The 141,036-nt window shown below is 32.9% G+C and overlaps 19 protein-coding genes and 1 long non-coding RNA gene across 27 annotated transcripts in view; 12 read left to right on the forward strand and 8 right to left on the reverse strand.

Moving 5' to 3' along the window:
• The first annotated feature begins 3,786 nt into the window (after window positions 1-3,786).
• On the forward strand, window positions 3,787-6,761 carry LOC11446690 (probable protein phosphatase 2C 27). 2 transcript variants are annotated; one of them, XM_003609458.4, is made up of 4 exons: window positions 3,793-4,322; window positions 5,077-5,274; window positions 5,451-5,662; window positions 5,958-6,761. In XM_003609458.4, the coding sequence occupies exons 1-4, from the start codon at window positions 4,143-4,145 to the stop codon at window positions 6,520-6,522; spliced, it is 1,155 nt and encodes a 384-aa protein (XP_003609506.1). In that variant the 5' UTR covers window positions 3,793-4,142; the 3' UTR covers window positions 6,523-6,761. The 2 variants fall into 2 exon arrangements, with proteins under 2 accessions (XP_039689297.1, XP_003609506.1); XM_039833363.1 differs by lacking the exon at window positions 5,077-5,274 and having other exon boundaries at window positions 3,787-4,322.
• A 410-nt stretch (window positions 6,762-7,171) lies between these two features.
• Window positions 7,172-13,427, reverse strand: LOC11438189 (110 kDa U5 small nuclear ribonucleoprotein component CLO). The gene is made up of 10 exons (XM_003609459.4): window positions 12,546-13,427; window positions 11,084-11,152; window positions 9,794-10,987; window positions 9,567-9,665; window positions 9,294-9,452; window positions 9,135-9,220; window positions 8,850-9,048; window positions 8,427-8,537; window positions 8,101-8,307; window positions 7,172-7,867 (listed from the first exon to the last, which is right to left on the reverse strand). Exons 1-10 carry the CDS (start codon window positions 13,287-13,289, stop codon window positions 7,769-7,771), a joined length of 2,967 nt encoding a protein of 988 aa, XP_003609507.2. The 5' UTR covers window positions 13,290-13,427; the 3' UTR covers window positions 7,172-7,768.
• Window positions 13,428-15,271: 1,844 nt separating this feature from the next.
• LOC120580038 (uncharacterized) lies at window positions 15,272-15,579 on the forward strand. Its single transcript, XR_005645668.1, has 2 exons — window positions 15,272-15,347; window positions 15,381-15,579. It is a non-coding gene; the product is annotated as an uncharacterized lncRNA (long non-coding RNA).
• A 3,221-nt stretch (window positions 15,580-18,800) lies between these two features.
• On the forward strand, window positions 18,801-22,871 carry LOC11438190 (uncharacterized). The gene is made up of 6 exons (XM_003609461.4): window positions 18,801-19,172; window positions 20,080-21,084; window positions 21,204-21,377; window positions 21,821-21,960; window positions 22,205-22,315; window positions 22,402-22,871. The coding sequence occupies exons 1-6, from the start codon at window positions 19,044-19,046 to the stop codon at window positions 22,478-22,480; spliced, it is 1,638 nt and encodes a 545-aa protein (XP_003609509.1). The 5' UTR covers window positions 18,801-19,043; the 3' UTR covers window positions 22,481-22,871.
• Window positions 22,872-24,190: 1,319 nt separating this feature from the next.
• Window positions 24,191-26,588, reverse strand: LOC11440300 (uncharacterized). Its single transcript, XM_003609462.3, has 5 exons — window positions 26,070-26,588; window positions 25,241-25,966; window positions 24,897-24,976; window positions 24,739-24,810; window positions 24,191-24,631 (listed from the first exon to the last, which is right to left on the reverse strand). The coding sequence occupies exons 1-5, from the start codon at window positions 26,394-26,396 to the stop codon at window positions 24,379-24,381; spliced, it is 1,458 nt and encodes a 485-aa protein (XP_003609510.1). The 5' UTR covers window positions 26,397-26,588; the 3' UTR covers window positions 24,191-24,378.
• A 9,195-nt stretch (window positions 26,589-35,783) lies between these two features.
• LOC11439271 (uncharacterized) lies at window positions 35,784-36,518 on the forward strand. The gene has a single exon (XM_003609464.4). It carries the CDS (start codon window positions 35,864-35,866, stop codon window positions 36,278-36,280), a length of 417 nt encoding a protein of 138 aa, XP_003609512.1. The 5' UTR covers window positions 35,784-35,863; the 3' UTR covers window positions 36,281-36,518.
• A 2,281-nt stretch (window positions 36,519-38,799) lies between these two features.
• Window positions 38,800-39,264, reverse strand: LOC112420948 (uncharacterized). The gene has a single exon (XM_024780799.1). It carries the CDS (start codon window positions 39,262-39,264, stop codon window positions 38,800-38,802), a length of 465 nt encoding a protein of 154 aa, XP_024636567.1.
• Window positions 39,265-39,374: 110 nt separating this feature from the next.
• Window positions 39,375-39,854, reverse strand: LOC112420949 (uncharacterized). Its single transcript, XM_024780800.1, has one exon. It carries the CDS (start codon window positions 39,852-39,854, stop codon window positions 39,375-39,377), a length of 480 nt encoding a protein of 159 aa, XP_024636568.1.
• Window positions 39,855-42,715: 2,861 nt separating this feature from the next.
• Window positions 42,716-50,954, forward strand: LOC11439273 (uncharacterized). Of its 2 annotated transcripts, none has more exons than XM_003609466.4 (10): window positions 42,716-45,884; window positions 45,972-46,070; window positions 46,165-46,343; window positions 46,446-46,514; window positions 46,600-46,752; window positions 46,848-47,011; window positions 47,138-47,285; window positions 49,691-49,813; window positions 49,909-49,996; window positions 50,415-50,954. In XM_003609466.4, the coding sequence occupies exons 1-10, from the start codon at window positions 42,977-42,979 to the stop codon at window positions 50,624-50,626; spliced, it is 4,143 nt and encodes a 1,380-aa protein (XP_003609514.2). In that variant the 5' UTR covers window positions 42,716-42,976; the 3' UTR covers window positions 50,627-50,954. The 2 variants fall into 2 exon arrangements, with proteins under 2 accessions (XP_003609514.2, XP_024636819.1); XM_024781051.2 differs by having other exon boundaries at window positions 45,972-46,055.
• A 1,483-nt stretch (window positions 50,955-52,437) lies between these two features.
• On the forward strand, window positions 52,438-53,006 carry LOC11437774 (uncharacterized). Its single transcript, XM_003609467.4, has one exon. The coding sequence runs from the start codon at window positions 52,490-52,492 to the stop codon at window positions 52,937-52,939; it is 450 nt and encodes a 149-aa protein (XP_003609515.1). The 5' UTR covers window positions 52,438-52,489; the 3' UTR covers window positions 52,940-53,006.
• A 1,278-nt stretch (window positions 53,007-54,284) lies between these two features.
• On the forward strand, window positions 54,285-56,707 carry LOC11438191 (ABC transporter G family member 23). Its single transcript, XM_003609468.4, has one exon. It carries the CDS (start codon window positions 54,638-54,640, stop codon window positions 56,567-56,569), a length of 1,932 nt encoding a protein of 643 aa, XP_003609516.1. The 5' UTR covers window positions 54,285-54,637; the 3' UTR covers window positions 56,570-56,707.
• A 176-nt stretch (window positions 56,708-56,883) lies between these two features.
• Window positions 56,884-62,450, reverse strand: LOC25493970 (homeobox protein knotted-1-like 4). Of its 2 annotated transcripts, none has more exons than XM_013602676.3 (5): window positions 61,884-62,375; window positions 59,339-59,459; window positions 57,687-58,018; window positions 57,464-57,600; window positions 56,884-57,338 (listed from the first exon to the last, which is right to left on the reverse strand). In XM_013602676.3, exons 1-5 carry the CDS (start codon window positions 62,283-62,285, stop codon window positions 57,305-57,307), a joined length of 1,026 nt encoding a protein of 341 aa, XP_013458130.1. In that variant the 5' UTR covers window positions 62,286-62,375; the 3' UTR covers window positions 56,884-57,304. The 2 variants fall into 2 exon arrangements, with proteins under 2 accessions (XP_013458130.1, XP_024637800.1); XM_024782032.2 differs by having other exon boundaries at window positions 56,986-57,341; window positions 61,884-62,450.
• A 10,325-nt stretch (window positions 62,451-72,775) lies between these two features.
• On the reverse strand, window positions 72,776-78,134 carry LOC112421108 (G-box-binding factor 1). 4 transcript variants are annotated; one of them, XM_024781366.2, is made up of 9 exons: window positions 77,644-78,134; window positions 76,830-76,923; window positions 76,678-76,728; window positions 76,226-76,381; window positions 76,065-76,139; window positions 75,787-75,879; window positions 74,476-74,553; window positions 73,469-73,591; window positions 72,776-73,028 (listed from the first exon to the last, which is right to left on the reverse strand). In XM_024781366.2, the coding sequence occupies exons 3-9, from the start codon at window positions 76,705-76,707 to the stop codon at window positions 72,960-72,962; spliced, it is 624 nt and encodes a 207-aa protein (XP_024637134.1). In that variant the 5' UTR covers window positions 76,708-76,728; window positions 76,830-76,923; window positions 77,644-78,134; the 3' UTR covers window positions 72,776-72,959. The 4 variants fall into 4 exon arrangements, with proteins under 4 accessions (XP_024637134.1, XP_024637137.1, XP_024637139.1 ...); XM_024781369.2 differs by lacking the exon at window positions 77,644-78,134 and adding an exon at window positions 77,407-77,620; XM_024781371.2 differs by lacking the exon at window positions 77,644-78,134 and having other exon boundaries at window positions 75,853-75,879; window positions 76,830-77,619.
• A 6,953-nt stretch (window positions 78,135-85,087) lies between these two features.
• On the reverse strand, window positions 85,088-85,573 carry LOC112420950 (uncharacterized). The gene has a single exon (XM_024780801.1). It carries the CDS (start codon window positions 85,571-85,573, stop codon window positions 85,088-85,090), a length of 486 nt encoding a protein of 161 aa, XP_024636569.1.
• A 9,280-nt stretch (window positions 85,574-94,853) lies between these two features.
• LOC11438818 (uncharacterized) lies at window positions 94,854-101,536 on the forward strand. The gene is made up of 8 exons (XM_003609471.4): window positions 94,854-95,103; window positions 95,307-95,434; window positions 95,953-96,883; window positions 97,461-97,552; window positions 98,523-98,597; window positions 99,385-99,446; window positions 99,530-99,599; window positions 100,337-101,536. Exons 1-8 carry the CDS (start codon window positions 94,935-94,937, stop codon window positions 101,204-101,206), a joined length of 2,397 nt encoding a protein of 798 aa, XP_003609519.2. The 5' UTR covers window positions 94,854-94,934; the 3' UTR covers window positions 101,207-101,536.
• A 2,872-nt stretch (window positions 101,537-104,408) lies between these two features.
• On the forward strand, window positions 104,409-107,041 carry LOC112420951 (transmembrane 9 superfamily member 11). The gene is made up of 2 exons (XM_024780802.2): window positions 104,409-104,570; window positions 104,725-107,041. Exon 2 carries the CDS (start codon window positions 104,747-104,749, stop codon window positions 106,715-106,717), a length of 1,971 nt encoding a protein of 656 aa, XP_024636570.2. The 5' UTR covers window positions 104,409-104,570; window positions 104,725-104,746; the 3' UTR covers window positions 106,718-107,041.
• A 3,421-nt stretch (window positions 107,042-110,462) lies between these two features.
• LOC25480633 (sugar transport protein 7) lies at window positions 110,463-113,998 on the forward strand. The gene is made up of 4 exons (XM_013586902.3): window positions 110,463-110,775; window positions 111,804-112,123; window positions 112,537-113,163; window positions 113,406-113,998. Exons 1-4 carry the CDS (start codon window positions 110,649-110,651, stop codon window positions 113,811-113,813), a joined length of 1,482 nt encoding a protein of 493 aa, XP_013442356.1. The 5' UTR covers window positions 110,463-110,648; the 3' UTR covers window positions 113,814-113,998.
• Window positions 113,999-122,964: 8,966 nt separating this feature from the next.
• Window positions 122,965-126,148, forward strand: LOC11409069 (sugar transport protein 7). Its single transcript, XM_024781087.2, has 5 exons — window positions 122,965-123,145; window positions 123,413-123,583; window positions 124,110-124,429; window positions 124,748-125,374; window positions 125,553-126,148. The coding sequence occupies exons 2-5, from the start codon at window positions 123,433-123,435 to the stop codon at window positions 125,970-125,972; spliced, it is 1,518 nt and encodes a 505-aa protein (XP_024636855.1). The 5' UTR covers window positions 122,965-123,145; window positions 123,413-123,432; the 3' UTR covers window positions 125,973-126,148.
• Window positions 126,149-134,930: 8,782 nt separating this feature from the next.
• LOC11409070 (sugar transport protein 7) lies at window positions 134,931-138,827 on the forward strand. 2 transcript variants are annotated; one of them, XM_039833430.1, is made up of 5 exons: window positions 134,931-135,462; window positions 136,135-136,454; window positions 136,681-136,690; window positions 136,798-137,402; window positions 138,158-138,827. In XM_039833430.1, exons 1-5 carry the CDS (start codon window positions 135,318-135,320, stop codon window positions 138,635-138,637), a joined length of 1,560 nt encoding a protein of 519 aa, XP_039689364.1. In that variant the 5' UTR covers window positions 134,931-135,317; the 3' UTR covers window positions 138,638-138,827. The 2 variants fall into 2 exon arrangements, with proteins under 2 accessions (XP_039689364.1, XP_039689363.1); XM_039833429.1 differs by lacking the exon at window positions 136,681-136,690 and having other exon boundaries at window positions 134,932-135,115; window positions 135,255-135,462; window positions 136,776-137,402.
• A 1,208-nt stretch (window positions 138,828-140,035) lies between these two features.
• The window catches only part of LOC25493971 (uncharacterized), a 1,235-nt gene continuing 234 nt past the window's right edge, over window positions 140,036-141,036 (reverse strand). Inside the window, exon 1 of the mRNA XM_013602679.3 lies at window positions 140,036-141,036. This exon is cut by the window's right edge and continues 234 nt beyond it. Coding sequence (XP_013458133.1) covers window positions 140,582-141,036 — 455 coding nt within the window. The 3' untranslated portion in view covers window positions 140,036-140,581.

Raw genomic sequence — 141,036 nt, forward strand, 5'->3', positions numbered from 1 at the left:
GTTAAAATTTAATTCCTCAAATTCCTTAAAAAAAAATGCGTAGATTAAAATTTAATTCTTACTTAATGGGAGAGAAGTGTTAGGAGAAGAAAAATTAACTATCTAATAAAAAATATTTTATTATATTAAAATAATATAATCCTTTTTCCAATCATGTATTGCGCTTATAGAACGCTACAGACGATATTGGTGATAGTTGCTAGAAGGTTTTCAAAGTTAAAATTGCTTAAATCGTATTTAAGATCAATAATATTACAAAATAGATCGAACGAATAAGCTACATTGTCTATTGAGAGTGAAAAGTTAGAATTGCTTGATTATAAAGCTTTGATAAATGGAGCATTTGGAAGCAATAGAATAATAAAATTTGGAATAATGTGATCTATGCACAAAGCTTTGTTGTCGAACGAGCAAGAATTGCTTGTGGTGCTTTTGATCCTGTTCAAGTTAATTGAGATAATATAAGATGGGTTAAATCGATGATAACACAGATAAATGTAATATTGATGTTTCTTTCTCCTCTTTTCAAAATATAGTAGGGATTGGTATAAGCATTAGAGATGAAATGTAATATTGATGTTTCTTTCTCCTCTTTTCAAAATATAGTAGGGATTGGTATAAGCATTAGAGATGAGTGGGGTGATTTTCTCTTGGCTAAAACTGAATGATTTTCACCTATGTGTGATGTTCTTGTTGGCTAACGTCTTGACTTACTTTCGGCTCTTAAATGATGCATGAGTTAAATTTGAAACCGCGTAGACAAACAAATAAGATTACACATACATTAGCAAAGATAAACATATTTCAGCTAGGTTTTTAAATATTGATTGAATATCGAAGTATATTGAACACATTTTGAGTAATAAAATGTTATAATCCTTATCTTTTTAAAATCATATTAACAAATATTAATTAACAAATGCATCATCAATAAGCTCTTATAATAACCTCTAACAATTGTTGCAAAAGGGGAAGCAGTTGAAATATTTTTGTTCTTTCAACCTTTTACTCTCCAACTTAGACTGTATGAGAAACAAAAAAGTTCAGGGACCAAGTTGGAGAGTAAAAGGTTGGACGAACAAAAATATTTCAACGGCTTCCCTTTTACAACAATTATTAGAGGTAATTATACAAGCTTAGTAAAAGTTCGGCGAATTAATTCCGCATTTTGTTCCTTTTACTCTTCCAACCATTAAAAATGATTGATAGCCATTACCACTAGCATAAAAAGTTCATTCAAGCTATGGAATTTCATATTCATAATCTATGAAGCACTACATTCAAGTGTTGTCTTTCAAAAGCCAAAACTATTTGGATCACGAAACATAATTTTAATAATAAAATTAACTCATTAATCAAAAAAGTCAATTTGAAACTTTCTCCAGAAACTAACGAGTGAATCATATACTATATACTTATCCCAAACTATTTGTATGACTAAACATAATTTTAATAGAAAATTACTATATTCGCACCTCAAAAAGCTAGAAGATTAATATTGAAATTAAGGACAGCTTACTTATGGTGTTTCGTGTTTTCATTTCTATACTTGTAAACTACACATTGAAGAATTAAAACTAGGTCAAATTTTGAAAATTCAGAAAAATTTCAAAACATGGTTTTTAATGTTTTCATAAATGAATTATCTCTAGTTAATTAGATTATTTCTTTTCTCTATACAATTAAAAAACCCATAAGCAAATGTCGTTTTAGCCACTAACGTAATAAGTCAAAATTTAAAATTGAAAACATTGATTGGAAGTAACCAATTAATATTTTATATAATAGTAGTATATATTAAATTTCTCATATCCTTCAAAAAAGTAAATCTCTTATATATGATATCATTAAATTAATTCCTAAACGGCCATGCCTATCCAGGTTCTATGAATATATGTTTTTTTTGTGACCGGGATTTGAACCCCAGACCTTGCATATTTTATGCATTGTCCATACCAATTGAGCTAAGTTCACGTGGACCTATGAATATATGTATGAAGTTAAATAAAACTTTTTATATTAAAAAAATAGAGTAATAAACAACCTTATTAACAATTAAAGTTGATATTGTCTCACTTATATTAAAGATAAGGTATAATTGTCTTCGTAAACTTAACTTAGTTCGTTGGAACAATGCATAAAATATGCAAGGTCCGGGGTTCAAACTCCGGCCACTATCCAAAAAAAAGAAGATAAGGTATAACTAGAATTTATAAAGAGTGGTATCCTTATCTTACAAAATCAGTTTTGTGAAGATGTGTTAAATCATATTAGGTTTTTATATTAGATTTAACTTATTCTTATAAAACAAACTTGTAAATTGAGAGGTGTTGGTCATTATATACGCTAATCATGCTATCTTTAATCAATATAGAATATAGTTCAGTTAATAAGGAATTATGATATATCTTATAAGGATGTGGGTTCAACTCTCACTACTGATATGATTAACATATTTGATAGATAATCAATAAACTACTTAAACTTTTGAGACATATCCTAACCTTTACAAATCTCTAGAACCCAACTTGCCTAGCCGAAGAAAATTAGAAATGGTGGTCTGAAAGTTAGAAAATTAGAAATGCCTAACTGAAGAAAAATTATGTTAATTGCTTGTGGTGCCTTGAAGTTGGACCCTAAAACCCATTCTACCTAATTCTCAAGGAAAATATTTGTATTTTAGGGCTACCGTCCTCAATACCTCAACCGACAACGAATAATTTTTTTGAGTTTACTACTTCAAATGGTTTAAATATTGCTGTCACAACTTTTTAATAAAATATCATAAGTTATTTTTATTAAATATAAAATGTTATACTATATCTTTTTTATAAATCAGATATTCTTGCAATTGTAGAATATAATCTCTATAATCAGGTAGATTGTAATATATGAAAAAAACTATTTGATTTATCTTGTAAGTCAAATGATATTCCAAAAATCAATGATATTCCACACAAAAATAAAAAATAAAAAAAGATCAAATGATTAACCAAAATATTTGACAATTATTTAATAGTCAAAAAAATATTTTCCACTTTACTAACCATTCACTTAGATAAGTCAATTTCTAAAAAATATACACAATTTTTTTACAAGGAAAATTATTTATTTTAACCGACTTAATTACATACATAGATTGACCAAAATATTTGACAATTACTACCTAATAGTCAAAAAATATTTAATAATGTATTCTAAAATTCCACAATAGTTCCCTGATTTTAGTGAAAAAATAATCTGTGGTAGTTGAGCTTTGAACACACCATTATACTACTGACTTCTCAAAATTAATTGAAGTACAAGTAAACTAATGAAAGGAATCAGAGATAAATAGAGGAAAAATCCAGATAATTTGGCTAGAAATATCACACAAGATTTTTCACATGGTATGATGTGAAGGGCCATAAAGGTAGAAAAAGAGAAGAAAAACAATACTTATGATATTAAAAAGAAAGAGTGGGATTGCAATATGATAGGTAAGCATAGAAAATGACATTATTTAAATTATAAAATATATATATCAAAGAATCACCTAATAAACCCAACCAACAATTTTGGGCCACGCTTTTCATACAAAAATCTAGAAGTTAACGGCTCTTGTTCTCTCTTTCACACTGCTTTCCCACTTGAAACACTAATATTATTATTTTTATGGTACAAGACAAACTAACATTATTATAATTCACACACAAAAAACACCAATATTATTATTTTGTTTTTGTTTTTATTTTATAAAAGTTTAGACCAAGGAAGGCATAATTCATGTAAAGTTAGAGAGAACAACCAACTTTATTGAAGATTTATAATAAAACTTACCTATGACCTATTAATCGCAGAATTTTAAACTACTCGTGTAAACGGAAAATTTAACCATATGTGTCAACCGCAACCGATACACTAATATTATTTTCAATAAACAAAACTAGAAAAACTTCTACATCATTTTCTCAAAAATATTCTAAGAATCTTCTCTTTCTTTCTCTTTTATTATAAGCAACAAAATTCTATCAAGTCTCTTATTGTTGTTGTCTATGACACTTTTTGTAATTACTTTCTGATTTCCATGCCTACAACAGCTACAAGTTCCTGAGCTGAAAAAGGTACCACTTGCCAACAACTACTTTGTTACTGTTGTCAACATGTGTGTGCAAGAGGATGAACAAGTTGATCAAGATAATAATAATATGGAGAAACTTGATAACAGAAGAATTTCATGGCCTTTGCATTGTGATCTTTTGCATGACCAGATGGATAATACAGAAAGAGACTCTTCTTTTAGAATTTCAAGTGACCAAATCAGTGCTCCTAATTCATTTCCTGTTAGTATTTGATTTCCTTCATCTTCTTTTTCTTTTGTTCCTTCTTGTTATGCCATTTTTTCTTTCTTTTTTGTTCTTCTTTTCTTCCCCTATATTATATTATAAGCTAGTTTTGGATTTTTTTTTAAGATGATTTTCCAATAAGGCCTCTTAGACTTTCATTATACTTAGGACATGTTTAGATTGACTTATGAAACTGTTTGAGAGAGCTTGTGAAAACAACTTTGACCTGCCTATAAGTTGTTTTGAGTTTTTTTTTCTTTTGTTTTAAATTCTTCTCTAATTATCTTTTTTATAAATTTGAAATTGATTTTTTCTTGTATGCTTCTTCTGTATCTTTGGTTGAAGAGAGGCTGCAAATGAAATTATGATTTTTAAGGGTTGCTTGACCTTGAAATTCTCTTAGAGATGATTTTCAAAGGCTATAGATGATGTTAGCCTTTGATATAAGATGTGATTAGTCTCTAGGGATGTATTTGTTAGCACAAATTGTTGATAAGATAAATGTAAATTGGAGTGTTTAATTAATTGCATTCATTTTCTAATTATAATAACTTTGTGTACATTTTAGCTGGAAATAGGCTATAAGTATATCCAAAGCTTTTGATAGTTACTGTTATAGGCTAGAATTCTAATTTGCTTCTGCTTGTTTTGCCTTAGTTTGGCTTCGGTGTAATTCTCTTGTGTACATGGGTTTAGGTCCCAAAATCCTGACTTTTTAGTGTTTTTTGTGCCTTATCAAAAAAAAAAAAAGCTGGAAAGCATTTGTGAGGATACAGAGATTGCAGACAAAAAACAGAACCTGATAAATTTCGTCCCTACACTTCGGTCGGGGGAGTGGTCTGATATTGGAGGTCGCCCATACATGGAGGATACTCACATAAGCATTGAGGACTTGGCAAAGAAATTTGGTTACGATGCTGTTTGCGACGAAGCTATTTCCTTTTATGGTGTATGCCATCTAACTGATTTTGTTAATTGCCTATTGTCATAAATTTTCTTTTATCTCTTACAACATGTTATCTCATTTTTGTGAGTATAAGATAGCAAAAGTGCATTCTTAACAAAATAAGGATAAACATATTTTAACAATGATTTAACATTAAAGGCAAATGGTATTCTGTGCAGGTATTTGATGGACATGGAGGGAAGACTGCTGCGCAATTTGTTCGGGATCATCTTCCGAAGGTGATTGTTGAGGATGCTGACTTCCCTCTTGAACTCGAGAAGGTGGTCACAAGGTCATTTTTGGAGACGGATTCAGAGTTTGCAAAAACATGCTCTATTGAGTCTTCCCTATCTTCTGGTACAACTGCTTTGACTGCAATTATATTTGGAAGGTAAGCACTCGTCTCCACCATTCTTTGCCACTGTATAACCATAAGATCATTTTGTGGAGAGTCGCACAACTTTGGGCCAGGTGCAATACCTACCTAGCCAAGATGCACAAACACCAAACACAACATATATAAATATTGACCGCGGCTGTCCATTAGAGTTATAGTTGTGTTGGGGGAAAAATAATAATTTCTAATTGGATGCCTCTAAACGAGATGTCTGACACATATCGTTATTTTTCTAGGGCATGCATAAAATCATAGCACCTTGTTTAATTATCATTCTTTTCCTGTACAGGTCTTTACTTGTAGCCAATGCTGGGGACTGCAGGGCTGTTTTGTCCCGAGCTGGAGGGGTAATAGAATTGTCCAAAGATCATAGGCCTTTATGCATGAAAGAAAGGATGAGGATCGAGTCGCTTGGCGGATTTATTGATGATGGTTACTTGAATGGACAGCTAGGTGTGACGCGGGCTCTAGGCAACTGGCATCTTGAAGGAATGAAGGAAGTGAGTGGAAGAAATGGACCATTAAGTGCTGAGCCAGAACTTAAATTGATGACATTGACAAAAGATGACGAGTTTTTGATAATTGGAAGCGATGGAATATGGGATGTTTTTCGTAGCCAAAACGCTGTAGATTTTGCTAGAAGGAGGCTTCAAGAGCACAATGATGTGAAACAATGTTGCAAGGAAATAATAGGTGAAGCAATAAAGCGAGGAGCAACAGATAATTTAACTGTTGTGATGGTATGTTTTCAATCAGAACCACCACCACCTTTGGTTGTTGAAAGGCCTAACAGAGTCAGGAGAAGCATATCTGCTGAGGGACTTCAGAATCTTAAATACCTGTTAGAAAGATAGATTATTCTTCTCTGCAATGCCTTATTTTTGGTGACCTGAGATTATTATGTACATAATTCATCTATGCTTTTATCTTGTGCTAATCAGTGATCACTGGTGGGGGTAGAGATAATAATGCACTTAGGTGCCAAATTTAAAATAAAAATGTATACTATTGTATGATTGTTTTACCCATTGTTAGTGGGAAAGATAGACGTTAACTATATATATCATGAAGCGCACAATATTTTAACATTGTACTCTATTTATCGTTTATTAAACTTTACTTAGGAGTCAAACACATCGCTGTATATGGACTCCATACTGGTTGTTTTCTTTTAATCCGATTTTTATCATATTCCTATGCTTTTGAGGATTCTGATTTCTGTCAGTATAGCCAAAAACCAGTGCATAATTACTAGATTCACTTTCTTATTCTAGAAGGAAACTACACTTGACAACCAATTATCAAGGAGCCACTTGAGACACCAAATTGCCAAGTGGATTTGAAAAATGCATTTTCATGGTCCTAATTCCACATGATGGGTACAAATATGTGATACCAACATAACGGACTCAGAGACCCATCCTGTGACAAACGTAGTCAAGTACGGGCCAAGGAATACATCAATGATCATTAAAATACCAAAAAGATGTTGAAATAGCTCAGTGAGAAGGAAACATGCCAAGGAATACATTTGTTTTTGCAATCATCAAATCAAAGACCTGAGAAAGCGATGTACATTATCGGAGCCTTATAGCAAATTCTCAAACTAAAAAACCAAGGGACAGACAAAATTATAAAGTGAAAGTGAGTGTCCTGCATTATCTAACTTTTTGCCTTTGACCCATGTCACAAGTATTACAGTAACCTTATCTTAAATGGGTCATTCTTGATATATGTCAGTATGCAGACATTGAAAATACAAACTTTTTCATACTATCTTGATGGTTATATTGTTGGGGGATGCTACTACTACAAAATCAATGATAACATAACAGAATTAGAGACAATATGCCCCCAACAGGCAATAAAAAACTTCTCCAGTTCCGTGAGAGACCATAATTGACTTCTATCTGAATACCATTATAGCTAGCAGCAGTATGTTAAATAACTGTGTCAAATCCCGGCCAACTCCAAAAGCAACGAACTCATTGTTTGCTTGTATCATACATACAATTTGCTTCCAGTTTCATAGTCTAAAGGTGGGAACTTCAAATTACACCCCAAATGAATATTAAACCGGACAGAAACATTTACGAAGAATCATATCATTTGTTGGTGAAGATCTGCTGCCTGCTGTGCGAGTTCCACCATCATAGCCTCATCAAAGAACTTACCAATACTTACATCTTCACTCATTCCCTGCAAGAAAAACACACAATAAATCCTTTGCAGTAGCCAGTTCCTCCCCTCTAACTTTGCATGACTCAGTCATCTAGTTTTATGTACAAACATTTTATTCAAAAAGGATAAAGAAAATCATCTGACATAAATGCAGAATGAGTATCATCATGAGACCTCCGAGTAAAAAAACAGTACACTTTCATAATAGTTAGCAACTGTTGAGAACAAAAACGGAGAGAAAAAAAACATACCTTCCTACGCCTTGTTTTTACCATAAATTCACGGGCAAGATGCTGGATTGGTGCAGGTTCAAGTGGGCGTAAAACGATGCTTTTGTCCAGAGGATCTCCTGGAACAATAGCCCAGTGATCAAAAACTGATTGGCAAAATGCTTGACCTTGTGTATGATATCTTAGGTCTGTCTCAAAACCGAAAGATTCTATTACGGGCAAAAATGCCTGAAAGATGTGGAGAACAAAGTCGGTATAACGTAGTAATCAAAATAAATTTCAAACCATGGCAGTCTACAGAAGCAAACCCCGTTAAATTAGTTTATAGGGAAAAATTAGTCAATGACCTTAACAAGATATGCCGGGGTGCCTGGTTGAGGAACATCAGCAGTAACATGTCCACGCCTACGAGACAGCACAGTGTAGATCGCAGATACACAATCTATTGGTGTTTGAATCTGATTCAAAGGCCAAAAGATCAATGCAAGTATCAGTGAAAAGGTAAAATTGGTATTCAAAGGTTTCTATTTGAAATTAGTGCAAAAAAATACATAAATTATTTTGCTAGCTGGCGTAAAATTACATTACTTCAGCCTACAACAAGGTTATTCAGATTAGGCCATTAGGATTGATATGTTCTGCTAGTTAGCTTGTATGCAGCTCCTTCTCAGGTGTTATAATCATCAATTAGTTCATGAACCATGGAATGATTACAATTTAATTTACTATATGCAACCAACATTGAAGCATAAAATAACAAGTATATATACCTCTACGTAATATACTGGTTCCATGAGCCGAGGGGTAGCCATAAGGAAAGCTGAATAAGCCACTCGCCGTGCTGTTGGAATGATCTGGCCAGATCCACGATGAAGCGGCTCAGGGGCAATCCTTGCATCAACAATCTTAAATTTGACGTTTCTAATGGGTTCATCACACAAAGGTCCTTCTCGTGCACCCCACTGAAATCTGTTAAATGACATAACATAAAATCATCAGACTGAAAAACAATTAATCAATGAACGATTGAATAAATCTTTCTATTGTATGTTTACCCCTGAACAATGGAATCCTTCACAGCATTAAGCAGGCTCTTGTCAACTTCAGTCGGAAGGGTATCATCTAACAGAATATTTGGGCCCTGCATTGGAACTAGAATGTTACACATAAGTTCAAGGGGAAAGTGGGGTAAACAGATAGATTGAGTGATTTACCTGCTTATCAGGGCCAAATGCCCAGATTGAGCGTGCAGCAAGAAGGTCCCAATCATATTTAGTCTGGAAAAATTCACCCAGTTTCTTTCTATTCCAGTCAGTGCTAACAACACCATTCTCTATGTCTTCTGCCAAACCTCTTTCTAGTGGCTCAGCAATCTAAAAGAATGGTCGATATTAGTTTGAGTAAAGTGAAAAATAAATCAGCCTCATAAAAATGTATCTGTGAACTAAGAAATATACAACTATTGACAAAATCTATGCAATGCCTACCATTGTTATTTTATTCTTCTTGTTTGGTGTTTCAGCAAAACATTTCATTGATGAAGATTCAACCACTGTTTCACAAAATGAGACAACAGGATCTGCAACCTGCAAAAGCACAGAGAAAGGACCATCTTCAAAAAAGGAACAGCTTTAAGTCAATGGTAACCCAAATAAATGAGAAACATAATTGTTGGCAGAAGAGTTGAAAAGGGAAATGGAAAGAAATATATAACCTTGACTTCTACTTCAGAATAGAGCTCTCTCAGGTCCTTCATAATTGAATCCAAGTACAGCTCACCAGTCCCTAATATAGTGTGTTCCCCAGACTCCTCAACTTTAGTAACTGCTAAAGGATAACTCTTGCTAATTTTCCTCAGGCCCTCCACCATTTTCGGCAACTCACTTGGATTTAATGGCTCAGTGGCTGTTTTCACCACTGACAGGGTATTGAACAGAAGGGGCCTGAATATGTATACATCCTCATCAAAATCTACATTACAAAGAGTTGCGGTTTTCATTATTGAAGCATCTACGCCTTCAATTAAAACCCAAGAACCAGGAGGTGCCTCAGCTATTGGCATCCTGTCACGAGCTTGATAAACCCACAACTTCGTTACCTCTTTTACCGTCATGTCCTCTTCATCATCCGGTGAGTATCCTTCTCCTAGCACACGAACGGTCTGTCCTGTCTGTATCTTGCCACTATAAACTCTACCAAAAGCATCAAACACGCTACAATCAGATTTTGGATACAATTTGGTTATATTAACCATTAGTGGGCCAGAGGAATCACATTGTGTCATGGCTTTGTAAATGGATGAGTCTTTAGGTCCAGTATATATATGATCAACTTTCTTAACTGCAGCATCTCTTGGTGAAGGTATGTGCTGAACAAGCATATCAGTGAAACCAGAAGCTGAACCAAAAACAGAGCTACAAGCGAGCCTTAGCAAAGGTCTAACATTCAATCTATAGGCTGCATTACTTAGAGTGACTCCAAGTTCAGCAAGGGTTGTCTCTACACTCTTTTTGTGTTCCCCAATCACTTGACTATATATCTTGTAAAGGGGCTCCAGCACAAATTCAACAAAAGATCGTTCCCCACCACCCACAGGGGGTTTCTTTTTGAAGGTTCTGGAATCGGGATGATAATAGAAGTCACCCCAAAGGCGAGAAGCAAATTTATTAGCTTCCAAGGGAACTCCATGAAGCTTCCCATACATTTTAGCAAATGATTGCAATGTAAATGACCATCCAGCGGTACCACTTGCAAAACAAACATTACCAGCAACTGGATCTATAACTTGGACATCACCAGCAACTGAGGAGGCAGCGGCTATGTGGTTGTTAATGACTTCCAAAGTATGCCTCAACTTATGGTAAGCATCCTTTGGAGGTAGTTTAAGTTCAGTTATGAGCCTGTCAACCTACAAACAAAACAGTTAACAACTGAGGAACAAAATATGGAAATATAAAAGACTAAGATTCAAAGCTACCATTCATATCGCAAAAAACCTGTTTACCTTATTCATCACAACAACAATAGGCAATCGCTCCTGAATTGCATGACGTATTGCCCTCTCAGTGTTGACCTACAAATAGCAAGGAACTATAAACTCAATGTTGTCATACAGTATTTCTACTCATCTCAAATATTAAATTTAAAAAAAAAATAAAAAAAATTGAGCAAAGGAAGAGAGCAGACAGCTACTCGGCCAATATATTGATAAAAGAAAAAGATACAAAGAGAGGAGAGGAGGAGGGGGGCAAGACCAAAACCCTCAAAAGTTTAAAAAAATCTATAGCAAGGGAGACCAAGCCTGTTATGATGTAATCCTGGCCAGTGGAAATTGGAAGAAGATCTCCTCACCAAACCTTATTAGGAGCAGAGAGACCAATGTTGTCATGCAGTAAGTTCTGTCATAGCTCTGTTGTCAATAGCGGACGCTACCAGCGCGGAGCGGCCAAAAACAGAAAAATGTGGCGCATTTGGAGAAAGCGGCTGAAGCGGGTATAAAGCGGGCGCTTTTCACTTAAACCCGTTTTAAGGGTCATTTTTTGTAATTTTCAAAACCCTAACTATTACTCTTCTCCATCAGAACCAAATACACAGCCGCAAACACAACTTCTTCATCATACAAACAAAAAAAATCCATCTCCTCTTCTCATCTCATCATCTCTTGATTTCAGAATTTGTTAATTTGTTAATTGGGAGGATGAAATTGTTAATGTTTTGCAATTTTGTTACTTTAAGCTTTAGAGGCTTAAAGTGTTGGTTTCCTTGAATTTTATTAGTATTTTTTGCAAGTATGTTTTATATTTTGCTTAAAACTTGTGACTTTTTCAAATTAGGAATACTTCATGAATTTTGAGTAATGTTTAAGGTATTTTAGTATTTTTTTCAACAGTACAGTATTTTAATATTAAATATACTAGTGTCCGCGTCACCGAAATAGCGCCCGCTACGCGCAGCATCAATTTTTGGGGTGGCCACGCCGCATTTCCGCTTTGACAACAGTGTCATAGTAACTAACATCATAATAGAGGATATAAGGACGGCTTGGTGGCTAAGGAGGTCGAAGGCTCAAACACAGCTCTCAGCATAATACTAATTATTACTAACAGTACTACCATTGACTGTTTAGGAAAAAACTATCCAACCAATAGGTCGAAGTATTTCTTTGAGCAATGAAAAGAGCAAACCTATTACAACCAATAAAGTACCAACACAGATACTACACTAACAGTACACACCATTAATAGTTGGTCTAGTCCTTGACACGGGTCGAACACCAGACTCGTCTTCAATTAAATAAATCATAATTACTATCAACTTAGCCGTTAACTCTAAGTGTCAATGATACATAAATCATAACTACTATACACTTATCAATCCAAATTGACCAATGCCGATAAGCTTAAACATCAACAATAGATACTATCAATCACCAAAGCAAATAGTAAAAAGTAAAACAAGATAGTTACCATGACTCCTTCTCCAGCATCAACAACCAAAACAGCACCATCAGCAAGCCTCAAAGCAGCAGTCATTTCATCAGAAAAATTAACATGACCAGGAGCATCCATAATATTACACAAATATGATTTCGCATTACTATCTTCCAACACAAGCGACATCGGAACCGCCTTAATAGAAATCCTCCTCTCTTGTTCATCAACCCTGGTATCAGTATACCTCATATGTTTCTCACTCTGAGAATCAAATGTCGCCATATGATGAGTCTGCTCCACAAGCATATCCATAAACACCGTCTTCCCATGCTGTAAATGACCCACCAAAGCCACATTCCTCGACAACGAAGGATTCGACATTAACCCTAGCATAAACTGTGAAGATACATAAGTTGAAGAATCTTTCACACCTACTTCGAATTTCTTGTTTTTGACTGGTTTGATAATGGGTTGTTCTAGTGGCTGGTCATCTTCATCCATGACTAGGGTTTCAACATCTTCGCCGTAAACTTCTTCGGCTGTGGGGTAGTACTTTTTGTCTTCGGCGAGGACGATTTGATTTTCGAGTGTGTCCATGTCGTCAGTGGTGGTTGTTAGCCATCCGTTTGATGGACCTTCACCGTCAGATTGGGCGGCACGGTCGTCTTCTTCGTTGGGTTCGTCGCGGTCGGAGGGGTCATCGCCATCGGAGTCTAGGTCAGATTCGATTTCGGGTCCGATGTAGTTTCCGAACTCATCATACAAGCTGTCATCCATGGTGGAGAGAGAGAGAGAGAGAGAGAGAGAGTAGAACCGGAGAAGAGAGAGTGTGGTTTTGAGCAGTGAGGGTTTTAGGGTATGAAATGAGAGCTCAACACACACCAGAGAGGGAAATTGAAAGGGAAGACGAGATTTACACTGAATGGGCTAGGCCCAATACATGTATGGATGATATATGACCCGTTTGAATTGACTTATTTTTGAGTTTATGCAAATAAATACGTTTTCATGTTTATTTATAAATTTTCATTAAAGATAATTGTATTTTCATAAGTTGTTTTTTCATAAAATACTTTGATAAACTTATGAATGATTTATAAAAATTTATTTATTTATATAAGTTATTTTGCATTAACTCAGAAGAGTGTCGATTCAAACGGGCACTCTTACACTTACCAACCCTAAAAAATATCAATTATAACTCTTTTCAAAATCATACTCATTCATTCAGGCCACCTTTTTTGAAATTGAAAAAGCGATAAGTTTTTTTAAATTAACTACCATATCGAAAGCGCTTAGGGAGCATTTGCCTTTTTCTGTAGGGAAATATATTATATATATTTGTACGCATCTTTAACACGTTGAGAACAAAATAACTAAAGAGAATAATTTGATAGATGTGATATGTTAGTGATAAATTTTTCTTTTTTTTTTTGCAAAATGTTAGTGATAAGTTATGGATCTAGGACTATAGATTTGAAGCTCATATGTGCAATTTTTGTATTTTTTTAATCAAATGTGTAAAATTTCAAAATTGTTAATCATTATTTATATAATTGAACATGTATTTCTCACTATTTGTATTCTATCTAAATGATTTCATATCTATATGTGTAAAAAAAAACAAATATGTGAGTTAGGTTCCGATACTTCGTAAGATACTCTTAAATTACCCGCAAACAAAATTCTTACACATATATATATGTAGAATATTAGTCAATTCATTATCAACTAAATCTACATGAAATGACAATCATTTCATTATTTTAAATCAAATCAACTTTATTTCGTTAATAAAAAATTGAATAATTTAGAGAATATGCAATGACCAAATATTATTTAAATCGTAAAGCCATTAAAAGAAATAAATATACTTAGAGATCTTGGCTATGTGGTAAGAGTTTAATCTTCTAATATTAAGGTATATAGTTTAAATTTTATGGTTGCAAAATGATCATCACTCCAATCCAATAAGACCATTTAGCGTTAATAAGGGTAGCCACATCCCTGACAATTGATTAGGATAAGATGATATAACCATCATTTTCTATTAAAAAAAAAAAACATTTGATGTGAACATATTTTAAAATCATATGTATATGACTCGTCCTCTTTTTGGCAGATACATGAACTTGCTATAAAATTAAACTTCATTTTATTTTCATAAAAAAAATTGAACACAAATATCCTCTTAAAAGTTTGATTGTACATGTATTTATCATCCAATAAATTATGAGTCGTTACATCTAGTTAATCACACGATTTAAACTTCAAAATTAAAAAAAAAAAAAAAAATTAAAAAATAAAAGAAGTTCACGTGACCCCTTGACTTGATCCCAAATTCTTCTCTTCCAACACTAACCACCACCACGCAGATAGGATGCAAAGGTAAATAAGATCTCTTACGTGAACGTGATTCGTTATTACTACTGACCTTTGATAGATATATCCAACAACTCGCTCATATCTGGATATTGATCTTGATCCAACGTACATATAGAAAACATTTATCTTTGTTTATTGTTCTAGCAGCATGCATGATACATAAACACCATGAGTAAGTAGCATAATAACCACACAATAATATATAGAAATGGCATAATAACCACACACTTAATATATAGTAAAAATACATATAGGGAGAAGGGGAAACTATATAAATTTATTCGATTCACCAATACACTACCCATAGTCCCATATAGATCAGGAAAAGTTATTAGTAATATTCACCATACAACCACATATTCATATGCAATCAGCGATGGTGATGGTGATGGTGTGGAGGGTGACCATGTGGCCCAGGAGGACTACCAAGTGGAGGTGGCTGAGAACCAGGTGGAGGTGTTGGGCCTTGTGGCGGGTTAGGAGGTGGATGAACATGCGGCGGATGAGCTGGTCCGGGAGGATGTGGACCCGGTGGTCCAGGATGGTGAGAACCCGAGCCTGCCGGTGGAGGTGGATTGCGCATATTTCTCGCAATAGTAGCTTTCTTCGTTTTTCAGCGATGAGACGAACCACACTTGTTTTTACCTTATGGAAATATAATTGGTGAACCAATGAATCAAAACAACGACTATATTTGTAGGACTCAAGAGAAAACTCTAGTCTTTTACTATCTATCGGTCAAACCACAAGTAGTTGGGTAACTAACATTCATACATATATCATGATGGTTAAAAAAAGCTTTAACATGTCACCTGGTCATGCGTGTAGTAACACAATTAAGTTTGAAAATAGGATTGATTTAACGTTTGTATGAGTTTAATGTGATAAATCAAAAGGTAAAATTGTTCATAAAATGTTCCGCTCAACTTAACTCATTTGTTAAGGGATAATGCACAATTTCTGCAGGGACGGGGGACACCCTATTTATTTATCTTAAAAAATGTGAATTTCTCCAGCCACTAGATTACTTGACCAAAAAAAAAATTGTTCATGAAATATATATTTTCTCTATAATTTAATTTGTTTGTTTTATCCTTTGTATCTCTGTACGTGGTTTTCTTTTGAGAATTTTTTTCTCACCTTATTAGATTTTTGCACACTCTTAGATTATTTCTTTTTTTCATTTCTTTTTTTAATAGATGAAATTACAAGGACATTATATATTCATACACATAAGTAAATGTTGGATTTAAACTCCGATCATAACGTCTGATCTTACAATTTTGACATTTTTTAACAGCTGAGCTACGATTTATGAACCTGAATTTCTTATTTTACCTCGTTTGAATTATATAATCCGAACTATTTTTACCATATTTCAAATTATATAATCCGAATCTCATAAAAACTATAAAAACAATACCTAACAAATTTTCTTGGTTCCTTCAAATTTTATTTCTACACGTTTCGACAAAGAAAATCCTAGAAAATTTTATATATATTCGGATTATATAATATCAAATGTCTAAAACCCTTCAATAGAACAATTAAATTACTTAAATTGTGTGAATTCAATCGGCCATTAAATTGCGTGACGAAAAAATGAGTAAAAATCAATCATTTGATTAAAATGATTACATTTTTTTTTTTATATACAATTGATTTTTGTTACCTTGTTATATGTGCAAAGTTTTATTGTCATTTACCTTCTTTATTGGAAACATTTGAGACACATAATTTGTGTTTTGTCCTCTTAGCCGAATTTTTCTATACACAAGTGCCGCGATTGAACTTATCATCACTTACTTACTTAAGAGATTCAAGTTCATAAACTCATTTCTTTTTTTGGAATGACCAATTTATAATCCCACCCATACACACCATTTAGAAATCTCAAAAATTGAATACTACCATCGTCCTTAATTATAGGACCCTTTTGAAAAAATAACATGAATTAAGATAGTGGATATTTGTATTAAATATGTTTGTAATTACTATTGTTTTTACAATTTTATCCTTTATGAGAGAGGGTTGGTTTATGTTTTCAACATGTTATTTACTGGTGATTGAAGAAAAAGATGTATAATAAATAGAGGCATGTATGTAAAGAAATAATTAATATAGTTGGAAATAGCAAAAAGATCTTATAAGAAGGGACAAAAAAAATTCTCAAAAGAGTGTTATAATTAGGGACGGAGGTAATATATTTTAATAATGGACGTGCTCATGGAATGTTGCCGAAAAAAGTAATTGGTAATTTTTTTATTTTTTTTTTGGTGCAAAGGTAATTGGTGCTCATAGAATATATGCCATAAAGTTTAAAATATAAAATATCCTACAAAAATTCCCTAAAAATAATATTCTAAATTTTTCCTTTTCCTTTTTTTTTTTGATAAAATTAAACTTTTTTTTAAAAAACAAAAATGAATTATACTAACACTCATACCGCAATTGTCACAGCACAATCATACTCAACAGTCAGTCGATGCCCATACATAAGAGCGGATTCAACCACCAACTATGAATACCGAAGCTAAAAACAACATTACTAACTTTCAACCAACACAAGGAATATGATTTTACTTTATCTAACATATGTGGTGAGAGCTTTGTTTGTTCTTAAATAACATGTCATTCCGATCATTCCATATAATCCAAACACATAGGAGCCATATAAGGTGAAAAATGATATATGCGGTTTTAAACCACCAGCATAATGGATAAATTGCGAGAAATTGTCTGAAATAACCTGAGATTCAACCCCTTCAACTCTGAGCCACGCCCGCACTAACGACCAAAGCGCACCATAAGATGGACAAGTCAGAAACAGATGATTCAAGTCCTCAACATGCCCACACCCGGCACAACACAATCGCGCCTCCATTGATATGATCCCACGATTTGTCAAATTCTCTTTAGTAGGTAAACGATCCCTCGGTAAACACCACGCAAAAACAGATACTTTAAGAGATATCTGTTTATGCCAAATTAACTTTAAATTTTGATGTAAATGGGGTTGTTCCTGCGCCTTCAGTAAGTCATACACACCACGGACCGAGTACCCACCATTCTGGTTCGGTAACCAAAGCCACCTGTCATAAGAAGAATCTTGCAAAGTAATCGTGAGTAATAGTTCCCTACACCCCTCTACCAATTCTTCCTCCCAAACCCACAAACGATGTCGCCACTGCCACGCCTCCCCGCCAACCTCCACACCCAACAAGAACATGTTCCTCACCGTGACTGCCTTGCTAACAACCAAGTCATATAGGTGTCTAAAACGCACACACCACGGAGAAAAAAAACATAACTTAAAAAAACATAACTTATATATTTTTTTTATACTTACCTATATTCAAATTTCAAAATTATCAAGCCTCATACGAGAATCGAAAAATTAACAAAATAAAAGAAAATTATATTGCAAATATTAGATGCATAGTGTATGATGAAACTATAAGTGCTATGTTCAATTTTTACTTTTTTTTTCACATGTCAAAGATATCTTCCAACATCTTAATATTCATATTTAGGCCGCAAACCTATGTTATAAAACTTAACAATTTATGTCTTGGTGAACTTAGTTCAATTGGTAGAGATAACGCATAATATATGCAATGTGTAAAGTTCGAACATGACCAAAAAAAAACTCGACAATTTCTATTTTTTTTTTTGTTTTGTTTGAGGAATACTTTAAATTTCTAACAAAAAAAAAAAAAAACAAATTGCACTATTTAAGCTTGTTATTGCCTTAGTAAGTAAAAAGTTATAATAGATAAAATCAAAATCCAGACACCGTAATTGACGTCATATATATACATTCATCTTTATCTCTTTTAGTATCTTTATCTTTTTCATTTAAAAAATAGACATATAAACTAAGTGGACATTTATTTGAGAATGAAAATTTAGATGTAAACTAAGAAAATTCGGAAAGAATTGATTGAGTGAATGAAGAAAAAACTGAAAGTTGGTCAGCTTTCCATTTTGATCACTCATCAAGCAATAATCAATAAGCAATAGACATACATCAACATCTTCTTCTTCTTCGTCACTTCCTCTTCCTCTTATCTTTCTCTCTCTCTCTCTCTTTGACCCCTCTGCGACTTACTTTTTGCACCCCCTCTTTCTCTTTCCCTCTGTAACATGGGTTCCACCTCTAGTCGACTTGGTTCTCGCTCTTCTTCTTCTTCTACTCAAAGGGTCAACAACAACCATCGCTTCAGATTCTCTTCCTTTCTCTGTGGTGCTTCCACCTCTCGCTCCATTTCTCAGGTACCCATTTTCTTTTTTCTATTCACCTTCACTTTTTCAATTCAAAAGTATTCCATTTTTTTTAAAATCTCTGTTCATTCATCCGATCCCCTTTTTTATTCATATGATCAAAACAATACATGTAGTGATTATCATAGTTGGTGATGATTATATAATCTCATAAATTTTCAATTGATTCATACTATTTGACATATATGAGCTTATTCAATGAAGTTATTTGATGATGCCAATGATATCATTATCTGTTAGAAATATTGAAAAATTAAATTTTTACATGTTACAAGTTTATTTTAATTGTTTATTCATTCAATGGAAAGTAGTGACACACCTTTACTTTCCATGGAATTGTAGAGGGATGTTGATTACCTATGAAGCACAGACAAAACACTGACACAACACAACACTGACACGTCGTCACCGGTAGTAATCGAAAAGATTGTCATAATTGAATGTAAGTACGTGTGTCGGTGTCAAACACCAGACGCACTTTCGATTAGAAGTGTTAGTGATACATAGTTGATTGCCACTGATTTATTTATCTAAGCGTCTGTTTAAAGATGAATTTAAAAAATTATGTTTTTTTTGTTACTAGTCGAATTCTCACAAGGTAAATAGAGTGTACAAGAAATGTTGTCAATTGCAGATAGTGGAAATTAGCGGTTTGTTCAAATTCCACTGCACAATCTATTTGACAACATACTGTACTAAACAGTGTATCGCAGAACAATAGCGATTTGTTTAAATTCCACTCTGATATAGTGCTCTAGCTGCCATTTAGCAATGTTGTGTATAACTATGACATGTAAATTTATGCCCTTAAACATGCAGTAATTCGAGGATGGTTGTTAAATAGATATTCAGAGATTGGCTCATTAAGTAAGTGATATTTCTACTTCTTTTTTTGTAGATGGAAGGACATCAATATGAAGAACTTCAGGTTGATCCAGCTAGAGATTTTGATGATGAAATTCAGAAACTCGCTGATGAGTCGACATTATCAGGTGCAGAAGAAGCTAGATTTAGGTTTTGTGCTCAAGCTGAAAGTTCAACCTCGACCGATACGGGAACTGGGTTCCGTGAGAATGCTACTGTTGAAGGTTCTTTTGGAAATGTTGCTACAAGTAGTCAGAGGAACTGCTTGTCTGAACAAAAGGAGCTAGTCCCTCCTTATCAGGTAAGTTCTGGTCATAGCCATCCTGAATCATATAGTGATAGCAACAACGCAGCTAGTACTTCATTTGTTGAACAGAAATCTTCAGATCCAGTCTCTCTCTCTGTTAATGATTCTGCTAACAAGGATAGAATCAATAATGTTGATGATCCAGTGCTTAGTGGCGTCTCTCGAATATCTCATGAGACCGTGCGTCCAAGGAGCCCAATCTCTCAAGAGTACGGAAATTCAAGTTCTGGTGAAATTTCTGTTGAGATCAACACAGATGCTGGCATATCTATCCATAGTTCTTCCATTCCTGTTTCTCAAGCTTCTAATACTCTACCAGCTTCTCAAGTGCCAGAAGATGGAGCTCGTCACGAAACATTACCTTCAGGTTTAGGTATTCTTGTGTCCAACCGGGAAATAGTACATGGAAATGATGGTCTGTTTCAAGTTGATGTGGTCGCAATATCTTCCAACATTTTGTCTGGCAGCAATGGAGATGCCGATGATCATGACGCCAGAAGGAATAGTAGAAGATTATTTTGGGATGCTTTTTCACAACGCAGTTCTAGAAGGCTTGGTGATTCTCCAACCATCGTTTTCTCTTCTGGAGGCACTGATGATTTGGGATCTCATGATCGGTGGCATGTTGATTTTGATGAGGATTTATCAAATTATGGTGTTGGGGGTGCGTCTGGACATAGGGGCAGCAGAATTCACAGATTGAATGAAAGAGTGCGAAACTCAAGATCTGAGGTGATTCTGAACATTTGAAGTATTTTTTTGAAAGTTGCGTATGTCACTAGTCCTTGCATTTTTTAACTGGGTGTGTGATCCCTTGCATGTTACTTAAGTTGTTTACTTAACTAATACAGATCTGGGAAAGGCTTCGTGGTGGCCTTGATGAGATTGGTCGGTTGAACACTTCATGTCCATTAGGACTCCATGCAGACGGTATGTGCTCGTGCGAGTCATTCCCAATGGCTGAGGAATCTAGCACTCGATCAAGTATTTCAAGAATAGTCATGCTGGCTGAAGCTCTTTTTGAGGTTTTAACCTTGTCTCAATTGTCATATGTTGTTTTTCTTGCATAATTAACTCCATGCATCTATAGTTCATTGCTTTAAATTTTCAGAATTTAGTTTAATCCCAGTTCTTGATGAGTGTCAGTTGGTTAAATCTAACTATGATATACCATTGATAGGATAGTGTGAACTTACATCACAAAATGTTGGTAGGCATGTGCTAATGCTATTATTACTTGTTATGTTAGCCTCATATGTTTGTGCATAAAGAACTTTGGTTTGCATGGTGAACATTCATTATTCATAACCGTTTCGAATCTATTATTTTCTGGTCACCTGAAATGTCTCTCATTAGACCTAAATAATTGTTTGGCCCAAAATGATTCTGTACCTTGCCATTGGGACCATGAGAAGTCTGATATGTGGACCAAAACCAATTTGCTCAGCACCATATTTTTCCACCGCAGGTTTTAGATGAAATCCATCGGCAACCTGGATCCCAGTCCCTATCCACCTCACTCCCTGCACCTGAATCAGTCGTGGACTCTTTCCCTCTGAAGTCTCACAAAAAGGTTGATGCAGCTGATGGAGGCAATGATGCTGAACAGTAAGTTCTTTGATCACAATTATTATAATCATCATCATCATCATCAAACTAAACAAATTTCCCTAGATTAGTAGTCGTGGCTGAGTTTTTAATGCTCTTGTCTATGCCAGTGATGTTTTGATACTTTGTTCTGCCCTTGAATGCTTACATGAAAGTTGTACTTTTTTTTTTATTTGTTCATTTAGCAGTTCAAAATTCTGGTATCTTCCAATATAACAAATTAAAGTTAATAATCATTTGGTAGATGTTACATATGCCTGGCGGAGTATGAAGATGGGGACCAAATACGAGTTCTTCCTTGCAAGCACGAATATCACATGTCGTGTGTCGATAAGTGGCTGAAGGAAATACACGGGTAACCAGATATTGTCTCATTCTTTTCATAGTTAACTGTTTCCAACATATAAGTAACCATTTTTTTTCCACTTCTCTCTTTTACAGTGTATGTCCTCTGTGTCGCAGCAATGTTTGTGGAGGGTTAACAGAGTTGTCAACTGACTCAGAAGTGCAGTCTCGGTGATATTGTACATATGAATGTAAATAGTTCAAATTTAGGTTAAATTTCCATTTTCGTCGTTTACATATTTACATGTACACTTCACATCAATTTGTTCCTCCAGAAATTAGTATCATCAAAATGGTTCATTTTGATAATCACAGAGAACTTGACAGATCATCTTGATTTCACTTTAAAATTAGTTGAAAGACTAATTGATATGAGAAATCTTGAAAGATTAAATTGATGTGAAGTGTATGCTGAATAACCATAAGTGATAAATCCATCCGACCCTTTGGCAAATGATAGTTGCTAAATAGCTAATGAAGGAGGTGAAATTTTATATCTGAATTTTGCGAGGTTTCTTGTATTCCTTTTTCCATGTTTATTATATCCCCGACAAGCTAATTAACAATATGATAAGATTAGATGTTTCAACAAGGAAATGGAATCCCGAACCAGTAGTCAGGTGATATGAATTGGGACACCAAAGAAGTTCTATGTAGAAGGTTCAAGACTAAATCTCTTCTAACAACATTTACCATTCCCCTTAACAAATTAATCATTATAATTTGGCTAAGAAAGATGGAATGGAACTTGAGTGAATATACTTGCTTACTTACGCCAGGAAAGAAATGAAACAAATTATTTGTGTTTCCTCTTGCTCTACTGCAACATTGAGAGGATCGTTCCATTTTAGTTTTGTGGCAATGTCCCTGCAGTATCCAGACCCATATTTTCCCCCAGTAATCCTTTTTTGTTTGTTTGTTTGTTTGTTATAGTGTGTGTTAACAGAGGAAAATTAGGCATTATAATTATAGGGTTAATTGAGTTCCTTAACATTTGACATTGGTTCATGTCATGTGTCTTAAAACAGATTGTCAAATATATGCCAAAATGCCTATCAAAACTGAAGTAGCATTTGACATGGAAAATATTGATGTTATAAAAGCATTATTGATGATTCAGACAGCGGTTAATATCTTTTTGTTAGTCAAATAGTTAAACTCACGTCATGGAGTTTGAGGAAGAAGCTGATTGACCCCAGCTTAATTAGTTCCATGTACTCTCGGTATAGTTGGATAGAAATATGATGTTATGATATAGTATTATGGTGTGCCGACTTCATTTAGTGGGATTAAGTTTGGTTGTTGTTGCTGTACTCTCAGCATAGCCATGAGAAAATGGTTTGATGTTACGACTGCGAACTGAATTATCATGATGAACAATAAGATTTGGATGAATGTCATCAAATGTTGTCCAAGTCCCTGTGTTGCCGGGATGTTTTTCTCTTGCAAATGTACATGTTTTCCATTTCTTTAACGTGGATTTTGAAATTTTATATCCGAATTTCGTGAGTCTTCTCACACATTCCTTTTTCCTTGTATAGTTATACTTTATATACCCGACAAGCCAATTAACAATATGATTAGATTAGTTTTATTCAAAAAAAAATATATATATGAGATTAGATTAGATGTTTCAATCCTTCAACAAAAAAAAGATTAGATGTTTCAATAAATGGAACGGAACCCCAACCAAGTAGTTAAGTGATATGAAGTTCATGATTCGATCCTTGATACTAACATTATGTTTTGATACGGAAATCATGAAATTAGTACTATTTTCTTTTGACAAGCATGAAAGTAGTAAAAGTTTTTTTTTTGTCATTTTAAAGTCTTGACAGTACTATTAGACTCCTCCAGTGTGTGTCAACACTCGCAGTTTAGGTGCTTGAACATTCAAAGGAGTTTGAAATATAGATTCAAAGATTAATCTTGACTACTAGTACAATATACTCTAGTACAATAACATTTGCTTGTATGAACAAATTCATGCATGTTACTTGGAGAAAGAAGCTGATAGAGACCTCAGCTTAATTAGTTTCTTAGAGGAAGAAGCTGATATGGACCTCAGCTTAATCAGTTCCATGTACTCTCAGCATAACCTTGCGAAAATGGATTGATGTTACTACTGCGAACTGAATTATCATGATGACCAAAAAGATTTGGATGAACGTTTTCATCATCATCAAATGTTGTCCACCGCTTTGAGTTGCCGGACAAATGTTTTTCTCTTGAAATGCTGCGCTTGTTTTCCATTTCTTCAACGTGGTTTTTGAATTCCTTTTTCACCACATCCAGCACAACATCACCATACTTGTCACACCATGATCTTCAACACATTAGACACACAATATAAGAAACAATACCGTGTAAAAGTTGAGTACATTGTTAAGTAATCCAAAGTTGAAACCACATTATATTAGTAAGTTAACTCACTTGGGGAAGTAGTTTTTCAAATCAGCCTTATCCACCGGAATTCTTGTAGAAATTGCTTCCATCTGATCATTCCTGTTTGCACACAGCAAATGTTACATTTCAAAGCAAAACGTTAAGTTTCGATTTTCCAAATGAACTTTAATGAGAAAATAACTCACGAAAATTTAAGATTTGGGTTTGTGCTGCTAAGTTCTGTCTGGATTCTTGACAACTCCTTCTTTATGTTGTTTCCCAAAACCTATTAATAAAATCACAAACAAATTGTTAATATATATGTCCAAAATTAGCTCAAAGGGTGAGATTAAAGAATAAATCATCAATTTAGTCCCTAAACTATCCTATTTAGTTCATAACGTTTATGAAATACTACAAAATTTAGTCCATAAAATGTATTCTTCAACATATTAATAGCAAAGACTAAATTGACGAGTTTTATATGGTTTAAAGTTTGAATTAAAGAGAGAGTGATATCTCATGCTAGAGGAAGGATAAAATAAAATACCTTATCTATGAAAAAATCAGATGGAGCACCATCAGAATGCAACTTCTTCTTGATCAACTTGGTATCCGGCCCATCGCCAACTGCTCTTGCAAAAGACTGAGATGAAGCTGAGAAAGCCTCACTATCAGATCTCTGATTCAGAGGCAAAGGAGCAGTCTCATCATCATCCAATTCATTTCTCTTCCATTTCTTCAATCCATCAAACCCCCATTGTTTTTTCACTGATTTCCCTCCTCTTTGTTCTACCTCAGACCCACCACCATTTCCCTCTTTATGCTCTTTATGAAACAAAGTCCTAAATGGTTTCCTCTTCGACGAACCACCACCGCTTTCCTTCGCCGGTTTCGGAGGCTCACTTTCCTCCATAAGAATAGTTTTCCCATCACTTTGTTGTTTATGCAAAGGAGGTGAATCAAATATACTCTTTTCATGTTTGTTTGAAGATACAAACCCAAAAACCGAAGCTGCTCCTTTAATCTGTTTCAAAGCTGATCCATGACTTGATTTTCCCTTAGAATTCAAATTCTCCTTGTTCATCAAACTCTTATCATCTTTCAAGTCAATCACAGACCACTCCTCTTCAGAATTCTCTTTCAAATCTTTCGATTTCCCCGCAATCACGTCTCTAGCATCAATCTTAGCTCCTTGTACTGCTAATCTTTGCACCAATGGCCTTTTAGAAGAATGGTAATCTTCTTCAGAAATGCACTTAGCATAAAGTAGTTCCTAATAAGGTTCAAATAGTAAAAACAAAAAACAACAAACAAAAAGTTAAAAATGGTTTCATAGTTCAATGGTGAATTCAAAGGGTACTGAAATTGATACTAACCTGCAAAAACAGAAGCTTGTCTCTTATTATGATGGGGTGTTCTTGTTCCGGAGGAGACGCGATAAGGGTCTCAAGCAAGTGAGTTTTGAAAGCTTTAACTTCAGTTTCAGCTACAATTCCTTCTTTGTGAAGACCCATCAAGTTTAAAACTTGGTGGAAAGAATCTTGTTGCCATTTAAGGTTGTCGGATTGTAGCTTAGACAATCTATGTTCTGCAGAAGGTAAAGAACGTTTTTTGAAGTTGAAAGGAAGAATGGTTTTGCAGAAAGAGGTGATTGAATCATGAAGAGTAGAGTAGTAAGTGGGTGTGTAGTTGGTGTACACCATTGTTGTTTGATGAAGTTGAAAGAGGTGAAAATGTTGTTTGAGAATTTTGTTGAAGATGAAAAACTGTATCAGAAATTATGTATTGATATTGTCTATGTTGAATTCGGTGTTTTTGAGATTTTGAAACTTTTGGGAGTGTGTTGTTATTATTGCTCAAACGGTCATTTGATTCTGGAAACTAGCCGTTGTGGCTTATGCACCATCGTGGCATCATCATGTGCTCAAATCGACCCTTCCATGTGGCTTTTGATTTTTTACACAAAAATAGTGGGTCCCAAAAAAAAAAATTGACAATTAAATCTCAAGTTTTTTTTCCTTAAAAAAAAAAATCTCAACTTTTTTTAGCGGATAGTCTGGCAGAAAATTATCGCACCTAAAAATCAAACTCGACTTTTTTAAAACAAATTTGTTGAAGTTCATTAACCACTTCAATTCAATTGTTTGATTATTAGATTAATTTTTTTTGTTTGGTTACAACTAAATCATAAATATAGTTGCTCAATTATCTCTACTTCATTTATCAAGTAGTTTTTTTTTTTAAGAAACCAAAATGAAATTAAACTCAACAAGAATAATTCATCTCAAGTAAAATGTGCAAAAGAGAACCACACGAAAGAAATACAAAGTTACCTATATGTTGACAAAATGCACAAAGAAAAAATTAACAAAAAAAGAACTAATTCCCAATACCCATACATAATAAAATGTACCACCACCATCCTTAAAATTAATGTTGGACAAAGATTTCGTCAATTTATTTTTCAAGTCTTTTTAATCCATTTGCAAATGAATTTTTAAAATTCATCTAAACTTTATATGAAAACATGTTTGAATGACAATAAATTTGAACATTAAAATTTCATATCAAAATAAAATCATTGATTTGATTCTTGATAATTCACACGTTAATTTTTTTGATGGTGGTCGGAATTTAAACTTCAAACCTTGCATATATTATACATTGTTCATATCAACTGAGCTAAATTCATAAAGACAATTCACACGTTGATTAATCAAAGGACGAAAACAATGAAAAAAAAGATAAAAACAAAGTTTCCTTCCTTAAAAAAAAAAGGTTATTAAATGTAATTAAGTTAAGAGATGAGAGTAATTTTGGCAATTTGTACCTAAAATCCTAACTATGAACATATCGATGGGTCACTAACTGCAACGTTCACAACATTTCAATTTGGGTCAATTCAATCCGATCTTTATTATTTTTTTATTTTTTATGTATTACAAAATCCAATCTTTATTTCTTATCTTTCAATTTCTTGCTCCTTTACACCTTGTTATTTTAATTTCATTGCAATTTAATTTTGTTTGTCATTTTAAAAGGTGGTACTTAATTTTTTGAAGCAAACTCCTAAAACAGAAATGAATTCAAGCTTTCAGATCATTAAATATAAGTGAACAAGTGACGATGTTTTAGCGATGACAAAAACATTGTTACCGCGAAGTTATTGCCGCTTGTGGCTGGTTGGAAAACTGACTCCATATTTCAACATTATAAGGAAGTTTTCCTACCAAATCCGGTGGACTATGCAAACTAGCGGTTCTTCGTAGGTTTGTAAGTTGAACTAAAAGACAGATATTCCTATGTGTTCCGTTCCAGGTTTACATACACATTATTTGACATTATGTTAAAAGATCGAACTGACAAATGTTTTCATTTCTGGGACATGACATGATTCAAGAAAGTGTAGACCATTGTATTTTGAATAAAATGGTACTGTAATTGGTGTGTCTTCAATTACATATTGAATGAAACTCTTGTTACAAAAAAAAAAAAAAAAATACTGAATTTCAATTCTAAAGAAACACACCAAGTAATTAAGATCTATCTAAGTTAATGAAATAAATTAAGCCGCCACGAAAAAAGACTTTTTCTTCTTTTGTAGTTTTCCGACTTCATGCTTGCAGTGAACTTCTCATCTAATCTCCGTTTGGCTTCTCTAGCTGATCCTCCCAATTTCTCATCTGGGTATGAGTACTGATTCTGCCTCAAAAAGCTTGTGGGTGAGGAAGTTGTTGATTTGAGGTTTCTTGTATATAAACAAAATGAACGTTTTGTGGAATCACTTTCAACTTTGCTCTTATACAAACGTCTCCTTCTAGCACATTCAACTCCTGGAAGCATTTTTATAGAACTCTTGAAAGCAAAATTTCGATAAATAAAAAACAGAAGAGTTGTTTCTATACTCAGAAATGGAATCTGTATATAATAGTATGTGACAAGAGGAAGAGTTATTTAAGGTTGAGGAAGAAAGTTATAGATGTGAAGCTTCAAGGAAGATACGTAGCAACATCGTGGAAGTTTCGTTGTGTGATTCTTTTGGATTTATCATGTGTTATTGTTATTATTGAGTCAACAATCAAAGATACATGAAGGACACGTCAGTTTGTCGTGTCACTTGTAAATTAGTTTAGAGAATGAGTCGATCAAAATATTTTTGTAAAATTATATTTATAGTAAAGAAATGGTGGTTATATTGATAGAGTTATAACCAAAAAAAATAAAAATTGATAAAGAGTTGGACACCTTTTTCGTAAGATTTTTTATCTTTTTTCGTGAGTCTCAAAATTCAACTCATTTAAAAATTACTTTGGTTGAAGACTATATGAACTTTGAGATGTTTTCATTTTGGTGAATCTTGCAATCAATAAATTTTACAAACACAAAAATATTAGGATTACATTAAAAATAAATAAAAATTGCTTTTAAGTTGAAAATTTTAGGATTACATTAAAAATAAATAAAAAATTTTAAGATGAAAATTTTATTTAACCCAAAATATTAGTTTCTTTTTACTTCAGATAACAAAGTGGACCATATTTGAACTTAAACTAATAGCGCTACATGTATTGTAAAATATGGCAAATTTTAATATGGTCCATTCTTATAAGTGATCTCTTGTAGATCGGTACTCAAAATATGTTTAAAATTGTAATCAAGACGAGAGAGTTTCTATGGTACATTCTTAAATTAAAGTGTATTAGTACACCTATTTCATAAATCAATAAGTTATCAATCATTTTTATGTAATAAAGAGATATTTATCAACTTTTATATTTTAGAAAATATTATTTTATAAGAAAAAATGTCATTTCATCCTTTATAAGAATCATACTAATTTTTTAACATTTTATCCAAAAAAAAAAAAATCAATATTCACTATTATGGGTATTAAAAATTAAAAAAATTTGAATTTTGATTTGCCGATACTTTTGAGAAATAAAATATAATTATTATAATTGTAACCAATAGAAAATATTTTTTTTTTTAAAAAAAAATAACTCATTAAACTATTCATTTAACATATGGGTATACCGATACACTTTTATTGAGTGTACCATAGAAATTACCTCAACACAAATGTCCTCTCTTAAAAAGTAGTCTTTGACGATCATCTTTATTTTTATGATTGAGGTGCTGACTTAATATGTATATGGTCAACACCAATTATGTGATTACCTTATATGTAAAGATGGGAGGGTTATGAGCTATTAATTCTGAAGAGTATCGTCGATCATTGTTAGAATTTCAAATAACTTTATATACCAGTTTAGAATGGACTGCAAATGAAGATTCAATTCAATGATCTAATAACTTTATCGTTAAAGCTGCTGTGTTTATTATGGAAAAACAATTTTAGAAATTATTTTCATTTGGTAAAGTTCTTGTCTAAAAAAGTTGACGAAATCTAAAAATGAAAGTGTTATCTTTTCGTGACAGAAAAATAAACTTCCATTCAAATGTTGAAATAAAGATGTTACAATCAAATTAATTACAAGTTGAGATATTCTTTGTATCTATTTTGAGATCAACACCAATCATTAAAAAAGTAAATAACATGCAAACGCCAAACGATACACATAAACCTCTTTGAAAACCAAATTAATCCTAACAACAAACCTAATTTCATCCACATATGTCTAAGAGTCAAGAAATAATGCTAAGATCCACAATATTTAATTTCATGATCGTAGACATTTGTTGATGACCGATTTAGTAAACTCTGATGTGAGTTTTATTAGGAGACAAGCCAATGGTGTTGCCCATAGTTTAGTTAGGGAAGCACTATCACATGCTAGTTTCCATTTGCATCTTAACATTCCTCATTGTATAACTACTTTGATTAATAATGAAAAGCTATAAGCTTCCTTCTTTCAAAAAATCCACAATATTTAATTTCATCTATGTAAGGAAAAATATATTTGTTGGTGCTTGCTCATATTGACTATAAGACATCTCTGGCATGATTAATCCAACCGCATGTTTTTTTTAAGATCAATTCAACTACATGTTGACAAGTTACAAATAAGACTGAGAGGACATTGAATTTGGTAACAGCCTCGTAATCTCCTCACTCAAGATATGATACCCATAGAAGAGTCGTTCTTAAACATTTCAACAAGCACGTGGAGGAAAAACTTGGAGCGAACTAAAAATAACAATGAAACACAAGAAAAAGAAAAAGAAAAGCATAAAAGATACTATTAACACAACCAATAGATCTAAAATTGGATAGTGATAGAGTGATCAAAATACAAAAGTGTCGTGATGACTTTATAAGGGATGTTCGAAGGTTCTTTCTGTAATTGAGGTTGCAATCCTAGAGATGATTTAAAGGTAATGGATGATGCGAAAGACTATCAACGAGAAATGGCTTTGTAACTAGGGGTGTTCACGGTGCGGTTTGGTTCAGTTTTAAGGCTAAAAGTTATCTGAACCACAAGATAAAAAAAAACATGCGGTTTGGTTTGGTTCGATTGACTACCACCAATCATCTTAGATGGATCAATGGGTCCTGATCGGCCATATATACACAAAAAATTAAAAAATTAACATCATTTCCATAACCTAATCAAACACATTAAACCTAAACTAAACATAAACATAATCAAACACGTTAAAAGTACAACAACGAACATCATTTCCATAACCTAAAATCATTCAATATAATCATCATTACAATAAAATTTATGTCCATCATTTCCATAATAACCTAAACATCATTCAATAATTAACATACACTTAATCATTTCTATACACTTAATCATCTGTGTCCATCATAATTCTCATAACCTAAACTAACTAAAAAATCAATATACACTTAACCAAACTATAATTAACATCATTTCTATCATTTCCATAACTTAAACTAACTAAATAATCAATATAATTTTCATTGAGGCATTTGATCAAACACTTTGTGTGCAAAGTATAAAACATATTCAAATTGTTTTCATTTGCCACCATTCAAAGCCACATTATGATTTAAACTACATAGGCAACAACTACATTCATTTATCAATTCATAAACTACACATGCAATCATCAAATTGTCAATTTTAAAATTAACCCTAACCACATGCAAACTACTCTAATTTTTTTTAAAAAAATAAACCTAAGCAAACTAATATTATCATTAAAATGATTGATACAATTTACTTGTGATAATGTGCAGTTGATTTGTTTGCAATTCGTGAAAATGGCTTTGGTGAAGATTGGAAAGAATTTGAGAAGTCATGAGAAGTTTTGAAACTGATATGTGTTTCTGTTTCTGCTTATGTTCAGCACGTCTCGGCAGTTAACTACTGAAGTTTTCCTCGGCAGTTAACTGCAGCCGGATTTTTAATTCTTCTGCAGTTCCGAGAAGGCATTTACGTATTTTACTTGTGTGCCTCAGCCTTATGAAATGTGTGAACAACAATTTTGAAAATGTAATCAGGATATGCAACCATATTTACATTTCGTTCACTCGTTGATATTTTTTTGTTGGTCTGATTATCATTAGTACAATCAACACAATTTATGTTATTTTATTAATCATAATTGTTTAATTATTTTATTTTAGTAAAATCAAATTGTTGTTGTAAGCTTAGTTGAGTTGGTAAAAATATTTAGTGGTATGTAAATGTTGATGTTCGAACCTCAAATTTTATATTTATTCGCATTAACGTGTGAATTTCTATTCAATATGTTATTTGAACAAATAAAAAAACTCTAATCTTCCATAAAAAAAAAGCTAATCTTATATAAATATTGATATCCATTTTAGTAATTTTGCATTCAAAATCAATTTTGATCCAATTTATCCAAACAACATGAATTTATAAGAATCACTTTTATATATTATATCTAAACATCACACGCAACTAACTTTTAACTAAAATCAATTCTATCAAATTTAATTATCTCCACCGTGATACCGAACACACACTAAGCTGGTTTTGGACATAAGTTTAGTTGGTAGATATTATTGTTGACAAAATTGTTGTAAAGAGTGATAGAGAAATGATTATCTTATAAGTTGTTGTTAGTTGACATAAGCATATACGATGGTTGGTAGAAGTTGATAGAGAGATTTAAAAAAAAAAAAAATGATGGAAGTTAAGGGGTCATGCTTTTAAACAAAAAAAGTGCATTTTTTAAAATAAAAAAAAATAAACGATATTCATTCATTCAAATCGATAGAGTACATCAGATACAAACATCGTTAAAAACGTAAAGGGTGAATCTGCGAACAAACTCACAAAATCCAAGTTAATAGCATACAACGGCAAAATACCTACAAATAATATGATAAAACTCAAGTCACCGAAATACCCATGTTTTCGGATCTGTAACGTTGACGTCCAAATAATAATATGATAAAACTCAAGATGTAGATGGGTGATTCTAGGTCAAAAAATGACATAAAACCACCCCTCCTCGATGTACGAATGAGAAAGAAAGTTTAAAGAGAAGTTGGAGTTTTTCTCACTAGAAAACTAGGGTCGGCTGTGTGTTTGTTTTGTCGTAAAAAAATAAATAAAAAAGTGCATTTAATTAATATTTATTTTTTTAGCCAAGACTGCAGGGGTAACTGTTTGAGATGAAAAATGATAAGCTATAAGTTTTAAGCAACTTGAACAACTTTCAATTAAACATGCTTATTCAGATTCTGACAACATAGCAAAGTATTTATGATCACCTACCCATATATGTCATTCTAAGAACAAAGTTTTCATGGAAATGATAAGAAGCAAGTTGAGAGGGTGAAAGGAAAAACATTTATCCTTCTCTAGTATGGCTGTTTTAATCAGGACAACGTTCCAAGATATTCCTACCTATGTTATAAGTTGCTTTTTGATTCCTCGAGGGAATTTGTGATAGAATTAAACAATCTATATGTAGGTTTTGGTGGGGAGGAACATATAACAAAAGGAAAATTCATCGGAGGAAATAAGATAATTTGTTTAGGTCCAAGTATATATGATGGTGGACTTGGGTTCAGAAACATAAGGAGCTTCATTGAAGCATTCTTGGCTAAGCAATTTTGGAGGCTTCACACTGAGCCTATTACTATGCTTGCTAAATGACTCAAGGTAATATACTTTCCCCATGTTGATAATGGGTTTAAAGTCTTAACCCAAAACTTGGAATAAAACCTTGTTTGACACTATTTTTCATAGTAATGAGAGCAGTCAAATCAAGCAACGTTCTCTAATCCAAGAGCAAATTGAAGATAAGTTTATGTGTATGTTTTTCAAGGATGGGAATTATTCTGTAAAAACTGGCTATAAAGCATCGAAGAGTCATCATAGAGGTGACAAAAAGATTTGGAAGAAATTATGGAATCTCCACACTATACCTAAGCACAAAGATTTCCCATGACACATTCTTAAAGACTCTATGCATGTCATGAGTGAGTTAAATCATAAAGGCTTGGCCGGAGACGTTTTATGCCCTAGATGTGCCAATAAAGTGGAAATTGTGAACTATCTTTACATGGAAGGTGATTTTGGTATGAAGGCTTGGTTTGGATCTACCTTTGGTATTCAATTCCTAAATATCATTATGTGTGATTTCATACACTAGCCGAGACAGATTATTGGCAGTTTGAATGATGAGGCCATTAAATACACAACGTCGCTAATGTATAATATATGGTTTGCGAGGTACAGCCTGATTTTTTAAAGTAAAGACATTACTATTTTAGATACTATAAAAAACAAGAAGAACACCATTTTTTAGTACATACAATGTGATAAAATCAATACAAACCCCTGAAAATCATACTAGGAGAGCCATATAACAAACATATCAAACGAGGGTTTTGGGAAAAACCCATAGCAGGGACGGTTATAGTTAACACATATGCAAATCTATCACAAGAATATACATGGAGTTTGGGAGCTATCTATAGAGATACAAATGGTGAAGTTTTGACTACAATGTCTTGGAAGCAGGAGAGTTTTAAGGACCTTTTTGTCGATATGGGATATTTTCTATGTGGGTCACACCACTGTTTTTATTTTATTAAATAATCATCATGAAAATGACTGTTGTCTTAAATTGTGTAAACGATTTACACTTTATAATTGAAATTTTTCTTTTAAAATAAGGGACTAAAACTTCTTTGTTTTAAAAATAGTAAGATCATGAGTACATTTAAGTCTATATGCTTTAATTTGTTTATGACCAAATATAATTTGGACTTTTTTGACTAAAAACTAGCACTAATGCTGTTGTAAAAGAATAAGGTGATAAGTAGGGTACCATGGAAGAATGGTGGGTAATTTACCCTAATCAATACATATTAGCCACATAAGCACATTTTAAGTGGTATTCATGAACTATCTTGACTCCACCAACTAATTGCTCATTTTTATTGGTTGGTGGGTAAATTACCCACCATTCTTCAAGGGTAATCTAGAAAAAAACCAAAGAATAAGGTGACAACTAGGGTACCATGGAAGAATGGTGGGTAATTTACCCCAATCAATACATATTAGCCACATAAGCACATTTAGATATAAAGAGAACAGTTTTCGTTTTGGTTGAAAAAGAAAAGGGTAAATATCTCTTTTCGTCCCTGTAATATTAGCGAATTCCGGTTTTAATCCCTGTAAATAAAAAGATTTAGATTTTGTCCATGTAATTTCAGATTCCTCCTACTTTTGGTCCCTGTTATTTCAGATTCCTCCACTTTTGATCCCTCATTTTACGTGCCATGTATGCAGATTATGCTGACGTGATGGAATGAGCGATCAAAAGTGGAAGAATTTGAAATTACAGGGACAAAATCTAAATCTTTTTTTTACAGAGATTAAAATCAAAATTCGCTAATATTACAGGGACGAAAAGAGATATTTACTCAAAAGAAAATAGTAAAAAAGGTGAAGAATTTTTTTTGAGAGGTAAAGGAGGTTGGATTGATAGGGCATGCTATACTACGTTTGGCTTACGCATATACAAGCCGTTACTTTATTATCTGAATGGAACAATATTATATTCCAATTGACGTAAATACCCTTCCGTAGAATACGATACCCCTTTCCGCTCAGTATCCAACCTCCGTACCCTTTATCGTCATTTCCTCTCTCGTTCCTCTATTTACTACTACACACTCTTTCTCTCGCTTTCATCTTTCTACTCCTACCATTCCCAATCCAAAAACCTTCAACAATTTTCATTCATGGCGGAAGAAGAAGATTCAACTCTCGAATCACCACATTCCCTCAAATATAAACTCAAATCCTCTCTCTGTTTTTCATGCTGTTTCTCTCACCATCGCGTGAAACCGAGAATCGTTCGAAGTTCATCGCTTCGAACTCATAATCGCAATCACAACAACAACTCTCGCTCAATTGATTTGCCGCATTTAAAGGAAAAATGCACCAATTTCATCTCCCGGATCGTTCACCACCGCCGCCGCCATTCCGCCGATTTCCACTACGACGCTCTCAGTTACGCGTTGAATTTCGAAGATGATGCCAACGACGAGAAGTCTGTTGATGATCTCAGGAGTTTCTCGGCGAGATTACCGGCTTCTCCGCCGTTATCGCCGAAAGCGGCAGTTAATGATACCGTGAAAATCGCCGCTATCAGTTGATCTTAAATGTAACGGCGCAGATCTAGAATTTTGCAATGCAGGTGCAGGCATAGGATAAAAACTCCGATCCGGTGACGTTTTAGAACAGTTTTTTGGATTTTGTTATTTGTGTTTATGTCATTTTTTCTTTTTCATTTTATTGTAGATAATGAATGTTTATGGAATTTAAACGAAATGAATAAGAATTAGGAAAGAAAACAAAGGATAAATGTGAAAAATGATGATGGTGGTGGTTTTACTCTCTTGATGGTGTTTCTTCGCTGTTTTTGTTTGCTACTATATTAATTATTATTTTTTCACAATTTTCAATTCAATATATTCTATTTAAAAAAAGTCTTGTGGTATTCAAAATCATTCAAATTTTGAAGGATTGTTTAATAAATTGGATTTTGATGGATTTTGTGGGATTTTGTAGTGTAATTTTAACAAGAAAAAATCTTTCATGAAAATATGAGATTTCTTGAGATTGTTTTTATTTTAAAAGTTACTATCTTTTTCTTCTCATCTCTCTCTCTCTCCCCCTCCCTATTCTCTCTTCGTTTCTCTATCTCTCCATTCTCTCTCTCTCTCTCTCTCATCTCTCATCCCCCCTCTCAATATTATGATAGAGAGTATGTCGTAATCAATGTTCCGCAAATCGAGTGTTAAATCTCCGAGATTATCGAGTTGACATTTTTAGGTACAAAAATCGTGTTAACTCTGAGGTAAAATCGGTTTCTGGTAAAATTGGAAGGTTTAACGAGTTTGACTGAGTTAACACTCGGTAAACTCGTGTAACTCGACCGATTTGTAATGGCTGACACAATATTTTTTTTTTGAAAGATTTGTAAGTGTTGGCATAATTTTAAATATGTACGATTGAATTTTATGGGAATAACATTTTTAACAAATAAAAAATGTGTATTGAGAATAATGTGTTAGAGTGTTTTTTAGTCCCTTAAAATCTTATAAATTTCATAAAATTCTTAAAATTTGAAAATCTATAGTAAAAGAATTTTTTATTGGTTTTATTTTTCTTTATTCAAACGCTAGAATTTATTTGTTCATTATTTTTATCATTCACGCTTGTAAGTTTGCTCTGCTCTTTTTCTCCTAAAATTTATTGAATCTTTTGAAATTTTAAAATCACATGAAATCCTTAAAAGTCTGTGTGATAAATCCTTTAAAATCTTGAGTGTATAAAGTCTTTTACATAAAAAGTCTTTTAAAATCTCACAGAATCAATACAATTTCACACAGTCTTTTAAAATCTTAAAGACTTTTTTTATTAAAATAGTCTTTTAAAATCCTAATCCAATACACCCCCCTTACATTTACGATAGTGAAAAATGCACAAATAATTAATAAGAACACTTAAAACTATTTTTCTCTCTTTTTTATTTATATATTTTTCTCTCTCTTTTATTTATATATTTGTCAGGATGGATGAGTTGTTACTTTTGGATTTTTGAGTTTTTTTTTTTTTTTTTGAATAATGGATTTTCGAGATTTTGAGTAGCGTTGAAAATTGGGAGAGGTGGTGATGGATTGGTAATGTTAACTGAAACTCTGACACATGACGACTCTATTCATATTTTGTCACGCTCTTGGACCTTTGTTTGTTGGTACTGCAAATATTTTACCCAATATCTTAATCTTGTGAATCAAATTTACAATATTTTAAACTTGAAAGTCAAGAACCTTTCCATTTATCTTAGAGTAAATTCTATGGTACACTTAAAATTTTGAGTGTATCGGTGCATCAAACCTTTAAATTAATAATTAAATTAGTTATTTTTTGAAGAAAAAAAAATCATTTTCTATCATTGAAAATTATAATACTTAAATCCTATTTACCAAAAGCATCGATAAATTTAAAATTGACTTTTTTTGAATTTTTATTACTCATAAAAAAGAATATTTATTATTTTTTATGAGAAAATGTTAAAAATTTAATATGATTCTTATAAATATTGAAATGAAATTTTTTCCTTATGAAATGATGTTTTCTAATATATAATATTGACAAATATCTATTTATTTCATAAAATGATCGTTAATTTATAAATTTATGAAGTGGAAGTACTGGTACACCTCAATGTAGAAGTTCCCTTATCTTAGAGCATCCACATCCATGCCACCCAAATGGATGGTATAAATGAGACTCACATAATATATTATACTATTACTTTACACTTTTCAATTATTTAAATCATTTTAACTACATTTTCTAAATATTCATACCACTCCTCTAAAACTCTAAAATGGGTCTCACTTATCTTACAACTACAATATATTTTAAATTATATTTTACAATAATATATAAAATATGTAATGAAAATATATAAAATGTATCACACAATAGACTCAAAATGAATCAAAATATCTAAATAATAAATAAAATTAAATGAAAATTATACGAAAATATATTAAATAATGTACTACTTGACACAAATAAGTTATAAGAAAATACATTAATAAAATTATTAAACGTTGAAATAAACTACTACCTCAAAATATACTAAATTTTAAAATAATTTTTAGTTGCGGTTATTCTCATGCCCAAAACGTTCCCATATATGTTCTATCAAATCTTGTTGAAGGTGTCGATGAATTTGCTTATCTTGAACATGGTGTCTTCTACGTAGGAACTCGCGAAAATCAATATTAGAATCGTTTGATGGTGCAATTGGGTCATTGCCAAGATGATCATAAGAATAATCAAAATTGACACCATATGTAGCACGCTCATCTTCAACAATCATGTTGTGTAATATGATGCACGTATTCATTATGCGCTTCAGTGAATCTAGATGCCAAGATCGAGTCAGGTTACGTATGATTGCAAATCGGGATTGGAGAACTACAAATGCTCGTTCGATATCCTTCCTTGCGCCTTCTTGATGTTGGGCAAACAATTTTATCTTTCCTCCTTGTGGCATCGGGGTGCTTTTCACAAATGTGGCCCATTCAGGATAAATGCCATCAAATAAATAATAACTCATGTTGTATTCAGTATGATTTATTGAATAACGAACCTCTAGAGCTCGCCCTTGCACAACATCATTGAAGACATCAGATTGGTTCAACCCGTTGATTTCGTTGTTTGAACCGGCTACCCCAAAGAATGCATGCCAAATCCATAGAGGTCTTGTGAAGCAATTGCCTCAAGCATAACAGTGGGTTTACCATGATCACCTCGAACATACTGCCCTTTCAATGCGACTGGACAATTTTTCCATTCCCGATGCATACAATCAATACTACCCAACATACTTGGAAAACCACGTGCCTCCCCCATCTGCAACAGGTGTTCGATATCTTCAGTCGTTGGCTTTCGCAAATATTGTGGCCCAAATACACTGATCACACCCCTTGTAAACTTATCGACACGTTTTAGTGTTGCAGTTTCACCAATTCTCAAATAGTCATCCACACTATCAGCAGATGTTCCATATGCCAACATACGAATAACAACAGTGCATTTTTGTAGTGGTGAAATACCTGATCTACTAGTTGCATCAACCCTCAGCTGAAAATACCCATCATATTGGCCAAGAGCTTCAACTATGCGAAGAAAGACATGTTTATGCATTCGGTACCTTAGACAGAACTGCTCATCCGTGTACACTAGAGTTTCTGAAAAATAATCATTGAATAATCGCTTGTGTCCTTCTTCGCGATTCCTCTCTATATTCCTTCCATGTGAAGAGAAGTATGATATTGAATGTGAACAAAGAGGGAAGTTGAGATTTTTTTTTTTTTAAAGGAATGAAATTGAGAGAAGTATGATTTTTTCCAAGCCACCTTGAGTGCAAGATTTTAGTGTTGAAGTCTCTTGATCATTTGATTGCACACAACCATTACCAATATGAACCTCATGAGACATAGTGGGGTTAGTTGATTGAGATGAAAATTGTTGAGATTGATATTGGTAAGGTGAAGTATGATATGGGTAATTTCCAAAAGGTAGATTATTTTGTGGAATTGGAATAAAAGGAGAATTTAAAAAAATTGGATTATGATGTGGATTTGGGTTATGAGATGTACTTCCAAAATATGAGTTGTTTTGTTGATTTGGGTTACAAAGAGGATTACCACCATTTTGTATATAATTGGACCAAAATCCTTGATTGTTGGGGTTCATTTTCAAAAGAAATGTGTAGTTTTTTTTTTTTTTTTTTTTACCATGGAATAGGATAAATAATCAAATATATATGTTAAAAAAAATTAGCCGTTGCATGAGTGAAAAAAATATATATTACCGTTGCATGAGTTAAATATGTATGAAGAGAAATGTATAGTTTGTTGGCTTGAATAAAATATATATTACCGTTGGGCTTCTCTTCAATAATATAAATATTAATTAAAAGAAAAAAAAAACTCAAAAGTAATACAAAATGTGCACAAATCAGACAATTGCAGGAAAAGGAAGGTAGTAATATAGTAATGCATTACTACCATGGATAGTTTAACTACTCAATTTCAATGCCAATTATCCATGATCTTATGACACAAAAGCATTGGACAGTGTGATACCACCCATATGTGCAGGCGATGTGCATGTTCTTAGAACTTAATAGTCAACATTAAAAAAATAATTCTACCATTGTTTTGATTTGTTGCGATAAAAATCCTCTAATTTTTCAATCCAACATGATGATTTTTACCATTTAGACTATGGACTTGGATTACAACACAATGCTGTAACAGATCAAAACTGTTTGATTTGATTCAATGATCAAAATGATAAAATTGATGTATAATCTGATCCGTTCGATGTCACATCAACGGTTGTGATTGATTACAGTGTAAAATTATGTGCTTTTTTACAACATCAAATCGAGATTCTTTATATAATGGAAAAACTCAAGATGTGCTGAACCTTTTAACTTGATGGTGTGAGTGTGACACCAAGAAAATCAACAAGTGTTAATTGCTATTTGTATTCTTTTGTTCCAATCATAAAAAAAATGTCTTTAAGAAACAACGATTGTGAGAGTCGCATAAAACCCAAAATGAACAATACCATATAAATACAATGTCATGAACTTGACGTCAAAATAAATTTATTTTTAGTAATATATTGTCTTAAATACCTTTGTAGTCCCATAGTTTTTTTTTTTCTTGCCATTTCAAATACATGAAAAAATACAATGAATAAAAAAACAAAAATACAACACGTTTTTAAGATAGAATAATAAATACAATGTGAAATGAAATAAATAATCATAAAATATAAGGATTTTTCCTAAAAAAATAAATAAAACAGGTCATAAGGAATATATAGGCCATGCTTCAGGTATAAATGTTCGTGACTTTTATATATATATATTTTTTTGAACAAATCAAAATGAAATACCATTAAAAACCACAATGATTCAATCTGCACAAGGCGTGCTAAAGAAAGACCACCGATAAATATTTACACAAACAAGCTGCCACTAAAGAAGCAACAAAAAAAAAAAAAAACAGAAAAGAAATTACACCTGAACACCCATACACAAAAATATAACTATAACAAAAAGAAGCATGCCTTGATTTCAGTCAAAGGAACAAATTTAACTTAACAAACCATGCCTAAATTTTTCAATGACACCTACAATATAGAAAATATAATAAAATTTTAATATCTTTTTGAACTGCACCAACGATAAAACATTTTTATTGAAAAATCTGTTTAAGGATATAATTGAAAAAATCCAGCCTAAAATTCCATATCCCTATTATATATTGTTATAGATTAAAAAATATCATGTATATATGTCTAATATAATCAACCCAAGCAAATTTATAAGCATGCCTCTGAAAAAAATTAAGTATGTTTTTCTAAATAATTAAAAGGCCATGACCCATTTAACCGTCTCATACGATGCATTTGTATTGTACAATCTTCAGGCTCTAATAATTTATAAAAAAACTTTATGTGCATTTATTATTTTGAATAACTAGAAGTAGGTCTTAGCGATGCAATGCATATGATAATGCGTGTTTATATTTGAAAGAATGATAAGGTGTGTTGAATTTGGTTTGTTAGTCGATTTAAAACAATTGTAATTAATTATTTTAAGTTAGATGATTGTTCAATAAATTTTTTAAATTGCTCAACCGATCGATTATGTCGTAATTCTTGATTGATATATTTTGTGAGTAAATCTTAATCGACATTTGTTTTAAACAAAAATAGTTATAAATCTTGAGTTGAATATTAATCTAACAAACAAACCGTTAAAAAAAATATTGTCATGAAAAAAGTAAAGGAATTTTTGTTTTTATTTTTGAAATTAAGTATTCCTTAAAAACAAGTGTAAACTAATTCAAAGAAAAAAAACACGTGTAAACTGATTCCCGCGGTACGCACCACTTTCCCGGGAAAATATTAATGATGCCCTTTTTTTCTTTTTCTCTCTGATTTTTGAAAAATGAATAAAAGAAAGATTTGATTTGATTTGATTCTATTGGTTATTGCGAGAGAAATATCGGCACTGTAAATGGAAGGAAAGAAATAATCCTTCATCACTGATAATACTAAAATCAATCCCTATTTTTAGCATCACATTCATAAATCAATTGTTTTCCATCACCATCATTCTTCGTTTTCAATTATTGATTCATTTTAATTACACTTTTCACATTTAATTCTCATCATAATTTCGCATTGCTTCGTTTCATTGTGATCTCAAATATCTGATTCTCGATCAACAGTTTTATGCATCCATGGCGTTTGATCAAAATTCCGTTCCAAAAGATCTACGCGTATTGAACGTTGCTCCGATAATGATGGAGGAGCCACTCATTTCTCCGGCAAGCGTCACCTCGCCGCCGACTCCAGATTCAGTTTCCGATTATTTCTATCAACCGTCGGTCTCGTCCCCCGCAACGTCAGGAACCTGGTGCGTTCGTCCCATTGGATTAAACTATGGCTCTAGTTTTGGGAACCGTGTTGTTGCTGGGAATGTATTGAATTTAGGAAATTGGGTAGGGGGTGCAAATAGTAATAATCACAATAATAATAATAATAATAATAATAATAATAATAATAATAATAATAGTTTGCATAAGGTTGTTAATGATGGTGTAACTGTGAATGTAAATGGTTATACTTATGGTGGTAATGGTGGAACTAGGTCTGTTGACGAGACCAGCGATGATTCAAATTCGGGTAGGAAAGTTAAGTTTTTGTGTAGTTTTGGTGGGAAGATTTTGCCTAGGCCTAGTGATGGCGTGTTGAGATATGTTGGTGGACAAACAAGGATAATTAGTGTTAAGAAAAATGTGAGTTTTAATGATTTGGTGCAGAAAATGGTTGATACTTACGGACAACCTGTAGCTATTAAGTATCAGTTACCTGAGGAGGATCTCGATGCTTTGGTTTCGATTGCTTGTCCCGATGATGTTGAGAATATGATGGAGGAGTATGGGAAATTGGTCGAGAGATCTCCTGATGGTTCTGCTAAATTGAGGGTTTTTTTGTTTCCGTTTTCGGAGGTTGATGTTACCGGTGGAGAGCAGCTTGGGGATTTGCAGGATACGGGGCAGAAGTATTTTGATGCTGTGAATGGTCTTGTTGATGGGAATGGGGTGGTTTGTGGTGGGTTCAAGAGTAAGGAGAGTGTTACTAGTGCGGCTTCAACACAAAATTCTGATTTGAGTGGGATAGATTCTATTGATAGCCCAGTTGTCGGTCAAGGGGATTCAACGCCTTATGTTTTATCGCCTAGAGAGAATGTGGCGGGTTCTCCGGACACAAGTGCAGGTTTTTTGGTTTCTGAGTCTTGTACACCAGTTTACTCAGGTGCTTCGCCTGTTTCATTTGGCATGTCTGTGGCTAAGACTGGTCCAAATCACAATCCATATATTCATAATGAGGTTGAATTAGAAAAGTCTGTGCCTGTTGCTTTATCGCAGCAGCCATATGAGTTGCACCAATCTAGAATGGAAATCCCACCTCCCTCACCTTATCTGAACCACACAGAATCTAGAATGGAAATCCCACCTCCCTCACCTTATCCGAACCACACAGAATCTAGAATGGAAATCCCACCTCCCTCACCTTATCTGAACCACGCAGAGTATGTTCAGCTGCCTCCCCAGATGGGGTTCCCAAATCATCAGCTTTTAGGAAAGACGGGGCCTGTTTTCACCCAACAACAGTTTCATAATAATGCTTCCGGTTTAGCTTTCCATCAGGCCATCCCCGGAGCACAAATGACAATGACTCAACCTTCTTCTCGTCTTGGTATAAGATCAAACGTCATCCAGCCACAACCATTTATGCAACCGCAGCACAATCATCTGAACCAATATAGTGACGAAAATACATCAGGCATAAGGATTGTCCAGCTTCCTGCGGAACACAACTACAATACATATCAGGTTCCAGTGAATCAAGTTCCATCTATCATAGTTGGGGGTAATTGCAGCTGGGTTCAGGTTCCTCCACAAGAGCATGTTGTTTTCTCTGATGGGTTATTACCTCAACAGCAAGTTATTACCCCAGAGCAAATCCACAGAGCTGAGGGCTGTTCTATGTGTCAGAAAAAGCTGCCTCATGCCCATTCAGATCCAGTGGTTCAGGATCAACACGATGGCAGTTCGAGTCCAGTTAATGATTCAAGCCCAAGCTACAATAGTTTTCCGATGGAGGACAACATAAAAGCGCAAGCAACAATGAGGGTTGAGCCTATGGTGGCATCACCCTTAAAGGAAGGCGTTGTTGAACAAGGTTTTAGCGCAAGACCAGGTGCCATTAGCAAATTGGAAGCTCATAATGGAGTAAGACCTTCTACTGATAATACTGGGATTTCTAATAATTTTGAGCCTCAACATGAAGGTGGTAGGATTTTTATACAAAATCCAAAAGAATTTGATCATAGCATGAATTCATGTATCCAAGAAACGATTGGTAGGATAGGTGAAAAACATTCTTCTGGGGATGGGCTTGGGGCCATGGGAACAACACCACCATCATATCCAGGTGATGTTGGCCACCAGCATAAGGCACCGGGTGAAACCTGGGTTAAACAAGATGAGCTTGTGAATAAAGATGTCAATAATGATATACCTATAGTTGATGGAACGGCTATACATACTTCGGAGTGCATTGCTCAAGTATCTCCCAAAGAATACACTAATGAGCTTACTGGTGTTGTTTCTAAATCAGATGCAGTAGATAGTTGGATTAGACAGGGATATCTTAGATCTGTTGATGGAGGGAATGACACACTCAAGATTCACATGGCAGAAGGTTATGTAAGTAATGATCAATGCATGCTTCCAATTGATAAACCTTTAGAAGACAACACTCAGATTGCTGCAGAGGAAGAGGTGATTCTGGATAACAACTTTGGCACATCAAAATTGATAGTTGACGCAAATAAAATTAAGATGATAGGTGTGCAGCCATGTTCTTCTAAGGAAATTTCATCCAGGCACAGTTCCAGGACAGGGGAATACATTGATGTTGCACAACCACCTGTGTTGGACATTACTCAATCAAAGATCGTAAACCATCACAAGGATGATTCAACATCATCTACATCATCACCATCTTATATGTTTGGGGATATGCAGGATTCTCCAAACTCAGTTTTTGGCTATCAGGATCTTTGGAATATACAACAAGGTACCTTCTTTCCACCTTATGTACTGAGCAAACCTACATTGGAGAAAGAAACCTATTTTTATAAGGATTACTTTGGTGAAAATCCAGGAACCTACAAGAAATCAAATTTAGATGCACAATTGGATGGCAACCTCTACGAGTCATTCAAACAGAATTTAAATTTTGAAAATGGTTGGTGTGACAAAGGTTCGCAAATTGTTAGTCTAAAAAATGTAACTAGTTATAGATGGTTGCATAACTCGTAGCACATATTCATTTTGTTTTGCTTTGTTTATTAAAGGCTCAAACGAAGACCAACAACTTAAAGTTGTTGCTGAAGATGTAGCAGCTTCTGTTCTGCACCCATGTGCTCCTTCAAATCCTAGCTTGCAAGCCGGAGATGTTTCCCGTCATGAAAACATCGAGGAAGGTGATGTTCAAAATAATCTAATAGATGCGAAATGTAGAGATATAACTCAGGTGATTTTGTTTATAAATTGCTCAATATTTTTTTATGCCGTTCTCCCCTTCGATGCTATTTTGTTAGTATTATTTTAAATGTTATGTTATTTTTCCATTTAGGATGTCAAGAGCAACCCACCAGAAAAGGGTAACTTTGGCTTTCCGACATCTGGTGTCGGACGTCTGCAGGTTGAATGTCTTTCATGTTTTCTCTTCTATGATTTTTTAAAATCAGCAGACCTGAGCTAACACCTTTTTGTTGGAACTTTACAAGATTATAAAGAACTGTGACCTTGAAGAGCTGACAGAATTGGGTTCTGGTACCTTTGGAACTGTTTATCATGGAAAATGGAGGGGAACTGATGTTGCAATCAAGCGAATAACTGATAGATGTTTTGCTGGAAAGCCTTCAGAGCAAGAGCGCATGGTCTGTATTTTATCACTAAGATTTGCATTTTTTCCTTCTCTCGTCAGTGATCGAGAAACTAACTTACGTTGATTCTCTATTTATGCATCAAATAGAGAGATGACTTCTGGAATGAGGCAATCAAGCTTGCTGACTTGCACCATCCAAATGTGGTTGCTTTCTACGGTGTTGTACTTGATGGCCCAGGAGATTCTGTGGCAACAGTAACTGAGTATATGACTAATGGTTCTCTCCGGACTGCATTGCAAAAGAGTGAGAGGTAATGTGTGCATACATTTATTAGAATGTGTATGTGCATGTTTGTCTCTTGGTTCCTTTTAATTACCCTTATTTAATTTACTGTTTCCATAATGATAAAATCATGATACTAACACAATCATATCAGGAATCTAGACAAGCGCAGACGTCTTTTGATTGCAATGGATGTGGCATTTGGAATGGAATACCTGCATGGAAAAAACATAGTACACTTTGACTTGAAAAGCGACAACTTGCTTGTGAATCTCCGAGATCCACACCGCCCAATATGCAAGGTTTAAATGTTTGATACTGATGACCACTTAGTACATTGTGATCCATATAAGTTAGTTTCTTATTAATTCAAGTAACTATGTGACATACTTCTGTGCTGCTGAAATTGAGCAGACAAGTAATATCTTTGGAATGCACTGACGGGGGTTCCCTTTAAAGAACCTAATAAGCTAGATTGATCATTTCCTGATTACACTGATTAAGGGAATGCAAGCCGTGGAAATCACTAAAATACATCGTGTGATGTATTAGATAACATCATTTGATATTTTAATTACGTCTGTGCTAAAGGTTTTGGTTAGGCTACATGTGATTGTGATGATGTAAGTGAAAATTTATATGCAAAAGGGTATAGTCATATATTGGTTAGAAATTTAGAATCGTTGCTTATAGGCTACAGCAAAGGTTTTGTTGGGTGACCAAATTTTCACTACAGTGGATATATGGGAACATAAACACAAAACAGAAATTAATGGGTATTCATTTGAAGGATGAGTCATAGACTGATTAAGGTGCTGATACATACCCGCTAAACACAGAAAAATCACACCTATGAATGTGTAGGACTGGATTGTACATAACATAAGGTTATCTATCCGACTCTAGTTGGGAAGCCCCCATAATTTCGTACCCACAAGGTCATAATTTTAAGTTGGATTTAATGTTTAGCTTGCACTAACTTTCTAAAATGTATAGATGACAGAAAAGTTAAAATCTGGTATGCAATTCTTTCATCACGTCACAAATTGGATTATGGTTCTTCTATACACATTGTGGAGATATAATTTCACTAATAGATCCACATTCACTTTGTTTCTCATTAACAAGTGGTTTACCATTGAAAATCAGACTCCTCCTCTCTACGTTATTTGTTTTTCTTTGAGTGAGTTTTATGTTGTTGTTATTTTTGCTGACTCTTTTTACTTGAACGCTGTTATTTGTGAATATGTTTACAATCTTTTGAAACAGTGAATAAATTGTGTTAATGTTGATGTCATTCACACCATTACCTACTGAATTTTCATCTAAGAAACTAAATTATCTACCTTTTCTTTTGTTGAGAATGCTTCTAGCTTCATGCTCTGACTCTATAAGGCTTATTTCATACTTTGAAGTTTGAACACATTTAATCATTACTCAGAAAGCAAAGGGCTCTGATCATCTTAGAGTCAAAAAGTTTGAAAGCCGGCCTACATTATCAGGCTTTAATCATGGAATGTCAAAATAAATTTGTTTCCTCCTGTTTAAGCTCTAACTCTCTTTCTTGCCTATTTTTTGTTCTAATTTAATTTCTACGCTATATTTCTTCCTTAGCTCAGACTCTCTTTTAAAAAGTTCTGCAATTTATGTCAAGCTAGTATTGATTATATGCATGGTAATAAGAATCTCGAAGATTTGTTTCAGACTTTTTTTGGTGGTGCACATAAGAACTGTCTTATTCTGGTATATTCAGGGCATGAAACTGAAGGAAAACTCTATGAAAGTTTTAATATGTTACATCTCACATACTATTTGAAAAAATTGTGACTGAAATTTTATACCTAAAGTAATTTTAATTTCTGTTATAGTCCATTGATGCATTGACCAAATGTAAATCCCTCCAAAGTCACTGAAAATTCTACCTGTTGATTACTTTGTAGGATCATCTTATGTTAATTGTTACCAGGCTTCCCATAATGAGTAGTAGACAATTGCGTATGCTTATTTTTGGAAAATTCTTTGGAATGCTTCTCTCTAGTGTCCTTTGGTGATTGAACAATGACACAGCCTTTAATTCGCTTCCTGTTCTTTTTACGAAGGAATTGATAATTTGCTCTTGACTAGTGTAGCATCTTATTTAGTTTACTGGAGCTTCATACAAGAATCTTTTGCTAGTCAAATCTTTGTTATGTTGTTTTTGTTTGCCATCCAACCTTACATATGTTTCATCGTTTTAGTTGTTATAAACTTGCAAACTTTTCATTACTTGTCTTAAGTAAGAAGTGTTTGTGGTCCAATTGAGATTGACTGTAAGACATAGGAGGTAGAAACCCCAGCTAAACCATTCAGTTTCTATAATTTGAAAACCAGCTGCATTGGTTAATGTTTATATCAAAGCAATTCAAACTTATTTTGGATTTGATTGGACTGTTTGATTGTGTTTTTAGCTTAGAATGGTACATAAAAAACCTAAGCCTATTTTGTATAGAGAATTCATAAAATGACATAAACATCAGAAACAAAACATGGTCCATATATTTTTCCCTCAATTTTCCTTTGACTAGTTTTATTGTTATTCATTACTTGCTTTCTGATCAACAAAACCACCATTATTTGAGCACAGAGTAATTTGTTTACAGTTTGTTTACAGTATAGATCGCAGAACAATTTGTTTACAGTTTACATATTTGCTTGCTCTTGATATCAGGTTGGTGACTTGGGTCTATCCAAAGTAAAATGTCAGACACTGATCTCTGGAGGTGTGAGAGGAACTCTACCATGGATGGCTCCGGAATTGCTGAATGGAAGCAGTAGCCTTGTATCAGAGAAGGTCTATGCTTTTACTTAACCTGAAAGGTCCATGAACTTTTTTTCTGATATGTTTTCTTCATATTTTGTCACTGTTTAAACTTGTTTTTGTTTTAGGTTGATGTCTTTTCATTTGGTATTGTGATGTGGGAACTCTTAACTGGACAAGAGCCATACGCTGATTTGCACTATGGTGCTATTATAGGTAATCCATGGTTGAATTCTTGAATTCATGGTAAATGTCAAGTAAATTAGTCTTTCTAATATATGAAACGACAATTTAGTCCATTAAATTGAATAACATTGGCTAATTTAGTCTTCTTTTTTTTTTTTTTTTTTTTAAATAAGACCGGTATTCTAAAGATTCTGTGTTTGTCTTGATGCCTGTAAGAGAGGATTCAAGGCAATATGTAGGTTTTTATTGGTTTTGATGGATGTTTCCTAAATGGATATTTTTGCGAAGGGATTAAATTGAGTGACATTCTTCAATTTAAGACAATTTAAGAGACCAAAATTGTTTGATCCTTGCAATTTAGATGACTAAAATGGTGATTAAATTTACAATTTAACTACATGTCTGAGTTATTGAACAGTTTCATGTTGGTTTTCCAAATATAATTCAGGTGGTATTGTGAGCAACACTTTGCGCCCTCCAATTCCTCAATCTTGTGATCCAGAATGGAGTTTGCTGATGGAGAGATGTTGGTCCTCAGAGCCGTCAGAGAGACCCACCTTCACGGACATTGCTGATGAATTGCGTTCTATGTCAATGTCAACTAAACGCCAAAATCAACAGCTACAACCCTCTTCTTTGCACGCACAACTCAACAAATGATTTTTATTATGTTCGTTTTAGATTGTTATAGAAGCAAAACAGGAGGATTTGCTTTTTAATGAAGGAAGTTCTTGCTTTCCAATTCATTTTTCCACAACTGTACAGCATGATGCTTTAACATCAGATTTCTCTCTGGTGTTTATCATCCATTTGACTCACCAATGCATTTTGCAGTACGTATCATTGAGAGGGGAAGGTTAGGTTGTATATTCATATTATTGGTAACCTATGAACAGAACATTTTGTTCATATTTTGATAGTAACTTGTTTTATTGGATATTCTAAAATGTTTAACCATTTTCACGCATATGCATTGTTAATTAATTAATAGTACTCCATATTTTCTTATGATCCTTGTTTATGACAGAATATATTTTTCTTATGATGATAATTGTTTTTGTTCATTCATTGAACTTTCTACTAGTTTGTTTATTTTCCTGTACCGTGCGTAGAATGGTTCCCACCCAATAAAAATAAGCAATTAAAGCATGACACGGTTTGAAACTTTGGACTATGGTGGGTCAACATGAAATGAAATTTAATCCTGATATATACAAAATAAAATATTAATTAATATTGTATTGGAACATTGGTGTGAAGACGGAAAGAAATTGGAAGGTTGGAAGATTAAACATCAAGTTATTAAACTTTGATCTTGTGTTGTGTGAATTGAAAAAATAGAGTGTGGGGGTCCATATAAAATATAACACACACTAGCAGTGTTTAAATAGTGGTATTTATTTTTAAATACTTAATAATGATGAAAATAATAATAATTATTATTGTTTATTCATAGATATCACTTCCCGTAATTTTAGGTTATGTTTGTCGTGATAAGATTGAGAATCCAACTGAATGTCCTATCTTTCCTAGTTCAGAAATTACACTAAAGAGTTTCATTGAGTTGTCGGGAATCTTTCTCTCTTCTCCCTTTCTTGACTTGTGTTGACGAGTCTTTCTTCTCTTCATCTCCTTTTTTCCGTCCCTTCGGAATTAAGAGTGTTCTTAAGACTATAGTCCCTTTTCGGTTTAGATGTCCCTTTGGAATTAAGAATGGTCTTAAATTCATAGTCCCTTCGATATTTTTATGTCCTTCGGAATAAATAATAATTTAAGATCATAGTCCCTTTTTCGGTGTAATGTCCCTTCAAAATTATGAATGATCTTAAAATATATTCTTCTTCGATTCTTGAAGAAGTTAGATGTTAGAATGGTGTAAAACCATATTTGAGTGATCATAGTATCATAGTTGGAGATGTTAATAATTAGAATGGTGGTAACACCATATTCGAGTGGTCTCAACACCATAATAGAGTGGTAACAGTACCATATTAAAGTGGTTTCAGTATTAAAAGAATGGTCTTGGTACCATATTGGAGGTGTAATTCTCGAATGGTTTTCTACAGTGCAGTAGTTAATCGAACAGTTGTAGCTGAACTTGTTTTATCCTGGAGGCGGCGTGGTTGATAGTTTGCACAATTTTGAACAGTGCAACAAAACGTCTTAAAGAGAGCGACCTGATCGTGATTCAACCTAGTAAACTTGGGTAGATGAATTTGGAAATCCAAATACAACAATTTAAAAATCCAAAAAGAACATATTGCTTCACTTATCATCTTCTATAACTTTTCCCATTATTTTTATGCTAATATAATATGTTATTGTTGAGTATTGTCAGCGTCGAAAGCGTATATAATGTAAGGAACTAACACACGAGGATATTTGCTTAGAACCTTCCATATATATATTGAAAATTCAAATTTGTCATACGGTTTCTTTGACTTTTCTTCCTTTCCTTCTATCACCATATATATGCTTTCTCAATGATCAAATCCTCTATTAACTCACAACTTAAAAAACAACATGGCTGCCTATGAGGGAAGACCATTGGTGATGGAAATGGAAATGGAAAGCAAACAAGATTTCGAAGAGACAAACGGGTATGGATGCGGGTGCGGATGGTCACGGATATTCACCTCGAAATGGTGGCAACGCCACGACGAAGAAGGTAAACATCTACTTAATGAAAAGAGTGAAGGAAATAGAGGAGAAGAGACATGGATGATGGACAAGTTGAAGAAGATGAAGGAGACTTCAGAAGTGATTGCTGGTCCTAAGTGGAAAACGTTTCTTAGAAAAATAAGTGGGTATGGGAAAAAACAACAAAAGCATAGGTTTCAATATGATGCACATAGTTATGCTCTTAATTTTAATAGTGGGGCTCAAAGTGAAGATGAAGAATATTTGCCTCCAAGTTTTTCTACCAGGTTTTCTAATCCTTATCCAGATGCACGTCGCCAGAATGAAACATGATATATATGTAATGTTCTTGTATTTACAAAGATTTTAATTTAATTGATTACCTACATTTGTTATATAATTCTATATTTATTTGAACCGATAAACAAATAAATAAAGTAAGGATTTCAAGACAAAAATTCAAGGAATGATTCGATAGCAAAAAGTTATGGATGTATTCGAAAAGTATGCAAGTGGTATTGACGACGCGTACAAAGTCGTTTATTCGTTACCTTTGCCTTAGGACAAATTATTTGACTCGTAATTCCTTATCGTGTTAGAGGGCAATTCAAGTTGTCTTCTTGCAATAAAGGTATAAATAAATATCTTTGATTTATAATCCATCAATCATCCTTCACCTTCAATCAAATTTCCAAAGAAAAGAAAAGGTATAAATAAATATCTTTTGGCTTAATTGCATTTTTGGACCCCTATCTTTTCAAAAGTTGTGGTTATGGACCCCAAACTAATTTAAATATATAACAGCCCCCTATGTTTTGATTCTTTGGCAGTTTTGACCCCCCAAGGCAAAATAAAAATAAAAAATTTGACACGTGGCACCTCACTTAAGGTGCCACGTCAACTTGACCGAGTCAACACTGGACTGGGGGTTCAAAACTGCCAAAGAATCAAAACATAGGGGGCTGTTTTGTATTTAAATTAGTTAGGGGTCCATAACCGCAACTTTTGGAAAGATAGAGGTCCAAAAGTGCAATTAAGCCAAAAGAAAACTACAACTAATTAAAAAAATTGAGATTTTCTTTTCAAATTATATAGATAGAACAATGTAAAACCACATTAAAAACACCTCCAACACTCTACGATCTTTTGTATTTCATAATCCGAAACAGGCTGGAGGATGGAAAAAGAAACACATTGCAACACGAGTACGGGCACGAGAATACGACAATTTTTAAAAATTATTAAGGCACATGTATGTCAATAAAAATATCATAATAAAATTTTGAATTGGTTACAACAACAATATGTCGTTGAGTAAAAAAATGATTTGAATACATTCAAATCAAATACGTTTTTTTTAGTGTTTGATTTGTGTTGGTTCAGTTTGCAGTTTTTTTATTGGATTGATTCCGTTTTGAAAACCTTATAACTATTTTTTTTAGTAGTTTTTTGTTATTTTAATGAATTAACGTTGTAATTCACTTTTTGAGTGTTCAAACAAGAGTTTTGATACCAGGAAGAGTGTTGTAAATGTGAAGAAATATAAACAAGACTTTTACTATAAACATAAATTAAATATAAAACTTCCAAAATAAATAAATAAATAAAATATTACTGAGGATCTCCTTGTAAAATTTCAATTTTGCAAGTAATGGCTGATTAAAAAACTTTTCGTAATGAATGTACTTGATCTAAAAACTTCCCATACATGCCACAATATTCTACAATGGCAAGTCACCTAACTATTCAATGTAGTTCAGATTTGATAGAATTTCCAAGTTGATGTAAGTTTGGAATTCTAGCTAGGAAATTGGTTACAAAGTTGGCGAAATAAAAAGAAATCAACAATAAATTATTCCCATATGAACCAAAATTGAGTAAAACAATTATCTCAGATAAACTACCTCTACCAAACATGTCAATAGTCAACTTGGTTGTTTCAACTTCCATATTTCTTCTCAAAGTTCTTCCTTCTTAAACTCTCACTCACTCACTCACTCATCATGAACCAAGAATAATCAAATCTACACAATGGCATCTTGCTTGAAACCACAAAGCAGCAATGAAGATGATTCTGTCATACTCTTTTCAACTTCTAATTCTTCCATTAGTCCTTCTTCCTCTTCTTTCCATCATTCACCACCACCAACTTCATACAAACTTTCTATTAATAACCTCACCTATACTTTGCACCCTTATAAAACCATTCCCTTTTCATTTAAAAGCCTTACTCAAAAACCACATCCTGTAAACATACTCAAATCTGTTTCTTTTGTTGCCAGAACTTCCGAAATTGTCGCAGTTGTCGGACCTAGTGGCACAGGCAAATCCACCCTTCTTAGAATAATCGCGGGGCGAATAAAAGACAAAGATTTCAACCCCAAAACTATCTCAATCAATGATCACCCTATGAGTACTCCATCTCAGTTAAGAAAAATATGTGGCTTTGTTTCACAAGAAGACAACTTGCTTCCACTTCTAACAGTGAAAGAAACTTTGCTATTTGGTGCAAAGTTTAGGCTAAAAGAAATGACACCAAAAGAAAGAGAATTAAGAGTAGAAAACTTAATGCAAGAGTTAGGACTTTTTCATGTAGCACATAGTTTTGTTGGTGATGATGAAAATAGAGGTGTCTCTGGTGGTGAAAGAAAAAGGGTATCAATTGGTGTTGATATGATTCACAATCCACCAATTTTAGTCTTGGATGAACCAACATCAGGACTTGATAGTACCTCAGCTCTTCATGTTATTGAGCTTCTTTCTTCAATGGTTAAATCAAAGCAAAGGATAGTGATACTTTCAATTCATCAACCTAGCTATAGAATATTGCAATATATTTCTAAGTTCTTGATCCTTTCTCATGGTTCAGTAGTTCATAATGGTAGTTTGGAATCACTAGAGGAAAGAATATCTAATTTGGGATTTCAAATTCCATTGCAACTTAATGCCCTTGAATTTTCAATGGAAATTATACAAAGTTTAGAAGATAATTCTAGTAGTTTCATCGTCCACGAAAACGAAACTTCTTTTCCAAGTTCCATGTGGGCGCCAGAGGAAGAAAACATTGGAAGCGACGTTTTCCAATCACAATATGAAAAGGAAAATTTTGGACATCTTTGTTATGTAAACATGATGGAGATACTATTTTTGTGTTCAAGATTTTGGAAGATTATTTATAGAACAAAGCAACTTTTTTTAGCTAGAACAATGCAAGCATTAGTTGGTGGATTTGGTTTAGCAAGTGTTTATATAAAGGTAAGAAAAGATGAAGACGGAATTGCAGAAAGGTTAGGTCTGTTTGCATTTAGTCTCAGTTTTCTCTTGTCTTCAACAGTTGAAGCACTTCCAATATATCTTCAAGAGAGAACTGTTCTAATGAAAGAAGCATCAAGAGGAGCTTACAGAATTTCTTCTTACTTGATAGCCAACACTTTTGTTTTTCTTCCTTTTTTGTTTGTAGTATCTTTACTTTTTGCAGTTCCTGTTTATTGGATTGTTGGACTCAATCCTTCACTCACTGCCTTCACTTTCTTCACTTTTGTTGTTTGGCTCATTGTGCTGATGGCAAGTTCTTTAGTTCTCTTTTTGAGTTCTGTGTCTCCTGATTTCATTTCAGGAAATTCACTCATATGCACAGTTCTTGGAGCCTTTTTTCTATTCTCTGGATACTTCATTCCAAAAGAGAGTATTCCAAAATATTGGCTTTTTATGTATTATGTGTCACTTTATAGGTACCCTTTGGATGCATTACTCACAAATGAGTATTGGAATGTTGGAAATGAGTGTTTCTCACAAGGCTCTTCTTCAATGTGTTTGGTTACTGGATTTGATGTCTTGAAGAGTAGAGGAATTGAAAAGGATAATAGGTGGATGAATGTGGGGATAATGTTTGGATTCTTTGTGTTCTATCGTTTGCTTTGTTGGGTCATACTTGCTAGAAAGGCCTCCAAGACTACAATATAACACAAACTTGTTTCTATGTTCATAATGTTGTGGACAAATGAGGCTTTTTCCACAGAAAACCAATTATTTGATGTTTCTTAGGCTATTATTTGTATGATATAATATACTACAGATATATAATATTCTACTTTTAAAATATATGTCTTGTCACTATCTCCTTATGATTGTTCTCTTTTTTTAATACCTTGAATAATAAGAATTCAAAATGAGTCTCACAGCTTATCATACAAATAATAAATTTGGTGCTGACACAAAGAGATGGACTTGTGAATGAATTAATTACTTTTTTTTTTTTACAGGAATGAATTAATTACTTGTTTTGAGAGGAGGAAATGTGTTCTCCTTATCATTCATTTCAAATGATCAAATCTCTACATTTCTCCCTGCTAGATTTAATTCTATGTACAAATAATAAATTTATTGAAGATTCATTTATCTATCTATTTTTTTCAAGTAGGGAAATACATATATGTATCAACAATCATCATACTACCAATTAAATCTAATAGACAGTGCCTTATCCTCCAATATCAGATATCAAGCAGCAACCTCATATTTAACAATGCAAGGACTTTATATAATTTCACGAATACTATTTCTTAACAACCGATTTCATCATATAAACATTTCCCCTTCTACATCCGTATTCCATTGTTTTCACATTCATGAGCACGTGCAGGTTAGATGAAGAAGAATACTTTGCTCAAAATATATATATATATGTGAATATATTTTTCACATGAAGCTTTGGTTACTGCTATCGCCTGCACTGCTATCATAAAAAATAAAACTTAAACATGCAGTCATAAAGTTTAGGATTTTGTTAAAAGCCATTTTGCTACTAAATCACACTGACTGAAGTCATAACTAACATAAAATAGTTTATGGTACTACCTCTTGCGCTTGGTTTTGGAGCTACTAGAGGATGGGGAGTTAGCATGCCAGTTCCTTTTCCTTTGATTAATAAACCAGTTATTTATTTGCTTTAATTGCAAGCCTGTTTCTTGCACCAATCTAGCCTTATCTTCCTCCTATAAAACAATTCATATATATTCACAAGTGCAACACAAAGTATGAAATGAACATAGCCAACATAATAATATTGATGATATCTTACAGTTGGATAGGGCCATTTAGAATGTGATTGCCACCAAGCTTTCAAAAGAGATGTGGTGTCCCCAGGGAGTTTCCCAGCTCTTCTCTTTCGTAGAATTTCTTCTCTTACATCTACAATCTTCTCCTTGTAACCTTGTTTCAGCTCATGCTTCAACTCAAGCCTAACTCGTTCCATCAAAGACCTTTCAGTCTCTGTGGGGACAAGAGGACCAAAGCCAAGGGTATCAACACCGTCAAGGCTACTTCCTTCGTTGTATAACCTAGCGTTACTCTCTGCCTGCTCGTCTTCATCGTCTGACATTGTTGCTCCTGTTCCTTCACCCGAAGATACACCTGCTCATGATGCACCATAGTTTCATTGATCTTAGACACATGTAGTGCACTTTTGAAATATTTTACCGTAGTACTATACAAGCTTCGTATAATTGCATGCTAAGAAATTCAAAGAGGCAAAATCTGAGGGGGGTTGGCAATTACTACTTTCTCTGGAGAGCACATTAGACTTATATAATTTTATTGGTAATTTTAATCGTTTGTAAGAATAGTCTTTATTTAAAAAACTTTTACAAAAAATAGATATTTTTAGTCCTCTAAAATAGTCTCTATAAAATGTAATGGACTAAAAGTGAATAAATTTTTTGTAGGGACTAAACTTGAAAGCTTTTAATTGTGTACGGACTAAAAATATATTTAACCCAATAAAAAAACGAGGCAAATTGTTAATAAAGCAATTCACCTTTTTTTTTTTTGACAAAAAAGCAATTGACCTTTTTAAATACAACATTATTTTTAAAAATATTTTTTTCATAGGTTCCTTCATCAGACTCTAATATGAACACTTCTCTCATTTAAAATTTCTCTCATTTAAAATTCAAACACTGATTCGCCACATTATTTAAGACTATATCCTAGACCTAGACCTCATTCTTTTTAAAGAGCTCCTTCTATTATATAACTAGCATGTTGATCAAGTAAAATATTAATTTACATTTTCCAAAAAATTATAAACAATCCTTGGGTTGTACATAAAAAATTGGTTTTTTTTTTTGTGGTGTCTGGGATTTGAACCCTAGAACTTGCATATATTATGCATTGTCATTGCCAACTGAGCTAGCTAAGCTCACGGGAAAAAAAAAATTGGTTTAGTGAACCTAAATTTGATTCTTAGTTAAAACAATACTTAACAATTTTTATTTCCGGTTCCAATAGAAATTGGAGGGTTAACACCAATTTTTTAAGTAATAAAAGAGTGAAAATGCAACATAATTGTTTCCATAGTTTCTAGTTGGATTTCACATTCTCGTTGTTTTAAGGAGAATAAATCGGATGTTCATGGTTCGAACTCCAAACATTGTATTTATTATGCAACGTTCTTCCCAACTGAATTAAGTTTAGATTCATATCATATTATTAGTAAGTTAAAATGAACAAATATTTTCAAAAATAAAAATAGAAAACGTTTTTGCGAAGTTATATTATAAAAAATAGATGCTATTTTATTTCTTTCAACTTCACTTCATTCCACTTCCACCACCCTATACAACTAATCATAATAACACGTAAAGACTGCATTTGTCAAGGGAAAAAACTAGTGCATTTTTACTTCAACACAACATTTTAATCTGTGAATAATGAATTGAGTTACTGTAGTACCTGTCAAGCTTTGCAGAGACTGCTCAAGATCCCAACAAGCCATTACTGCCTCCATGGCATGAACACGGACATGTTGTTGCAACTGTTCTTTGAAGGCACACAGCAAAAGAACATAATGTGTCTACAACAACAAACAAAGAGCCAAAAGAGAAAACCCAATTAGTCCTACTTAAATAGATGCCTCAATATATGTGTTTACATAGGGGTGGGAAAAATACAGAAAAATCAAACTGAATTATTTACTAACAATTCTAAAATTGAACTGAAACAGTTCAGTTCGGTTCGATTCGGAACAGTTCGGTAACTAAAATTCGATTTCGTTTTTTTATATATATATATATATATATATATATATATATATATATTTCAATGGTACCAATAACAAACAGTTCGGAACAGTTCGGTTTGGTTTGAAACAGTTCGGTTCAAATCAAAATCCAAACAGTTCGATTCAGTTATTTTAAATTTAACAAATAGTTAAGTTTTCATTTTGAACCGAACCATGTCCACCCTTATATATGTTTATGTGCCTCCGATCATTATTTGAATTTGAATATATCAAGTCAGAAACAACGTTGAAAATCATCAATTTACGCTTGATTTGTGAACTTAATAAGTAGTAGCCTGACAATTACTATATATAGTGTGGAAAAAACTCAGGTCACACTAAAAAAGAGGTGAGTGGGATATATAAAGCGTGACATAATAAATCTAGAAGTCAGTTTTATAAGAATAAGATTAAAGCTGATTTAAAAATTCAATACGCATCTAAGTCGATTCAATCACATCGTGTGTCAAGCCAAAAGAATTTTTGTTTGGACAAAAGTCATATATTATTAAACTTAATGAGTGTATTGAAAAAAAAAACTCAAACTAAAAAAAAAAAGAAAATATCTCAAAAGAATTTATAGTGATAGGAAATTCACCTTACAAGCTTAGGATATAATCTAGGGTTACAACATTTGTTAATGATTGAAAAGAGGGAATAATTTTTTTGATTTGATACACTATTTTCAAGATAAAAAAAATTTCTTTAAATTTTTTATCAAGCATCATCAGAGTACTTGTTGGCATTATTTGCCTATAATCTATTATGAATACCACATCAATACCAAGATGTACATTCTCATTATTGTACTTGGTCAAACCACAGAAACGTACAATGATGGGGTAAGGTTTGAGTAAAAACAGTGTAATCAAGTTTGGTTTCAGAAAATATTCTTAAGAATTCAAAATCTGATCCCCATGAAGGTTTCAGCAAAAAAAGAGAAAAGAAGAGAGAACACACACCTAAACAAGTGGGACAAGATTAACAGAAAGAAAAGATTCTATAAAGCACTCCTAAATGCTTTGTACCATTATTAAAGGGAGTATAGCATCAAGATAATAACCCTTAAATTGGAACTAGCCACACACCAAGACAAATCTGATTCACTGATTACTCACTTTTACGACCCAAATGCCTCGTACTGCTGTCCATCAGAAAATAATAAAAGTTGAAAAACCACTGATTTTCCTACCATTATCATTATTATTATTCTTTTTGTGAATTAGTCATTTATATTTTAATATATATCCACAATACAAATCCCATAATCTTTCTATTTGTACTAGATACTGCTTTAAACCTCAAGCTCCACAAAATTAGGGAAATAATAAGGTATACTCAGACATAAAAAAGAGAAAAAAATACAAAAGGTTTGATATTTATGATTTTACAAGTAGCTTGTGCGAGCATAACAATAATAACACAGAATATGCTAGCATTAGAGTCTCTAACCTATCCTTATTTTATTGTTAAATAGTCTAAGTAAATAGACTTACACACTTTAAATATGAAGAAACGGCGGAATCTCAGATTTAAACTCAACCCCTATATGTTAATGTCATTGGAGTTACTAATTGAACTATACTTACAATCAGTAACACATCCTTCAAACCAAATACTCATTTATAGGTTGAAATTTATGTCCTATTAAATTTATGTAGGTCACACATAATTTAGTGCAATATATAAATTTGAATCTCAAATATTATAAGAGTGAGTTAGGAAATGTATTGTTTGCATTCCTTTCATAAAAACATTAGTAAAGTAAAGCTATGAGGAAAAACAAAACTGAAAAAAAGCTTAGTACCATTTTATTATGTTTGTTTTTAGAATATCTTTACAAATACCTAATTGGATGCATATTACATATGCAAAAGCAAAGAAACATACAAATTAATTCCATAAAATAATGTCTTAAAACCCTGAAAGAAAGCTTGGAAGTCCAGTGAGGCAAATTAAGACACTAGGAATTAAACTAAGAATTTTTTTTTAGTTTGAACTATAGTACTATATAAAAAGTGGATTATTTCATATAAAAAAAAAAAAAAAAAAAAGTGGATTGAGAGAAAATACACAAATCAATTGAACAGTACTAGTAGTAAAAAAAAAAAAGTTGAAATAAATCCACAAATTTAGAGACATAGTAAAATCTATGTCAAATTAATAGACAAATTTGAATAAATTTAGTCATTAGAAAACAGGTAAAGAGAGACAAACCATAAAGTGATCAAGCTCCTTGGGATCCATATTTCCAATTCCAACAGAAGAATATTTTTGAAGAACACGTTGTGCCTGTTGAAGCTGAGCATCAATCCTTGGAAGCTGATCAACCGGTGTTGCAATTCTGAGACAAGAAACATGAGCAGATAATAATTGATCATAGAGTGGATGTCCTAGTATCTCTGCTTTGTATTCTCTTAATTCTTCCGTTTCGCAATTGTTGTCATTCCGGTGGTTCCGATCCATGCTTTTTTCCCTTCTTTCTGGTTCCATTTGCATGAAATTCTGTTGACGTGCGTTGTTGTTGTTGTTGTTGAGCCACGATGCTCTTTCTTCATCTTCCTCTTCTGTGAAACGCTGGAAAGCTATTTCTTGTTGAAGATGCTCGTGAAAAGCCATTTATTTTTTAGTGATGTCCAAACACAAATTAAGCAGGGTTAAGAAGATAAGAGGGAATTTTGAGGGAACGTTGATGTGGTGTGGGAGAATGAAGGAAGAAGAGATTTGGAAAAGCACTTTTAAGGAAAGGAAATGACTTATTGGAAGGTGTTGACGCGTTGATCTACAAATGGGAGAGAATCCAACGGTGGGAAAATTGTGATGATTAAGTCATTTTATTTATTTTGGTGTAAATACAAAGACATCATGGATATGAATCAATGATGTTGAACCCAATATCATTAATTAAGATGATTTAGATATCTTTTGACAAAGTTTAAATTTATAGTCTTGAGTTGCAACAATATTAAATCTCTTAAAAAATTTGTTGTATATTAGACTATTATAACCCAATCTTTATAATTGCATGTTTAGGAGGATATGACTTAAAGACTAGACTTCGAAAGTCATCGTCTTAAGTCTGTATATTTAAAATTGTATTAGATCTTATATACTACTAAAAATTATTGAGTCAATCTAAATGACAGATGAGTTAAAAAAAAATCAATGATATTTAAGGGAGCTACATGACAATAACTTTTTTAATTAATTATTGGTATTATAGGAGTATATAATAATTCATTGTGTCCATTGGGTACCCCTATATGTCATTTGAAAATTAAATAAATAAAAGTGTTGGTTGAGAAAGATTAATTAAGAATGAAGATTATTATTGTGTTGATGACGTGTTGACTTGTATTTGGAGGAGGTTTGAGAGAGGAGGAAAAAAGGGAAAGGATCACGAGGGTATTTTTCATTTTCTTTGGGCATAAAGACAAAAATAGGTAATTATGGATAGGCAATCTTTTGGGTATAAAAATGGGTGATTGATTGAATATTGGTGCTTCGTAGGGATCGGCCTAGAATGGTAAGCAATGTGGACAGCCAAAAACTTAAAGGTCCAATTACTAGACTTTTCTAGTGTTAGATGGGGACAGATATTTAAAGGTAAAAACTTAGAGGTCCATTTCTCGTTTTTCATTCAATGTCCTCTTTTCCTATTGTTTTTTTTCTTTTTTGATAACTATTATTTTGGTTACACACTCCTTTGAATTTATTTATTTTTTGGAGTGGTCGGAGTTTAAACCTTAAATAATCTATATATTATGTATTATTTCTACCAACTGAGTTAAGCCCACGAAGACTCCTTTCGAATTTATCAAACTAAATTATAAAAGTCTTGCTTTGCTATATTTAATTATAGTTAAATTTTTATTATCTTGACCTATTTGATGTTTATATTCTAATTTATTTTTTTGAAAGAATATTCTAAAAATTTTCACCACTTGAATCCAAGAGAAAATAAATATTATGATTTTATACAATAAATATCAAGTGCAACTTTTTTGAAGAAAAATATCAAAGTGTAATTTTAAAGAAAAGTATTTCATTGTTTATATAAATTTAGAAAAAAGTAATGAAATAATTAAAATATAATGGGTCCAAGTAATTATTATATCCAAGAAAAGCATACTCCATAATGGACCCATTTGTTTATGATTCTTAATGATGTTTTAGATATGTTTCTGTGTAAGCTTTTTTAATAGTGATTTTCAAAAATTATTTTCTATTATAAAAAAAAAAATTACACTCAAACGTAAATAAAGCATAATGATTTTTTAAAAATCTTAAACATACATCTATTTCACTTCTATTCAAATATATTTCCTTCCTATTCAGATCTAAATAATAATATACTATCTATATCACCATCTCGTATTATAATACCTCGGATGTTAATGAAACTATTTAAGTGAAATTTACCTGTCTCAATTCTCGGGCTATTGCAAAAAAAAAAAAATCGAGTTCCTTTTGAATTTCCTTCTTTATCAATGAGAACCGTTGCATTATCATCATACTTTATTATTATATCATCACCACGTTTTAGTTCTTTACAAGTATAATTGACTCCTAATCACTTCAGATCTTTCTAAAGATGAATTTGATACTCCTTTCTAAAGATGCTCAATACTTAACTAAAATATATGAAAATTGTAAGATTCGTCTTTAGACCATTTTCAGAGGTTAAATGTAGATGCATTCATATCTAATAGTTATTTATTTTAAGGAGATTTAAAGTAAATTTTATAACTAGACTTTTCAATAGAGTTATAACTGAACGGTATAACACTACCAATCCATTGGAAATCTTTTATGGTTGGAAGGGCATATCCATGTTGTTGATGATCCCTTGAATTGAATCGAATCGAAGAAGAAGTACAGAGATGTATGTGTGTTGCTGAGCAACACAACAGTGTGTATTAATGAAAAGAAAAGGAGTACACCAAAACGACGTATGAAGGGCAGAAGTTGTGTTGAGTAATAGTGGCAGTGAGTAAGGACCACAACTGACGAGACGACAGTCGAAGTTGGCATTCCTGAACTTAGGCTGCCCACTACCCAACCTGATAGTGACTTCAGCTCCCACATTCAACACATGTCAACCTCAGGATTCTTGGACCACAAACCTTGTATTGTACCTGCATGCGTGTTTGCTGCATTTCGGACTGCGGGCCGTAGGATGGATGGAAGTCATTCAGGGTGGCGTGGGGCCTGCATGGCTGCATGCTTAGACTCTTCTCCGGGTAGCACTCTGGTGACATAAAATTTATGACATCGATTAATCACAATATCAAAAGTTGTTTTTTTTTCTTCTCTTTTTCATAAGGATTGTGACATTATGATATCACCCAAGTGCTATCCTCTTCTTCTTCATGAGTCGCTATGTCATCAGCTCAATTTCAATCCAAATTGTATCATAACTCCCAATTAGATGTTTTTGTGTTTTAAATTTTGATTGGGTCGTAACTCCCCCATCAACTTTTTATAGTTAAGTGATCAATTTGGAGGGGTCTATCGTATCATTCCAATATAACAATGGGTCGGTTCTCTTAATTGTAAGAAAAATCATACATTTCTCGTGTTAAAATACCAATAAGCCAATGTATACATTCGACCTTAAAACAAAAATACTAATGAAAATATTTTTTATGTAATGAATAATATCAGAATTTTTTTAGCTTCTCCATTTTTAATGTCCCGGACGTTAACACGGGTAAAAGTCCTAATTTTTTTTTTAAGCTTCGTTTAATAATTAATGTATTTGGTTTATAATATTGATGAGATATATTAGTTATTTAATAAACTTGGAAGAATGAATGTTTGTTCATAATCCAATAAAATATGCTCAACACAATCTTTCATTGAATGAGAGTGGGTGTTCATGGATTTCGATGACCAGTTCAATCCAATGATCTAAATCAATTCAACTTGTATTTTACTAGAACTAGTTCAAACTCGAAGTGGGTTGGTTTGAGTAACAAGTTTTTGATTCCTAATTCATGAACTCGTGAACTCAACCGTTTATAAAAATTAGATTTTTAAAGTTATTGTTAAAATAAATTAAGACTTTTTTATGTTGATTTAATAATGTTTCAATTGTTTGTATGTAAGACTTAACTCAATTGAAAAATTGTGATATTGTTAAATTGAACATCGTCACCTAAGTTTGAACCAATACCTTGTAGTTGTATGTGAGTTTGATGTGATAATTTTCACTTATTCCACGGACTAAAAAAAAAAGTTTCAATTTTATTCAAATGTTAAAATTTTAAATTGTGAAATTTAGACCAAGTATTTGAATTTTCATGAAAAATAAAGTCATTTAGTTATTTTGAGATTTTTTTTTCAAAGTTTTTTTCATGGACCTAATGACCCAACTCAAACTAACATGTTCATCTCCATATTGGGTTGGTTCATGATTGATGTACAAAATACGAGTTATGACTCAATCCACACAGATAAAACATCGGATAGCAGTTTTAGTTTGAACTGGTTCAACCAGTGACGGATCCAAGAATTGAATAGTGGGGGCACTTTATATATAAATTTGTAGCGCCTGTGAACATATCTTAATTGGTAGGGACATTGCGACATGAATTTTTCATTGCTAGGCTACTTGATCAGAAAAAGAAATATAAATCATAATTGTCCTTTATAATTGTTGATATTCTCAAAAACGTTGAATGATTTGTGATAATTTTATTTCATAATAACAAATTATTGTTTTTTATTTTTAGAAACATAAAGGTTGTGTTGTTACTTGTTGTGTCAAGTGATTGTATGTGTGGGTCAAGATAGAAAAGATTTGTAATATATGTGGGCTATATAGTCAAAATATCATATTTTTTTACTATATTATACTACTAAAAAAATAAGAAATTAAGAACTTAGTGCTGGCACAAGCCTACATAGCTTGCCACCTGCATCCGTCCCGGGGTCTAACCCGACCTATGAACATCTTAGCTAAGAGTGTAATAAACAATTCATGAGTTTACTTTTTAGCGCTCTTGTCCATTAAGAGCAATGATACAAAAACAACCCCATGTGGCATACACTTTGTACACCCTTCCATTTGGCATTTTTTTATTAATTAAAAAGGAGTAATTTTGTTAATCAAGAAGAAAATGAGGGGCAATTTTGTCCAACACTCATCAACTTTCTAATTCTCTTTTCTCTTTTTCTTTTCTTCACCAGCCACCACCACAACCGGCCCCACCCACCACCGTCGCCGACCATCTTTCAGATCTTGCCAAAAGTTGTTAGAATCACTGCCTCTCTTCCTCTCTCTCATCGATTCTTCTCTCTCGCCGTCGTCTACAACCTCCTTCGCCGCCATCATCGTCGGGTCATCATCATCTTCCTCCTCTCTTTCGCCTGATTCGTCTTCTTTCTTCCTCTCTCAGACTCATTCTCTCCCCACGATCATTCTCTTTCCACTGTCACCACCACCATTCTCAACCGCCGTCTCACCTTCTCACCACCACCGTCGCTTCAGTTCCGACACTATCCTCTCACCACCGCAAACTCAGAACCCATAAACAAGAGGAAGAATAAAAGAAAACATATTTGTTTATTTTACTGTGGTGGTGGTGTTTGAGAGGGAGAGAGAGAGATAGGGGGTGATTGGAGGTGGCCGGAGGCCAGTGGAGGTGGCCGGTGGAGAAGGGAGGGTGAGAAAAGGAAAGAAAGAAAGGATGGGGGAGAGAGAGAACAGAAAAAAGGGAAAGATTCTTTTTTTTTTTTTTGGAATAAAAGAAGAGGAATGTTATATTATTTTATTATATTTTGGTTGAAGAAGACAAAAAAAAAAACTGCCACGTAGCAGTGGTACGGGATGGATGAATTAAAAGGGTGTTCATCAATCTTTACCCTCCATTAAAAGCAACAAGGTTGCTCAAAAGACCCCTGGGTAGCTCAACATATCAGAACGTAACTCCCTCTACAAGTATATAAGAACCTAACTTTCCATTGTTGTTTTCCTGAAATTTTAAGCAATTAAGGGCTTTGAGCAATTTTCTAAAAACAACGCAGCTAGTCTGGGTTGGGTCAGGCATGAGCTGTCCTAAATGATTAGGAGCGTTGCTGTTTTCACTACAAATGTTTCCTAATAACACATGGAAATGACCAAAAAACTCAACGGTAGTTAACTACCGCTGGAGTGTTTTTGGTCATTTACATGTGTTATTAAGAAGTTTTGGATGTTATAAAAGCAATTTTCAATGATTAGCTCAACTTGAAATATTCACTAAGATCACTTAACGGTTCATTTAAAGATGATTTCTTTTTTCATCATACTGATTTTTTGTGCACCCTCCTAAACAAAATATTTTTTGAATTTTATAATCTGACAAAAAAAAAATGCACAAAAAGGTTTCAGGGTGGAATAAAAAATTATGTAATTCAAATAGCCCGTGCCATGACTAGCCCAAATGGTTTTTTTGGCAAAAAAAACAAAAGAGGAAGTTTTGTATTGAGTGCTCCCATCCCATGAACAAGGCATGCCCGGAGTGAATGTTAAACCAAAAATACAGTTTACATAGTCATAATTTTTGTCACCACATTGTCTCGAACAAATACCGGCCGGCGGCCACAATCAAAATGCATTAACATATTACAAAGTGTAATCTATTAGGGGTGTTCAAAACTGAACCAATCCAATAGAAAAACCGCAAACCGAAACCGCGAAAAATCGCATTTGGTTTGGATGTATTCGGATCACTTTTTTCCTCAACCACATGGTTTGGTTTGGTTTGCGGTTTTCATTTTACCTACCCAAACAAACCAAACCAAACCGCAAGATAAGAAAAACACTAATTAAATCTATGTCATCTAAACAAAACATTAAGAGAAACTCAATGGAAAATTTTATAAGTGACATATTTTTTCTCTTATTAAGTTTCTTCTTTGCTTTTTTCAAAAATGTATTTATGTGCTACTTGAACTTTTAGAAAATAATAAAATCTTAATCTTTTACATTTCTTACATAATAAAATTATTTTGTTTATGTTGTTTGGTGGAAATGAAATTGTAATGTGGAATGAATTAAAAACATTGTCGAAAACATTGCTGGAAATATTTCGTGTTTTACTTTTTTAACTCGATTTTAATGTTGGAAACAAAAAATTGTATTGTCTCGAAAAAACCTCACCAACCGATCCAACCCAAACCGCATTGGTTTGGTTCGGATTTTATTTTAAAAGACAACCGAACCAAACCAAACCGCATGCTTTTTTACCTTGCGGTTCGGATGACTTTTAACCTCAAAACCGAACCAAACTGCACCGCGAACACCCCTGTAATCTATTTAGATCACTCAAAGCACCGAGACAAACATAAATATTATAGGCTTAATTACACTTTTGGTCCTCGTGTTTTGGCTTACTCACGAAATTGATCCTGTCTCTTTAAAACAAAACAAAATTGTTCTTCAATTATCATTTTTGTTGCATTTTTCATCCTGCCCTCCATTTTATTCTCCAAAAACGCTGATGCGTTTGAATTTTAAGTGATGTGGCCAATGGAACACTTATGTGGCAATGCATATGTGAAAAACAATTATACATGTCATCATATTTATATTTTATTATTCAAGAAATGTATTTAAATCAAATAAATAATAAAAAACAATTAAAAATATAAAATGTTTGGAATTAAAAAAAAAAAAAAAAAAAAAAACCTAAGTTGTAAATCGAAATCCAGAATTATGAATATCCTCCATTCATCTCTTCTCTTAATCCATTTACAAATCATCCCTTTCATAAATTCATCACCCCTTATTCAAAAAATAAAAAATTTATCATCCCTAAATTTATCTTCAACTCCAAAAACTCTTTTATCTCTTTTCATACCAACAAAAATCTGTTTCCAATCCATCCTAATTCAATTCCATTTTCGTTCAATTCCATCTACTTCCTCATTGTTTTCTAGTTCAATTTTGCCATTTTCGATCAATTCCATTTTCTTCTTCTTCATCTGTTGAATTCAACAAATGCAAATCCATTTCCAGTTTTTCTTCAATTGTTGTTCCAGTTCCAGTTTCCACTTAATAGTTGCATTTGCATGTTTATATGTGCAGAGCTGTGAATTTCCTAAAAAACATCAGCCCCAGTAGATTCTAACGACAAATGCCAATGAACATGCGAGGTTTGCAAATGAATGATGTAAACAGACCAAAACGAAGCTGAAGCAGCCAAAAATTTAAGTCAGCAGCCTTCAACACCAACCAACTCAACATCAAATACAAGCCATGAATTTTGTGGTATACACTCCATACATGTTTGTCACCGTATCTGCATAACAATAAACATAATTGGCTTTTGTGTATTGAAACCCCACATTCACAAACCTCTTGAAATAGTAGTGCAGTGACTGATTCGCGATTTACGGCTTCAACAACAGAGGAAAACGATTTTACAGTTTCAACAACAATTGGGACACGATTTTGTGATTTTGAGGTTGAAGAAGAACTGGAAAAGGATAATAACTAATGTTATGGTGCTATGAGGAGAGCTATGGAGGAAGAAGAAGAAGAACTGGAACAAATATGATGTTGTAAAACTGGGTTTTGAAGAAAAATTGATATGGCTTTTTTTGATTTATTAGTTTATTTTTTATTTATTTAAATCACATAAAATGCCACATGGAAATGCCACCTAAGCGCTTTTTTGGAGACCTCATCAAAAAATGCGACACATCAGCGTTTTTGGAAGATAAAATGGGGGGTAGGACGGAAAAATGCAACAAAAATGATAATTGAATGACAATTTTGTTGTGTTTTAAAGAGGCAAGACCAATTTCGTGAGTAGATCAAAACACGATGACCAAAAATGTAATTAAGCCAATATTATTATATGAATATTATCAATACCATAATAATTTGAGAAAATAAAATAATACATGTAACAACATCTTCAATCATAAGTGTTCGTAATGTAACAAAATAGTTTCTCACTTTTTAACTATTTTCTGCTATGTCGAAGTATATCATTAAGAAACATAATAATTTTCATGGTTACATGACAGAGCCATACATTACATACAACTTTCCTCTTAGTCATGTTATTCATGTATAGTTTTATAAAGAGGGGAAGAAAACTTGGAAGGTGTTGTATAAACCGAACAATGAGTCCATGAAATTTTCTTCTTGAATGAAACATATCTTTGTTGAGGACATGCTTTGTTACAAATTTCTTCCAAGTTATGCAATGGACAACCACATTTTTTGTGGTATGGCCTTCGCTCAACCTCTTTGTCATGTGATGATATGCTTCCTTCAAAGACACACCTAAGCATCATATGAGATGCTCCAGTGGCCATGTTCTTCTATACTTAATTGTGTTTGTAAGTTGGTGATTCTACCTTTTTTCTTTCAAACATTTATAATGTAGTGGGATGAAGAAATCAAGAAGAGAAAAGGTGAATTTGTTTTTATTACTTTTCCGTTAATTTCTATACAAGTTTAGTCTTGAGGCTTCCAGCTAAAATGGAGTGTTAAACATGACATATATCTCTAGGAAGTGTCATGGTGAATCTAACTAAAGGGGTACTTTTTTGAATAGGAACAAATTAGTGGTTTGGCTGCTCTTTTTGTGTTCTTAGACCCACCAACCGCACTATGTTATACCCTTATTTTTATTTTATTTTATTTTATTTTTGGTAGAACACTATGCCACCCTTGTTATTTCATTCAGACTATATAGAATTCTCCAAAAATAATATTTAAAAATAACTGTATTTTAGCAAATGTCTCTCTTATAAGAACTTGCTCCATGAAAATAAAAGGATTATTTAAAAGAATCAAAATTAATTTAAGAATATTCTGGAATAATAACTTTAAATAGAAGAAAGCACAACAACTTATTTTTAGACCATTTTTTTTATTTGCTAATAGTCAAAATTGGATGAAGTATATTACTAGATTCCATGAATGTAATGTAGCTGTAGAGTGCTCAATAAAATTGGTCACCAATTGAATCAATAAAATTAGTCAATAAATCAATCTCTAAAGTCGGTTTTTAACTGGTCTCTACAACGATCTCCATAACTGTTTAAAATGTAACTAAAATAGTACTTTGTTTCTGTAATTGGTAACTAAATTGATCAAATATTAAATCAGTCGTTAAATCGATTGCTGAGGATTAAGAACTTTTACCAACTAAAAAAGTTGTAGTGACCATTTTTGTGATACAGTGGCCGAAAGTTTGGTCTCTAAAATGTTTTTCTAACAGTACTTCTTTCCGGCAAGTTTATTATGGCTAGGAAAAAGTCCATATAAAATGTCTTAATTTTTGCCATAAGTAAAACAAACATGATTTTTGTAGATGGCGTTTGTCTATTTAAATGATTTCAAGAGACTTTCTTCTTTTAAAAGTAAAAAATAAAATCAAAAGGCTTTCTTTTAAATATATTTTTAATTATAAAGTTTATTTTGAAGTAATATGTTTGATTACTCCTGCTTAGGTAGGTCTTGTTCGTAGGTTTAACTAGACATGAATAAATTTTAAGGAATCATATAAGCTTGAGTCTAATCCATTAAGTTCAAGGAACTTGGTCAATACAACTACGAGAACTACTTTTTTTATTTTCCTTCGTTTTTTGAAAATAACACCTCCAGGATTATCATCCAAACAAGAAAAACGTCTCACATTTGGATGAGAAAAAAATATTATTTCTTCTCGCATTTGAATGGGTGAATCTAGATAAAAACAAGGTTTTCCCGATTCGGATGAGTAAACTTAGACGAGAGTGATTTTTAAGAATCGCAAGGTGGATAAAGAAGCTCTTTCCATTGTACAAGGTTAAATATTAGTCCATTGAATAAAGATTTCGGGTACAACATAAATCAAGCAGATTGAGTCATGGAAATTGACTTCATTTCTGATTTAGCCAAAATTCCAAGAATGAGACTTATGTGAGAAGAAGAATTCTCTTGGATTCTACAGGGAAAAGAAGAAGAAAAAAGATTTCTTGGACAATGTCACTCTCTTTAACTCGTTAACATTCATAGTTTCATACCTTTTTTTTGGACAAATTTAACTTGTGCATTTGTTGTATAAAATAAAAAATAAAACAGAATAAAGGAAAAATTAAGATATTAAATGGAATAATTTAACAGATTTAAATAGTATCTATTAATGTTGCTCTCAAAAAACTATCTGTTGATTTACAAATATATCATCATGTCTAATTAAGAACTTAAGTCCAGCCCAAATAAATAAAAAATGATAGATTCTGATCAGTTGTTAGATGTTTCCTATCTTAAAACTGTTATTTGGGAGACCATCAGTAACAATGTCAAGCAGTAGGCTTCATGAACAATAGATCTGCAATTAATTCTGGTCCATACTCCTTAATTAGCTCTTCCTGTTCCACCACCAAATCACACTCAAATTAGCAGCAATCTTGGAAAAGAGAGCATTGAGAAACACAACACAACACACAAAATTAACTTCTTTATAAACCAACATCAAAAGCTTTGAATAAAAATAATAGTCATCAATAGAAAAAGATATATATATGTTGTTAATTCAAATACCAGTGATGAAGTCTCACATCGGTAAGCAATGGGTTAACGTTGGACTCCACCTAACATCCTAACTGTTTTCATTTCTTCTTTTTTTAATTACAAAAGTATCACCTAGTTTTTAGTTTATTTAATTGTTTCTTATACAAATATTAGAAAAGAAGATGACAATTTTGTAATAAAAAGTGAAAATAGAAAATATTTTCTTAAACCAAACAAGTACTTTAGTTGAATGAATGATATAAAATTGAAAAAAATAAGGGAAGTTAAAATGATGAACCTCAATGGAATCGTTTTCCTCAGCCAGCTCCAGACATGCCTCAAAATAACTTTTCAGTTGTTTTGTTAGGACAGCAATTTCTTCGTTAAGAGTCTCTATCTTTGTACGATCTTCACGTTCATGCTGCGAAGGCACAAAATAATGAGAACATCAAATGAAATACAAAGTTCAAGAAAACAATTAAGGTTAATATGTTTTCATAAGGTTTACTTGTGCTTCTCCTTGACTTTGTTCAAGAAAGTTAAGGAGAAGCAGAAGTAAAATTTGCAACTACCACATTGGTAATCAAAGATACTAATTGGCATATACAACAATCATAACAACAAAAGTCTGCTCTTTTTCCACTTGGTGGGTTGAATACATGAATCAATCAATGTCATATAACCCTAACATGTATAATCATAATCATACCTGCAATCATGTTCCAAATAAAGGGAAAGTTTGTTGAGAAAGCACTATAAGTGCATAATAAGGAAACTTTTAGCTAACGTTTTAGAAAAATTAGATTATTAACATAAGCATGTCTATGAAACTGATCACCAATGAAGGAAACTAAGATATGATGTGTCTTCTGATCAACTTATCTGGCTATGTGGATCAACAAACCAAGCTAAAAACATTGTTTCTTGAATATTTTGCAATCTAGTTCTAATTAGTTATCGTCATACCTATCTTTATCTGTCTAAAGTGAAGCTTAGCTGGCAGAGTTCTGGCATGCCTATCTTTAACCAAACTAATTGTTTCATGTTATCTCAACTATTTAATAATTTCACCATTATATCATTTAATAATTTATTTAAAGAAAATTAGAATAAGGACTTGGAAAAAAACTTCTGGGGACTAAAAGATGAGATTCAAAAATGGAAACAACTTTTTTTTACATTTTTAATCATATGCAACCATTGTCGAAATCATAGATATTTCAATATTTTCTGTAATTATGAGGATAATTTATAACGAAAACACAGAATCCTGCTGCATTGCACCAGCCATGGTCTAGTATGTACCTTTTTCCTTAACCTTGTTCTCTTAGCTGATTCCCTGTTTGATTGTCTTTTTCTGTCTTTTCTAATATCATCAGCTTCCTGTTAAAAGAAATGCAGATAAATAAGAAATACTAAACAATGTGACAGATAGTTTAAGAGTTAATCTTAGCAACCTTAGGAAGGGATTTACTTTCTGAAATGTATTCACCCGACATATCAAGCTAGAATGTTGGATAGTAAAATGGTGGTAGCATTTCATATGAAAGGCTTATAAATGATAGAAATGAAGTGTAGAAAAAAAAAATGCAAGTGTCTAGGTAAATGGCTCTTTTAGACAAGTTGAAATTATAACTTCTTACAAGATCAGTTGCCACGCAAGAAAACATATTATAACTAACAAAATCATGGCTAGAATTATAGGGTCTAGGTAAATGGTGAAATTATGGTAACCAACAAAATTAAGAATATCTAACCAGATTTGAAATGGAAAACCAACAATTTAAAGCTCAATATATACAGTGTGTCAATGGGGCATCTCGTGTGTGTAACTTTATATAATAGCTTAATCTATGTTACTCCGGCGCATGTCAGAGTATCCAACATTCTCAATTATTACCGAGTCAGTATTGTGTCAGTGCTTTATAGTTATAATTCTAGATCAAGTTATGTTCTAACACAAGATAGTTTGAACCTACTTGAAAAGACTCAAGTCCCACATTGACTACAAATAGTGCCTAATAAGTGCTCAAAAGATTTGGACATTCCTCACCTTATGAGTCGGTCTTATGAGGTTGAGTTAATTCCAATATCCAAGAGAACCTATGCATGGCCCATTAATTCCAATATCTAAGAGAACCTATGCATAGCCCATGCTTCAAGCCAAAAAGGGGTCTTGTATGAAGGAACATGTTAAAGTGAGGGTATGTGCTAAGGTTGTTAAATCACTTGTGTTATATAATCAACATCACATTATTTTTTAACCCTTGTATTTTTTTCCACGGCAATTATAAATGCCATATGTAGAGACAATGTACCCAAGGGATTTAAAGATGTATCGAAGATACATAAAGGAGGAACAAGTCAATGTCATCTTTTATTTCTTTAGGTTGCTTTCCTACTACATTTTAACATTGAATATGCAGGTGATTATTAGCATTAAATGCTGAAAAATTTAAGATAGAAAAGTCTAAAAGCACAACTACATCAAATATGAGTGTTCATCATAATGATTCAAAAGAGATTTTACAAGTTATCTTAGTGAAAAATTAATTGTTCTTATATTTTAGCTAATCCACAAATAAAACCTTTTCAAACATGGGTTATTAATATTACAGGTTGTGAATTTCTGGTAAATAATTGGTTGAAATCTGGGTTACTTTTGACAATATTCCTGCGTACCATTTCTGAGAAAGCAATTGCAGCATCCTGACCAAAATGCATAGATATTGGTATATGAATACATAAACTTATACACAATTCATTGAATGCATAAATATGAAATTTCCTCAAAATATATACCAACTATAAACTTCAGTTCCATAGAAATTATGATTAGAAAAAAGATGTTAATGAAGTACAATAAATATATTCATTAAAATATTTAGGATCACCTCAGCCAGAATAGATTTATTGGAGAGCTTCGCAGGATCATGTAGAGCATTACATTGAAGCAGTGTGTTGTTTTCCTGCACCGAAAAACAAAGAATGTGAAAATGAAGCAGGCGTGTTGTTCTTGCCATGGTCTAAGAAAGCAACTATTATACATCATTACCTGATTTTGCCACATGTACTGATGATCCATGTAAGAACCAGCTGCATACTGATGATTCAAGTAAGAATCAGCTTCAGACTGATGATTCAAGTAAGAACCAGCTGCAGGTGGATGATTATAATAGGGATTTGGAGTAAACTCGGGATTGTAACAAGCCTAATTAAAATTTAAAATGAGTCAGTTTTTTCTCAATGTACGAGAACAAATTACACAGCTAAGATAACATTACAAATGAGTTTAATTTTAATACACTGTTAGTGTGAGTTTTACACTGCCAACAAATCTAAAACCAGTCATATGTATGTATGATTTCAGAAGTAATTGTGATTTGAGTAAAACATTTTGAATGATCTGACAATCACGATTGGTTGACAAGGTAAAAATATTTACAAACGCGGTGTATATGCATTAAATCCATCACAAATTGATACAAAGCAGAAAATGTTTTAAACCTGCATAGGTGTAGCCCAATGTGGTAGCATAGGATTGTATGGAGTTTGTTGCTAGAAAGAAAAATAAAAATAAAATAGAGCATATTAGCTATGACTATAAGCAGACTGCGCAGAGAAAATTAGTTAAGATAGCAATAACATGATTTACTGACAATCTTGAGGCAGAACAAAATAGTAAGGTCTTCCAGATGGATCGAATTCTTCTTTCCTCATCAAACTTGAGAAACTTGATAATCCAGTAGCTTCCTGAATAAATAATTGATCTTAAATCAGAACACCAAGATAATGTACAATCTTCTACTCTACTTGTGTTTTCTAAGGAAAAATAATTATGTATGTAATGTCGTATATTTAAAAGTTTATCAATTACTCAAATAATGTCCCTTATCGGGTTTGATAGGTTCAAACTTTGAAGAAAGAAGGAGATTTTGTATATGCACCTAAATAAATAAAAGCAATCTATCTCTATTCAATCACATGTGGCAAACAGAAGTTTGTTCAAATTTTGCTATACAACAACAGTGCTATAGCGCCGCTATTTCACAATAATTGTAATTGTATTAAATAGAGTATCAAGGAACAAAAAGGGATTTGTTCAAATTCTGCCATGCTATTGCCTCTATTTAACAACACTGATAGTGACACGGAAAATAACCCTTTTCTTGGTTGCATCGTCATAGATATTTCAAAAAAATTAAAGCTACTTTAATCTTTTATTCAAGTCTTAACCTTTCAACTCTTAACAAGGGATCCTGATAATCCAGAGTAGTAGAATTGAGAGACAAGTCTGACTAAAAATTGTTGAGATAACTAGTAAGTCTGACAAATAGAAATCACTACCCTTGTGGCAAATATAAAACACATAAGACTTAAGAGAACATATTTCAATCGCTAAACCAGAAGAAAAAAAAAAAAAATCAAGCAAATAGTAGGAATCGAAAAAAAAAGTAAGAAAATAAAAAGTACCAGAAGTAGAAGTAGTGAAAGTGAAGTTAACGAAAGTACGAAAAGGTGAGAGAATGTGTGTAGAGAAGTAGAAGTAGTCTCTGATAAAACTCAACACTGTAACATTATAATTACTATTTTATAAACAAAAACATAGATGATATTTTGGTCCAAAATCTGGTCCAGATTATAGCATCTGGATGAATAAATTTGGATCATATCATTAATTAATTTAGATTCAAATCTTTTTTCCCAATAAAGTAAATTTGGATCGTTTTATAGAAAAAAGTGGAAAAGTTTAGAATGCAATTAATTAACTAATACTGATCTAATAAGGAAAGAAAGGATGGAAAGTGATGATTCGCAATAAGAGAGTGATGGGAGTAAGGTTGGCCATGAATTCCGGTGCTTCGCACCGTCGTCCTGAAGAACAGCCACCGAAATTGCTAGCTAGCTCCTCCACTTTGGCAGTGGTGCTCCCAGACTCTCTCTCTCCCGATAGATTAATCCAAAAAATAATTTTAAACTAAATAAAAAACAATTAAAATAAAAATAATTTTATCACATTATTTAATTTTTTTTTTTATTTGGTTTGAGTTGCTCAAATATTTTTCATATGGGGTTGTACCAATAAAAGAGTTGATCTACTACATTCATTAAAAATACTTTTTTTAATATAATAAATTTTGAGAAAAATATGAAAATTATGGTAATTTTAATCAAGAATCATAAAAAAAAATCTAAAAAATTGTACATGAACTATTTGCATCAGGCAAGTTAAATCCTTCAGGATCTTCATGTATATGTCACTATCAAGTGAGCCATACAGGTAGGCAGTAACCACATCCATCATGTGCAAATTTAACCCTTCATGAGCTATAAGACTAATTAAGTATCTAAAAGTAGTTGCATCAACTACAAGTGAATATGTCTCATTAAAGTCAATCCCAGGTCTTTGCGAAAATTCTTGAGCAACGAGTCTTGCTTTATATCTTGCAATTTCACCACTCTCATTACGTTTTCGCACAAACACCCATTTATAGCCAACTGGTTTCACTCCTTTAGGTGTTCGGACGACAGGTCCAAAGACTTTTCTCTTGTTGAGCGAGTTTAATTCTGCTTCAATTGCATCTTTCCATTTTGGCCAATTCTCACTTTGTCGACAATCTTTAATAGACCTTGGTTCATGATCCTCGTTATCATCTATCACATTTAGCGCTATGTTATATGCAAAAATATCGTCAACGTTGACTTCATGTCGGTTCCATTGTATTCCATTAGTGATATAATTTATTGAGATCTCTTGATTTTCATGTATGTCAGGTACCTGATCAGCTTCTTCTGGAACTGAAATATTGATTATGTCAGAAGGGTCTGTTGAAGTTTCTACATCCTCATTTGGGTCATCTTTTCTTTTAGCTCCTTTTCTTGCACGAGGATTTTTATCTTTGGAACCGACTGGTCTGCCACGCTTCATGTGTGGTTGAGACTCGTTTGCAATATGAGATAGTCCAATAGGAACATACATTTTTATTGGAGCATTAGCAGCTAGTATGTATGATTTAGTCACACTTTTTGGATCAGTGAATGCATTTGGCAGTTGGTTTGCTAAACTTTGCGAATGAATTATCTTTTGAACTTCCAGTTCACATTGTTTAGTTCGAGGATCAAGATGAGACAATGAAAGTTTATTCCAACTGATCTCCTTTTTCAGCTGCATTTTCTCTCCCCCCTAATGTTGGGAAATTTGATTCATCAAAGTGACAATCAGCAAATCGAGATGTAAATAAATCTCCTGTCGTGGGTTCGAGATACTTTATAATAGATGGAGATTCATATCCAACATATATTCCCAACCTTCTTTGAGGACCAATCTTAGTACGTTGTGGTGGAGAAATTGGAACATACACCGCACATCCAAATATTCGTAGATGGGAAATATTAGGTTCTTGACCAAAAACCAATTTCAAAGGGGAAGAGTCATGATAACTGGTTGGCCTGATGCGAATCAATGTTGCAGCATGCAGAATTGCATGTCCCCAAATGGAAATTGGGAGTTTGCATCTCATGAGAAGTGGTCTTGCAATTAACTTTATACGTTTAATAAATGATTCTGCAAGTCCATTTTGTGTATGAACATGTGCTACAGGATGTTCAATGTCAATTCCAATGGACATGCAATAATCATTGAATGCTTGAGATGAAAACTCAGCAACATTATTAAGACATATCTTCTTTACAGGATAATCAGGGAAGTGAGCTCTTATTCTAATTAATTGAGCCAGCAATCTCGCAAACGTCTGGTTGTGAGTTGACAATAAACAAACGTGTGACCATCTTGTTGATGCGTCGATTAAAACCATAAAATATCTAAATGGTCTGCACGATGGGTGTATTGGCCCACAAATATCACAATGTATACGTTCTAAAAAAATTTAGAGATTCATTTCCAATTTTTGTTGGTGATGGTCGAGTTATTAACTTCCCTTGTGAACAAGAAGTGCATGAAAATTTATTAGATTGAAGAATCTCCCGACTCTTCAATTGATGACCACGTGAATTTTCAATTATTTTTCGCATCATTATAGATCCGGGATGGCCCAACTGTTCATGCCAAACCACAAATTTATCATGATTTGTTAACTTCTGGTTTACAATTACATTTGCTTCAATTGTACTAATGTAAGTGTAGTACAATCCAGAGGAAAAAGCATGTAGTTTTTCCAATACACATGTTTGATCTAAGTCATGTTTTGTGATACAAAGATATTCAACACTTTCTTCGTTTCTTGTTTCAAGATGGTATCCATTTAGGCGAATATCTTTGAAACTTAATAAATTTATATGGGACTTAGGTGAGTACAACACATTCTCAATATATAATTTTGTCCCTCCACATAATGATATATTAGCTCTTCCGAAGACTCAATTATCTTTGTAGTGCCATATATGGTATTAACGTTCGATTCTCCTTTTAATATGTAAGAAAAATATTTTTTATCTTTGAGAATTGTGTGGATAGTTGCACTATCAGCGAGAGACATTTCTCCATAGCTACTCATTCTTTTCATTGATTAGAGCGTGCTGATAACATGTTATGAATATAAGTAAATAGAGAGAAAGAGAAGAAGAGAGAATAAGGAAATATTCTTATTCACTGATGTACTACTGAATGTTACAATGAACTCTATTTATAGGGAAATAGAGTAGCATATAAACTAAGCTCAATAATCTAGTGGTATGGCCCATTAACGCGTTTGCTATTTGGACATCCACTTTTAATATTTATAACATAACAGTACACAAGTTTTTTCTTAATTAAATATTGTTTCTTTTTTCACTCTACACTTCTCAAAGCCTTTCTTAGTTCTTAGTTGTTCATACTTTAATATCCCAACGTATGAAGATAAAAGAAAAAAAAAAAAAAAAAAAAAAAGGTTCGTTGCACCTTTTTCTAAACGGTTGAGTTTTAAACTTTGGATAAATGAAAAGGTTTTAAGGGTTGGAAAAGAAATTACCTAATTTGAATAATACTGTTTTGACTACAATCAATCATACCATAAAGAATATTATTAATCTCAAGAATTCAATTTACATTTTCATTTTTACCGCAACTTTTCACTCCATACCAAAGTCAAAATACAGTAGCACATTACAAAGTGTAATCTATTTAAATTTAAATTAGATCGATCAAACCTAATGATACCACCACTTGGTCATAGTAGCATTAAAGCACGCAGAAACCATATCTGATAATCATATTGATAATAATTTGAAAAATAGAAGAATTCAATGTAACCACACTTTCAATCCGAAGTCGTATTGCTAAATATCTAGTAAAACATAAATTACAATAAAAAATACCTCCTCACTTTCTAACCATTTTTTGCTAAATGCCTAAGTACATCATAATTCATAGGTAGCAGTCTAATTTTATGGTTTACACACAAATGATCACATGCAACCTCCTCCATGTTATTAATTTATAGTTTTATAAAGAGGGGAAGAAAACTTGGAAGGTATTGTATAAACCGAACAATGAGTCCATGAAATTTTCTTCTTGAATGAAACATATCTTTGTTGAGGACATGCTTTGTTACAAATTTCTTCCAAGTTATGCAATGGACAACCACATTTTTTGTGGTATGGCCTTCGCTCAACCTCTTTGTCATGTGATGATATGCTTCCTTCAAAGACACACCTAAGCATCATATGAGATGCTCCAGTGGCCATGTTCTTCTATACTTAATTGTGTTTGTAAGTTGGTGATTCTACCTTTTTTCTTTCAAACATTTATAATGTAGTGGGATGAAGAAATCAAGAAGAGAAAAAGTGAATTTGTTTTTATTACTTTTCCGTTAATTTCTATACAAGTTTAGTCTTGAGGCTACTAGTTAAAATAGACTGTTAACACGACATACATCACTAGGAGGTGTCTTGGTGAATCTATTATACTAAGTGTGTGTTTGGAGAGGCTTTAAAATTTACAAAACCACGGTAGAATATCACTTTTGCAGTGAAGCCAAAAATTCTAGCTTCATAAAACCACGTTGAATCCTGCCTTGGGAAGTGGAAATCTTGCCTCCACCGCTAATCCAAACAGATGCTAAGCCTAAAGGGTACTTTTTTGAGTAGGAACAAGTTTGTACTCTTCTCGTTTTATGATCTTAGATCCACCTACCCGTTTTTTATTTTTTTGGTACAAGTCTATGTCACCCTTGTTATTTCATTCAAAGTTCAAACTATATAGAATTCTCCAAAAATTTATTCTATTAATCAACGAAATGTACTAAAGTTTGGCGTGATCTTCTAAGCATGAAAGATTCTGTCTCTAAAGTTTTTTTTTTTGCCAGAATTTTGTCTTTAACGTTAATTACTACAATTTCACGGTCAAAACATTTATACTTAAAAAAAAAACATTTTTTTACTTAGTAATCCTCCATCTAATATATATTTCACATTTTGGTAAAAAAAAATAATAGTCTCATTTAATGGTCAAAATAAATAGGGTAAAACAGCAATACAAGTACCAAATATTAGTGTTTGTTTAAAGCAAAAGATAAACAAGAAATTTAGGGACGAAGAAGGAGAAGCAAAAGCTAAACCAACAAAAGCTAATCCAATTAATTACGAAAGTGTTTGCACCACCATATTCATTATCATGTGATTCGATTTTGGTATTTAGTGGAAGATTGGATGGAATGAAGAGGAAGAAGAAGGAATAAGATTAGGGATTTGGAATTGAACAAGGGATGGAATGAATTAGAATTCTAGGAATTTAGGGATTTAAAGTGAATTCATTCCATTTTGTTTCCGTCAATTTTCTCTCTAATGCCACGTGCACCATCCTTGTCAACCAAAAATATGTCGGTTCAATTTTTTTATACACTTGATCACCAATTTAATGTCGGGGATCAAAGTGGCTTACGGATTTTAGAGTTATGAACCGTTTTGTATTTTGTTACGAGTCATAGATCATTATGAGAGTGAGCTGCACATAGACCAATTTTTTTTTTGAAAGAATTGACCAAAATGTTGTTTAACAAAAATATGTCTCTAAAACTGATAACTAAATTTATCAATGTTAAATTAGTGGCCTTAAAATCGTTGCTATTGTTAGGTATCTAATTAGATAACGTTTTTCTAATTTCTAACTAAAAAGATATCTATAATTCGGCCCTTAAAGTGTTTAGTGACCATTTTTGTGAATTGTGATATAGTGGTTGAATGTTAGGTGTCTAATTAAATAACGTTTTTCTAATAGTACTTGTTTTCAGCAAGTTTATTGTTATTAGGAAAATGTCCATATGAAATGTCTTAATTCTTGCCATAAATAAAACAAACATGATTTTTCTAGATGATGTTTTTCCAGTTAAGAGATATCAAAATGCTCTTTCTATTTAAATAAAAAATCGAGTAGTTATAAGTAATATGTCTAATTACGATCATGTTTAGGTAAGTCTTGTTAATTTTATAGGTTTACTTTATATGCATTTGTCTTGGTTAAAAGAGTATTTTTGAAGATGAAGATGAAGAGCCCACAGGCAGAGATCAAGAACTAAGAATAGATGCGTACAAAAGAAATTCCATTACCATATAATATAATAATAATTTTCAAGAAAATGGAGTTTCTAATTTCTAATACCATCAACGATGAAAGCAGAGTAACCTTAGGTGAGAAATGTTCATGAACCAAATTAATAGCGTACGTCCATGAATTAATTCTTCTCAGACCTTGAATAATTTAAAAATACTTGTGATTTGGCTCCTCCTCCTGCTCTTGAAGGTTTACCAAACTCATCATTACTTGAGAAGAAGAATTAGTTGGAAAAGAAAAGGAAGAAGAAAGAGTAGTTGAAGCTGTTTTCACGACCAAACTCCTACGTTCTTTCTTGATAGGATAAGACACGGTCCTGTTACAACAACTTGGTAGCATGTGCTTGTAATTCATACGTGACTTTTTATTATGAAGTGCACAACCACATTTACGGTGGTAAGGTCTCTTTTCAAAGGTATTGTCATAGCCAGATATGCTTCCTTCATGCAATGACCAGAATAATCCATCTCCAGCAGTGGCCATATCGATCATATGATTTCTATCAAAATCACAATCTCTAATATAGCTAGCTAGCTAGATATTGAACTCGATGATGCCAATGTGCATCATCTAAAGCTCCTTTTATACAATTTGTTTTGTTTGTTTAGGACTTTAACAGCATGTATATGTGAGACCAAGGAGATGGGCATTTATATAACTCCATCCGTGGGTAGTTAATTTAATATTACTTTGACTTCCTTTCCACCGCCTACTTCTTCAACTTAAATAAATTCATTCTATGATGCGAGCATCACTTGGTTGGTAGGACAATGCATTATTATATGCAGGGGTCTGAGTTCGAACCCTGAACACCCGACTTAGGCTATCTGACTAAAAAAAAATATCATTTTTTCTTTCTATTTATATATCACTTTTTTTTAAATGGCAAATATATATATATATATGAGAGAATACAAAATACACCATAAGAACCGTCAAAAGATGCTCCAGCAGACAAACACCAAAGGGTGCATCTGAAAACCCCCACAAACGAGGATGGAAGCGCACCCACACCTACCCTAAAAGACTAAAAGCAACAGAAAAAACAAAAAACACCAACAAACTGATATCTAGAAACGGCGACCACCTGCAGGCACAAAAATCAACAGGAAATCTCGAAAGCCACACCAAGGAGGGAGGAGATATAACCCCACCCCACCCCACCCCGCAAGCAACCCCAGGAAAAAACAACCACCAAACACCCTACCGGTTCCAACACAGGGCGGGATGGATTTCCCACTCATAGAGAGAACAGGAACTAGCAGGAAACTTAGCCCGGAACGACTTCCAAGCTAAGAGTTTCACTCTATCCACCACTGGCTCCTCTCGGAGTAAGCCACCAGCAAAGATAAGGTCATTCTGGGATGCTCAAATGGTCCAAATAACAATATGCCAAACAAGAAGCAAACCTAACCTAACTCTCTTCCCCCCTCCTAACCCTGTAAACACCTGAAACTGCTGAGCAAGCCCCAGAGGCATGACAAAATCCCAGCCCAACCACCTAGACACCTGGTACCACACAGTAAAGAATGAAGGACAAGAAAGGAACAAGTGCGCCGAAGACTCAGATAGCACATCACAGAAAACACACCCTACACCTCCCTCAGGGAGCGAAATTCCCCACCTAATGAGGTTACTACGAGAGGGGATCATGTCGAGAAGGAGTTGCCAAGAAAAAACAATGACTTTAGACGGGGCCCAAGACTTCCAAACCCTCGAGACCGCCTTCAAGACCTCTCCCTGAGGGATACCCATAACCATAAGATCCTTGATAAGGAATGAGCACGCAGACTTCACCGAGTACCGACCATCAAGACTGAGCGTCCAAGACCAGACATCCTCCCTCACCACCATTGATCGTCTAGTGACGACCACCAGGAGATCGAAAAGCATGTCCGCTGCCCAAACGAATAAAGGTCTTCTCCAAACAAGATTCCAAACCAAATATAAATATATTTTTTTAGCCGTGATTCAAACATTTATTTGTCATACGGTGGGAAACTAACCTCTTATGTTATATCATATTGTATTACAAAGCTCATTTATGCTAGATCATATTTTATAGAACAAGTTTTTATAAGAGAAATGATGTTTAGACATAAAATATTTGTTGCCAAATAAAACGTCAAATATTTTTTAAGAGATAAAGATAAATATATACGATGTCAATATTTTGATGTTCGAGTAATACAATGTTTTGATAAAGCATATATATTTGGTTTGAGAGATGAAGAAGTCAATGTGTGATGAGAAAAACAGGTGATATATATTACTCGAACCAAATATATATGCATTATCAAAACAGTGTATTATTTAATTTTCATAATTTCCCGAAAAATTAAAAATCATTAGCCATCCCTATTAAATGCACAATGCTCCAAGTTGGAGCCTCCAACTATATAGTGGCGTGCTGGCCAAATGGATATGTAGTTGTGTAGACTTGTGGGAGTCAATATCTGGTGGGTCAGTTCACAGCACGGGGTCCTATACGTGGGCTGTTACCTGTTGGCCATTAGAAGAATTTAGTTAGCAGCTAACAGTTGGTAGAAATAAAAAATAGAGAGGAATATTAATTATTTATAGGACATTATTTTTTTTTAATCAATTACATTTCAAAAACTATATTATGTTATACATCTTAGAATATGAATCAATGTAAAAGAAGTCTCAAAATTAAGTATATGGACAATTATATTGCTAGCACCGAAACACTTGGAAAATGTTACTACTAATACTAACAAGACACTCTTAGTCTTAGGTTACCTATAATTCAAAACCCTTTCTTCTTACCTTTCTCTTGCCCAAAATAATAAATCTTTTTTTATTTTTGACATTTTCTGCTTGGTTAACTAAAAATGAATTTGGTATGTCGTTTTTCTTGATGTACGCACATGGAATTATGGAATGGATGATCCCAAAAGTAATCTTTGTTTTCATTTTGTGTTATAGTGTTCTAGTTATGTCCGTCAATATTTGTGTGTTTGGTTACATTTTCTATTTTGGAGAGCGGATTGAGGCAACGTCCAAGGTGGTCACTGTTGCTTCATCGTGTATACTCAAGTTACACTTCTTTGGAATTATCGAATGGTTTTATTTTTATGAAGGGGAAATAATAAAGCATAATATGAAGAACGCGTGGTACATGAAGTGAGATTTTTTTTTTCTTCTTAAAAAACTAAAATGAATTATATTACCAAGAACACCGTAATTGTTATAGCATAAGGCGTGCCAAAACAATCACAAAAAAACAGCAACAACCAGTAAGATTACAATAAGGTCAATCGATACCCATACATACAAGCGGGCTCGACCACCAATTATGAGTACCAAAAGTAAAGACCACATTACTAGCTTTCAGCCATCACAGAGTATTTGATTTTACTTTATCTAACAACTGTGATAGAGAACCATTACGGCCACGAAACAACCTGTCATTCCGTTCATTCCAAATAACCCAAACACACTGAAGCCAAATCAAGTGAAAGAGAGACCGACGCGATTTCAAGGCACCAGCATATTGAATAAATTGCATAAAATGATCCAAGCTAAGGGAGCATGAGAATCTACCCCTTCTACACCAAGCCAATCCCACACCATAGGCCACAAAGCACCGAAGAATGGACAAGATAAAAACAAATGAGACACATCTTCAACATGCCCACATCCCGTGACACAAAGCCTAGCCTCCATCGGTAAAATGCTGCGATTTGTCAAATTGGCTTTAGTAGGTAAATGATCCCTCAACAACCCCCAAGCAAGGACTGTAACTTTTAGATGTACCTGTTTGTGCCAGACTAACTCCATACTTTGATGAATCTGAGGTTGTTCATGCGATGTCAATAAGTCATATACCCCACGAACAGAATAGCCACCAATCGGATCCAATAACCACACCCATCTGTCAGTAACGAATTCCTGCAAATAGACTGTTAGTAATAAAGCCCTACACTCCTCTACCAAGTCCTCCTCACACACCAATAACCGGCGACGCCACTGCCACGCCCCCCCACCATCCTCCACCCCCAACAAGAACATGTTCCTCACCGTGATTGATTTATTGATGGCTAAGTCATAAAGTCGCCTAAAGCGCTCACACAACGGAACATACCACACCAACAATCTCGCCAAAAATCGATATCAGCTCCATCCCCCACCCTCCTCCTAACACAATCCACAAACCAACCCTCTCCACCCTCGCCTATCTCATCTCTAATCCTGACTATCTCCCTCCACCACGAAGAACAACTCCGGCCCCCATCCTCCAAACCACCATCCGCCACACCATACCTAGCCACCAACACCCTACGCCACAACCCCTCTCTATCAACTAACAACCGCTAACACCATTTCCCTAGCAAAGCAATGTTAAACTCTCTCAATCTCCGAACACCCAACCCCCCATACTCCCTCCTCAAACACAAAGAATGCCAACCAACCCATGATATTTTTCTTTTTTCCTCACAACCCCCCCAAAAAAAATTATTTAACAAAGATTCAATGGAAGAGATTATACCTGACGGAGCTTTGAAAAAGGAAAGTGCATAGACAGGAAGTGCAGTCATGACGAATTTGAGAAGAATTAGACGACGACCAAAAGAAAGGAACCGACTATGCCAACCAGACAATCTAGTTTTAATACAATTAACAACAGGCTTCCAAAATAATAACCGGCGCGAATCACCCCCAATCGGAAGGCCCAAATAGAGGAACGGAATTTTTTCCACTTTGCAACCCAACACAGAAGCTGCTTCAGACAACCAAGAGGCATTAATATTCACCCCCACCAGAGAGCTTTTATGGAAATTTACCTTCAAACCCGACATAGCCTCAAACAAAACCAAACCAGCCTTCAAAGCGCGAACATTAGCCCAACTTTTCTTCCCTATCAATTGAGTTTTTCTATTATGTACAAATTTATTAATTTAGTTATTTGAAGGGTCTCTAAGATTTTATTAAAAGACATTCATATCCTTTTTAGTTTGAAAAAAACACTCACCTCCCTTCATGTTTACTATGTTAATCACCGTTTACAGATTTTCTATCAAATATAATTGTCAAATATAGTGTAAAACTAGTATATTCTAACGGTGTTTTTTTTTATAAGCCTGAACTTTTGTTTTAAATTACAAACTAGCTAGTATCTAACAATATGTTCTTTAGGGTTTTTTCTAGATTACCTTTGAAGAATGGTGGGTAATTTACCCACCAACCAATGAAAATGAGCAATTTGTTGGTGGGTCAAGATAGTTCATGGATACCACTTAAAATATGCTTATGTAGCTAATATATATTGGTTAGGGTAAATTACCCACCATTTTTCCATGGGTACCCTAGTTGTCACCATTGTTTAAAAATTAGCTAGCATTCCAACTAGGATACTCAATCCATCATGCAACCATAGTGGGTGAGAATAGTGCAAAGTTTGTAAACAGAGATATAACATGGAAAAAGGAATGGTACTAGGCTATGTCTTCAACTAGGTCGATACTCTCAACAACTAGCAATTATTCCCAACACATCAGAAATATATTACTAATAATAGAAGGAATAAAAACAATGAGTGGACATTAACCGAACCTAAGTAATTGAATGTTAATGAAATCTATAATTAGTAAATATATATTTGAAGAAACAGAAAAACTATCGATCAGGGATTAAAGCCTTAGAGTAACACCATCCAAAAGAGATTTTAAAATCTCAGAACAAAAAGAGATAAATAAATTACAAAGCTCAAGTTGTCTCTACAACTCGAAAAACTAGACAAAAGAATTTAAATTTTTCTATAGAAAAAGTCTTCCGCACTCTGCTAAAACTCTGGTATCAAAGAAAATCTCGTTTCTAAAAAAAATTAAAATAAAATAAAATCTTATGACGTCAGTTAACATTTTAACCAACTTAAAATGTCATGGGTACAAATACCCACCATAGTGAGATGGGTAACAAAGAATTTCCATATATATATATATATGGATTTGCTGCAATAGACCCACTCATTTTCATGAAAGTCTATTTTAGCAAGCAACACCTTTTCATTTAGACTAAAATACCCATGCCTTTGTTCTTTCAAAAACTTAACACTAAAGGACACAAATGTAATTTATGTTTAATAATTAATTTTTTTTGTTTTCTCTTCCATCATGACCCACGCTCTTTCTCTTTCATTCAGCCTCTCTCTCTCCATGTTCAGTCAGGAGCAGGATGATTAACACCACCATTAATCAAAATTGGATTTAACAGAACATGAAAATCGAAGCCTCAAGGGCTTTCAATGACACACAGGATTTCCTTGTTTGCAAATGTAACAAATAAAATCAATCATAAATGCTTTCCCAACACATTGACACCAACCAATTTTAGAGTGGTCACCGTTCTAAACACAGACGGGAATTTCGCCGGAGTTACAGATAAATTCAATTGCCATTAAGACGGTAGCCGACGTCGAAATTGGCTTCAAGGGCGGCTTATCAAGATGGTTGCGACGATAAACACCGCGGCATAGGTAAATCCGAAACAGTTTTGTTGATGATGAGAACGGAAGGGGGAATTAAAGGCGTGAATTATACAAGAAAATAACACATGGGTTTTCAAGGAATTTTTTTTTTAACCACACACGCAGCTTCATACGATTTCATGATGGAAGAATAGCAAATCTCACGGAACATGGAGACAGGCCAATAACAAAAGAGGAAAGAGAACAAAAATTTGGAAAAAAAAATTAATTATTAAACATAAATTACATTTATGTCCATCAGTTTTGAGTTTTTGAAAGAGCAATGACATGGGTATTTTAGTCTTAATGAAAAGGTGTTGCTTGCTAAAATAAACCTTTATGAAAATAAGTGGGTCTATTGTAGCAAATCCCACAAATCTCATATATATATATATATATATATACTTTTTAAAAAAAATATTAGTAAAATATATTAACGAAATAAAATTACAATATGAAAATTATTGATTATTATTTAAACATATGAAGTAGTAATAATATAGATTAAATTAGTGAAATATATAAGAATAAAAACCAACAAGCAACATAATAATGCAATATATAATACTAATAAAAGAATAAATAAATATTAATAGTTACTTTTGCAGTTCAGTTTAGTTTAGAGAAAGTGACCTGAAATCCGATCTAATCCTAGCGGTTTTTATAGAACAACATCCAAATGCATAAAAGAATATTCGACTTTTTGCAATTTTCATTTTTTTTATCAGTTTGTGGTTTTATTGTGGACCAGTTTGGATTTGAACACCGCTATATAAATATCGTAATTTACAAATTATCTACATAAACATTTATTAGGTAGGATAGCCAGTCTTATACTTTAACCTAAATATGAGGTTAATCGTTAGTTGAAAAAACGTTACAACGTTCGGAACATGTACAAATTAGATTAGACTACAATAATCATAAACTGAATAGAAATTTTTATATTAATTGAATTCAACGAATAAGTAGATGTTCATCACATAACCCTAATTAAAAGAGGTTTAATTACAGAGTCTTGTTAACGAGTGCCCCCAAGTTAACGATCCCAAATTTTGAAAATATTCTTTAAAAAAGTCAAATGTTACAAATTTCAATGCATTGATTACACAACTTTTCATAAAAACTTAATATTGGTGGTCCTTAGATAGTGCTAATATGTATGATGTATCATTATAAAGAAAAGAAAAAACACACTCTAGAAAACAAGAGGAGCTGCCTTAGGCTCTGTTTGGATGACAAAGGAAAGTTGAAGGAAAGAAGGTAAAAGGAATGATTGTTAGAGGAAAGAAAGTGAATAGAAAGTGAGTAGAAAGTGAGATGATTTTTTAGTTGTTTGGTATTAGTGAAAGTGAAAGGAAAGAAAGATTTATATTTAATAAAATGACTGACATATCCCTATAAGAATGTGATATATACAAGTGATTTAAGATTGTAATTTTATTAAGAGGAATGCTGTATAGTGCGACGAAATTGAAGCACGAATAGCACACGATACATGCTGACAGTTGTATTAATAAATAATAGTCAAAAGAAATTACAATTTGAGATATATCCCACGGTTAATATCATTCGTTGTTTTTCGCACATGAACATTCGCACGAAGAAGCTTTTTCCTTTTATTAATAGTATAAAACTATATAGTTGCACATTTATTTTATTTGAATAGAATACAACAGCAAGAATTTACTTCATTACATAGTATATTTTAATTTTAATTTAATATATTTTAATGTCACATTGAAAAGCATATGCATTTGTGGGTCTATTATGTAACTTTCCTCAAAAGAGTGGTTTCTCTATGCATTCCATTATATATAGAGCATAAACATTTTTTTGTATGGGACCCAGCCCATGTCCTTCCTCACCTTTTTAAGGTTGTTTCAAACTATGGAAAGATTGCACATCCTTCTACTTTCTATCCTTATTCAATCTTTCCTTCAATTATCATCCAAAACAAACAAGCCTTTAAAGCTCCATATGCTTAAACCTTGTTTTGTGCCGTCAACTTATAAAAAAAATCTAGAGAAACACTTCCTTCTCTAAAGATGCGAAATACTTGTGAAATTATAGTTCGAGTTAAATATACTTTAATTTTTGTCATATATTTACATAATAGTTAGCCTCTCTTTTCAACATATATTTTTGTATACACCAACCACCCATCGAATCTCTTACCAAATTATTTAGAACCACATATCGTCATTACGTGTTCACCATGTTATTGACATGTTTTCTTTATTTTGCTTTCTTACCATTCTCTCATAAGTTCTAACTCTTTGAATCTCATGTATTCGTAAATTCGTTGTAAAGATTACGGTAATCACTTGGTCTACACGATGTTTAATTTTATTAGTAATTTAATCTCCTCTTTTTTTCTTTTTTTTTTTTTTGCACTGGTTTCCAACCCATCAACGGTGGGCGACTAATCCGGCTCGTGCGTAGAGGCATACACACTGACCAAGCGTTGTTCCTCCTGAAAATCGAATCCAGTATTTTTCGAATACGTCATTGGAATGAGCTCTTTGCCACTGGAGCCCAAGCAACTTGGTTTCATTTAATCTCCTCTTTGTTGTTGAGAAGAGTAAATTCATGTTGAGAAGAGTAATCTCCACTGCAGCCCAATTCTAAGTTTAGGTCATTTTAGTTTAATTTGTAGACTAAATCCAGACATTTATTTCTTCATTAGAGTGAGCCTTCTACATAATAACTATTTCTTAGCTTCTAAACCATCTCAACCAAGAGATTACGGTCCCATCAGTTATAAATTAAATGATTTTATTTTACATTTTAAAAAATGGTTTCTATGGAATTACTAATTTTTTTTGGAGGTGTTCGGGGTTCGAACCCCGAACCTTGTATATTTTATACACTGTTCTTACCAACTGAGTTAAGCTCGCGTGAACAAAAATTACTAAAATTTAATATAAGATATTTCGAGCTCATTTTTTTTTTATAAATTAAAAGAGCTTTTTATTCCCTAAGGAATAAAAAAACAAGAAAACAAACAAGAACGAAAAAAGTCTAACAGAAGTTAATTATTCCCTAAGGAATAAAGTTCCATTAACGTCGCTTCTAAAAAGATTTTGCAGCCCATCTGGGGAGAAGCGTGAATAAGGAGGTCAACATCCGAAGAAACTCCAAACTTTATAAAAAAAAAGTCAGCACATCGATTGCCTTTTTTGAGAGTATGACAAACAACGACATTATTTTGATGAAGAAGCTCTTCTATGTCTTGTATAAGAACAACATAGACGTGATACTTCTCCAGGCGCCCGTTGATGAGATTGATACAAAGAGAGAATCCGAGTAGCAAACTAACTCCATAAAACCCAAATTTTGAGCTATGATCAACCCATGATAAATAGTCGAAAGTTCAGCAAAAATAACATCATCTGAACCCGTGATAAAACCAGAAAAGGCTGATAAAAAAAAACCATCACTATTTCTCAAAATTCCCCCAAACTTGAACTTGATGGGAGAACCGTGACATTTATTAGTTAAATGTTTTGTTAAAAAATAAAAATCAATAATTAAAAGAGCAATTCTAACATTCGGCAGTTAAATGTTTTGTAAAAAAAATTTCAGTTGTTTAAATGTTTCAACAAAAGAAAAACAATCAGTAGTTTAACATAGTAAAAGTTATTTGTCAAAAAAGACTATGGCCTTCTCCCGCGCCCTGTAAAATTTCCAAAAATGCCCTTGTGCATTCCAGATTTTAAAATTCGGATTCATGTTTACTATTTCGGATTTTATAATCCGGACAATTCTTATGTATAATCAGCCTCAGACTCTCTCACATTTCAGCAGTTTTGAGTTTTGCTTTTAAAAACAACAAAAAAACTAAGTAAAAAATGCTAAAAACCTGTCAAATAAAATCATAAAAATAGCACAAAAAAATTCTAAAAATCAAATAAAACTAATGCAAATTTTTTCAGATTTTTCTGTGAATATGAAAAATGGGTCTAAACGATGGAATTTTGGATTTTGAGGGGCGGAGTCCTGTAAGAAGTCCCTTCCAGGAGAGTCATGGTCCTTGAATTTTTTCTGATTTTCTGGGGAAATTTCGAAGCAATCCGATCAAGTAGTCCGAAAATCCGATTTTTTACTAAGAATAGATAACAATGACCCAAAACAGAAGGATGAGAGTTAGGAAGATTAATATTGTCCCTAAAATGACTATCAATGTTACAAACATGTTTAGAATTTGTGCTGATACAGTTCGGATTATATAATCCGAGCTGTTTTACCTTGAAAAAAAGGTGTTTAGGGGGTTTTCGGATTATGTAATCCAGAAACATCATGTAACGCGCCCTATTTTTTGAAGTTTCCGGATTACAAATCCGGAAAAATCCGTCACTCATTTTTTCACCCTTTAACAAAAGAAAACATCATTGTGGATTAAATAATCCGGAATGCTTCGAGGGTAATTTTGGAAAAAATAGGGCGCGCGAGGAAATACATAGGGTGGGAAAAGTAATGCTAAAAAAAAAAATACTAAAAAGATAGGGGGCAAAACATATATTTTGTTAATTTATTGGGCCAAAAATTGGACCCAACCATGGATATATTGTTGATTCGGATCGGATGGGGAATATCCTATCGGGTCAGACCCGTATAGCGGGTAGAAATCAACACGTGGGGTCCCACTTTCGTGTTCCAATCTTCACCGCCATTGAAACGCAAAATCAAAGCTCGCTCCATTCACGATTATTGGAAGCAAAAATGGGAGGTGGAAGTAGAAGAGGAAGAGGTAGAGGAAGATCCAACACCAGCGGAAGCGGTAGTGGAAACCCGAAAACCCGTAAAAGAGGTTCAGTTGCTAGAGAAGCACTTTTCGTCGAAGGTGGATTCCTGTCCGATTGGGGTCCTTCCTCTTCCAATCGTAATTCAGGTTCTATCTCTTTTTGATTTCTCAGAAATTTGATGCAAAAAATGTTTTTTTTTTCTTAATCAAAATTAGCTATTCGTTTTCATTCAATATAAAAATTTATAATTTATATCTGGGATAATGATTTTGCTTCATGGGTATTTTTTATTTTTAAATTTTTGTTTTTCTATGCTTTGGTTTGAGTATTTATTTTATTTGGGTTGCAGGTAGAAATGGTGGTTCAAATAACAAATCTGGGAGTCTACGTAGAGGAGAAGCATCTGGTTCTAAAAATGGATTTGCAAAATCTTTGGGGACTACTATTGCATTCAATTATTCTTCACCTGATGTACAGGTTTGTTTGCAACTTTGTATAATAACAAAGCTTATAACTTTATGCATTTTTATGGTTGCTAGGTGAAAATGGATTTTCCATCTAAATTTGTTGATGCAAATGTCAATGTATTCGATAGATCACAGATCATATAATGTTACCTTCGAACATTTAAGCACACACATTTCTGATAAAAGACGTGTCCAACACAAACTATCGGAGTCGATGTGCAATGTTGTGTCTGTGTCGGTGCCATTACTGAAAGATGCTTATTCACAAGGCTTCATCATAAATTGTTTGCACTTTGTAGCAATGCTCTGTACAGCATGTGTATGCTCAAGTTCTGTCAGTGCATTTTCTCACGCACCAAAGGAAGATATTTAACAGAAACTGAAAGTTAAATTCTTTATCTTTGAACATATCCATCAACATAGTTTTATAAGATGCCTCTGATTTAAATTGTGTTTAACTTAATTGAGATCAGATAAGCTGTGTTCATAGTTGCTTCAGAGTAACTTGAATTTATCGGTATATACCAGGAGGCCTCGCGTGTTGGGATTGGGAACAACAGTGAAGATGGTAATTTAAATAAGCTGCTCCAACCTTTTGTTATGGTGGATTCCCAGCAGAATCAAATTATTGCTCACGAAGACCAAACACCTCCTTCAAAGCAGAACAGTGTGGAATATACTTACAGTTATGGTGATTTTGTTTTGGGAGATAGTTCTCATAGAGGATTAGGTTTCCCTGCTGAACATGACGAAACCCCAATTGGCACTGTCACACCATCGGAACAGATGCTACAATCAACCCCAGTTTTAGACTCATCGTCCTTTAAAAAGGATGTTGATTCTGATGAGGATAGAAACTGTGATCAGATGGAAGAAGACTTGCCATCAAAGGTGTCTTCTAGTAGAAATTCAGGGTTTCTTTCCATCGGTGGTCTTAAGTTATACACAGAGGACATCTCAGATATTGAGAGTGAGGAAAATTACATTGAAGAGACGTCTGATGAGGACGGCTCCGCATCTTCTGAGCAAGAAGTACTTGGATCATCTGAAAGCGATTATTCTGAGGACACATCCGACAGTGATTCAGATATTGATGATGAGGTTGCAGAAGATTATCTGGAAGGAGTTGGTGGTAGTGAAAACATCATCGATGCAAAATGGTTGCTAGACCCTGTCGTGGATGAGTCAGATGATGATAGTTCTTCCAGCGGTAGCTATGGTGAGGCTTTGGAGAAGTTGGGTGGTATATCCCTTCAAGATGCCTCTAGGGAATATGGCATGATGAAAGCCCAACCATGGAGGCAAAGACCTGTAAAGAAGCACGTTCCTTTTACTTTGGATGACCTGATGCTCGAAAAGGATCCAAGAACCATTTCTGCTAGAAAGAAGCATGTTTCTAGATTTCCTCATTCTTGGCCTTCACATGCTCAGAAGAGCAAAGCCTCCAAAAGAATTCATGGTATGACTATTCTACAACCATCTATGTCAAAGATCCAATGTTATTCCTTAATTATATGCTTTTAATTTAACTAAACCTTTCTTGCTGATTGAAATTACATTTTAAACTTGTAAAGCGTTGAGTTTTTCAGTTATAGGATGATATATTCACGAAGATCCTTGCATTAATATCATTAATTAACTGCAAAATTTTAAAGCCCTTGATTATTTGGCTGGATGGTTGAAATAGCAGGGCTGGAAAAAACTGGCTGTGAAGCAGTTGTATGTTTAATTTGTGTATGCATTTATCTATTATCTATTGGTTTGATGCATGAGCTTTGAATTTCACAAACCCTATGTCAGATTGTATACTCTTTTTTTTTTTTTTTAAATTTTTTTTATTATTATAAATATACATAGATTCAAGTTGATGGAAACATGTTACAAGCTCATCATTGAGATTTCATATTCATGAAACATTAACTTGAAATGGTTGAACTTCATGTAAATGAATTTTAGATATTGGAAAAACACCCCTGCTCATGCTCACACACAATATGGAATTCCAACTACTCATTTTGCTGACACATTCTGTACAGGTGAAAAAAAGAAACTTCGTAAAGAAAGAATTGCTGTCAAGCGTAGAGAGAGAATGCAACACCGAGGTGTTGATCTTGAGAAAATTAATTCGGTAAGGATTTCATCACCAAATATAGTTATTTCTGGGTTCTGGCCATACTATATCTAATACCGTTTTCTTTTGTTTACCCTTTCGCTCTATTTATCTTTTCAAGGACACTTATTTCTATTAAATATATGTGCAGATCAATGAAATTTAGTTGTAACTTCTTGTATCAAAATGTGGTTCCTTTTTTCTGATTTATGTGTCTGTGACGAACATCTGGTGACTCTTACCTAAGCCTGTTACCTAAAAATTTCCTACTCTTACCTAAGCCTGTTACCTATATATTTCCTTTTAAATCCTGTATAAGTTCTCCGACTCGATGAAAGGTCTTGTAATAATGTAAAAATTGTAATTATAGTAAGGAAGTTGTGTGATTAGATAAAGATATGCTAACCTATTGATTTGTGTATTTTATATCTCTGATGACCCTTTGGAGTGTGGGATTTGGGAACATACATTCATGGCAGGTAACAGTTTGTGTTTGTTGCATTACATATACAGTTGTTGTAGGAGGCATATGCCTTTGAGAGGCATCTAAAGGAAGAATTGAAAAATTGTATGAGCATTTAACTTCATTTTTATTGTTTTTGTGATACTTGTCACTCTGTTATAGATATAATAAGAAACTACCAACGTTCAGGGTTTATTAAGCTTTTAAGTTTTGTATTTTGCATTAATGCATCAGATAAAAAATGCAACGAAGGTGTTTCTGTTATATGCAGTGTAAGCATATGAAAGAATGTGTAATTTTGTAGAACTCGTGCTCCACTCCCATGATTAGAACTGTTCTTCATCTTCTTTTACTTTTTGTGCATCTCAAAATGTCCATTTTTGCTCCTCATTAATCTGAATTTTGTTATTTATTGCTTTATATTGAATCACATATCTCTTTGGCGTGTGTAACTTCTCTTCAAAGCTACCATGCTTGACTCAGTTGGAGTTTTCCCACACTAACTTTTTTTTTGTGGGATTCTAGAAATTGGAAAAGATTGTTTTGGAGGATGTAGACATGTACTCTTTTCAGCCTATGCATTCTCGAGATTGCTCACAGGTGAGAATCCTTCTGTCCCCAATAGTATGACCGAAAAGTATTGCTATTTCAAATGAATGCCGACTTCTGTTTACCTTGTGTACTGGCTTCTGTTCTATTTTCTTAAGGATATATAATTATTTTGATGATATTAAATAAGTTTTAGAAATTAAAATCAAATTTAGTATATACTTCAAAAACACACTTAAACCGTTGATTACAAAATAATATATTGTGGGTGCCCTTTTCTATTTGTAAAACTCATTTATTAAATTCATCAATATCATAAGAAATTGAAAAAAGAAAAATAATTTTTTAATTTTATAGCACTAATTTTTATATTAAAAATGTTTTATTGTAGTGCATTAAATGAAGTTTTTATGTTGGATTTGTAATTAATTAATTTTTTTAATAATAGATCTTGCATTATTGAATTTAGATTTCTAATTCAACGCTGTATTTCTTTCACAACCAAGCATAATAATTTTGAACCAATTCAAAAATTGATTTTCAATTTAAAATTATGAATTATAGTTCTATTTTTTTTAATGCCAAATGTTAGCATTTAATTGTTATGTTGGTATTTTCTTCCTTGCCAGGATTCGAACCCTGGACCTTTAACTCCTTTAAACCCTTAGCCCGCATCACCCCACCACATTGTAGCATTGCAGTTCTAATTATATATTCCAACTGCATTCCTAATTGATTATGGGACCTTATGATATTCATCTATTTAATTTGTCATGCACTTGTGTCAACCTGTTCTGAGCAGCGTTGGCCCTGTAATGATCGTTCTCCATGAATATAGGTACAGCGGTTGGCAGGAGTTTATCAGTTGCGGAGTAGCAGCCAAAGTTCTGGGAAAAGAAGGTGATGCATCGTCTTCCCTTATTCAAATAATTGATTGTTAGTGTGATGCGAATTTAATATCTAGTCTGGATTTGTGGTTTCAGATTTGTGACTGTGATGCGAACACATTCTACATCGATGCCATCTGCAAGTGGTAGACAGCGCCTGGAAAAGGTTCTGTTCTGTGGCATTCGCTAATTACATCTTGGAATTTATTCATTTATACATTGAATTGAATTTATGCTTTTCCTCTGGGTTTCATCACTGCCCTTGAGATACAGAGTGGCCCGTCTTCCACTCACTTTTCCTACTCTTCCACCCCAATGTCCTTGAAACTTCAAAACATTTATTTGGAACATTTTATCATTCAATTTAACCATTGGGTATTTATTCAAAACTTGAGATTTTTTAACTGCTATTTCAAAGACTCGGGGTTTACAAATTTTCAATCATCTTCACTGTGAGTTTTTACAGCTGAGACTGAGAGGCTGTTTGTTACTGTTTTTTTTCAGAAAATAATCACTTTTTTAAAAATGAATCACTTTTGAGAGTATTGTATCTATTTTTTACATCTTTTTGAAAAGAAAAAAAAATCTAAAAAAATAATAATCAGAAAACAGCTTCAAATGAAGAAGCTGTTGAGAGCAGCTTCTCAAAAAATAGATTTTTTTAGAAGAGAGAGAAAATAAGTGTCAAAAGGGGAATTAATTTTATAATAAAAAAGATCACTTTATGTAGTTATATCCAAACAAACTGATTTTTATTTTATTTTTAAAAGTGATTTTTTTAGGATAAACAAAGACAAAATGCTTTCTGCTTTTTTATTAAACCTCTAAGAAATAATCTCAATGTCAAAATCACTTTTATTTCAACCCGTAACAAATGGACTCTGACCATTTCGTGAACTTCAGTTGTTAGGAGTTGATGATGAGGAAGTTGATTTTTCTGTCATGGATCCTATGAACAAGAAGTCAGTGAGTGAAGACAGAAGAAGACCGAGAAAGAAAAATGCTAAAAGGAATGATTTTAGGCAGCAAGAACTTCAATTTGGCCAGAGCAGGACACCAAAGAACTCAGCCAGCAGAGACAGACGTAAAGTGAAGGACAATAAAGGGAGTGAACAAAAGGGTTCATATGCTAATCAGCCAGTGTCATTTGTATCAAGCGGCACAATCCACTCAGAAACTGTACAAGTTATTGCTGTTGATTCTGAAGAGACTGATAGTGCAAATAAGAAGGGTGCCACCAGCTCTGCTAATGTTGGTTCTTTTGAGGTACACACTACTGGTTTTGGTTCCAAAATGATGGCTAAAATGGGATACACTGAAGGAGGGGGATTGGGGAAAAATGGTCAAGGTATGGCTCAGCCCATTGAGGTTATCCAAAGGCCGAAATCACTTGGTTTGGGTGTGGAATTCTCTAGTAATGTTGATGATCCAACAAGGGACAGTATCGGTACTTCTAAAAAGCATACCAAAAGTTCTTCAAGAGTTGGTTCTTCTGAAAAGCGTACCAAAGGCTCTTCAAGTATTGGTTCTTTTGAAAAGCATACAAAAGGATCTTCAACTTCAGGTATTGGTTCTTTTGAAAAGCATACCAAAGGATCTTCAACATCGGGTATTGGTTCTTTTGAAAAGCATACAAAGGGGTTTGGATCAAAGATGATGGCAAAGATGGGATTTGTTGAAGGTTCAGGATTAGGTAGAGAATCGCAAGGTATTACTGCTCCATTGGGCGCTGTTCGGTTACCAAAGTCACGAGGACTGGGCGCCAAAGGTTAATTTAGATGTAACGTGTTTATGTTCCTTTCTAATTGTGTATTGTTGTTTTAAGTGTTGTGATCTTACGTGGTAATTTATCGTTACCGTAGAAAGACTGTCTAAAAAATCAATGTTAAAGTTATCTAGGTTTCTTGCTTGTAGTTTTTTAATTATGGAAACAAAATAAGAAAACTCGGTCCTACCTCTATGGAGGACATGTAGTTTATGTATAAGATACCTGCTACATTGAATCTGTGACCATTGGATGAACTCGTGGAGTTTTATGTTTCTGTATGATACTGAAGCTGTACCAATGGACACCCCTTTCAACAATTTGTCACTGATTAATCATATCTTCTTTCTTTTTTTTCCCTTTATTTAAAGTGCCTATTTCTTTATTAATTTATTTATTTTACCATACTATTGTATTGCACCCCTTCAATAATACTAATAACGAACGAGAATGATTATAAATCACATCAGACATTTTTAATCCAAAATAGAATTGGGTGAATTCGTTTAGAAAGCAAAATGCTTTTAGTATATTTAATTTTTTACATTTAAAAGGAAAATGTGAGTTATTTTTTACTCAAGGGGTTAGTACTACAGCATCTGTTATCAAATCATGAAAACCACTCGACAGCAAGAAAATCATGTCATTGAATGAAGTCATTCTCTTGCAAACTGTTTAAAAATGATATTTGTACAACCACTTTGTGACAACTTTTTCTCTCATACTCACATTATCATCTTATTCTCTCTCTTCCTTTTTTTCTCTCCATTGTTTTTATCCAATGAAAAGAGAAAAAAAAGTTGTCACTAAAAATTATATGAAATGGTTGATCAAATATCACTACTCTTTTCTATTAATAATGATAATGTTTTAGTTAATCTCTCATCATCATAGGGACCATTTAAGCCTTTTAGATTTCAATTTAAACCAATCCTGTGTTTTGAATGAGAATGTTGTATGTAATATACTCAATAGACAGCTAAACTAAAATATTTCATATCTTATTTGTAACTTAATTTCAAATAAGACATTAGAGTGATCAAATTATTTGAAAGTCAAATATTATGTGTTATGTTACCAGCTTATATTTATTGATTATGAAAATGGGTATAGTATAGATCTGAGATCATTCTCTTTTATTGGTACGGAACCACTATCCCACTGGTCAAAGTGTCACACGTTTATCAATTTTATTTCCACGTTCTGGCATCCTCTCATTTAGATCTAGACCTCTTCACCTTACCTGGCTTCATGCTCAAGCTTTACAATACTAACCCCCTTTACGTTAGTGTCAATTCAAAGATACGTATTCAAAAAAAAAAAAATCACACCTTTAATCACATTCAAAGATATACAAATAAATGGGTATTCAAAATCACAATTTTAAACATGTTTAAATTATAGTTTATCATTGCAAAGATTACATCACAAAGTAATATTCTAGTTATTACTTTCAAAAAAATGAAAGATGCAATATTATTGCCTTTTCATCAGAGCACTGCCTAATATAGTAAACAATAAATGCCTATAATTTATTACAATAAAAAAGAATCTAAAAGTGCCTGTTAAGTCAAGCCACTAGATCCGAATAACAACAACACAGATTAAACTCCTAACAAAACCTAACAATGTTTGAATGTGATTCAAGCCCTTTCAATTTAGCCCGTGTTAGGCAAGTAACCTAATAGGTTTCATTTTATAGCTTCTAAAATTCACGGCAATGTTGCATTAGAACGGAAAAAACTTCAATTGGATGCAGATTTCTAGTGTGAGTGATTATGAGCTCAAATTTAACCTCAAGAATGAAACTGCATTTAACTGGATGTAAGTTTTGCACAAAGATCCCAATTTTGAGAAAAAGACCGAAAGAAAGTACTAGTATAGTGTAAAGGGTAACCCGGTGCACTAAAACTTCCGCATATGTGGGGTTCGGGAAGAGGTCCCACCATTATTGGTGTATTGTATGCAGTCTTACCCTGTTTTTTACACAAGAGACTGATTTTTACACTAGTACCAGTAAAGTACTAGTATAGTGTAATTAATTAAATTTTACTATCTATTTTTCTTAGTATATCATAAAAATTATGATAAAGGTAGAAGATACTGAGATGTTAATGTGGTATATACGTTACACAGTTTAAGTTTTGTGAATCCGTACACGAATAATAAGAAATTAAGTTATGACGGCTTTACGAATGGACAAATCATTTTAAGTGGGCCACTTGACTTTATTTCAGTTGGCTTATGCGATTAGAGCGAATCTCTTAACAATATGAGAGAGATTATCCAAAATAAGAGAAGAGTGCAAGAGCAAGATATTATGATGATAACTCAACACACAAAGTGGAAAACACGTAAATCAATACATCCTAAGAATACTGATTACAGTGGTGATGCCAAGAGAGCATCGTGAAAACAATAATCACTAGCCTCTCCTGACTTTTAATAAATTCACTCTGATCGTCATGTTTAAGTCAACAAACAACACACTAAAGTGACCCGTCTCAAGACCAACTACTTAACACGTTTCCATTCGTCCTGACACCATAACTTTAATTTCTAATCGTTTGTGTACCCATAGATAAACAAAACTTAAGTTATGTATCCTAAACACAAGTAAAAAAAATTGAGAAAAGGAGCACTCATGAATCTCGTAATAAAAAAATTAAAATTGAAGTTATGGTGGCTTGACGATTAAACAAAATATTTCAAATGATAAGACTCTACGTGGGTCACTGAACTTTATTGTCAGTTAGTTGAAGCGTAACGATTTGAGTGAATCTCTTAAAAACATGTGAGAGATTATTCAAAATAAGAAAAGAGTGTAGGAGCATGATATTTGTGATGATAACGCAACACGCAAAGTGATGAACACGTAAACAATACATCCTAATAATACCCGTTACACCGACAATGCCAAAAGAGCATCGTAACAACAACAATCAATAACATCTTACTATTTTTATAAATTTAAATTTCACTTCGATCGTCATGTTTAAGCCAACCGACACCACAACGAAGCAACCCACCCCGAAACCGACAACTTTAAATGTTTTCATTTATAACACCATAACTTCAATTTCCAACCCTTTATGTACCTATAGACAAAACTTAATCGTGTACCCTAAACACAAAGTAAATAAAATTGAAGGGTATCATAGTCATTTACTCATTCAAGAAAAAGTAACTCATAAGAATCTCATGATAAAAAGAAACGAGAAGGGTAGTAGCAAATATATAAATGTGCAGTGAGTGAGTCCCACGCTTCAACGTCGGTGCCTGCACGACATCGTTCCGCATTACCTTTTCCTTCAATTTAAGATTCCCATTCTCTTCTTATGCTCTAAATCTCAATTCTCACTCAAATCTAAGGTTAGTTCATTTCAAAATTTCTACGCATTTGCATTCTTTTTTCATTCAATGTTTTGCATTCTTCATGCTTGAACTGTGAAATTCGTTATAAATTATTCTGTTATTTACTTGTTTTTTTCGATTTTTTGACGTTTTCTTTATCCGGGTCTTTCAGATCTGACGCAAATTGTTTAAAAATGGAGTCTTTACACAAATTCAAATTCTGTGTCATGGCTATTTGTTTGGTGTTTCAATCAGGGTATGGTTTCTACCTTCCGGGTAGTTACCCTCACAATTATGCAATTGGTGATGAATTGTCGGTGAAGGTGAATTCTATCACTTCAATTGATACTGAAATGCCATTTAGTTATTATAGTTTACCTTTTTGTAAACCTCAAGGGGGTGTTAAGGATAGTGCTGAGAATCTAGGTGAGCTTCTCATGGGGGATCGGATCGAGAATTCGCCTTATAGGTTTAAGATGTTCACTAATGAGTCTGAGGTGTTTTTGTGCCAAGTTGATAAATTGTCTGATGATCAGTTCAAGATCTTGAAAAAGAGGATTGATGAGATGTATCAAGTTAATCTTATACTTGATAATTTACCTGCTATTCGTTTCACGAAGAAAGATGAGTACTTTTTGAGATGGACTGGGTACCCTGTTGGTATTAAGATTCAGGATGTGTATTATTTGTTCAACCATCTTAGGTTTAATGTTCTTGTCCATAAATATGAGGAGACCAATGTGGCTCGTGTTATGGGAACCGGTGATGCGGCTGAGATGATTCCTCCTGTTAAGGAAGGATCCGAGAAGCCGGGGTACATGGTTGTTGGGTTTGAGGTTATACCTTGTAGTATTATGCATAATGCTAATTCTGTTAAAAACTTGAAAATGTATGAAAAATACCCGTCCCCTATTAAATGTGATCCATCGACTGTGGCAATGCCTATTAAAGAAGGCCAACCGCTTGCGTTTACCTATGAGGTAACGTTTGAGGAGAGTGATATCAAGTGGCCATCTAGATGGGATGCTTACTTGAAGATGGAGGGAGCCAAAGTCCATTGGTTCTCGATCCTCAATTCGTTGATGGTGATCACTTTCCTTGCTGGTATTGTTCTTGTTATCTTCTTGAGAACTGTTAGGAGGGATCTGGCCAGTTACGAGGAGCTTGATAAGGAAGCTCAAGCACAGATGAATGAGGAGTTATCTGGTTGGAAGCTTGTGGTGGGGGATGTTTTCCGTGCCCCATCAAATCCTTCTTTGTTGTGTATAATGGTTGGTGATGGAGTTCAGATTCTTGGGATGGCTGTCGTGACAATATTGTTTGCTGCACTTGGATTCATGTCACCGGCCTCCCGCGGAACACTTATCACAGGTATGCTGTTTTTCTACATGATACTTGGTATTGCTGCTGGTTATGTTTCAGTTCGACTGTGGAGAACACTCGCGTGCGGCGATCAGAAGGGTTGGGTTTCAGTTGCATGGAAAGCTGCCTGTTTCTTCCCCGGTATTGCCTTCTTCATCCTCACAATATTGAACTTCCTATTATGGGGAAGCCAAAGTACAGGAGCCATTCCATTTTCACTTTTTGTTATATTGCTTTTGCTTTGGTTCTGCATTTCTGTCCCACTTACACTTGTTGGTGGCTACTTTGGAGCAAAGGCACCTCACCTTGAGTATCCTGTTAGAACCAACCAAATCCCTAGAGAAATTCCTCAGCAGCGGTATCCGTCGTGGCTTTTAGTTCTAGGTGCTGGCACCCTTCCCTTTGGAACCCTTTTCATTGAGCTCTTCTTTATCATGTCCAGCATTTGGATGGGCCGTGTTTACTATGTTTTTGGGTTTCTCTTCATTGTTTTGATCCTTCTTGTGGTGGTTTGTGCTGAGGTATCCCTTGTTCTAACTTACATGCACCTCTGTGTGGAGGATTGGAGATGGTGGTGGAAATCATTCTTTGCCTCTGGTTCTGTTGCACTGTACATCTTTTTGTATTCCATAAACTATCTTGTATTTGATCTCAAGAATCTGAGTGGACCTGTTTCTGCAACTCTGTACTTGGGATACTCACTCTTCATGGTTCTAGCAATCATGTTGGTGACAGGCACAGTTGGGTTCCTCTCTTCATTCTGGTTCGTGTATTACTTGTTTTCTTCAGTGAAGTTGGATTGAGGACTTTAGCTCTACAGAGATCTGTTTCTATCATGAGGACCCTTTGGAAATTTTCAATCTATATGTTATTTTATTTCATTTCATTATATTAGGGAGCATAGAAAATTTTATAGGGGAATAATGTTGTCCAGTTTTGCTTATTTCATTGTTAGATATAATATAACTGCATTATTAAGTTGGCATTCTGAAGTTTATAATGTACTTTGGCTGTTTAAGTTGGGGAATGCAATTAAGAGATTCATGACATTGCATGCACTAGTCGTTTTATCCTTGCAATTGTTTGCTCTCTTGAAAAATAAAATAAAAAACAATATTTGATCTTTATTGGTTGTTCTACTTACTCTTGTAGTGTTCAGATAATATTTTCCCATTCTGGGTTTCAATTGTTATTGGAAAAACTCTTCTGGGAAACTAACTGCGGAGGGGCAAAAAGCCAAAAGAACACTCTAATTATTTGCCAGGTTTTAAAAAATAAGTTTAATTATTTGAGGTCTTTGAATTATTTGGAAATTTATTAATATATTTTTTTAATTAAAAAATGTACAATTGGATTCTTGAATTTATTTATGCATTGTAATTGTATTAGGTCTTTAAACGATTATTTTAAAGAGATCTCTGAATATTTAGATAACTTGTAATTAGGGTCTTTGAACTTTTAAATTTATAACTTAGTCTATACTTGTTAACAAATTTAGAAAGGTTACCAATTGCTACCGGTAAAGAGATGTTGCAGATTTTCAGTATAATTCTCTCATCTGGAATATACCAGTTCCATTAAAACTATATTTGCATGGAGGAGTTTATGTGTAATCAATTTCCTACAAAGGATTATTTGTTCAAAAGAGGTATCCTTGGCGAGGATGATTGTCTTCGTGTTGGAGGGTGTCTAGAGGGATCAGTTAGTCGTTTGTGTTTTGTTTGTCCATTCTTTGAATGGGTTTGGGTGGCTGGGGATTAAAGTGACGACGCCGAATGGATGAGGTGATTGACCTAGATCAATTTGGGACTTTTACTTTTACGGAGGCCGCCGGCTGGTGCTTTGTGAAAGGATATCCGTGGTCATGGTTTCGCCTGGAGTATTTGGAAACTAAGAAATGCAATGACATTTGCAGAAGAGGAATGTAATTTTACACAATTAGACCTTCGCAGACAAAAACAATGTCAGAGTCCAAGATAAAAAAATTATGATGTAATTTACATATTATCCTAATGAATTGTAGTCTGTAGATATAGTTTACCATTTTAAACAGTCAAAGAATACTTTTTGTCGCATCAAAAAATTAAAATTTGGTCCAATACTGTTGATGTTTTAAACATAATAAATGACTAACTTGCTACGGATTTTTCCTAAAAATAAATGACTTATTTAAAATTTTGATTTAATCATCCACAAGTCGTAGCTCAACTGACAAAACATCGAGATTGTTAGATCAGATGTCATGACTGGGGTTCGAACTTTGATACCTCCACTTATGTGTGTAAGTTTACAATGGCTTTACCATTTCGTCTATCTATAAATAAATAAATAAAAAACTTTGATTTAATCTGCTGCAAGCAAGGAATTATTAGTTGTTGAAAAGTTGGTTGGGTGCATCTCTCTATTATTAACGGAATTTGTTGGTGTTTCGGATTTGTTTTATAAGGCTTGGTATTTGTAACACAAAAATATTTTAAAGACACTCAGTTGTTTTATATGCAACACCTTATTAATCAAATGTTAAATTGTAGTTAATTAAATTGAATATATGGTTAATTAGATCATGTTAAACATTGTGAAGTTGCGGACACGGTTAATCATATATTTGAATTAACCACAATTTTAACTATGAATACTCATCATTTCTTAAAAAAAAAAGAAAAACTATGAATATTCATTTGAATCAACCATATTTTTTAATATCACATGTTATCATCTCCTTCCCCTCACTCTCTCCTTCTCCCTCATTCCATAATTTGTGTATCCAAAAAATTAGAGAGCATGCAAAAGGGATGTGGATGCTAATAAATCGGATATGAAGACCTTCCATTGGAATTTATTTAGATTAATCACTCAATTATCTTAAATGACACATAAAGAGTATTGTTTTTTTTTGTTACAAATGACATATAAAGAGTATGATCTCGTTCCTTTTTATATCCATAGGAAATATTTCTTTAACTACAATATAGTCTATATATAGTCCATAAACATCTTATTTAAAGTCATTGATTTTTCAAATTTAGAAAAAAAAAAGGTCATATTTTTCACACGAACTCAATGATCTTAATAGAATATTTTTTGTGAATCCCTTATATAATTCGTATGTCAAAAAAAACTGCAGAAATGTTTGATATAATAATGGAACACAGGTTCAAACCAAACAATTTTCCCTTCTTAATACTCGGTGCATGTGAATTTTGATTTTAGAGAAAAGAATATCCGTTTACGATGGACAAGACAAACGTACCAAACAATAATGCAACAACTATGTAAGCACATGCTAACTACCTCTTACTTATCTAAGGACACCCAAATTGCCTGTTGAGAACAAAGCTTCAATTTATGTTTCTGCATTATTGCTTCTACTCACCTTAGCATATTGACAAAACATATATGGCCCCCATTTTTTTAATCAAGTAATCTAGCATTTAGAATTTTCCTTTTATGATGAATAAGTGATGAATATGAAGTTTAAATATCAACTTTTATATATTACAATACATTATCATTATCAATTGAACTATGTTTCCGAATATTTGAACCTCGTATTCTAAATGAAAAAACATTATAAAAAAACAAAGATTGACCAAAACAAAATGGCAGGAAAGCCATTCCTTTAGTGGGGGAAAAGCAAAAAACAATCTTTTTTCTGCATTGATTTGTTTGTTTTACCATTTAAAGAAAGAAAATATACCTTTACCACAGGTCAAAAAGAAGTTAGTATAATAAATAAAAGAAATCAACAAATGCTGCAGGCAAAAAACTAACACTCATTGTTTTATTAAATAGTGATTATTTTTAGAGACATTAAATAGTGATATTATTAAAGAGCAATGCTATATATCAAGAAAGATTTTTTCAAGAAAATTTTAAGAATGACATGGCAGAATAATCACCCTTAGATTTTATCAAGAAATAGTCCTGAAATTAATGTTAACCAATAAAATCTCAGCCTGGCCGAAAATCATGGGGTGGTGGGTGTTATGTATCTGTTTTTTATGAAAGATTAATAAATGAGACTGAAATCTAAAGGTGATTATTGTGCCATATCATTCTTAAATTTTTCTTATAAAATCATTCTTGATATCTAGCATTTTCCATTATTAAATTCTTATAGTGTATGATAAGATAATGATAAAAAAAAAAAAACTTAAACCGACAATTCAAAGTTTTACTTGACTATTTGTAAAAAAAAAAAAAAAAAAAAAAAAAAATTAACTTGACTACTTTATTGGTACAAGAATTTGTTATGTTTTTTAATTTTATACACTAGATAAATCATTTGACTATTTCACAATATTTAAAAGTGTATATAAATGAAAGCGCATATAAAATAGTTCTTTTATTAAATATTGGTATACTTTTGTACCAAAAAAATATTGATATTTTTACCATTAACATAAATATAAAGTGGAAATAATTAACTTAGAAATTATGCGAATAATATTAATTAAATGATACAATTGAAATCAAAATTAAAAGGGTGGGATACTATTTTTTGTAAAAAAATTGCTTTCGTAGTACACTCTCTGACACACAAACACACTTGTTTTTCTTAGTAAAAAACTTATATGAAACCAATAAAATTGGTATGAAATCCACATGATTTAGTGGAAGCCAACAAAGCATGAGAGTGATGTATATCCCTGAAAAGCCAAAAAATGTATTTACCTTTACATGCTAAGATATTAAGATAGTTCTCTAGCTCTGAGAAAGGAGAGACTTCAAGAAATGGAGGATGGTGTGGCTAAGGTGAGGGCAGATCAATACAATGGGAGAGTCACAGTTCATGTCATCCTTGCTTGCATTGTTGCTGCCACTGGAGGGTCTCTATTTGGCTATGATGTTGGTATTTCAGGTTCTGCACTATTTCCACCTTCACTTTTAGCTTCTTCTATAATCCATTATCTTGAATAAGAATTTTATTACACAATATAAAAACTTACTGTGATTGAAAGATGAAACTGCAGGAAAGAAGGTGAAAAGAGAAATGCATGTGTTAAACATTCTGTGTTCTTTAAAAATCAAACCGAAGTTAACTGCCATTGTCCATTGTTCAGTTATTTGAACCGTTCAACCACAGTTTCATCTATGTTTAAATGCTTTAAGGCAAATGAACCATGACTTGAAGGTCTCGTCAGTTCAATTTCAAGTTTGATATTTAAACTATTGCATGATTTATGTCTTAGAAAGATTATGCAACTTTTCAATCAGTTCTTTCTTCGTTCTGCAGTCTTGTTTATATACCAATTTGAAGTGTTTAAATCCACCATCCCTTATACTAAGATGCAGTTCCCCCAGATTAAAACCAGATCCAGGCAGATTCACTTCATAAAAATTTTTTTAAAAAAATTAACTGTAATGGTAAATTAACAAACCTTGCATCAAATCGCATGATAGTGGTATCAATTATTTTGATTCTGACCTTCCAAATTTAATTGCATTATATCATTTGTATGATAATGTTAAATTAACGTTATCATACAAATGATATGATGCAGTTAAATTTGATTCAAATCAAGTTTTGGGACTAGGCATGTATCTATTAGGCCAAGAATTTACTAAATTAAAAACAATGTAAGTGTAAACATTAATATACTCGTTATGTTAAGAATTTAAGTCAAGATATGATGTCTAAATGGCTATTATTGTCTGTAACTTATTCACGTTCATAGATATCTCCCCTTTTCCATTAATCAATTTGAGAGTTTAGTTTAGCACTTGAGAATTAAGATTGAATACACAGCTATCTCAGTGACTATATGCTTTTATCGAAATAAGCATGCGTCATTGTACATATTACCATTTTTCTTGTCAGAATATGTAAATAAGAATAATCTTTACAGCCATTTATCGAAACATTGATGCATGTATCATGGTTAACAGGAGGAGTTACTTCTATGGATGACTTTCTTCTTAAGTTTTTCCCATCAGTATACAAACAAAAAATGCACGCACATGAAAACAACTACTGCAAGTATAACAATCAGGTCCTTGCAGCATTTACCTCTGTTTTATACATTTCTGGTTTAGTTGCATCCTTGGTGGCATCTACGATTACAAGGAAATATGGACGGAAAATAAGTATCATAGTTGGTGGTATCAGTTTTCTCATCGGATCAATTCTGAATGCTGCAGCTGCTAATCTAGGAATGCTTATCATAGGTCGAATTCTGCTTGGTGTAGGCATTGGTTTTGGAGATCAGGTAGTGAAAGTTTTCCTATAACCTTTAGATTCTTATGCAAATACAAACTTTTTTTTTTATGTAAAACATTGGTATATAAAAAGAGCAATCAAACAACTAATTCGTGTGTACAGCCAAGCTCTAAAGTCTAGATAACCAAAGTATCAAACATTCAATTGATTTGAGATAAGGTTTTATGGAGTTAAAGGATCAGGGTTCAAACCTGAAGAAAATACTTATGTAACAACTAATATACTTACGCTGTTGATTAGGCGGGTTCATAAAATTTTACAAGAAAAAAAGTAGCAATGAGATGACACAGTGAATGGTTCAATAAAGTATGTTTGAGTTAGAAGATAATACAGTTATACCTTACAGTTGAGAAATTACTATAGTTATTCCTTTCCTCCTGAATCTTGATGTTTCTTTTGAAGGCGATTCCTCTTTACTTGTCAGAGATGGCGCCAACACACCTACGAGGAGGCCTAAACATGATGTTTCAAGTTGCAACCACACTTGGCATTTTTGCAGCAAATATGATCAATTTTGGAACACGCAATATTAAGCCATGGGGGTGGAGGCTGTCCCTTGGACTTGCTGCAATACCAGCGGTTTTGATGACTGTTGGAGGAATACTTATTCCGGAGACTCCAAATAGCTTAATAGAACGAGGATCAAAGGAAAAAGGAAGGAAGGTCCTTGAAAAACTCAGAGGAACAAAGGATGTTGATGCTGAGTTCCAAGATATGGTTGAAGCAAGTGAGTTGGCAAACTCAATAAAGCACCCTTTCCGGAACATACTTGAAAAACGATACAGGCCAGAGCTGGTCATGGCTATATGCATGCCAGCGTTCCAGATTCTTACCGGCATAAATTCAATTCTCTTTTATGCTCCCGTGCTATTTCAAAGCATGGGATTTGGCAAAGACGCGTCTCTCTACTCCTCGGCCTTGACTGGGGGAGTTCTTCTATTATCAACATTCATTTCTATTGCAATCGTAGATAGATTGGGGAGAAGGCCTCTACTCATCAGTGGTGGAATACAAATGATTATATGCCAGGTTAGAGAACTCTTTCTTTAATAAAAATTCCAATTATGCGCACAATAACTTGGATAATAATACTAGAAGTTGAATATGTACACCATTTACCATTTATTTTTATGGTAGGAAGAGAGGCTCATTTTCTTGATATAGCAATCTAGTTTCCCTGATAATTTGCAAAGGTCAAGACTCTTGCAAATGAGTGGATCAATTTTTATTTGCAAACTCATTGATTATACTCTTATTTTTCACATGAGCAGGTCATAGTTGCCATAATCTTGGGGATCAAGTTTGGAGACAACCAAGAATTGTCAAAAGGCTATTCATTGTCAGTAGTAGTTGCAATTTGTCTATTTGTTCTAGCATTTGGATGGTCATGGGGGCCACTAGGGTGGACAGTCCCAAGTGAGATATTTCCATTAGAAATCCGATCAGCAGGGCAGAGTATAACAGTTGCTGTAAACCTTCTTTTCACTTTCATAATCGCACAGACGTTCCTTTCTCTTTTATGTTCATTCAAGTTTGGGATCTTCCTGTTTTTTGCTGGCTGGATAACCATCATGACCATATTTGTTGTTTTGTTCCTACCTGAAACTAAGGGAATTCCCATTGAAGAGATGGCAATTATGTGGAAGAAACACTGGTTTTGGAAAAGGATACTACCATAGACTGTAGACAGCTGAAGATACATTATAGGGTAAAAAGTTTCAGGGAGCCAGATGATGCAGTTTGACTATAATTAATTACATATGTTATAAGCTACTAATGATGCCTTATATAATTGAAATTTTCATACAATGTCGATCCTTTGCCCTTCATTTACTCTATAATTGATTCTGATTTGAAATTATAATATGTAGTTTTTGTTGATACAAAAGATTTTTAGTGCCAAATTTATTATTCAAACGTAATTCACTTTACATTCAATTAACTTTTGGCCGGAATCAATTCGTTTAAAATCATTCTTTGCCCCCATAGAACCAGACACATGAGTGGAAAGTGAGCATGTTGAATTAGATCATAAAAGGAATAAAGCAAAATATTTATATATTGTTCATGTAGTGATCTCAATTTTCAAACACATAAGGAATGAAGTAGACACCCTATTCAGTATGGCAATGAGAAATATTGGTGATAATAATACATGAGGACTATGACTAGGGTTCATAGTTCAAAATAACGAATTATAGGTATACCTGATATTACAAAGTTCGCCATGATGGTGTTCAAAGGTATTGTAATTCCCATGAAGTTCCAAAAGAGTTCCAAGCATGATCTAAAATTGATTGTGATGTGAGACATGATCTACCATATTGAGTGATGATGATTATGCAATTGCAGGAACAAGCTCTTGTGTAGTAAGTATGAGGCAGAAGTCTGTGTTGTTTGGAAAATTCTTGCCATTGTTATATAAAAATTCAATTAATATCATCAACTCTAAAAATGCATTTTCAATAATTTGGATTCTAAAATCGAAAAAATAAGTAGTGCGGATTTAACAATCCAAACACCCCCTTTAGACACTGCTTTGAAGCATGCCGAGGGTGTGCTCCTTTTTTTTTCTTTCTTTCTTTCTTTCTTTCCTTCTTCAGATTATAAAATCGAATATCCTCTATACACCCTCTTGTGCCAAGAATTAAGGATTCAGATTATATAATCCAAATTATATTAGAACAAACGTTGTGTCTGTTTGCCGCATTGATAATCAGATTAAGAATCATCCTAACCTCCAACCATGTGTTTTCAGATCATTGTTAGTTATTCCCACCATGTTGTAGTTGAAAATTCGATTTTCAAGCTACTTGATTGGACTGATCTAAAACTTACCCATAAACTTGGAGGAAAAAAATAATCAAAGAACTCTTTACGAGACTCCGCCCCATGAAATCCAAAATTCTATTGTTTGGACTCTTTTTTTTTATTTTTAATTTTTCTTTATTCTCAGAAAAATTCGAAAAAAAATTGCATTACATGCATTTGATTTTTAGAACTTTTTGTGATTTTTTTTATTCTATTTGACAAATTTTATCATCTTTACTTTATTATTTTTTTGTTTTTAAAAACAAAATTTGCAAAGGTTGAATTTAAATGGGTTCTGATTATAGCTTATATAAGTATATTTTGAATTATATAATACGAAAATTTTCAAAATTGAGTTCAAATTATGTAATATAAATGGAGGTGTGTTTTCATAATTAAGTGGAGAGAAGAGAGTATGATTGAAAAAGATTTTTTTTTTTTCTTAATTGTAAAAAGTTGTACTCCGTGTATACTCTCTTTGTCCCTAATTATAAGATCATTTATAAAAAAAAATATTTATCCCTAAATAAAATATTATCTACAAATTTCTAGAAGTATTCATTACTTTTTTTCATTTATACTCTTTATTAATACTATCAATTGTCTTTGAATATGAAAAATCAACGTTAAATTCATTTATTCTCTTAAAAAAAACATTAAATTCATTTATATAAAAAAAGACAATTTAATAATAATTACATATTTTCATCCTTCAAAAAAAAAAAAACATATTTTCAGACAACATTATTACTTCAATAACTTTTTTTAAGAAAAAATTATGTCTACTATCCAACCAAAAAGCGCTTGGTGGCAAATAATCATTTTTTATGTTAATCCTTCAATTTTTATGGAAAAAAATCAGTAATTTTCCCTTGTATGATAAATATGGTCTTTTAAACTATTATTTTTTATGGAGTTTATTAATCGCTCGATTTTAATAACTTATGTCTAATAATATTGATATATTTGATAGTTCTCGTGAGCTTAGCTCATTTGATAAGGGATAATGCACAATAAATGTAGGGGCGGAGTTCGAACTTCAGACACCTCACTTATCCATCTTTAAAGTGAATTTCTCTAGCACCAGATTATTTGACAAAATGATATCTTTGATATTTTTTTTGTACCGATCTTGATCGATATTTTACAATCTACAATAACGTTTTTTTTTATAAATTTTTAAAAAAAAATCATTTCAGATTTTTATTTTCTCACACATATGTTAATTATATGTGAAAAATACTGCTACTTGTGCCCCTGAACTCTCGTTTTCTCCTTTTCTCTCATTTATATCTTCTTTCAATTGTGTGCATTCAAATTTATTGTCTCGTGCATTCTTTCAACAAAAACAAATAATGGTAATATTGCTGTCTCATGCATGGTGCGTTCTTATCATGATTAGGCTCCACTTATGTTGATACCCCACCGAACAGAAATCGACCATTCTACAATAAGGCATGTGTGAATACAGAACATCCTCCATTCTACAATAATATACACTCCCTCGTAATATTAGATATATCATTTTTCAATTCAATAGTATCTTTTCTACAGTATACACTCCCTTTCTTACTATCTTTCCTTTGTAATTATAATTATGCTATATACATCAATACTCCTTCCATCACCTTTTATAAGCACAGTGTATTTCATATATATTAAAAAAATTAGATAATTTAATTGATATATATATATATATATATATATATAATATTGACTTTTTATGTTCTAAAACAAAATAATGATACTATTCATTAAGATCGTGTTTGAAACCAAATAATAAACACATCTAATAATTTAAAAGAAAACTTATAATAAGGAGATCTCTCATTAAAAAAATAGGAGGGATCTCAAATGGTGCTGATGTGCTTATAAACTAGGACAAAGGAAATACTAATATGTGACAAAAGTAGTGTACAACCAATAGTGAAAATGAAGATGATCAAGTCTCATGGTACTATCATTCCTACAGAAGCAAGTGTGCCTTTGGAACATACAAAGGTGGTTGCACATATTGATATGCAACTTTATAAGAAACTTGATCTTGTTAGCAAATATCTTACTTAGGCTCTGTTTGGATTGATGGAACGGAATGGAGCGGAATGGAATAGAGATTTCATTCTATTGTTTGGGTATTTTACGACGGAGAGGAATAAAATTATCATTTCATTGTTTGGAAAGTGAACGGAACAGCATAAATTATAACCTTTTTATTCCATTTTTACCCTATAAATAAAAAATATACTTTAAAAAAGAAATGTATTTCAAAAATATATTTATTTCATAAAAATGATTTGTTCGTATAAATATATATTTATATTGTTTATTCTTTTATATGTATATGAAACTTTATTTAAAATATTTATTTGCATTTCAAAAAATCCATTATTGTTCAACATGTTTTATATAAAAATAAAATAAACAATTGAAACAAGCATCCGTAAAATTGAAGTAAGAAAAAAGAGCAACTTTAGAAGATAGTCAATGCATTAGTTTTCAAAGATTAAACTCAAAACAAATTAAAACGAGAAAAAAGATCAAAATGAAAATTGAGGAATGAGGTACTGGGCAAAATTGGAAGCACATAGACAAGTTAAAAATATAAATACGAAACAAACATCACCAAGAAAAATACATTCGGTTGGGATTTTGCCTTTTTTGAAGGAGCTGGGAATCATACATGCCAAATAAATAGCACGGAGAAGAAAATAGCATGTGGATAAAAAATAAAATGAGGATAAAATAGTAAATACTTTATTATTTAATTAGGTTAATATATCATTCCATCTCATACCCTTCAAATTGGAGGGGAAGCAAGATGAGAGTAAGTGATGGAATAGGGTGGAATGGAACCATCAAGTTCCATCACATTCCATTCTTTTTTTAAATATCCAAACAAAGGAACATAATGTCATTCCATCCAATACCACCAATCCAAACAAAACCTTAAGGTAAAGATGTTGACGTCCTCTTTACGCCTTATCTAACGAAGAAGTAGAAGACGGAACTAAGCAAACTCAGTTCTTATAAGACTCGATCTAAGAGTGAACCTAAGGTGGTTGAGCAACACCTTCTCTTTTGGGCCATTTTTCAGTTTTCTTATTCTTTTTTCCTTGAGGGTTTTGGTTTGGCTCACCTCTTGTATATATATTTTCCCTTTTAATAATATATTATGAGTAGGAGGAATAAGATGTGGGTATCTGTCTTTCAGACTCATCTTGATGTTTAACTGTTCTATTGGCCTATCGAGAGAAAAAAAGTGTACAAAAAAAAGTAATGTAAGTCGTAAAAATAGTACAATTTTATTTTCTGTGACCGCAACTGAACTGATAAGGACAACGCAATATGTAGGGGCTAGAATTTAGACCTCAAAATTTTCATTTATTAATCTTAATTGATGAAATTCTTTTTTTTTTTTTTTTTACAATAATTGATGAAATTCTAACAATTATGCTTCTTGACAAAAAAAAAAAAAAAACCTCTCTGCCTATTTACATGCTGCTTTTTGACTTTTTAGACATACCAAGACAATGGTAAGCCATCCGCATCACCTCTCCGTTCTCTCGACGGCTTCGTCGGGAGTCCAAGCTCTAGGCGCACCGTGTGTTGGTCCGACGGTAGCGCCGCCGGTTTGGATTCGTTCAAATCGTGCCGCCGTGACTGGGTTCCTGTAGATCTATTCTTTGCTAGATTTGTTGTTTCGGTTTGCATCTGTTTCGTTTTCCTTCTTGCGGCCGCTGCGTGTGTGTTGCTGTCGGAAGCCATGTTACGGTGAGACTGGTTCATGTTTCAGTAAGTTTCTTTTATGGGAGTCTTTGTTTTGTGTCCTTCACCTTCAACGTTGTGTAAATGTTAGGCGTGGATTGGGAAGCTCGAGAGGGTTGTGATGCTTGCTGTTTGGTTGCAGGGGTGGTTGGTACGTGAATCTGATATGTGTTGGATGTCGGTTCATAAACCATACTGCTTACGACAGTTTGTCTCTGGTTCACTTCAAACCTTTAAAGGTGGTTACGGTACCGTTGTTGAGCCAGAAATGGTTGTTGTTATGTTGATGATCGCAGTAATGGTTGGTGTGTGTGGTTTCGCTAATTTCCGTGCTGGCGGTCGAAGCCACTCCCCTATCAAATGTCCGTGGTTTCGTAGATTGAAATGAGACTGTGTGTACTCGAAAGAGTCGTTAATGCTTGCTGCTTTGCAGGGAGTTGATGGTACGTGATCCGAATTCGTGTTGACGATTGTTTCATTCGCCAAATTATAGGCCCGATTGGTTCGTTTGTTAGAATTGATTAGGGTTGAATACTGTGTGTTGTTCTTATTGATGTATTACCACCCGTCAGGGTTGATTCACATGGTTTAACTGGGTCAGGTTTTATGTCCCCCCAGTTTTTATGTATTTTTTCCTTTTTTTAATAATATATATGAGCAATTGGCAAAAGATTAGAGTGGGGCACCAATTTAGTTGGGCACTATTCTATCTTATGTCATTTTGCTTTTGCCTTATAAAAAAAAATAAAATCAATAAATTTTGTTATTTTTTTACTTTTTATGGATTGATTACACAATTTCAATGTAATAAATACTATAAAATTTCCTTTTTTTTAGTATCTTTAACCAGTGTCCCGAGTGCACCGCTTAACATTTCCCTTTTTTTATAACTTTTTTTCAATAATTTCATTAATCATTTATTATCTCATTTCATTAATTTTCCTCTCTGCAATAGATAACTAAAAGTATTATTGACAGACCAATAATAAATACTGCATTTAACTTTGAAAACAACAAGTAGAAACAGTTAGTCAAAGAAAAATGTAAATAGGAACATAAATTTTCTTCAAATGCAACATGTATTAAGAATCGAATTGGAGTAGGAGTGTTTGCGGTGCGGTTTGGTTCAGTTTTGAAGTTAAAAGTCATCCGAACCGCAAGATAAAAAAGCATGCGATTTGGTTTGGTTCAGTTGACTCTTAAAGCACAATCCGAACCAAACCAAACAAATGCGGTTTGTTTGGATCAGTTGGTGCGGTTTTTTTGAGACAATACAATTTTTTGTTTGCAACATTAAAATCGAGTTAAAAAGGTAAAATACAACATATTTTCAGCAAGGTTCCGACAATGTTTTTAATTTTATTCCACTTTACATTTTCATTTTCACCGAACAACATAAACCAAATTAAAAATTTGGAAAAAAAATTAATTATATTATGTAAGAAATGTAAATACTTAGATTTTATCATTCTTAAAAGTTCAAGGAGCACATAAATACATTTTTTAAATAGAAAGAAAAGAAGAAAACTTAACAAGAGAAAAAATATATCTTTTTATAAAAGTTTCCGTTGATTTGTATGAGTATTGGTCTAGGTGACATAAATTTTAATTATTGTTTTTATTATGTTGCGGTTTGGTTTGGTTCGGTTGGTAAAATGAAAACCGCAGACCAAACCAAACTATGCGGTTGAGTAAAAAGTGATCTGAATACATCCAAACCAAATGCGGTTTTTTACGGTTTCAGTTTGGGTTGGTTTGATTTGCGGTTTTTCTATTGGGTTGGTTTGGTTTTGAACACCCCTAAATTGGAGTACTACTTTTATCTCTTCTTCTTTTCTAGTGGTACTTTTAGGACCGGATTCCATACAATTAGAAGGAACTCACGTTCATACGGTCAGACATCGGGAACCATCTAATCAGTTTGGTATTTTTATCTATTTTATTCATATACTTTGCAGAAATAAATCAAGGATCTTGCTAACCAGTGCTCTCAGGATAATGATTAAGGAATTTATAAATAGAATTTTTGTCTTGAAAATATAAGATGTTACTTTTGACCAAGTAACGATTATACACATTTTTCATAAAAACTTACTTATTTTGAATGTTTAACCAATACCCCTGAGACACTGATTAACATTCTCCATAAATCAATTATTGTGGTTGAGGCAGTAATGTGGAAACATCAATGCAAACAAATTTATTCGCATTCACTCTTCTAGGATGGACCTATGAAACGTAATGCTGAATCATACAACACCAACTTGCCAAAAAGAATGGACCTATGAGAATCAAGCACTGTTTCATTCTCTCTAAAGTCAAAGAGAAAAGAAAGAAACATCACACTCCTGTTGTTAAAAAAAAAATCACATTCCTATTTTAATAAACTAAGAAATTTTTAAAGAGTGTCGTCAACCGGAGTATTTTTTTTTTTTGAATCAGCATATTTATTAACCAACAAAAATTATACAAGATGTACAAAACCTGTGAACAACAAAAACAGAAAGGGCTCATTTGTAGCATTTGTTAAGAAACTAAAATTGATATGTATGTTGCTCTGTTTTGTTTAAGCCTAGTATTTTAGTCGTAGCACATCACTGTGCCCGTTTATAAACGGAAAAAAAATACACGTATTAAGTGATCTTAAATATAAATATTTAGAACTAAATTAAATCCTTTTGTATTTCAATCAAAACTGAAAAGAATATTTTTATTTTAAAAATCAAAGCAAATAATAATTTAATTATACTAATCACTATATTTAGAGTAAAGTACATTTTGTCCATGTGAACTTAACTCATTTAATAAGGACAATGCATAATATATGTAAAGTTCGAGGTTCGAATCCCTGTTACCATAAAAAAAGAGTAAAGTACAATCTAAGAAGCTTCAAATACACACAATTAACTAAATAATTAAAAACATCTTCATTTCTTTTGGAGAGATTCCTACTCAGGTAAATTTGTAATTGATCTGGGTCATTCAATTTTAAATCGGATCGTTTTATTGTGTTAAACCATGTTTAAAATCAAGATGCCTAATTAATCTTAAATCTACGATTATGATCCACGTGAAATCTCCACAATAGAGAATCCTACAATTCATTGAGATTGGGTGGTGTAGAAACAAGGAGAACTGTGCTAAGCTAACTAGTGACTAGTGGATCTAAAACGTTGTTTAAGGATTCAATATACGTAACTCGTTGAAGATATGATACTAAGATTTACATTACATCACAATTGACAAATATTTAACTTGTATTCTTTATTTTTGTTTTGGTGCTGTTTAACTTACTATTAATACAAACCCATTTTTTGTTTTAGTTCTATATTTGTTTTTTATGTATCGGTTTCTTTTATAATTGTTGTGCTGTTTAAAATGAGCACAACATAAGGATTTTTCATAATAAATAGATACTGTTATCTTTCAAAGTTTAAAATAATATTAATTGCTAGTTTTGTTACAATTATCTTAGATTGAAATGATTGATAATTAAGAGTGTTCTGGTTTGGTTTCCCTCTCTTTCGTTTGTATAATATTTTAATTATTATTTTCGGTGAGGCAATGCTCGAATTTCTCAATTTTGATTAAAAAATATATATAAATAAGAGTGGCATAATTAAAAGAAAAATATATCCATAAAAAATAACAAAGTTTACAATTTTGTTTTTTTGAAAGGAAGTTTATTACCTTTCTTAGCATTAATATGTGCAAATGGTCTGTAATTAAAAAGGAAGAGTAAAAAAAGAAAAAAGAAAAAACTAAAATATGGTTTTGGTCCCTCCAAATATGTTTGGTTTTGGTTTTAGTTCCTCTAATTTTTGTTTTGTTTTTGTCCTTGAAAATATGTCTTGTTTTGGTTTTGTTTTGATCTCTGGCCCACTTTTGTGATGATTTGCAAATGTGACACATGATGACCGAACTCATTTTTAGATAAATAGTTCCTGCAAAATATTTAAAAATAAAATATTTTGCAAGGATAAAAAACAACAATTTTTTTACAGGAACTTAAACCAAAACGAGACAGATTTGTAGGGCTAAAACCATAATTTAGCAAAAAAAAAAAAAACTAATTTCTATTTTTTTTTTTGACAAAAACTAATAAGAGAAATTCTTGTATAGGAACGAATGTAAGTATCATTTTTACAAACAGTAAATTAAAACATTACATGTTTTAATTTATTATTTGTAATGTTTTAATTTATTGTTTGTAAAAATGATACTTACGTTCGTTCCTACACGAGAATATCTCAATTCTTAGAACGCCTGAGATTACATATTAGAAAAAAAAAAAAAAAATCTTTGAACAGTTGATATGATAGCGGGACCCTTAAATATGACAGAATCTGTCTAGCTACGGGTCTTGTGTTGAACAGTTAGAATTCTAGAAACTTGGTTGAAGTTTCTGTTTTCAGCGGGCAATTTTTCTATATATGTATTGATTTTCCACTTTATGTGAAAATATTTCCATATATGTACTTGATTTTTCACTTTATGTGAAAAAATTTGTATATATGTTAATTTCTTTAACTTTATGTGAAAATTTGATAAAAGAATCACGGTTCAAACAGTTTTACTTGCTTTAGACTTGTTTAGTTGTCTTCTTAGCTCACCAAAAAGTAGTTTAGACTTTGTATAAAATTGAAGGTGTGAGTATAGTAATGTTCATCCTTCATAAAGTATTATTTTCTCTTACATGCAGCTTTCTGTAATATAAAAGAAATGGAAGATGGGTCTTCCCCTACGGGTGGTGGTACTGTAGATAAGGGAAGAGCTGAGCAATATAAAGGAAGGGTCACTGTTCATGTTATCATTGCTTGCATTGTTGCTGCTACTGGTGGGTCCCTTTTTGGCTATGATGTTGGTATTTCAGGTTCTGTCTTAATCCCTTCACTCTCAATTTTATATTCACCTTCACTTTCAGGTTATTATTCTGGAATAAATTCTCTTTCTCTTGTTAAAAAACTTCAACTACTTGTGTTGTTTGTGTTTGAAAGCTGAAAAGGGAAATACACATGGGTTGAATCTCATTTTCTTGAGTGTTCTTTCATGTCTGTCATATTTTCAATAATCTGCACTTCTCTCAACTGCTTAAAGACCTTTTCCTTTATTCTAAGATGCAACTTCCCAGCTTTCTTCGCACTAGATTAGATTAATTGACAAATGAATCAACTATAAATTTTGTTCCCAAACTATAAGTCTCTCGTGCATTTAATATTTTAGTCCTTAAACTATTATTTATCTATTATGATGCAATTTCATGTACTTTCTCTTTATACCAATGGGACACCAAACTAAGCCTTTTAGTTATTTTCTGGATGTCTCATATTTATCATTTTTATTAACAGAATATGAAATAAGCATAATCTTATAGTTGACACATGCCTCATGGTAAACAGGAGGAGTTGCTTCCATGGATGACTTTCTTCAGAATTTCTTCCCCGCAGTGTACAAACATAAATTGGAAGCCCATGAAAACAACTATTGCAAGTATAACAACCAGGGCATTTCTGCATTTACATCTACTTTATACATTTCTGGTTTAGTTGCATCCATAATCGCAGCTCCAATTACGCGGAGGTATGGACGAAGGACAAGTATCATAATTGGTGGTATCAACTTTCTCATTGGATCAGCTCTGAATGCTGCAGCGGTTGATCTTGAAATGCTTATCATTGGAAGGGTTTTGCAAGGTGTTGGCATTGGATTTGGAAATCAGGTAGTAGCATTTTCCCTACAATCTTTCACACATTCTTTAAGCAAATGCAAACTATTCTTGATGTAAAACATGGGTTTATTTATAAAAAGAACAATCAAGCACCTGTGTTATGTTTAAAACCAAACTCTAAAGTCTAGATAAGCCAAGTATCAAATGTAGCTTTGAAAAGTGACTAACTGCCAACATTAATTATGTTAAATGTTAACATAGGCTCATCAAATTTTACAGGAAAAAAAAGGTATTAATGCAATGGAAACAATCAATGGTCCTATAAAGTATGTTTGACTTAGAAGATAATCCAGTTATACATTTTTGAAGGCTATTCCGCTGTACTTGTCGGAGATGGCGCCAACACACTTTCGAGGAGGATTGAACATGATGTTTCAAGTTGCAACCACGTTTGGGATTTTTACAGCAAATATGATCAATTATGGAACACAACAGATTCAACCCTGGGGGTGGAGGCTGGCCCTTGGCCTTGCTGCAATTCCAACTCTTTTGATGACTATCGGAGGAATATTTATTCCAGAGACTCCAAATAGCTTAATAGAAAGAGGATCAAAGGAACAAGGGAGGAAGCTCCTTGAAAAAATCAGAGGAACGAATGAGGTCGACGCGGAGTTCCAAGATATGCTTGATGCGGGTGAATTGGCAAATTCAATAAAGCACCCCTATTATAACATCCTTAAAAGAAGATACAGACCAGAGTTGGTCATGGCTATCTGCATGCCTGCATTCCAGATTCTGACCGGCATAAACTCAATCCTCTTTTATGCTCCAATGCTATTTCAAAGCATGGGATTTGGCAGACAGGCATCTCTCTACTCCTCAGCATTGACTGGAGTAGTTCTTGCTGGATCAACATTCATTTCTATTGCAACAGTAGATAGATTGGGGCGACGACCCTTACTCATCAGTGGTGGAATACAAATGATTGTATGCCAGGTATGGAAAATCATTGTTAAATGTAAATTCCAATCATGCTTACCAGCACCATGACTTTGTGACCTAATGCTAGAAACTGAATAATTACACCATTCATTTAGTGTAACACATACAATTTGCAAATGCCACTGCACTTAAGTTGCATCCTTGATTATAGTCTCATTTTTCACATGAACAGGTTTCAGCTGCCATAATTCTGGGGATCAAATTTGGAGAAAACCAAGAATTGTCAAAAAGCTATTCAATATCGGTTGTAATAATACTCTCTCTATTTGTTCTAGCATTTGGATGGTCATGGGGGCCACTAGGATGGACAGTCCCAAGTGAGATATTTCCGTTAGAAATCCGATCGGCAGGGCAAAGTATAACAGTTGCTGTGAACCTTCTCTTCACTTTCATAATTGCACAGGCCTTTCTTTCCCTTCTCTGTTTTTTTAAGTATGGGATCTTCCTATTTTTTGCTGGCTGGACAGCCCTAATGACCCTATTTGTTTTTTTGTTCCTACCTGAAACCAAGGGCATTCCCATTGAAGAGATGTCAATTTTGTTGAGGAAACATTGGTTCTGGAAAATGGTACTACCAGATGATGCAGTTTGACTACAATTACTTGGATATTTTATCAATTGATCATGATAAGGCATATAACTGAAAATCTCACCCAGAATCATAGTTTGTCCTTCATATGTTGTAATTAAGTACACTACATTCACATCTATGAAATATTTGATTGTCACATTATTTGTAATTTTATATTATCAATGACAAATTAATTACTTTTTAGCTTAACTACAGTAGTGTTGGTCCCTTTTTTAGCTTCCTTAACAAATGTCTCGGGAGCATTGGTTAACATGACCCATAGCTTATTCATGAATTGGTTCCCCATTTTAAAATCCATCCGTTTTTAATCATGTCACATCATCGTTTTTAAATCAAAATATGAGGGATGGACTAAATCTAGATCATATTTTAAATGGATGATCAATTTCATGAGCAAGTGAACAGATAACCAATTTCATGAACCTAATTACTCCACTGGTGGGTTTGATATTCTAAAAGGGTAATTGAATGTTAATGTTGCAAAGTAGTGGAGCAAGGTATAAAAGGAATAAAGCAAACACCCTATTCGGTAATGACAATGAGAAATGTAGCATGCTCTAGGGTATATAGTGCATTTGCTCAAAAAAAAATAAAAGATATTGTGTCCTCGTGAGTTTATCCTAGATGGTAGGGACATTGTATAAAAAAAATATTGTAATATTTATAAGGTTAAGGAGTTTCAAGCATGATCTTAAATTGATCAGTTAGGTGAAACGATTTTAGTTGAACCTTGTTTGATTGTAAATTTGTTCAAGGGATTGGATAAGGGATTTGACAAAAATTAAAATTTTTGTTTCTTATTAAATCACACCATAACATTTTGTCCGATACAAGTTATCTATTTTTATTTTTTTAAAACTATAGAAGGTTGTCATATGTTATCCTATCTTTTGTTATGATGTGTTCCATCATGTTGTGTTGTTAGGTTAAAATCTATCATTCTCATGAGATAAGCTTAATTGCATTATAATTCTCTCATGTGTTAAAATTTACACTTTCCTCTCTCAGTAATTTTATTTTTAATTTTAATGGTATAACAACAAAAATCAAAAAGTTTAATGGTGCTGCAATGACAGTTCCAAACAGTTTTCCACACACAATCAATCAAAACATTTATAATTATCACATCAATTTATATGACAATTATGAATGTTTTGATTGATTATATATGCAAAACAGATTTAAATTGTCGACCCACCACCATTAAACTTTAAATCTAATATCCAAAGTGCCATGAAAATAAGTATTGAAGGTCTATTGTTTTATAAATACAAATTTAAATGCTTATTTCTCTCTACTTTTAATTCATAATAACATAAACATATAGTTTCAAACCATGTATATAAAGTATGAAGCAATACGTAAAATTTAAATTTAGAAGATTACTAAAGCTGGTAAAATATGTCTATTTAAAAATAAATTTTAGATTCTAAATATGAAATTAATAATAAATTATTTAAATTAAATTATCATTGACATTAAAAATTATAACGAAATAATCTTTTCTTAAAATGGTGGTTTAAAATTAGTTTTTATCATAAAAATATTTATTTATTTTAAAATAGATTAAACTATAATACGTATTTTTATTTTTAAGATAGATGAGTTTAATTTATGCATAATTTATTCTAATTTTTTATTTCTGAGATGAGGAGAATGTATTATTTAACATAAACTGATTAGAGAATTTCTATGAGCTTAGCTCGCTTGATAAAAATAATGTATAATATATATAAGGTCCAGAGTTAAAATTCCGACCACCAAAAAAAATTAATTAGAGAGTATAATTCAGACTTCTTTTCTTTTAAAGAAGAGATATAATTTACATAAATTATTATTTATTTTCGGGTAAATACCTAAAAAACTTGGTATTTAAAAAAGGGAAGTGTTATTTCGGAACACTAGTTAAAAAAAACTAATATAAAATTTTTTATTAGAAAGTGGTGAAAAGTATAATATTCACATTTATAAAAGTTGTTGTATTTTATGAAAAAAAAATATATTTTTACTCCCTTAACTAGTGTCTGCGAAGCACCGGTTTTAATAAATAAAATAAAAAAGAAAAAAAGTAGTAGTATACAGAAAGAGAGAAAGAAAAATCAGAATCAGTTTCCTTTGAAGTCTCTGGTCAATTTTTGCGGCTCTGCAAAATTTACTTTTTTACGTTTCACTGCAACTAGACCAAAGCTCCTTTTCTGCAAAACAAGACACCCTATGATGAAAGTTGCATATCACTAATCTGAAGGCTTTTACCACAAGTTTTTTTATTCAATATGTTTTGATCATCATGATTAAGTAAGGAAAAAATGTTAACATCCACATGTTAATGAATTACATATGATAATCTTATCATAAAAATTATGTATTTAAATTTTTAAAACTAAGAAGAAGAAATCTTAACCATGGAAAATTTCTAGTATTTTTGAGTTTTTAACTTGTGCAAGACCGTAAAAGTAAATGAGAAATGATATTCGAACATACAATTTTTGCAACAATTTTCTCTCTCATATTCACATTATTTTTTACTTTATCTTTATATTGCTATAGTTTTCGTGCCAATATTACTTTTTTCTTTATAAAATATTGTTATTGAATAAATTATTTACTTTGGTTGTTCAAATAACACTCTTCAAAATAAATATTTGTGGTCTAAAGTCAAGCTTTTCGGCTATGCATTTACTTACATTTTATTGTCCCTTTTCTGTGGCAACAGGTAAAAGTCCCCTCGATATCATTTCAACAGTACGTACTCAATAATCTCTTCGGTGCAAGTTGGGGAAATTTGAAGCTTCGAACTGACAAAGAAAAACAGAGAGAAGGAAATTGCAATAGAAAAGATCCACACTGCTACCATAGTACCAGGCACGGATATACCTATACTTCATTAGGGGCAATTGCCCCCATTACCTTTTCTACTTTATTTGTTAAATTTTAGGTATTGTAATTGTTGCCTCCTCTTAAATAAAAACAAAAATATATTGTCTCTATTAAATGAAAATTGATATTCCTTCTGTCCCATAATATTTGACAAAGTTGATCTTATTACATATGCTAATGTATAACTTAAATTTAAATATTTTGAATAAAATATTGGAAATTATGAAAATTTAATATTTTGAAAATATTCATAAAGACGAATCTAACGACATCTTATATAATACTACCTCCGGTCCTATTTATAAGAGAAATTTAGGTCAACAAAAGTGAATGTATTTGGACTGAATTTTTAACTAGATACATCAACTTTTGTTGACCCAAAATTTTCTTATAAATAGGACCGGAGGGAGTATTATTTATCTTTATATTAGTAGAAAAATACGATCAAAGTAAGTTAGGTCAAAATTGCACATTTTCAAATGTGTCATCTATTGCGGGACGGAGGGAGAACTTCCTCCATCCTATATTAAGTGACATGGTTGATCTTGTCACACATACCAATGCACAGTTTTTATCTTAAATAACTTTACTAATCTAATAGAAAATGATATTTTGAAAATATTCATCGAGACGAATCGAACGATATCTTGTATAATATTATCTATCTTTGTATATTAGTAGAAAAATACGGTCAAAATATGTTAAGTCAATAGTGCACATTTTTAAATAGGTCATCTATTATAAGACGGAGGGAGTACTATAAAAAGAGTTTTTTTCATGAATTTTACAACATCAAATGTGTAAATGCATTTGAGATGAAATTTTAAATGATTTTTACCATACTTTTTAAATATAAAGACACGTAAATAATAATTTTAATTTGTAGATGTTTATTTTTTAAAGATTTAATTTGTAGATGTTATATGAGTCTTTAATTTTTCTAATATAAAAATAGAGTTTTTATATGAGTCTCTAGGTAGCTGATAAAATTAAGTCGCTAACTTTCATGTGGTTGAAGGCGAAATTTCCTTCTCTTCCCTTCAATCATCATAGTTGGTGGTTTAGTTCATTCACTATATTAGGCATAGGCTAATAGCTAAGTTTGTCGCTTTTTGTTTTCTCTTGTATATATTTGTTTCAACTCTGGTGTTTTTCCTTGGCATGCCTTATGCTAGGGAGAACCTTTTGATGTGGTAATATAATTTTATTTAGACTCTTAAAAAAAATATATATTATTTTATCACTTTTTCATTGATAAAAAAATAATGTATAAATATTTATCATATAAATTCTTGCCCCCTTAAATCAAAATTTATAGATCCATCAGTACTAATATTACCATCATTCTTAAACCCCTCTTCCTCCATTATACCGAGCAGCTTCAGTTGAAATTTTCCCAGGTTCTCTTTTCTTCCTTTTTATTATCATTCCTTTTCTTCTCTCAATATAACTGCAACTTTTATGCTTTAAAAAAAAAATAAAAAATTTGAAGGAAGAGTTTGAACTTGATTACTTTTTTTCTACTTTGTTTTAATTAAGGGCTTTATTAACGAGTGTTCCTGAGATACTCTTTAAACATCCTTAATTTAACAATTATTTCTTTAAAAAATCAACTATTACAATTTTCAATGCATTGATTACTCAATTTTTTATAAAAAAACTTACTATTTAAAATGCTTAAAGAGTTCTCCGGAACACTCATCAACATTTTTCTTTAATTAAATGGAAATGTTAACAAGAGTTTCGGGACACTCTTTAAACATTCAAATGGTAAAAATTTATAAAAGTTTTTGCATTTATTATATTAGAAATTAAAATTTTTAATTTTTTAAAAGAATTATTTCTTTATTATGAATGTTTAACAACACTCTTAATTAAATAACAGTCATATGATTGAACAAAACATAGACAAAAACATGAATTCTTGTCCTCCCTAAATCATAAGATAATGTTTGTCTTTCGTGCAGGCTAACAAAAATACCAAACTAGTATCATTTTTTTTTTTTCAACATAAAAAATGTTATCTCTCCATTGCAGCTTTGTCTTGGTCTATTATTTTTATGTTCAATACTTATTATTTTACGAACCAAACACACCTATTATTTTTGTCCAGAAAAGTATATGTGGCTGGTGTAGGAATTTTTTTTTGAAAAATTGTTTGTATGGTCATGAGTCGTCAAAATTTACTTTTGCTAATATATAGTATAAAATACGTATAGTATTAGACTGGATGAGTTAACTATTTTCAATTATAGATGCGTTTGAAAATTCAAGTGCATGAATAACGATTGGTTTATGCAGGGGTATTTGCGGTGCAGTTTGGTTCGGTTTTAAGGTTAAAAGTCATCCGAACCGTAAGATAAAAAACATGCAGTTTGGTTTGGTTCGGTTGACTTTTAAAATAAAATCCAAACCAAACCAAATCAATGCGGTTTGAATTGGATCGGGTTGGTGTGGTTTTTTCGAGACAATACAATTTTTTGTTTTCAACATTAAAATCGAGTTAAAAAGGTAAAACACAACATATTTCAGCAATGTTCCGACAATGTTTTTAATTTCATTCCACATTACACTTTGATTATCTCCAAACAACGTAAACCAAATTAAAAATGTGGACATAAAGTAATTCTATTATGAAAGAAATGTAAAATACTAATATTTTATCATTCTTTAAAAGTTCAAGTAACACATAAATACATTTTTGAAATAAAAAGCAAAGAAGAAACTTAACAATAGAAAAAATATGTCATTTTATAAAAGTTTCCATTGAGTTTCTATGAGTATTGGTCTAGGTGACATAGATTAGAATTTTTCTTATGTTGCGGTTTTGTTTGGTTTGGTTCGGTTGGTAAAATGAAAACCGCAAACCAAACCAAACCATGCGGTTGAGCAAAAAAGTGATCCGAATACATCCAAACTAAATGCGGTTTTTGCAGTTTCAGTTTGGGTTGGTTCGGTTTGCGGTTTTTCTATTGGATTCTGTTTTGAACACCCCTAGGTTTATGTTGTGTATTTTATCGAAAAATGTTTTTTATTTAATTTGTAGGTGATTTCAATATGATGCAACTACGAAAGGGAAAATGTGTTTATCTTCTTGTGATACAAACGAGGGGTAGGGCTGACAATGAATCGAACCAACTCAATTAGAGTTCGTAATTCGATTCGACAACTGATTTGTTGAACTTGGTTCATGAATCAAATGAGTCGAACTTGAGCTGAAAATTAAGTTCGTCAACTAATTGAGCTGAACTTAAGCTATATGTAGTTCGACTCGTTTGGTTCACGAGATAACTCGATAATATATATATATATATATATATATATATATATATATATATATATATATATATATATATATATATATATATATATGCTAGCAACACTCGTTTTTGAGCACTTTCTCTAACATCCACTCTTTTATTGGTTTAAAGCATTATGGGTCTACGCTTTGAAAATTGAACCCACACAAAGTGGTGGAACATACATTGATTTATTCCAATAAGAGAGTGAGTGTTAAAGAGAGTGCTCAATAGTGAGTGTTGCTAGTATATATATATATATATATATATATATATATATATGAGAATGACTATCTTATATGAGAATGATGAGAATGATTATCAACCGTTAGATCATAAATAGAATTACAAAGTCACATATGTACCTCATCTTATTTTATCAATTCTCATAAACTCATTTCTCTGGCCGGATTATGGGGAAAAGAAGATGAAAAGGGAAATGAGTTTATGAGGACTGATATAATAAAGTGTGGTATATATGTGACTTTTTAATCTCAACCATCTATTTATGATCTAATGGTTGATGATCATTCTAAACATTCTCATGTGAGATAGTCATTCTCATAATAAACATCATATATATATATATATATATATATATATATATATATATATATATATATATAACACTTAAAAAATATTTTAAAACTTTATATAATTGATTTTACACAATTTGATAATTGATTATATATATAATACTTTAAAAACTAAGACAGACGAATTCTTTGAATAAATGAATTTAAAAATTGGTATAAATTTCAATATATTTATATATAATACTTTAAAAACTAAGACATACAAATTCTTTGAACAAATTAATTTAAAAATTGATATAAATTTCAATATATTTATGTATCAAAAATTTAAATTCTTTGACTTTTGAGCTACGTGGTTCAAGTGATTTTACTCATTTCCATACCTAAAGTTATGTGCTTTGAACAAACGAATTGAATCTAATGAGTCGAACCAAACTGTTTGTGAACTTTAAACGAGTCGAACTTAAGCTCAAAAAAAAAGTTCGTGTCAAACTCGAATCGAAGTTCGAACCAAGCCAATTCTTAATGAGTCGAACTCAGACATGTTTGATTCGACTCGACTCATTTAGAGCCTAACGAAGGGTGAAGTTTAAGATGAAAAAGGTGAATCATTTCCTACCAATCTGTTTTGTTTTGTTTAATGAAACTACTGTAAAATGTACTATCTTTTGTTATAATGACTATAGTTCACTTCACCTTGATTTTGCAAATCTCATCTCCAAACTGAACATGCACTACGATTTGTTAACGTGTTTAACGTGATACTGCTACTATCAGTATCTATATACGGGGAGACAATCTGGGTCCAGAGCATCTGACTTGGCATAAAAAAGAACCGTGGGCTGTGAAAAAGGACAAGCGCTAAGAACGAAACATTGTTTTTGACAGATAACAAGGAAACTCATGGTGCAAAATCCTACATGTAGCATTCTGGATAGGGACATTTTTTGGGTTGGGTTGGGTGAGGGTAAAATCCACTGAGTGCGTGGCATGAAAATGCTGACAACTGCATTGCCTTTCTTAATCGGGTATCCTCCAATCTCCATATACCATAGCCATTGGCCACTCACAGATCCATGTAGTACATGGCTATAAGGGTTCACGCCCCCACAATGAAACAAATTTCTTCAAAAACCTCTCTCAAGTTACTTTCATAATAAACATTTGCTTCCAGATTAAGCTATATAACACTATAAATAAAACAAAATAAATTGATATTAAATTAAATTTGTTTATTTTAAGGAATTAAATTTAATCTATTATCTTTTTTTTTTAAGAGACTAAAATTATTACCATAGCAAAAAGACCTTCCTAGCACAAGGTGTGCTAAGGAAGAAACACTTTAATACAGTCAGAGTCAGAAACAAAAAACAAATAACTATAATGCTGAAAGCGAACCACCAAAGGAAAACAAAGGAAAAACACGAATAGTAAACAGACTCTGCCACCAACCATGATAATTGAGAGGAAGATTGAATAGTTTCCCCTTTAGCCACATGAAAGTTAAAGCCTTGATTATGTCTACCACCTGCATAATAAAACAATTTTTTTGCATTGAAAATTCAATTATTTATTTCCTTCCATATTTCCCACACCGTTGCAAACCATATGACCTATAACAGAGATCGCCTTGACTTTGCTACACCACCAATATAACTTTTAATTTTTTTCACTTCTTCAACACAAAGTAACTTTAGTCATACAAGTAGTAATGTGTCGCGAGTTTTACTCGGTTGATATGGACAATACATAATATATGCATATATGCAAGATTCGGAGTTCAAACTTCGGCCATAAAAAAAATACAAGTAGTAATGTTTTCAAAGTTGTGTAGTTGATGTTTTTAAAAATTAGAAAATAATTTTTTCAACGCAATTTTTTATTTATTTTCTTGACAAGTGTCATTATTTTTCAAATAAAAAATTATTCTATATGTTATTGAATACTTTAGGTGTTTAGCTTATAAGTTATAAAGTTTAATATTTTATAGGAAAATGTTAATAAGTGGTTTTAGACACTGATTAAGAAAATAAATTTAGTAAAACTTAGCATATTTTGCTTCTATAAACATATAGACTATTTTCGTACACCGCCACAAAAAGTTTTTGAATCCATCAGTGCTATATATAATTTTACAAACTTATCTCTCATGTCTGATATCATGAGGCAAAATATGATAAATTGATAACGTTAATAAATATTTAACTTGGTATGTCTTCTGGCAAGTTGTATTGAAAGACAAATTCAGTTTTGAATGACAAAATATACCTCTCCTTGGAACACTCGACTGCGGGACCCCATAAATGTTAAAAGAATCAATCTAGCTTACGGGTCTTGGTGTTGAACAGTTTGGATTCTAGAAACTTGACTTCATTTCTACGTTGAGTGCGGAAAGCAATAATGAATAAGCAGATATTACAGATCAGATGAGGTCAATATTAAGCTTAAGTACTGTTTTCAGCAGGCAATTTCTCAACGTTATTGGATTCCACTTTATGTGAAAAAAATCTAATAAAATAATAATCACAAGTTTTTTTACTTTATCCTTTGTTATATATATAATATTGAAGGTGAGAGTTCTGAGAGTGTGATGTTCATCTTCCATATTATATGCCGCCGTCTGTTATAAGCAAATGGAAGATGGTAGAGGTGGTGGTACTGTGGATAAGAACGGAAGGGCAGAGCAATATAAGGGAAGGGTCACTGTTCATGTTATCATTGCTTGCATTGTTGCTGCTACTGGTGGGTCCCTTTTTGGCTATGACGTTGGTATTTCAGGTTTGTCTTAATCCCTTCACTCTCAAAACTTCATTCCAAATTTAGTTTTGATTTCATTTTCTGGAATAGATTCTCTTTCTCTTGTTATTATGTTAGAAAACTTCCACTACTTGTTTGTTTTTTATAATAAGATGTTTTTGAAAGCTGAAAAGGGAAATACATATGAGTTGAATTTCACCGACAGACATAACACACTTTGAGTTGATGAGAATAAGGAAAGAAAAAAAATGTTCTTTCATGTCTGTTTCTCAGAATTTAAATCTGTCCTTGTCTGAAATCTGTTCAATCTCAAGTGCTTAAAAGCTCTCATCCTTTATTCTTCTAAGATGCAAATTCCCAATTATATAATTGACAAATCTACCATTAAATTGCATTATATAAGTTATTTTGACTTAGATCCAATTCCTTGTGCTCCAACATGGATATATCAAATTATTTGAATCATCTTTTTGGGGGGACAAGACATGGTATAATATATTATGATGTAATTTAATGCATTCTTTCTCTTTATGGGACCCAAAATGAAGCTTTTTTATGATGGCTCGTATTTTTCATTTTCACATTATCAGAGTATGAAATAAAGTTGTAACCAAAAAAAAAGGAGTATGAAATAAGCGCAATCTTTATGGTCATTTATTATAAGATAATTGACGCATGTGTCATGGTTAACAGGAGGAGTTGCTTCCATGGATGACTTTCTTCAGAATTTCTTCCCCGCAGTGTACAAACATAAATTGCGAGCACATGAAAACAATTATTGCAAGTATAACAATCAGGGGATTTCTGCATTTACCTCTACTTTATACATTTCTGGTTTCATTGCATCCATAGTAGCAGCTCCAATTACAAGAAGGTATGGACGAAGGACAAGTATCATAATTGGTGGTATCAACTTTCTTGTCGGATCAGCTCTAAATGCTGCAGCTGTTGATCTGGAAATGCTTATCATAGGAAGGGTTTTGCAAGGTGTTGGCATTGGATTTGGAAATCAGGTAGTAGCATTTTCCTACATTAATCTTTTATCCATTCTTAACTGAATGCAAAATATTTTTGATATAAAACATTGGTTTATTTATATTAGAAGAACAACCGAGAAACCATACCATGTTCAAAACCAAAGTCTAAAGTCTAGATAACCATAGTATCAAATGTTAGCTTTAAAAAGTGACAGCGAACATTAATTATATGAATGTTAATGTAGAGTGTCAAATTTTACAGGAAAAAAAAGGTAGTAATGTGATGGAAACAATCAGGGGTACAATAAAGTATGTTTAAGTTAGAAGATAATTCAATTATACTATACCTTTTTGAAGGCTATTCCGCTCTATTTGTCAGAGATGGCGCCAACCCACTTTCGAGGAGCCCTGAACATGATGTTTCAAGTTGCAACCACTTTTGGGATTTTTACAGCAAATATGATCAATTACGGAACACAGCAGATTCAACCATGGGGGTGGAGGTTGGCCCTTGGACTTGCTTCAATACCAACTCTTTTGATGACTGTCGGAGGAATATTTATTCCAGAGACTCCAAATAGCTTAGTAGAAAGAGGATCAAAGGAACAGGGGAGGAAGCTCCTTGAAAAAATCAGAGGAACAGATGAGGTCGACGCGGAGTTCCAAGATATGCTTGATGCGGGTGAATTGGCAAACTCAATAAAGCACCCCTATTATAACATCCTTGAAAGAAGATACAGACCAGAGTTGGTCATGGCTATCTGCATGCCTGCATTCCAGATTCTGACCGGTATAAACTCAATTCTCTTTTATGCTCCAATGCTATTTCAAAGCATGGGATTTGGCAGACAAGCATCGCTTTACTCCTCAGCCTTGACTGGAGTAGTTCTTGCCTTATCAACATTCATTTCTATTGCAACAGTAGATAGATTGGGGCGACGGCCCTTACTCATCAGTGGTGGAATACAAATGATTATATGCCAGGTATGGAAAACTCATGATTTAGTGCAAATTCCAATTATGCTCACAAGAACCGTAACTTTTTGACATAATGCTAGAAGCTGAATAATTGCACCATTCATTTAGAAGTGAATACGCAAATCGTTCCTCGAGATTGTAAGCATCGATCAAAATACCATACTTTTGCAAATTGACAAATACATCCTAAAATTGTTAAATGTCGGTCAAATTTGTCAATAGCGGTAAAAATATACATCCTATGTAAAAAAAAAATCCCGCTAGAGACTATGATGTGACACGTTAAATGAATATGTGCTTCCTCCACGTTGATCCTACGTCAATGCCACCATATCATGGAGTAATTTGCCTGTAGAAATTAGGTATCTCAGAGACTAATTTGTTAGTACTTAGTTCATTCACACTTGTAAATATCGACAAATTTATCCGAGATGATTTAAATTTCATAGGCAAATTTGTCCCTAGTAAGTTACATTGGTGTAGGATCAAGTGCAATGTGACATGTTTGGTTAACGTGTAATGATAGATATTAACGGAGAAGCCGTTTTGATTATCATTTTACAATTTTGGGGATCTATTTTCCTATTCGCAAAATTGAGGGACTATTTAACTGATGCTTACAATTTCAAATACCAATTTGCCTATTCACTCGATCGTTTGGAGTATCAGATAAAACTTGCAAATGACATGACTCTCGCATAGCAGAGACCATTTGTATTTGCAAAGCATTGATTATACTCTCGCATTTTTCACATGAACAGGTTATAGTTGCCATAATTTTGGGTGTCAAGCTTGGACCAAACCAAGAATTGTCAAAAAACTATTCAATATCGGTTGTAGTTGTACTTTCTCTATTTGTTCTAGCTTTTGGATGGTCATGGGGGCCACTTGGATGGACAGTCCCAAGTGAGATATTTCCATTAGAAATCCGATCGGCAGGGCAAAGTATCACAGTTGCAGTAAACCTTCTGTTCACTTTCATTATCGCACAGGCTTTCTTGTCCCTTCTATGTTCATTCAAGTATGGGATCTTTCTGTTTTTCGCTGGCTGGATAGCCGTCATGACCATCTTTGTTGTTTTGTTCCTACCTGAGACCAAGGGAATACCCATTGAGGAGATGTCATTTATTTGGAGGAAACACTGGTTCTGGAAAAGGATACTGCCGGATGATGCAGATCGACTATCCCAGGATTCTGGAACTGAATTAATTAACTTAGGTGCACATGAACATGGAGTATAGAACTGATAAGTTTATCCAAATCAATAGAGTTTACCTTTCCTTTGCTGTAATTAAGAAATTACACGACTATAAAGCTAATCGAAAAGAACAGTCTAGCTTTTGTTGTATTTGTGGAAAATGATAGTTATATTTGATTGATTGTTCATCCAGTAATCACAAACATAACAAAAATACTGATTGATTGTTTCAATGAGAGATGTTGGTAACTATTTAACAATCCTATCATTGAATAAATTTCATATAAAAACTTGAATTTGTTCCCTCTTTAGGAACAACCCAAATAGAATGTCTGAAATGGAGTCAAAAGAATGTATTACCTTCTTATGCACACCGAATTGGTGGGGTTGCATGGTCAAAGGTCACAGTTTGTGGACTTCAACAACCAATTTGGTTTCCCATGCTCCTAGCCTTTGTACTGCAAAATCGTTGTCCTGTAAAGAATTGTTTAGTTAGCGTACTACAAAGCTCTCACTATGTCAGTGTACTTGCGGTGACTCCATTGAAAATGCAATAGAAGACCAATTTTCCCTGGAACTTCTCAAGGATTTCCTATTGTGTTCAGATTAATAACTGTCAACAGAATCCAATTCCCAGGCAGAGATCATGTGAAGGAAATCAAACAAGAATTAAATTCAATATAGTGTTCTTGCTCCTCCGTTAATTGCAATTTTAAAATGCCAGCTTTGCGAAATAAAAACTCAATACAACATAAATGATGTCGAGGATATTATTCCAAAAATAACGAACAGCCAAACTCACGCATATCACCCTATAGAAACAATAATGTATTGTGTTGTATGTCCGGAAATTGGTGCTTTGACAGCCCTGGAAAGAAACAAGCAGCTTGGCAAGCATTACAACTTCATATGACAATTTGTGACATTTATCGATCATTTGGTACACATCACATAGACGGTGAGTGAATGTCATCCAATTCAGGGCATGAAATCACTTAATCATGAATTTGCCTCAGACATACCCACAACATCAATTAAATTAAATTTACACCATTGAACCACATTAGTGTGTATTATTCTGAATTGGACTCAACAAGATCGTCCCAACATCAGCACATCACCATTCTCCCCAAACCAATTCCTCCATTATGTTGACTGTGGTTCAGTGGAAGTATTACAATACCTCTCCATGCTCCCAATAATTCTCATACAGACTTGAACGTCACAATGCCCATGCAAGTAGTACTTTCACCACTTTCAGCGACGAAGTGGCAACGATTGCTCCACAAGGCAACTTCTTGGCCTACTTTGGACCAGTAATTATATCAATCAAGTTGAGAATAAACAAGTTTTTCAATCAAATATTTGAATTCACAACACACAGGTCCTTCAGAACAGAGTAACGACGCTGAATATTCAAATCAACAAAAGAAGGAAAATATGTAACACTAAAAACTTTCTATTACCATTGAATTTCACCAATCAACTACATCAATACGAAAACAAAGACAGAATTACAACCAATGACCTGAAAAAACAAACTTTATTCTTACATACATGAAAATCAATCTTCCACATATGAAAATCAAACACCTGGACTGGACTTGACAAACAAAAATTCTAAATTCAAACACCCTATAGTCTATATTCACGTCTATCAGACTAAGGAAATTACAATTTCTTTAATCCCTTTTGTCATCAACATATGAACTAACTATAACCACAAAACCTAACTGTAACTAGTCCTCTATTAGGAACTAAACACTGAACTGAAAATTAAACCTTCATCTTCACTACTATCCTTGCTTCAATTTCAACGCTTCTTCAAATTTCTTCATACGTTCGCACCCCACGTACAATCCTCTTGAAAAAATAAAGGAAGCACGCTAGGGACAACACGAACAAAAAAAAAACAACGATCCATCATCATCATCTACTTCAGCAGAAAGTAAACAAACACCAAAGAAAGAAATAAAGTAGAAACTAATTATTCCAAATCAAGTCGAAGTAACCGCCTCAAATCACTTGTTGCAACACCGTTCTTCCCTAGAAATCCTGGAACCGGAACGGAACTCGGTGGTGGAGATGAAACAAACCCCGATCCAGCGTAAATCACGTCCTTCGAAACCGAATCTGAAACCCTAATCTGTTTCTGCATGGTAATTGGATCAGGACCAAACCGATCCGTTGAGCCCAATACCAAATCCATAGCCTTCACCGCCTTCACCTTCTGATCCTCCGCCACCGGAACAACGATCTCCGGACTCAATTTCTCGCCTCTTTTGAGAATCTTAACTTGTCCCATAACAAGCTTCGTCGGCGCCACCGTACGATCAACGGATTGTTTCCGATCATGTTGATTTGATTGACCGGTGGTGACTGGACTTCTTTTCCGGCGACGATTGTGGTGGTTGTTGTTGTTGACATAGGATTTGCAATTAG

Source organism: Medicago truncatula, chromosome 4 (assembly GCF_003473485.1).
Source record: "Medicago truncatula cultivar Jemalong A17 chromosome 4, MtrunA17r5.0-ANR, whole genome shotgun sequence".
Classification (NCBI taxonomy): Eukaryota; Viridiplantae; Streptophyta; class Magnoliopsida; order Fabales; family Fabaceae; genus Medicago; species Medicago truncatula.

What these genes read in the sequence shown, in the direction of transcription:
- LOC11446690 (XM_003609458.4), top strand. Translation starts at nt 4,143, where the DNA reads ATGTGTGTGCAAGAGGATGAACAAGTTGATCAAGATAATAATAATATG. An exon ending in GTGCTCCTAATTCATTTCCT is followed by an intron (nt 4,323 to 5,076) that starts GTTAGTATTTGA and finishes AAAAAAAAAAAG; the next exon opens with CTGGAAAGCATTTGTGAGGA. An exon ending in AAGCTATTTCCTTTTATGGT is followed by an intron (nt 5,275 to 5,450) that starts GTATGCCATCTA and finishes TATTCTGTGCAG; the next exon opens with GTATTTGATGGACATGGAGG.
- LOC11438189 (XM_003609459.4), bottom strand. Translation starts at nt 13,289, where the DNA reads ATGGATGACAGCTTGTATGATGAGTTCGGAAACTACATCGGACCCGAA. An exon ending in AGAAGAATAAAATAACAATG is followed by an intron (nt 9,453 to 9,566) that starts GTAGGCATTGCA and finishes CCATTCTTTTAG; the next exon opens with ATTGCTGAGCCACTAGAAAG. An exon ending in CATTTGGCCCTGATAAGCAG is followed by an intron (nt 9,221 to 9,293) that starts GTAAATCACTCA and finishes GTTCCAATGCAG; the next exon opens with GGCCCAAATATTCTGTTAGA.
- LOC11438190 (XM_003609461.4), top strand. Translation starts at nt 19,044, where the DNA reads ATGGGTTCCACCTCTAGTCGACTTGGTTCTCGCTCTTCTTCTTCTTCT. An exon ending in TGCGAAACTCAAGATCTGAG is followed by an intron (nt 21,085 to 21,203) that starts GTGATTCTGAAC and finishes TAACTAATACAG; the next exon opens with ATCTGGGAAAGGCTTCGTGG. An exon ending in TGGCTGAAGGAAATACACGG is followed by an intron (nt 22,316 to 22,401) that starts GTAACCAGATAT and finishes TCTCTTTTACAG; the next exon opens with TGTATGTCCTCTGTGTCGCA.
- LOC11440300 (XM_003609462.3), bottom strand. Translation starts at nt 26,396, where the DNA reads ATGGTGTACACCAACTACACACCCACTTACTACTCTACTCTTCATGAT. An exon ending in CTGATTTTTTCATAGATAAG is followed by an intron (nt 24,977 to 25,240) that starts GTATTTTATTTT and finishes TTTTATTAATAG; the next exon opens with GTTTTGGGAAACAACATAAA. An exon ending in AACCCAAATCTTAAATTTTC is followed by an intron (nt 24,811 to 24,896) that starts GTGAGTTATTTT and finishes GTGTGCAAACAG; the next exon opens with GAATGATCAGATGGAAGCAA.
- LOC11439271 (XM_003609464.4), top strand. Translation starts at nt 35,864, where the DNA reads ATGGCGGAAGAAGAAGATTCAACTCTCGAATCACCACATTCCCTCAAA.
- LOC112420948 (XM_024780799.1), bottom strand. Translation starts at nt 39,264, where the DNA reads ATGAGTTATTATTTATTTGATGGCATTTATCCTGAATGGGCCACATTT.
- LOC112420949 (XM_024780800.1), bottom strand. Translation starts at nt 39,854, where the DNA reads ATGCATAAACATGTCTTTCTTCGCATAGTTGAAGCTCTTGGCCAATAT.
- LOC11439273 (XM_003609466.4), top strand. Translation starts at nt 42,977, where the DNA reads ATGGCGTTTGATCAAAATTCCGTTCCAAAAGATCTACGCGTATTGAAC. An exon ending in AAATGGTTGGTGTGACAAAG is followed by an intron (nt 46,071 to 46,164) that starts GTTCGCAAATTG and finishes TGTTTATTAAAG; the next exon opens with GCTCAAACGAAGACCAACAA. An exon ending in AATGTAGAGATATAACTCAG is followed by an intron (nt 46,344 to 46,445) that starts GTGATTTTGTTT and finishes TTTTCCATTTAG; the next exon opens with GATGTCAAGAGCAACCCACC.
- LOC11437774 (XM_003609467.4), top strand. Translation starts at nt 52,490, where the DNA reads ATGGCTGCCTATGAGGGAAGACCATTGGTGATGGAAATGGAAATGGAA.
- LOC11438191 (XM_003609468.4), top strand. Translation starts at nt 54,638, where the DNA reads ATGGCATCTTGCTTGAAACCACAAAGCAGCAATGAAGATGATTCTGTC.
- LOC25493970 (XM_024782032.2), bottom strand. Translation starts at nt 62,285, where the DNA reads ATGGCTTTTCACGAGCATCTTCAACAAGAAATAGCTTTCCAGCGTTTC. An exon ending in CTAAATGGCCCTATCCAACT is followed by an intron (nt 57,601 to 57,686) that starts GTAAGATATCAT and finishes ATTGTTTTATAG; the next exon opens with GAGGAAGATAAGGCTAGATT. An exon ending in TCCAAAACCAAGCGCAAGAG is followed by an intron (nt 57,342 to 57,463) that starts GTAGTACCATAA and finishes TTTTTATGATAG; the next exon opens with CAGTGCAGGCGATAGCAGTA.
- LOC112421108 (XM_024781366.2), bottom strand. Translation starts at nt 76,707, where the DNA reads ATGCTACCACATTGGGCTACACCTATGCAG. An exon ending in ATTGGGCTACACCTATGCAG is followed by an intron (nt 76,382 to 76,677) that starts GTTTAAAACATT and finishes AATTTTAATTAG; the next exon opens with GCTTGTTACAATCCCGAGTT. An exon ending in TTACCAGAAATTCACAACCT is followed by an intron (nt 74,554 to 75,786) that starts GTAATATTAATA and finishes TTCTTTTAACAG; the next exon opens with GAAGCTGATGATATTAGAAA.
- LOC112420950 (XM_024780801.1), bottom strand. Translation starts at nt 85,573, where the DNA reads ATGGTGGTGAGGGAGGATGTCTGGTCTTGGACGCTCAGTCTTGATGGT.
- LOC11438818 (XM_003609471.4), top strand. Translation starts at nt 94,935, where the DNA reads ATGGGAGGTGGAAGTAGAAGAGGAAGAGGTAGAGGAAGATCCAACACC. An exon ending in ATTCTTCACCTGATGTACAG is followed by an intron (nt 95,435 to 95,952) that starts GTTTGTTTGCAA and finishes GGTATATACCAG; the next exon opens with GAGGCCTCGCGTGTTGGGAT. An exon ending in CAAAGTTCTGGGAAAAGAAG is followed by an intron (nt 99,447 to 99,529) that starts GTGATGCATCGT and finishes TTGTGGTTTCAG; the next exon opens with ATTTGTGACTGTGATGCGAA.
- LOC112420951 (XM_024780802.2), top strand. Translation starts at nt 104,747, where the DNA reads ATGGAGTCTTTACACAAATTCAAATTCTGTGTCATGGCTATTTGTTTG.
- LOC25480633 (XM_013586902.3), top strand. Translation starts at nt 110,649, where the DNA reads ATGGAGGATGGTGTGGCTAAGGTGAGGGCAGATCAATACAATGGGAGA. An exon ending in CTATGATGTTGGTATTTCAG is followed by an intron (nt 110,776 to 111,803) that starts GTTCTGCACTAT and finishes CATGGTTAACAG; the next exon opens with GAGGAGTTACTTCTATGGAT. An exon ending in GCATTGGTTTTGGAGATCAG is followed by an intron (nt 112,124 to 112,536) that starts GTAGTGAAAGTT and finishes TTTCTTTTGAAG; the next exon opens with GCGATTCCTCTTTACTTGTC.
- LOC11409069 (XM_024781087.2), top strand. Translation starts at nt 123,433, where the DNA reads ATGGAAGATGGGTCTTCCCCTACGGGTGGTGGTACTGTAGATAAGGGA. An exon ending in GCATTGGATTTGGAAATCAG is followed by an intron (nt 124,430 to 124,747) that starts GTAGTAGCATTT and finishes ACATTTTTGAAG; the next exon opens with GCTATTCCGCTGTACTTGTC. An exon ending in TACAAATGATTGTATGCCAG is followed by an intron (nt 125,375 to 125,552) that starts GTATGGAAAATC and finishes TCACATGAACAG; the next exon opens with GTTTCAGCTGCCATAATTCT.
- LOC11409070 (XM_039833429.1), top strand. Translation starts at nt 135,318, where the DNA reads ATGGAAGATGGTAGAGGTGGTGGTACTGTGGATAAGAACGGAAGGGCA. An exon ending in GCATTGGATTTGGAAATCAG is followed by an intron (nt 136,455 to 136,775) that starts GTAGTAGCATTT and finishes ACCTTTTTGAAG; the next exon opens with GCTATTCCGCTCTATTTGTC. An exon ending in TACAAATGATTATATGCCAG is followed by an intron (nt 137,403 to 138,157) that starts GTATGGAAAACT and finishes TCACATGAACAG; the next exon opens with GTTATAGTTGCCATAATTTT.